This window comes from Gobius niger, assembly GCF_951799975.1.
Source record: "Gobius niger genome assembly, chromosome: 11".
In the NCBI taxonomy this organism is placed as follows: domain Eukaryota; kingdom Metazoa; phylum Chordata; class Actinopteri; order Gobiiformes; family Gobiidae; genus Gobius; species Gobius niger.
In genome coordinates, this window is record NC_136862.1 from 11,280,082 (window position 1) to 11,414,591 (window position 134,510).

Genomic DNA, 134,510 nt, shown 5'->3' on the forward strand with positions numbered 1-134,510 from the left:
ACTCATTGGACTCTTCTCTAAAGGCTTACATTATTTAACTAGGTTTGAACCACTATTTTAAAGCTAAACGTGTAGATATTCTGAGCTTAGTGGTGACAAGGACTTGCTAAATCCGTCAAATCGGTCTAAATCTAAGTCCAAGTTCTTTGCTCACAAGTTCCTTTGTCATGAGTCCTTAGTTTGATGTTTGAGTCCTGAATCCCGGAAATGACTTGGAAAATAAGAATGGGACTTGTATAATACATCTCAGAGTAACACTCAGCTTTATCATGAGGCTCTGGGCCATTTTGCTTACAGTTACATCTTTTATATACAAATTATTTCCAAATAATTTGACTCTTTTCCCCCAGTCACCGGTCATACAAAGATTTTGCAATGAAGTATTTATGCTGAACGCCTTTCACAACCTTTGACTGGAGAATATTATGTGTGAAGAGTCTTTTCCACGACAAAACTCTCTAGTAAGGGGGCAAATACTTAACCACTATGCCACTGAAAATTGTGTTTGGTTTCTGCAGGCATTACATCTCCCTTTAGGCACTTCATGGCTGTTGTCGGTTTATGTGCCAAAGCCAACATTTGTAATAATCAATATAGAAAATATAATTGGTTTAAATATTCCAATAATCCAAACAGGTCACGTCTACACCCCTTTATAATCTCATCATCTCAAAAACTTTGCATTTTTGTAACATCACAGCTCCCTGACTCCACTGCTCCTCCACTATATATATGATTCAGAATGAAGGTGAACTCCTGCGGGGGGTGAGAGCTTGTTGAAGTGTGACATGGCCGCCGTTTGATGCCCCCTGGTGCACTGGAGGGGGGTGCGGTCGCTGCTTATATTTGTCAAGGTCAATTAATGAATACGGGGCTAATGCGTGCCATGGAACCCCCTCCTTCTCCCGCCCCCACCCCAAAAAAAGACAACAACAAAAAACGTCCCCAAGGGCTCATAAATTACCCAAGATTCAAAGACTGGATTTGATGTCCTCCAATTAAGACAATTTAGAATCGCTCTCCTCCCCCTTTTCACCGCCTCCCCCCTCAACACGCGCCTGCACTGGGGTGTCCGTCAGGTGTGTCCGCCTCTGCTCCTTCAATAACGCGCTCCATTTTCTGACTGGACACTAAAACAAAAGATTATTTAAGTGCCTCAGCTGTAAAAAAAAAAAAGAAAAAAAAAAAAGAAGAAAAAAAAAGACCCCTCTCTCCCCCCACACCCTGCTGCACCTTTAAAGCAATGGACAGAGAGAGAGAGAGAGAGAGAGAGAGGGAAGGAGGGAGGGAGGGAGGGAGGGATGAGGGAGAGAGAGAGGGAGGGGGGGTGAGGGGGAGAGAGAAACGACGTCTGCAGAGGAAGAGTAAGGAGCAGGTCTTTTCTGTTCCGCGAGCGAGGCAGAGCAGGTTCTGAGCGCAGGCAGCAGGGAGGCAGTGCGGTGCGCAGACTGGTGTATGCATGTATGTGTGGCTGCAGTCGGCGGGGAAGATGCGTGTGCTTGTTGCTCGCCGGACGGAGAGAGGCGACGGCGAAGAGAGAATGATTTCCCAGCGCAGCTAACAATCAACTCCAGAGAGAGAGAAATCTATCAAGGGAAAAAAAAAAATCCAACTTTTTTTTTGACGCTTTTTACGCAGACCTGGTATGACTCTTTTACGCGCGTCCTTTTCGGGTTTCCCTTCTTTTTTGGTTTGATTGTGGAGTTTGCTGCGCGCATTGGCCGGTGTGTCCTATGCGTGTGACTCAGCAGCAGCAGCAGAAGAATACGAGGAGCAGTGACAGCAGCAGCAGCAGCGGCTCACCTGGACCGGGGCGCACCGTGCCAGGCTCCCTCATGTTCCACGGCGCTGGGGGACGCATGCACTGAGGCCCGGTGCGCTGCGGTCACTCCGCCAGAAAAAGAAAGAAAGGAAAAAAAAAAAAACCTGGAGCAAATCCCCCACTACTGCGCGCTGCACAGGGAGACAATCAGAGCAGCGGCGGCAGCGAGGGACGGAGAAGACCGCGCAAACCTCCTCCTCTTGCGCTTCATCTTCTTGTTGAGAGAGAGAGAGAGAGAGAGAGAGAGAGAGAGGGGAAGGAGAGAGGGGCCGATTCACAAGCTCTCCTTTTCTTTCCATCTTTCTTTCTTTCTTTTTTTTGTGGACTTGTTGACAAATGTTTTTTTTAACGAAAGGAAACACATAAGAGAAGACCAAGGAAATTTTTCAGGATAGTGTTGGGAGAGAAGAAGAGAAAACGCATCAACATTGGATTTTGAACGGAGCGGGGCATGTGGATATTGGCTCTTATTCTTTCCCAGTGCATCCTGAATGGTAGGTTTATTCATTGTTTTCTTCGTGCAACTTTAAACTTTAAATAAACTGCGTGCAGTGCTCTCAGAAAAGATCAAAAGTGCATTTTTTTTTTCATTCAAAGGCTGTAAGATCCATCCAGGTCCTGTTTGTGCTGGAGATGCGCGCAGGAACAGGCTGTTGCTATGTCCTGACAGAAGCATTGGAGAGCTTTACAGGGGGAGGGGGGTGGTGGAGAGGGAGGGGGGGCTAACAGTTGCGTTAACCTTCATACAGCCATATAGCACGCGAATGGCAAGCTTTGGTCACCTGCGCGTTTTAAACACTCAACTCTATAAAGAAACGTATGCGGTTTCGTGTTGCCCATCAAAGGGAGACATTCTGATTGACGTCCAGTGACAGTGACGCGGATCGATAGGTGCAGTTTATAATCCATTCAAAACGAAATATTCCAAATCACCTTTTACGTGTTATTTCTTTTTCTTTTTCTTATCATCTGACTGCAATTTGAGACACTGCAGGCCTCAGAAAACACTCATCCATTTGGCTTGATTCGTAGTAGCTCTGATTAAGGCTTGTTTATTCAGCACTGCACTGGGCCTCAGCCTTAGTCTCTCTTTTTCTTTTCTTTTTTTTCTTCTTTTTTTTAATCCTTTGTTGACCGTGAATAAGAACAAGCACATTTTGGATTTGGATTGATTTAGCATTTTTTCCAAATCATCACATTTGCAGATTTTTAGTCCCGGCACATTTACACATTGTCGTGGTGTAATTTGCATTTCTCAGCTTTAATCTATAATCTTTCGGTCCGTTTGCGTTCAGGTGTAACAAAACATCACTTGAATCAATGGAAACAATTTATTCCCTTGCATTTAGGGTGGAATTTTCATTCACAAATGATTCCTTGAGATGAAATTTTGAGATAAGGAAAATGTGCCATAGCTGCATGGATACCAGATTAAAGGTGCAGATTGCAGTTGATTTTAGTTTGATGATAAGCCCTGTGGTCTGTTAGGGTGTTTGCTTGTTTGTTTTTTTGCATGCATCATACTAGTTCCATCGTGTATCTCAACAGAAAATAGGTTGGCTGTGCTTTTTATGGCTTTACACCCGCCATATTAGAAGAACAGACATGGAGTCATTTCGGATTGGAAGGAGAAAAAAAAAACAGAAAAAAGAAAACAATAGACAAATCCTTATCACTTCAAACCAGCGTGCATCCCTTAAAATGCCCCAAAGTCCTCTTTTGAAAGCGGAGGTTTTATTGCAGTGGTTTTGTATGTTGCTTTATTCCCCCTAAGCGACTGTAGCAAGGGTGTGTGTTGGAAGGGGGGCAGCGGGGAGGACAGGGGGCTGTATGGGGTGGAGGGTCGGATGTGTGCGCGTCCTGGACGGCAGATAGCAAGAAAATTGGGGGCATTTATGGGATTCGAACGCCGGCGAGATGGGGGGGGGGGGTTCGAAGAAGTCGAATGCACCAGTGGTGGAAAAGTGCAGGGCGATGCGTCAAGCAAACATGACAAGAGGGAAAACCATTTTGTGGCTGGAGCTTGAATGAAAGGTGTCGTTATTTATAGGGCGGAGGAAAGAGAATATTGGAGGGATCAGGTTTTTTTTTTTCTTTTCTTTTTTTCTCGAGGCGTGACAATTTCCTGAGGGCACCCCGATGTCCATTTCCAATCCCCCCCCCCACCCCTCCTTCGGTGCACCGTCTCCAGCCCGTCCTCGCCTGTTGTGTTGCTATAGCTCGAGTGTACTGCTCTTCCATCTCTTTTTGGTCCGAGCGTTTTCAAAATGGCTGCTGCTTCTGCCTGCTACAGACATCTACATGGAAACTTTGAATGGCAGCGACGCCACTTGTAATGGTGATGGATGCTCTGCAAGTTTTTCCCACCCCCCCTTTGCAGAGACGGCGATTTCCGTCATTTCACACTGACCTTTCCTTATTGATTTCTAAGATTCAAATATTGTTTTATGGGCGGAATTGTGACACATTAAAATGTTGCTTGTTGTGCCCGATTTCTACGCCAGGAAACAGAGCGGGGATATGCAGAGTGTTTCTGAAAGGCACACAGAGTAAAAGGCCTTGATTGTTGATAGGACCGACAGTATTTTCTGCACTGCACTTATGTTTTAATGAATAGAAGTGGAAAACATGCTCCCATCAGAATAGAACATTGTGCACCTCTTGCGGTCTGTGTGGCTCTTGTGCAATACAGGTTTTCAGGGCTCTGGTCCGGTGTGGTGCGGGGCTGCTGAAGCCGTCTCTATGGAGACATGGGTATTTTGTGCTGCAATGTTGGACTGAGCGACTCCGCACTCCGTTCAGATGACCCTGCGGATACATCTCAGCATCCTTACACCTCCAAATATGACGCCGTTTCATGTTGCAAATCGTTATCCGACGTGTCTTGCTTTCTGCACGCAATGAGCTCATACACACATTGCACTGGCCAACTCTGAACGGCACTAAAGTCTTTGCTCCGTTTTCCTCTTAATTGCTATTGCCAATCTGAGCACGCATTTGCAAGCTCACACAGGCAGAGATAAACAGTCGAGAGCGAAATCTGCCGTACAGTTCACTCCAGAGGTGCTTGAGCCCGAAAGAGCTCTTGCAAAAAGAGTCTATTAAAAAAAAAAAAAAGCCTAAATGAAACAGCGACCACATAGTCCTAGTTATGAAGAGATGAAATTGGGGGAAAAAGGCATAATGTTTTTGCTCGGCTGCGCGGGGCCGGGTTAACTCTGACACATGCTCAATTGGACACTAATAAGCTGCGTAAATATATACAGCCCCAGTGCCGCAGTTGGCACTTCACTCGGCGCAAGTGGTATTTTTAGCGTTTGGAATCGGGATGGCGAGGACCTGCCGGAGAAAAGGCACAAGAACGTTATTTCCAAGACGGCTTTATTAGATGTCAAAAACAGTATAGCACGTCTAAAGCCAACTGCTAGTATACTTTATTGTTCATTTTAATACATACATTTCTACTTTCCGGTAGCTCTACTTGACCTTATTTTGAATGGGGTTTATGTTGTACCACTGGAGATAAGATACAATGAGAAAAGTAGCACAAAACATCATACTTTCATGGATTTCCTACACAAAAAAACATATTCCGATAGTGAAGCATCCCATTTCTTTACATTGCTGGTCTCGGTCCACGTTTGGCCCAGTCAAAACAATGCAATCCAGAGCAGGTTATAGGACCAGGCCACGGGGGTGAAGTGGGTCTGTGTGGAATGGTGTCTTTTGGTTTACATCTGTCACTTCACGTAAAGCAGTCAGAGATGAGCGGGTCGCACCGACACGCACCCAGAGAACAACAACGGAGCCCGGCCCCTCAGTCGCCCATCAAGATCAGCACACCAGTCAACACAATGTGGGGCAGCTATATTTACGCCAGCCCTAACCCCGGCTGGCAGAAAGGGTTGATCCACGGGCAAAGTTTAATCGGAGATATCTGGCGCTGGACTTACAGTGATGTATAGGGATCTGCCAAATAATCAAACTTAAAAGAGTGCGTTTATGTATTTATCCCTCTAATCTTGATAATTTAGTTTGTCTGAAATGATACTAAACAGAGTGAGCTTTATAACTGTACATTTCTATACTTATATAGTTATGATTGATGATTTTTGATGCACCAATTTCTTAATATCATTTTAATACTATTACAGACACTACACCTTATTTAGCCATAATAAATGATGAGTTAACACTTAATTCATCATGAACAGGTCATTAGTTTAGTGTGACTAACACTTAATACCTACTTCACTTATTCGTTGTTTACTTATTAAGTGTTAGTCATACTTAACTAATGAATTGTTCATGATAAATTAAGTGTTAACTCATAATTTATTAAGGCTAATAAGGTGTAGTCATTATAAAGTGATACTTGGTCACTTTGGGAATACAAACAACCCATTTACAAACCAAGAATTGCAGAATCTATTATGTGTTGCTTTCACTCCAAGTATTTTGAAAATGATAAAACATTTACCACCAAATTAGTCTTTCATGTTCTATTGTCAATCACTATTAATTTTGTTTTCCCTAATCCTTGTAAACTGTGCAGTTTTCCATCAAAATCCCACCTGTCCTGATCGTGAAACACCTTTCCCCCCGCATCCCTCGCCTTCCACTGTTTGCATTTCCATTGACTTGAGAGCAGAGCATATGCTAATGGATGCACATTGAACTGTTAAAGGTTGTATTTAACCCAGGCCAGAGTGCTTAAGGAGATGATGGTGGGTAGTGAGGCAGAAAAAAAGCAGAGGAAGAGCAGGCGAGCGAGGGGGGAAACGCAGAGACACACATGGAGGAGGCTCGTGTTATTATGGCGCCTTATCCAACGCTCTCACAATCATATCACATCAGCCTGGGCCCCTCATGCAGAAACACTGGCTCCAGCGCACACTGCGGACGGTGATGCCCACGGACACTGATGGAGCAGTTTTTTTCTTACAATGTTTATCCACTGTCAAATGGTTATAGTGAACAAAAAAGGGTGAGGGATGGAGAGATAACTGAACTGATTTGGAGCTGATGACTTCAGCCAAAATGGAAACAATAATATAGGAAAAAAATTCGTGCAAATCTGTCATCCATCCATTTCATACAGCCCTCGCATTTGGAACCATTTGTACACATCGCTATGATGTTTGCACACGGCTGTTAATGCTCATTTGGACACCAAATTTGGCAGCTCAGTTTGTGTTTGGTAAGAGCTAAGGAGGAGTCCCATTGAGGAGGCTCTAGCATCAGAACATGTTCTTTATTAAATAGGCCAGTAGGTTAATGCGGAGGCCACTGGTTCTGTGAGCCTAAAAGGTATAGAACCAGTCCGATGTATATATCAACATAGGGGAGCTGCATTTTTGCTCAGCCATTAGGTTTGGTGGCCTTTTTTGCTAAAGCTATTGTAAAAGAAAGATGTGGTATGGAACGAAACATTAGTTTGATGAGAGATTTGTTTATGTTCTTAATCCCCCCAATCTCGCTTGTTTTGTGCCACTTCTCTTCTATCGATAAGGTGATTCTGCCATAAACTGACTTAAATGGCCTATGTATATGTTTGTATTATCAGTAAATGAGCAAACCAAAGGGAAATTCTGCCATCATTGTGCATTGTTGACAATAAAGGTTATTTATTCTATATCTGTTCTAATGTGCTGCATGCAACTTTGGTTACAGCTTGAAATGAAAATACCAATTATATATTTAGTGATGATCATGTTTTTGCAATAGTGTTGGCTTTTTAAACAGATTGGTCATATAGACATGTCTAAAACCGATGATATGCTGTCTTTATTTTGCGTTTTAAGTGTAATGAAAACTCATTTTAATATTTGTTTACTGCATTCTATTTTAATGCAAGCCTAAACCCACTTGTCATTTCTACTTAGCCGAAAAGCGAAGTCATATTTATCCTCCCCGTGGCCAACTCTGGGCTTATTCATTAGCCGTAAACTCACTGCCCGCATTAGCATTCACTACCCAGCCTCAAAACGTGTTACATTTTCGGAGATTGGGGCAAATGTTGCATTAAAAGTCCTTGGCCCGTGGCTCTCCCTCCTGTCTGCGCTCCGCCGGGCCTGCCCCTGCACTGATTATGCTAATTGCTGTTTGATCAGATGATTAAATTATAATTCCATTAATCCTGGGCACTAAACGCTCTGGATATGTCGCCGTTGTTTGCACAAGCCCCACGTAAAAGCCACTGCCGCTCTGCCCCGTGTCAGTACAGGCAGGTGCGGGCGTCAGACGCAACGGTGATGTAGCCGCCTGGTAATCATACAAAACGTGATTAATAAAGGATCGCCGGGCTGTGCGCTTGCAGATGGAGCGCAGCTTTAATGTAGATAGCTGCCATTTTCTCAGCCATTGCCTGTCTGTTAGTCTCAATTGAGCGTGTATCCATCACAGTGATTTATAGCAGCGATGTATAGACAGGCTTCTGGGGCTAAATAATGAGGGGGCCCCTTCATAGACGTAAAGGCAGAGGGTTAGTACTTCCAGTTTTGTAAGGGATGAAATGGATGAAAAAGGGAAAAAATGACTATATAATGGAAAATCTGCTTCATTGAGCTTTGAACCAAGATATTTTATTACATGTTCTTTTGCTTCATTCATGCACGTTTCAGTAATTCTGCATTTTTAGCATCTCCCTTTTAGGGCAAACATCACACAGAGTTTTCAATGGAGTTCCTCACAATTTAACAATCTACACACACTTTCACCAAACCTGCTCTGGTCTTGTCCGTAATCAAACTCACTTTGCCGCGCTGATTAGTATGTTTGCCAATTTATAATTTGCTTTGCTGCTGCAACTGGAGCACACGAGAGGAAGAAGTGGGCTGTCTGCTGGCGTGTAGTTTAAAACCTCTTAACACTCCCACCTGAACTGAGCATGTTTTCTCCAGTTTGGCTTTACCCAAATCTAAAGGTGTGGGAAAAAAAACCCCGTCAAAGTAGTGACGAAAACGTGACGAAAATGCAACAAAAAAGCAACAAAAGAGTGCCGGTAAAGCAACAAAAATGCGTCAAAGCGACAAAAAAGGGACAAAAAAAAGGGACGAAAACATGACAAATAAGCAATTCAAAAAAAGCAATAAAAAGCAGAAAAAACATGACAAAAAACATATGAAAACACAACAAAAACGCTTCAAAAAATGTGACAAAAACCTTTGTAGGACTTAGCTTTCACATGAGGCGTTACTCTGTTGCTCTCCAGTCGATTTTTCTCAGTTCAGGCGGCGGGTAAGAGGTTAACTACATTTTTCAACATCTTTAAAGCTAGGGGTATTTTCTGTAGATGCAAAAATCATTTCAAGTTATATGACTAAAACGCCAAGGCTGAATAAAGAATGACAGAGGGCCAGGGCCTGATAATCGTCAAATTTATGAATCCACCAGGTTCTCCTAACTCCAACTTACTTTTGCAACAAACACATCACAGATAAAAGTTAACCAGTCTCCGGACAATCTTATCCAACTCACATTCCCTCTGAGTGCGGGTGAACCGTCCAGGGCTTTGCTTTGATTCGCGGTGCTGGTTGCCGGGTGGTTGTTGCGCTTGTCGTATAAGGTCTTTGAGATGTGTTGCTTTAATCAATAAAAGCGATATTATTTGGGGGGGGGAGAAAAGCTTCAACATTGCGGGACTCGTTGAACGCTTTACACCCATGTCCCGCACCGCTTGTCAAATTGTATCTAATTTTGGTCATATGGTTTCCTTTTCTTGCGATATTAAAAGGTTGAAAATCCCTCCGCATCGCCCGCGCTGATCCCCATGCCTAATCGTCCCTCCCCGTGTGTTTGCTTAGCTGAAATAAGGCCCGCGCTCTCTCCTGCAGTGGGGTTACTCAAGATGAAATAGTCTTGGCTCTGAGGCAAATGGAGGCTGCGGAGGGGAGGGGGTAGCGGGGATGGTGGTGGGGGGGGCCGCGGGGGGTGAAGGGGGTGGAGTCAGTGTGTGGGCGGAGGAGGAGGAGGAGGGGGTTTGGGGGGGTTATATGTTCTGAGGCACCATAGGAAAAAAAAAAAGAAAGAAGATGAAGAGGAGCAGGGCTGTGAGCGCAAAGGCAGCGGTGTCTAGTCATCTGACCCACAATCCCATTTAACCCCCCGGACGTAGATGTGCCCTCCGCCTTTTCAGCCGACAAAACTCTCTCTGCCTAATTCTCCGCCATGTTTGTTTTATTCTGAGGACAGCAACGCAGCGGGGAAAAGGCCTGCGCAATATGTTGTTGAGCTAAATCTTATACACAATACAAAAAGAAGAATTAGTTTAGTGTAAGCAAAAAAACAACCCAGTACAGACGACGGCTTAAGAACATGTTGTCTATGATGAACAGAGTGAGAGTTCGAGATGATATTGCGGTATTTTAGAAGATTTTGTAGGGTCTTTGAATGTTGATATTCACTTTGAAATATAAGTAACTATTCAGGGTTTTGGCGGGGCATTAAAAAGCATTGAATTAATGAATTATGCCAAACTCAAGGCCTTAAATGTCATCAAAATCATTAATTCAAGATTCAGATTCAAACTGGCATTAAATCTAAATATAGTGGAAAATTATGACACTTCTCAACAATTTTTACTATATTAGCTCATGATGGTTATATTCAGTTGCAATTTTCTGTTGAAATTGACTGCATTTTGTTTGATGAAATGTTGCCAAATCTTAAGAAATGAAACAGGCATTAGAATATAGTACTAAAATGGCATTAAAAGTGACTTTTTTAAATTGTAAAATAAACTTTTGATTCTGAGCACTTGCTTGCATATAAAAAAATCTACATAGTTGGTTTATAAATGCTCACATTGTTCCAGCCTACATCTATATACTATATGCAGCCTGTATATGAACCCATTATTATGCCGCTATAGGCACTCATTCTCAGCGATGGGCTATAAGTATATGGAGATGATCTCAGTGCTGTCAGTCTCCTGCTAATCTGCGCGCTCATCCTCCTGCTGGCTTTACCGTGTCCCTGACTGTGAGCTCACCTGAGACACCCCTCCGCCTCCTCCGCTGCTTCTCCTCTCACTGTGACGGGATAAATCCACTCCTCACCTCTCAAAAGTCCTGTACTTGGACTCTGCAGTTGTCTTCCCTGTAAGAGCCTTATATAAGCAGATCTACTGTACCGCACTGGCTAATGCGGCACGTTTGTCGTTGTGGGTGCAGGACTAAAGTGAGAATGGTGAGAAAAGTAAGTTCTTGTATGTAGTGGGACAGGACCCAAGGAGCAGAGATGTTGCTAAGCCAAATTAAACTGGGACATCAACTTCTGTGACATCAGCGTTGTTCACTGCTCGAGCGCTCCGATCTGTATTTCCTGGAGTTTGTTGCGTAATAAATAGATCCCATTTTCAAAGCCCATAAATCATCACCAAGCCCAAATTTGAACTACGATTATCACGATGCCATGGATTTGCTTGCATATTGTGAACTAAAATGGTGGCTTATATCTTGTTTGTAACATTCCCTGTTACTGCCATGTGAGACCATCTATTTCCATGCACAACCATATACTATTAATGCAATAAATAATTGAAACATCAACGCTGAAGTGCCGCCAAAACAGGTTCATAAGCCACAATTTTGTCCACTTTATACATGTCCCACATACACAATGAAAAAATATCCCTAAAGAACTAACACCTGTCTGATTGTGAATAACAAGTGCTTCTCAAACAGGGGATAGGGCCCAAATTGAGTCCATTTATGCCCAACTTTGTGCTCTGTGTCTGTTTGAGGCCGCAGATCGGTTGGATCCGGCTCTTGCCTCTGATTCACACTTAAATTCCTGTGGAATAATGTTTGGAAGCATACGCCGAGTCCACACTGTCATTTCCGTGCTGTGTCACCGAGAAAGGCTAATGGAGCATTATGAAGCTCTCATGTGGCTGTTTTTGTCCTCTTCTCTGTCTCTTTGAACGTGCCTATGCAGATTAGCCTCAGCGCCTGCACTCGGCCTTGTTTACTCGCCGCGCTCTCATCCCTGCTCCAGTCACTGTCATGCGGCCGTGTTGATTTGTAGCGCCGGTCGGTTTGCTCCGCTGATGTAACTGATTAAGGTCTTGAGTATGCCCGGGACTCCCCCCCCCACCCCCCCTTTCCTGTTGGCGCGCATGCAAATGAGCATTTATATGCATCAAGCGGCCCACTCCACAGCCCCTCTCGTGTGGCCCTCCAGAGAGTTGACATCAGAGCGGGTATCATTGGTTTTACATAGCGCCGCGCGGCACTGAGCTCCACATTATTCATGAGAGCAAATTGGGAAGCGCTGAATTGCAGGACGAGAGGTTTGTCCGTGTTGTCAGTCTTTAGGGCATGTCGGGAAGGGCCTGGGGGCAGTAGGGAGGCGGCAGGACGCTTACTCACTGTCACTGTGAGCCTGGCCTGTCCTCAGCCGGCTCTGCTCTGCCCAGCCTTAATTACCTGCAGACTGTAACCCAGATCTAACCCAGTGGAGCTGCCCTAGCGGTGCCCACCACAGCACAGTGACCTGGACGCGAGCCAGTGACCCCCCAGTCTTTAAATACAACAGAGCAGTGCGACGCATACCAGAGGTTTCATGATTTGCAGTACAAGCTTTAGATAATTCGCTTCTGATGGTACTAGGCTCCTTTTTGAGGGTTTGGCTTCCTTTAGAGCTGGTTTAGACTGTTGTTTTGAGTAACTTAGCGGTGGTTTTCAACTGGTGTAGCTTTGAAACCCACTTTCAACCTGTCAAGGCGAGTGGCAACTCAAATTAGCATATTTATTTCAACTTATAATAGAGACACTTTGCAGTTTGGCCTTGTTCAATATATTTCACAAGAAACTACAGTGCGCTTTTGCAGGGTTCTGTTATTATAATCAAAAACAACATTTTGAGCAAGATTTGGTTGGGACTATCAAACTGGATTAGCCTATTGTGCATTCATTTTATGGAGTATGGCTGTTTTGGAACACTTAGAAAGCCACACACTTTCTAAGGTAATGCTAGCATGTTGTGGCTCTTAAGTGTGATGAAATAGGGGAAGAAAGGCGCAAAATAAGGCTGTTGTTTGCTCCGAGCGGCACATTGAAGCGGGAGGATATCAAATAGAAAGAGGCTGCGATACGCCGTTGTCAAGAAAACAGAAGCTCAATGGCACATTCATCCACGGCTGATTAATGGGGCTGGGTGGAGGTAAATACAGGCCGAACAAAGAGCCTCTAACACATCGCCGTCCTAATGCACACTCTAATGCATAGGCCATTTATGCTGTGTGTTCGTGGGCCTATATTGATCAGACGTTTACTTAAATAAATTGCCTGGTGATTTGGAAGAGACGACTGATGGGCATTGACAGAGTGCTGCTCCAACGATCTGCAGCTAGATTTGAGTTTTACCAGTGGCCATATTCGCAAGAAAAAGCCTTACTGCATTTTCAAAACCCATTATAAATAACCGAATATATATGTATATATATTTAAAGCCACACTGTGTAACATTTCACCCAAATGACCAAACAAACCTGTGTCTTTGAGCGGCTCACCTCTCATAAGACCTGACGTGTGTAACCTTACAGGGAGGGGGGACATCTCCAGCTCGCCACCATGAAGATGTCGACTAAAGGCAGTTATTTAAATAGGTCCTCATCCATTCTTTGATTACCCTTTACAATCATTTGGAGCATGTTTTGTGTTGGCAACAGTAGAATCCAAAATGTTACGCAGTGTACCTTTAACCCCCGCCTTGAACAGCACATTTTCTCCAGCTTTACCCAACTCTAAAAGCTTATTGACTGGAGAGTATACAGCCTATAGGCCAGAGTAATGCCTCATTCGAAAGCTAAGACCTGCAAAATTCATCTAAGCTTTATCCTTGTTTTCATTATGCTTTAATTTCATTTCATTGCTTTTTTTTCGGGTTTTAGTCATGTTTTTGTCACATTTTTGTCATGTTTTTATTGCTTTTAATGCCACATTTTCATTTTTTTGGTCGCTTTTGGACACATTTCTTCTTCCTTTTTAGTGTAATGTTACTGATCATGCCACAAAAAATGTGACCAAAACAAAAAAAAGCAACAAAACTGTGATGAAAACACAACCAAAAAGGACAAAAATGTGACAATCATAACGAGGAAGAAGCTTAGATGAGTTTTGTAGGTCTTAGCTTTCAAATGAGGCGTTACCCTGGCCTAGCATGTAAACTCCAGTCAAGAAGCGTTTAGATAAGATAAGATAAGATAAGATAAGATAGCCTTTATTGATCTCACAATGGAGAAATTTACTAGTTACATAGATTTGGGTAAAGCCCAACTGGAGAAAATGCGCTCTTCAGACTTTAAGATCTCTTTGAAACAAACTTCAGAGCGACTCAGCTGAACACACTACTGTACATCGCATGAACTAATGTCCTCGCCTTTCTGTGGACCCTGTCAGGTGATCCAGACATGTCCGCACCACAGACCCCCCTCCTCCACTGCACTCTCCTTGACCGAAGTGTGTCTGCTGCCCTTGAGAGTGTCTGTATGTGTGTGTGTGTGTGGGGGGAGCACCACTGCGTCACCTACAATCCTCCATCAACACAGGGCTGCCACCGATACAAGCTGACACCTGGGGCTGTGCCAAGTGTGCGCCTCACCCACCCTTCACTCTACTCGCCCACCGGGACCACCCCCCGTGCCCCGCTCCTGTCAGCGCTGCTAAAACGCGCAACACGGAAAAACAGAGGAGCACATTTATTATACATGGCTGTCATTCATAATTGAACATTATCAGTTTTTTCTCTTCTTGGGGGAAAGCGGAGGTTGATTAAGACATGCTCTGGCACAGTCTGGCACAGTCTTGCACAGGCGGTACGGGACTAGATATTTTTTTTTGCATGAAGTGACAATTTAAAGCTACACTTGTATGTTGCTATTTAAAAAAGGCAACACATCAGGCAACACAGACAATGTTTCTTTTTAAGTGAGTTAAAAAATAAAGCATTTGGAAGAGGATTTAATGCAGAGGTTCTGCGTCGGGACCCACAATCAATCTGGGATGACAGGCCGAGACCCAAATATGACTTAGACTTGTAAAATATCATGCAAAATATTGTATTTTCCTCTAAAATGTTGTTGAATAAGCATTAATAACTTCTTAGCCCCGCCTTAACTTAACTGAGCACATTTTCTCCAGTTTGGCTTTACCCATATTTAAGAGAATCAAAAATGATGACAAAATAATGACAAAAACACAACAAAGGCAACAAAAAAAAAATGATGAAAAGGCAACAAAAAGCGTGAAAGAAACCGTTTGATAAGTTTTGTAGGTCTTTGCTTTCAAATGAGTGGTTGCACTGGCCTACACTAAACTCCAGAGAAGCTTTTATATTGGGTAAAGCTGATATGGAGAAAATGCACTTGCTTAGTGTGGGTTAAGAGGTTAAATAAGCCACAATAAAAAAGAAGCTGGAATTAACAACAATAACAGTCATTTTAACAGACTCAGGTAGATTCTATACTTTTCAGTACATAAATATTAAAAGTAATGTTTTCTGGGAAAGGCTCGTGACCCACTTTTGGGTTTCCGACCATTTTAGAACCACTGATCTAAAGTATAAGCGCTTGCCCATACGATTTCTTTATGGCCTTCTATGGTCCCCAAACTGTCTTTTATAAGAATTGCTAACGTCAAGCTTTTATTTATCCTATGTTTTTAAACAATTGCTACCAGAGAAAGAGCAGAGAAATGAAATCTGTGAAGTGGCTGCACAGTATTACAGCCATATTACAAGGATCCACAGTCATAAAGAAGAAAAAAAAAAACATGCATGGCAGCTTAAAATATGCACAAGTTCAGTTTAAAGTGCATCATTTTCTAATTTACTTTTACAATTTTTGCCTTGCTTTGGTCGTGATTTATTATGTTTTTGATGGACAAATTGCTTAACTTTTTTTTTTTTTAATGCTAATGGGATGTACTGTGTTGAAAAGGCCTTGCAAAAAAAAGCTTGATAACATAACTTCTGCAATATTCAGGACAGTGATTACATTTTGCACCATTTTCTTTTATCACGAGAGCAGAAACGTTTAAGATAAAAGAACGTTATCATGAATGAACCAATTAAAACTAGTTGTGCGAACAAAGTACAACATGAAGTCCAGTCCAGAGTCTAGATCTATTCAATTCTTTTAGTTTGCAGGATTACACAGTTAAAATGACTGTATTATCAGTAAAGCACACACGTCAATATCTCAATTCATTTTAAACAATTCTTTAGAAGCACCGCAATCAGAAAAAAAAACACAAAGCCTTTCAGATTGAGACCAAAGTACTTTCTAGCTCTAGCACTGCTGGCCTTTATCAATACCGCCGCATCAATCTTTCATCTCCCGCTCCCAGATTCGCAAGGGCTTTGGTTTTGATCTTCCTCTTTCTCCGAGTTTTCACCAATAGAATCCACAGTGTGCACTTCTGCCTTCTTCGCAAACGGTGGAGTGAAATTCTCAGTTGTGCGTTTGTGTGTGTTAAATCGCTCCGTCGGACGACAGCTGTTAATGAGACGATTATTACAGCGGTGTGAACACAAACACCGCCACCTCCCACGTTTTGTCTCTCGGAGCTTCATAAATCCAAGCCTCATTTGCCTTGGCCCTTGATCATTTGTTAGAGATTATTAACAACTACAGCAATGGCAGAATTTGTGCAATACTGTAATTAAAAAAATATCTTTGGCAATCTTTAGGCGACTGGGTTGTAGTGGTTTTGGCTGCCTGGTTTTAGCTCGCGAGTACAATAGGTTTTGGAAATATAAAGGCCTCTTTGGTGAATTCTGTGTTGTCACAGTCGGATACAAACATAATCTACATTTCTCATTAATATGCACTCGAATGACACGTGACAGCCGAGTACGATCTCCGGAGGTCGCAGTCCTTCCTCTCTCGCTATTTTCCCATTAAAGGAATAAGCCACCTTTTTAAATACTGAGATATGTTCTTACCTGAGCTTAGACGAGTTGATGCGTACCTGTCTGGTCTTCATGTGTGCGCTCAGTCACGCAAAAAGACCGACGCTGTTGTTAGCATTTAGCCTCTCCTCATGGGGCCAAACTGGGGTGAAGTTAGAAGCGACCAAGCTCTTCCACATTTTCCCTATTTAAATACAGTCATGTGAGTATTTACACGATCCAAGTATAGTCACACAAAATTAAACATTGAAAACATTAAAGACCAGACAGTTACGCATCAACTCGTCTAGGCTCAGGTAAGAACATATCTCAGTATGGAAAAACAGTGGAATTCACTGGTAAGTGTAGGAAACGTCATTGTTAAAGCAATACTAAGTAATTTGTTTACCTTAATAAATCCGTAGTCCCTCTGGGGGCAATACCCAGACTAATAAAACGTGTTAATGGCATGATTGGAGGGTCTTTCACCCCTGGTGTCTTTGGCCAGAAAACCACAATTGCAACTTGACTGTGAAGTTTTTGCACCTGACACAATATTTACTGCATGATGTTGTGACTGTCCACCAGGAACTCCGCTATTTACTGTATGTTTTTGTGCAAGACACCGCTACAAACTTGGGGAATAACGGGACAGGAAGCGCAGTGCATTCTGAAGATCCACTCGGAAGTCACATGACACTAGTGTGCTTATCGCCCAAATGATTTCCATACAGTAATACATACAAATACAAAGGTTTTGAAAAGATACGAGGAATAAATGGAGGACTTTGAATACTTCCTGAACCCACTGAAATTGAATTTCCCTCTGAACTTATTTCACAAACATGAATCTTGCAGGTCAATGGTTGCATTATTGACCTGATGCCATTGGGGTTGGAGCGCTGTGAAGGAGAAGTGAACAATATATATTCGCTTCTTTGTTAAAATAGGCTTTGCAAAAGTCTGCTTATTTAGATAGGCCCTTGTCTCCAGCTGTTGCGCCCCTTCACCCGTGATGTCTCCCCATTTCTCTCCTCACTGCTCTAAAGATGAATGCGCTTGTGCCAGACCTACCAGAACTGCGGGGATGTGGCAGGCCATCAGGCTTCCTCATCTGAAGGACGCAGCCACCCAGAAATGAGTGGCAATGGTGGAGCGGGCGTGGGGTGGACGAGGGAAAGTGGGGGGTGTCTCAATATTTCATGAGCTGAGGAACAGTGGATAGAGACAAAAGCACTTATGAGGAGTTATCAGGATGTGTGCACTTCATTCATCGGGAGCAGGGGCGCAACAGCAGGGAATGTTTTTGCAGCGTTTGGTAGGTTTGGTCGGCTCAGTAATTGGTCAAGAACGGAAATATTCTTTTAGATTCAGCTCACAATCAGCATCCAAGAGGTTATATGGGACTTTATATAAATTAATAATGAAATAAATACTCCATAGTAAGGTATAATATGTAACTAGCTTAAGTACAGTAAGTTATATCAAGTTAATGCTTTATTGATGAGGTTCAGGAGCAGGACCACGCCTCAAGCAACCCATTTTCCTCTGCCTGAACATAATCCAGATGCCCTATTTGTACCAGCCATGCCCATTCAACAATGTTCGTCTCAAAATATGTGTGTTTTATCTTTCAACACCGATTCTTCTCTTCCGAGCAGGGTCTCATTGCCTCATTGTCATCATCTCACCTTTAACACATTCTTAATCACACGTTCTGTTTTGGCGTGACCCTTCTAGTGAAGTGATGAATACTGATTATGTCAGATCTCAAAAGCTAAGCAAGAATGGGTCTGTTTAGTTCCTGGATGGAGGACCTTGAGGGAACAACACGTAGCCTGTGTGAGTGGTTAGTCTACATGTCTACCCCAAGGGCAGCTGTGGCTACATCTGTACAAGCCAACCACCGACAACTTTGGAGTGAATTCATAATTGTCTCTTTTGTGCTTTGAGCGACTTGTGTCATGTGAAGATTCCTATACAATGAAGAATTCCTTTCCCCTTAAGTTAGTTTAATTAACTTTGATCATTGTACTTAGGTCTTAACCCTTGCAAGGTGTTTAATCATCTACGCAGCTCATTTATCATGTCAGTTGTGAATTTATGCAGTACAGTCTTCAATGCATGTTATTCTACATTCGCTTGTCTCTGAACGCCAATAATGTGCGGGGGATACATGGTGAACAGCGCGCGGTGGCACTTTTTCATCTCCATCTTGTGAACATAATGAAGAATTTATGCAGATGACAGCAGCCAACATGTGTTTGTTTTGGAAACAGTGTTTAAGTGTGATGAAATATCGGTGCGTCAGCCTGTTCCCTGCTGCTCACAACAGATGCTGGGCTTTTACAATCATCTCACTGACAGATCCCCCACTCCAGACAATCAGTGACAAGCTGTTACTCTGTACAATTACACCGCACTAAATGAAGCTCGGATACGTTATTCGACATGGAATGCATTGGTTTAGGTGAAGTCGGAACTGCCTAATATGATTTGTAATGGGCTTTAGTAGCAGAGTTCATTCATTTGGCCGTAAAAGGCATCATTAGAGACTTCAGAGGCCAGATTTAGAGGCTGACTGTTTCCAATTGTTAACACCTGCACAAAATGTCTGTGATATTGTCCATCCATAAACAGACTCATCTGCAGCATAACATGCAAATCTATGGAAGTGGATCCATCAAAAGTGTCAATTCCAAAACTAGACATTGTAAAGGGCAGTCTTATGTCTAAAACCTTTTGTGATAACAGGCAAAGAGGAGCCACAATCACGAGTCGACCAGCCACGACCTAAATATGACTGAGACGTGTAATATATAATGTATAATTTTGTCTTTCCCTCAAAAAAAATGTGTTGAATATGCAGTAAAACCAAACGAACATTTTAACAGACACAGGTAGTGGCTCTATATTTCTGTACATAAATATTGAAAGATATGTTTTCTGGGAAAGGCTCACAACCCACTGAAAAGTAGAGAACTCCTGAGATCAGAAATATCATGGTAAACCCGGTGATCTATTTGAAGTCTGGGCTTATTATATTGTAAGGGGCACTACTGCACTTGACCTTCTGAAATCTTGAATATTGTTAAACTCCATAACAAGGGAGCAGATTATCACTGAGGCATTTCTCAACTTACCCTCTTTACACTCGGACATTGCACAGCAGCAGAACACAGTATGGCCATGTGTATTTACGCGTGTTGACAAGCTCTTTACTCTTGTCTCATTTCTTATTTATCGGCATGTGACACCTCAGCGTCCCCAGTCGTCGCCCCTAAACTCCCAATCGTCCCATGTTTGGAAGGTAGTTAATGATCATGTTTCCAAATCAATAAAGATGTCTGGCTTGCTGACCATCACGGGCACTTCCCCAGCTCCTCCTGGATCAGACCTACTGGCTTGTAGCTGTCGACAGGCGCGAGTGTTCCTCTTTTCAGCACCTCCTGGCCGGCTCGCCCCAGCGCCGTGAGTGTGAAGTGGCTGGGGCTGTGCAGCGACGTGCCGAAACACGTGTCTGTTTGTTTGTCGTAGCAGGTCGGGCGAGCGCTGCGCGGAAGTGGCCGGTGATTTGAGCGCGCTCATTAGGAATTTATGAAGCGCTAAAATGTTTGGTCTCCGGGGAGGGGGGGATTGGCAGCTGTCGCACATGCGGCACATGCGGGCGCAGTGACAGAAGGGGAGGCACAGTGGAGGAGCATGAGTGCAGAGCCAGTGGACTGAGGTACATCACACAATACTTAAGCATATGTTTAAGTATTGTGTGATTAGTGATCTTCTGTCTGGAGACTCCTTGGAAATGTTTACAGGCCTGTAGGGCTGGGTGCTGTTAAACGATAGCTACCAGTCTGGTCGGCTATCAGGAAAAAAAGTTTAGCTTCTACGGGTATCGAAAAAATAAAAGTATCGAAAGCTTTCTAACTTAAAATTCGAGATACAGACGGCATCTCGTCATAGAAGGGGGCGTGGCTCCGCCGAGGGGGAAAATAGAATCTTTAGAGAAACACAATTCTTCACTCTTTTAAGCCATTTTCTGGTGGAATATGAACTTGTTTATCACAAATAAATAGTCAGGTGTAAATCGGGCCCATATGGATATTATCTTACAGCACATTGTTCAGTAGAGGTGAAAAAACGGCAGTTGTAGCTCGCGCCACCTAACCGTTAGCATTAGCCCGGTGCTAACATGTAGCATCAAGATGTAGTCACGTGGAGTGGATGGCTGCCACGAGTGTTTGGCGTGTGTGCTGAAACCAACATGTGCTTAACTTCAGCTAAATAGCCAGCTTTTTTTTCCACCTCCTAACCTACATTGAGACGAGCGACCAAATATCATATGAACTTTTCAAACACCGTCCTAAAGGACTCCTTGGATTTCCAACTACAGCTACTTAACTGCAAACAACTAACCATCAAGCGGCCCTGCTCACGTGAGGAAATAGACTGTGTTTTGAGGCGTCATCGCAGACGTCTCCACATGAGAGAGAAAAGGAGGAGAAGCAGCCGAGGCAAAGGCAAGCGTACGAACCAGCAGCCTCAAAACCCAGGTGAGAGCCCGGAGATGGAAGGCCAGGGTGCGGAGGAGGTATTCCACTCCTACGCTGCTTCGGCAGCGAGTGCAGAGGAAACCCCTCTCAACGTATCCCTGACCTCTACACCTGAAGCCAAAAAAGGCAAAATGGCTCTCTCACTAGACGAGGTTCATGCAGACATAATAAAGACTCTTAATGCCTGTACAGACAGTTTGCTCTCTAAAATTGAAAACAACGCAAAATCTATCAGAGATGTTGACGAGAAAATAAAATGTCTGTTCACTGATATGGAGGATATGAAAGAAACTGTCCAAGCTGTGAAACAGGACTCCACTGAGCAGGAGAAGCGGATCAAAGCCTTGGAAGAAAAAAACAACGAGCTAGAGGCCTACCAAAGACGCTGGAACCTGCGCCTCTACGGAGTGAAAGAGGATGAAGGAGAGAACCGGAGAACTCTCAAGCGAAAAGTTACTGATATCTGCGGCATGGTGGCACCTGAGGTAGCCGACAGACTACACATCCACCTGGACGTCTGTCACAGGGTCGGGATCCGACAGGACGGGAGGACCCGGCCTCTAATCATCAGATTCACATCCAGGGACGTGAAGGAGACCATATGGAGCGCCGCTAAAGATTCTGCTCTTCTGAAGACCCAGAAGCTCCGATTTGCCCTCGACTTGACCACACAGGACAAAGAGACGCGCATGATCCTCTGGCCCCGGGTCGACGCGGCGAGGAAGGCTGGGAAGAGGGCCTTCTTTGTCGGGGCCAAAGCCATTATCGACGGCAAAGTTGTGACACGGTAACGGTTTTGATATGATTTCTAAGGGACGACAGACTGAGTTATGACGCGGAATGGTATCGGACAAAGTCATTTCCCCCTATGTGTTTAATTCCTTCAATAGAAGAAAAGTGAGAGGGAGAAAAAAAGTTAGGAGGAAGAGAAAAAAAAAAAAAAGAAAAAAAAAAAAAGGGAAATGGGAGAAAAGGAAAAAAAATAAAAAAATAAACAATGACGCTTTTGTGCATTGGTTCTGTACTCTTTCAGTTGATGATTTATCATGGGTGGACACGCCCCTCTTTGGGTTATAATGCATGGAAAAATGTAATTAAATTGATAAACTTTTTATTTTAGTTTATTTTTTTTACCCGCAACGGCTACGAAAGGTTAATTCCTATAAGCAACTTAATGCTGGCTAAAAGTCAATCAAACTCTGATCAGCACCTCTTTTAGTTATATTCTTCTCGAGACATACATTTCGATTGTTTTGTTCCCAACTACCTATTTTGTTTTGTTTTTGTTTGTTTTTTAATCTATGATCAAGGACTGCATTTTTAGTTCCTTAACAATTACTTCCTTAAATGTAAGAGGCATCCGTGATAACATTAAAAGAAAAGCCATTTTTTTGTTTTGTAGACAGCAAAATTCTGACATTGTCTTTCTACAAGAAACTCACTCTACTGGTAACGACGTTAAAATCTGGAAGTCTCAATGGGGCGACCAATGTTTTTTCAGCCATGCATCTTCACAGTCAGCAGGGGTCGCCATTCTTCTCAACAAATTCAAAGGTGACATAATAGAATCATTTACCTCGGATGATGGAAGATGGATTATACTCACGGTCAAATTGGATAATACTCTATTTTGTCTGTGTAATGTATATAATCATAATAATGTAACACTTTCCAAAACTATGTTTACTCAGCTATGTTCCAAAGTCAAGGAAACTCAAATGAAATATAAAGATGCTCTTCTCGTTATGGGTGGGGACTACAACGATGCCCCCGACGACACTGTGGATAGAATACCACCAAGACTTATCCAAAATTCCAGATTCAAAAGTACAACATATATCTCCAACGAGCTCTCTGTGATAGATGCATGGCGTTTTCTGAACCCACATATAAAGGAATACACCTGGAGTAATGCTAACAGATCCCTTCAGTCCAGAATCGATCTGTGGTTTACATCCCCACAATCCCTCCAATTTATACATGATATTCAACACAAGTACGCCCCGTTAACGGACCATAAAATAATTACCATTTCCTTGAAAGGGAAAAGCCAGATGAATAATAAAGGAATGCGGGGGTATTGGAAATTTAACAACTCTTTGCTTGATGATACTGTATTCTGTGAAGATGTAAAAAAGTTAATTATGGATACGTTTGATGGCAGAGCTGCGAACCAAATACAAAAATGGGAATATCTTAAATTTCAAATAAGAAGCGAAGCAATTAAAAGAAGTAAGGAAATTAAGAAACAGAAATTGAAAAAAGAAACAAAATTGATGGATGATTTAAATAAACTATTAACAAAAGATACTCTTGTAGAAGACGATGAAATTGAAATAAAACGTATACAAGAGGAAATAAACAATATGTATATCCAACTTGCTAAAGGCGCATACGTTAGATCAAGGACCAAATGGCTCGAGGAAGGGGAGAGGAACTCAAGCTATTTTTTCTCTCTAGAAAAACGCAATTATAAAAGAAACAATGTTTCTGCCTTGAAAATAAATGATCAACTTAACTCAAATATTAAAGATATCTCCAGTCATGTGTATACGTTCTACAGTAACATATATAAGTCAGGAATTGAGAAGACTAAATGCGAGCAATTCATATCACTAGTTGGAAACAGCGTACCGAAAATTTCTAAACAAGTTAAACAAAATTGTGAAAAGCAAATAACGAGAATAGAAATGGCCGAAGCAGTAAAATCAATGAAAAAAGGGAAATCCCCAGGCAGTGACGGGCTTACATTGGAATTTTATTTACACTTTTGGGGCTTGATAGAAAACCCCCTTTTTGAAGTATTTAATTGTTGTATCGAATATGAAGAAATGTCGACTAGCATGAAACAGGGCACGATCTGCCTCATCCCAAAACCAGGTAAAGATCCGATGTATATTGAAAATTGGAGACCGATAACTTTGTTGAATATAGACTATAAAATTTTAGCTCACATATTTGCAACTAGACTGAAAAAAGGATTAAATGAAATTATTAATGAAACTCAAACGGGTTTTATGGCCAAAAGACATATAAGTTCCAATGTAAGACTGATCCTGGACCTTATTGACTATTCTGAATACATTTACGCAGAGTCTCTTATGGTGTTTCTTGATTTTTACAAAGCCTTTGATACGGTAGAACATCACTTTCTCTTTAAAACCTTGGAATGCTTTGATTTTGGTTCCAATTTTATTTCCGCTATTAATATGTTTTACAAGAATATTGACAGTTGCGTCATGCTGTATCCAAATACAACCCCAAGGTTTCCCGTCCTCCGATCAGTGAGGCAAGGCTGTCCTTTAGCGCCATTTCTCTTCTTGTTGACTGTTGAAACATTATCTTTGTATATTCGGAATAGCTCTGCCATCGAGGGTATTCAAATTTTTGATCGTGAAATAAGAATTACACAACTAGCTGATGATACGGTTTTATTCCTGAAAGATAAAGAACAGGTAAACGCGGCTATATCACTGGTTGAACAATTCTCAGAAGCTTCTGGATTAACTTTAAATAAAACAAAATGTGAAATATTATGTCTTTATAAAACTGTAGACCAGTCAATTTGTAATATTCCTGTGAAAAGTAGTGTGAAATACTTGGGGGTCCACATATGTTTGGATTTTGAGGACAGACAACAACAAAATTTTAGACCTAAGCTGAAGAAAACCCAACAAATATTAAACATGTGGTTACAGCGAGACATTTCAATATATGGTAGAGTTTTGCTGATTAAAGCAGAGGGTATCTCGAGGCTTGTATACCCAGCTCTCTCGTTATGTGTGGGAGACTCTACAATCAAAGAAATAAATAAATTATTCTTCAACTTTATTTGGAAAAATAAACGACACCACTTAAAAAGGAACTTGCTCATTGGACCCAAGGACGCAGGAGGAATAGAAATGTTGGACTTCAGCGATTTAAACCAAACATTTAAAGTGAAATGGTTACAAGAATGCATTAAAAAACCCAAATCCATATGGTATTTCATCCCAAATAGTATATATGGCAAAGTGGGTGGTCTACAGTTTTTATTGAAGTGCAACTTCAGCGCTTCTAAACTTCCATTGAAATTATCCAACTTTTACAAACAAGCATTAGATTCATGGAAAATATGTTACAAACATAATTTCTCCCCTCATAAGGTCACCTTGTGGAATAATGAGTGTATTGTAAACAGCAACCGGTCCTTATTCTTTCAATCGTGGATGAACAGGAATATAATCTATGTAAAAGATGTGGTGGACAACAACGGAGAGATATTGAAGTACGAAGTCTTCATAAATAAGCATCAGTTTCCTATAACCTACAAAGAATACCACTCAGTCACTAGAGGAATCCCAAACGGGCTCCGTTTTTTAATGAAAGACCGTCAAGAGGGTGTACAACTCCCAAGTGAAGACAAACTATACATAAACGGAATAGAACTGCTTAGCTGGAAATGTAACAATAAACATATTAGAAGGTGTATCCAAAAAACAAAAATTATACAACCTAAATGTAAGTACTTTTGGAACGCTATATTTGACAAAATTATGTGGAATAAGGCGTGGGCTCTGCCCTTTCAGTTCTGTATTATTAACAAAATAAGAGAAGTACATTACAAAATATTACAAAGATATTATCCTACCAATGAACTTGTCTCCAAATTTACAGATATAGACTCAAAATGTTGCTTCTGTCAGACGCTCACCGAAAATGTCACCCACCTCTTCTATTCCTGTTCATCAAGCTCCAAATTCTGGAAAGATGCCGAAATCTATTTATCCCAAAAATTGTCAATTACGATCTCATTCAAGTTGGCAAACATAATAACCTATTTCATGCACCAAAACAAAAAAATTGAAACAATAGTCAACTTATTTATTCTACTAGGGAAATATCACATACACAAAGCCAAATTCTCACAATCCAAACCCATATTCAAAGTTCTCCTGATTGAGATTAAAAACCACATGGACGTTACCAAACGTATAACAAACAAAAAATCAATAAACCTAATCAACATATATGAAGAATTGATCCGTTAATGCTGTCATTCTCATTTCTGTTCAATTGGTGTTCTTTTATTTCTTTTTATTTCTTTTTGTTTTGCTTTCTTTTATTATTTTGGGATGTTTTGTCCTCTCATGTCTCTGCCATAGAGCTACAAAAATGGAACATGTAAAATGCTATTTAAGTAATGTAAGGATAAACGAATCGAATATGAATGTCTATGAATATAAGATGTAAATAATGTGTATATATATATATGTATATATGATTTAATGTAAATAAATACATTTAAAAAAAAAAAAAAAAAAAAAAAAAAACATGTAGCATCAAGTTAGCACCAAGCAGGGAGAATTATGTATTTATGGGCTGTTGAACCACTGTTTTCCTCTCCATGTCTTTGTTTCTTTATTTAGTAGAAAAATCTATTCATAATTCAGCATTTGTTAAAGTAGTTTTTTAATAATTAGGGAAAGTTTAGATTTTTCTCCAAATTGTTTTCCCCCTTAACTGTTTTCAAACATGACCATATATGGGCGCTTCCAGAGATGCCGTCCGTATCTATACTAGCGATCGCGATGCCGTCACATCCGTTGGCCGTGGTAGGCATTTTACATTTTCATATTTGATAAACATTTTATTAAAATCCTATAATCAGCAAAAACAATGTCCATAAACAGGGCATTGCTTCTCTTGCGCTGTAACAGATCTGTCATTTTATAAAACCGAGTTAGAGGCCTGTATGCATCAGCTGCCTACCAAACATCCGGTGAAAATTGCGGAAGTAAACAATAACAGCGATCGCTCGTATTAAAGAAAGTTTTATATTGATCTATTTTTCCATTTTTTTTGTCCCATGTTTTGCCATTTTTACCTCATTTTTCCTCATTTTTTTTTCTCACGTTTTATTACTAATATTTCCCCCTTAAATTCCAACTAATTTTCCCCCCTCTTTTTTTTCCAATTCTTTTCCTTATTTTTGCCACAATTTCTCCCAATTTTAGCCCATTTTCTTCCCAAATTATTCCCCATTTTTCTCACACATTTCTTGACATTGGAGATGAACCCGATATTGTGATTTTGCAGATTTTCCACACATTGTTGTCCTGTTTCCGATTCAAATAATTTAGTATAGGTATCATAAAAAGTATTCTTCAGGTATCAAGTATCAGCACTACAGGCCTGTGCACCTTTTATGTCGTGTCAGTTTTTACCTGATCTTTATTTTTTCCAAACAATGGAAGAGGCAGCCTGTACATTTACATTATTAGGCGTCCAAGACTCATTCCTAACTTTCCAGATGCATTTCAAACCTCTCAGTTCTTCACAGGGATGAGTTTGTAAATGCTTTACAACTTTCGTGGAGCAATAATGTCATTGAAAGGCTGACAATTCACTGAAGGACAAAACAGATTCCATTCAAACACCAGAAAAAATAGAATAACAAATACAAGTGTTAATGGGATGATTGGGGGGTCTTTTGAAGAAGAAGCTAGCAGGCTAATGGCCAAAGCTAACTGTGGGCTAGCACCACTTAAACAGTATTTACAGCCAAGTTTGAGTGAAATAAATTATCTTCATTGTGTAATTGAATGTATCGCTCTCTCCCTTTGTCTTTTCTGTCAGCATAGTATTTACTCTCACAGACAATTAATAAGTAAAAAACAACTCGCAACTTGCAACGATACCTGCAGTTGCGCTTATGGTCTCGAGGGGCAAGAGTTACTGCTTGCTGCTTAGTACTGCTTAAGTTGGCTCGGTTTACTGCATGATGAGCTCAGGATGAAAACGCAATAAAACTGTGACAAAAAAAGCATTTGAAAAAAAAACATAATGAAAACATGACAAAAACGCTTCAAATATGTGACAAAAACGTGACATAAATGTTACGATCACTTTTGTTGGTCTTACCTTTCAAATGAGGGATTACACTGTTGCTCTCCAGTCTAGAAGCTTTTAGGTTTGGGTAAAGCCGAACTGGAGAAAATGCCCTTGGTTCAGGCGGGGGTAAGAAGTTTAAAGAGAAAGTTAATTTCAATTATATTTTTCATTAAAATCTTTGAATATGGGAGTATTTTAGCTTCATTTTGAATACAACACTCTTCTAAACTCTGGATAATCTGAGTTTAGTCGACCACGTTGTGAAAATGTGCCACAATTCTCAAGGAAGTACAAATTAAAAGGGGTCCGCTGGGCAAAAAAGGTTGGGAACCACTGCTCTACATCATCACTTGTGTCAACATGGGGATGCATTTAGATATACAAGAAAAGATAGTGAATCATCATAATCTTGCTTCATTGATTACTCATTCAACAAATTACTCACCTCTCCTCAGTCGTCTGAGTCAGGAAAAAATATTTCCCGGTCAGCATGATTTTTTTGAACACCATATTTGTTGACATTGTAAGACATATTGCAGTCCTCTACATTTGCCTGTCACACTTATTACTGTTGTGCACTAATGTTTTTAAGTATTTCCAGTCTTATATCGCTCCCGTTCTCCGTGAAAGTAACACGCCTGATCTATACCATAAAGTAATGAATAGTCGGCGTATATATTGATCAAGCCCTTGTCTCTCTGGGCTGCTGCCAACATGCTCATCCTGGCTGAGTGCCTGCATTGTGGGCCGTCCATCACGTAGTTACACTGTCAGTTTCATCCAACAGAAATTTAGAGCAGGGAAAAGCGGGATTGCCTTACTTCGTTTGGCTTCATTAGGCGAGACTAGCAGGGAACAACTGTACACATGACACGATGAGTGCTTTCGGGGCAATTTAGCCCATGTGAAAATTGTAATTATGGAAACAGAAACCGTTAGTGAAATGTAGCGGCGATGTATAAAGTCTGGCAGATTAGATATTATTGAGGGCACAGAGGCGTGTAATTCAGATTAAATCGTATGTAAATGAGGCGGCTGGGAGGATGTATGGATTTTTGGCGACTGGTTCAATAATTTATACAGTAATGTACATAGAAAGATCACAGCGATCCATCACATCCTCTAAGTACGATGTCTTCATTTTCTCAAGCAGTCATACTACAAAACTACAATTGTATGCAGTTATTGCTATGAACATTTTGCAGCACTTTCAAAGAGCAAATACAAAGTGTTTATTTGAATCTCAACTTTAATGTCTAACCAATGTGTTCTTCTCTGTCCGCAGTTTTCTGTGAAGATCTTCGTTCCAGCTTATATTTTGTCAATGCATCTGTGCAAGAGGTAGTGTTCGCCAGCACCACAGGGACGTCGGTGCCCTGTCCCGCCGCAGGTGTGCCTCCAGTCTCTCTGCGCTGGTACCTGGCCACTGGCGAGGAGATCTACGATGTGCCAGGGATCCGCCATGTGCACCCCAATGGCACCCTGCAGATCTTCCACATCCCCCCATCCAGCTTCAGCAAACTCATCCATGACAACAGCTACTACTGCACAGCGGAGAACCCCTCAGGGAGAATCAGGAGCCAAGATGTCCACATTAAGGCCGGTCAGTGTGCTCTTTCTCTTTACAGGTTCTTATGATGCATTAGGTACAGTTCTGCAAGCGTTTTAGGGAAGAAGGATTTCACTCTCTGAAAGTAATTTGTGGAATTCCGGGTTTCACTTCTTAGAGTAATGATATGTTTACAGGTTGAAAAACATGGAAACTTAAAGTGAAATATTGATAATAATGACTTAAATCTTACATTCTACTTTATTTAATGGTAAAAAATATTTAGTATGATCCTCACCCTAATAACCTCCCTATGTATTTTTATTTAGTATTAATGTGGAAACTTCAATTCATCGTTTCTGTGCTCTAAAAAAAAAGATTCCCAATTTCTGTGTAAAGCGGTACCATAGAACTACTATTACATCAGAGGCGGAGCTAGACATTTTTCACTGGCCAAGGGGGGCAACACCAAAGGTTGGGCGACCACTTGAGTCAGGGGGGTGTTAACTGCCTCATATGCCCATTCAGTACAAAAAAATGTTTTAAGTTGTCAGCCATCCTTGGTGAGGTGGCACATGGGGTGGCCAGGCAAACTCCAGGAGGGGGTAAGTGCTACCCCAGGCCCCTCTCTAGCTCTGCCCCTGCACTACGGAAGCCACTACGACAAACCATATTTCAGTCACTTAAAGAACACATTTATTTCATTTCACAGGTTTCAGATTCTATTCATAAACCATTTTGCACTTCAAAGTTGCAAGAAAAGACTCTGCTGCTCCACCCTCAGTGTTTTTACACAGTATTTCACTGAGCATCCTTGTGTTTGCTTGCAGTCCTTCGGGAGCCCTACACTGTCCGAGTGGAGGACCAGAAAGCCATGAGAGGCAATGTGGCGGTCTTCAAGTGCATTATCCCCGCCTCTGTGGAGGCCTACATCACTGTTGTGTCCTGGGAGAAGGACACCATGTCAATCAACGCTGAAAGTAAGTCTCTGATCTCCTTCTAAGTCGCACAGTCAGATCTTTAGTTGTATATTCTTGGCAAATGGTGCAGCAGGGCCTTTGAGTGGTTTGTGGGTAAAAGGTGTGGCTGTATTGTGCATGATTTTCAGCAGTGAGAAGAACAGATACAGCATATATTTTCCTGAATAAGCCGAATGCGTGTACATGTACGTTTAATTGGGTTGTATGTTGCTGAAATTGATGACAAATTGAGGGAAACTCTTTATTACAAACATCAATTGCAGTGTATTTGCAGTATGCAGCAGTAGTGGAGGAAGTTGGCTCATGGTCCCATCCTTACATGTACTGTTCTGACCAAATAAACCACTGAAAATAATGCATAAATAAAGCAATAAAAGCTGCAGTTTGAGCTCCGGCACATTAGTGACGAACAGTTATCTCGATATTGGAGCTTTTTAAAGTTGTTTTTTTTTTTTTTATAGAATCATAGTTGTAGTGGAAGCAGTTCTTGCTAATAGTTGTATTGTGAATATGCTCTTGACTGTATCGTGGTTGTTTTGCCCAGTCAGTAGTAGACCATTTTTACTTTTTTGCTCCAGCGCTAACAGCTTTTGCTAGTTTTCCCCCACAAAGTGACATACATACATCTAACGTCCCAGTTGAGTTCTGCTGTTTGCGCTAACAGAGTGTGCGGGATGGCCCTGATGCCCTGCCTGTCTGTGGCTGCCTCTCCTCCAGTCTGACCCAGTGACAGTCGGAGCTGCCCAGAGCTCAGACTGCAGCCGCCTCGCCCCGGCTCACAGTATTGACCCACTTGTGCGGCTCGTACGCAGCACCGCAGCGTCCCAATCATTCAGATCACTTAAATGGAGCGCTCGGCTGCGTGATTGTTTCCCTGCCCTGGGGGGCAAATTCACTTTATGTGGGGCATTTAGCAAACTCAATAGACAGGGGCTAATGTCATTTTGCTTTGGGATGGAGGGCAAACGCTGGCCACTGACTGCTCCTTTTTTTATGTTGACGTTTCACATTTGTCTGCTCAGGCGAAATCGGCCATGTTGAAATCTATAGCAATCTCTTAATTGTCCATAAATGGATTTGCCTTGAGCGTGTTGTGGTCGTGTCACAGTGCACTGTTTTTTTTTATTTTATTTTTTTATGTTCTGACGACACAAACAATGCACACTGCAAGAAATAACAGTTTAAATGTCTCAATTTGTGCATAATTATTTAAATTTGAGTTGTTTTGACTAGTTTAGCTTTAGTTGGACATTTTCCCTAGATTATTACGCTTGATCTGAAATGTTTCTGACTCGTTTCAATACATTTTGTCTTTACTTGAGATTAATTTCTTTGCCATTGGGGTAAGAAAATGTTCTTATTTTAAGCGAGATTACCTAGAACATGTCTGAAATTTCATCAAACAAGCAAAGTATTCTTCCGATTAGGAGAAACCTCTAATTTAGAAAAAAATAAACTGCAAAAACAATGAATAAATAAAAATATTCTCGATTTAAAGTGCATATGACAGGTTTTAATGCTTTTAAAAATATATGACATATTTTGATGATTAACATCTGTTATAAGTAAATAATTATCATTTTATTTCAGCAGCAAATTAATGAAGACATTTTTTTAATTTGAATTTTTAAGCTTCTGACAGGAAGTGACATATGGTGCGTTCATGTGGACTGGGGAGCTCGTTTTCCTGAGATGTGACGTCATTGTCCCTGGTTGGTTTGTGTTCATGTGGTTTTTATGTTTGAAAGTGGGGATTTTGATGTCTTCAAATAAAAACGGTCTTTTATCACTGATTAGCGCTTAGCTGAGCTAATCATTTAAATGTGTTGTTAGTGCCTCAAAAGCTAAACGTTAGTTTGTTTGTTTTTTTTAATCACGTAAATGTACTTTTTGCTGACGTTGATGTCAGGCATTTCAATCAGAATTTTGTTACTACGAGGATGACGACAGCTATAACACTAAACTCAAAAAGTAGCAGTGTTTAACTAAAAACCTCACACTAGACGATAAAAAAACAAATCAGCTGATTTCCGCCGTCAGGTGCGGAAGTCAGGAAGCTCGTTTTGACCCAAGTTCCCCAGTCGGTTTCCCCAGTTGAGCGAGCGTTCTGGGGAAGTCGTTCGCCCGAGTTTCCGTGGACCACATGAACGCACCAATAGATAAAGGTAAAGTTCCAGAGCAGTTTGACTCATTTCCCATTGACATAACATAGTTGGCATGGGAACAATTTAAAATGGTTGTCCTCTATCTATGTCACTTCCTGTCAGGATCCAATAAGGAAGTGAAACTATAAACACAATCACACAAATGGTCAAACTAAAGAAAGCTGGGTAGCATTTTTTGCTAAATCTTAATGATTTATATGGACTTTAAGTAATTTCAACCCATTCTTGGTATCCACTTTTTGTAGTAAACAAAATGGAGCCAAAAACTAAAATCAATTGACCCTAAACAATATAAAAAGCTCCTTGATTTTACTCCAGTTCTTGTTTTTTGTATGCTTTATGTGACCTCAATGAGTAGGCTGTATAAGATAACTGAAAAGGGGAAAATACATGTAAAAGATGAATAAAGTGTCTGATGCCTCCCCATTTCTTCTTCTGTATGGAAAAAAAAAGCTATTAACGCTTCATATTTTTGGTCAATTGTGAATGAAACTCCTCCTATCCTCCTATCTGACTGCTTCTTACAAAGCTCAATATTTTGGTCATTACCTCACATTGTTTTTCTGCCACATACTTTGAGTCACACCGATCCGTCGGCCATGAAAACGCTGTCAGAAAAATCAGGCAGCCACTGATCCAGCGCCCGGCTCAGAGCTGAATATTACATGACGGAGGCCTCGGAATCGTGCTCGCAAATGGTCCTTATCCACGTCTGAGTGCACGCGCCCATTTTAGTGCACTCTGTATTATGTCTGCCAGTCTATACGCTCCTATACTGGCTCAACCTCCCCATCATAACCTTTCCCCCCCTTTGTCAATATTTCACGAGTGGAAAATAATGCCAACCCTTTTCGCTTTAACCCCCCCCCCCCCCAAAAAAAAAAGAAGAAAAACTACGCGGTAGGTATGTCGTTTCTGTGCCTTTGCTATCAATTATTGAGGTCGGCTTTTGAGATTGGGAGGTTGATGCTGCGTCAGGCCAATCTCTGTGGACCTTTCCGAGCTGCTGAAGAGTTTTTTACAAGGCACCGTACTGTCCATTAGAAATGAATAGAAAATTAGTCTCCCATTTGTGCAGCCGGTAATGAAACAGTGAGTTTTAGCAGAACTCCTCTGACAATAGCATTTCCACGCTCCAGTTTGCAGCCCTACAGTTAAATAATAATGAGGTCCATGGTTGCCGTTGCCGAAGAAAAGCTCTTGTCAAATCGATTGGCTTTTTTGAAGATTTTCCACAGTAATAATTAATTGCCTTTTCATCTGAGAACTTCAATATTTGTGTCCATTATTTATCGTCAAGGCTCAGATTCCATATGTCCATGAATCAAAACAGAGAAATCTTCTATCATAATTGTTTCAGTGTTTGTTTGTGGGTAAGGTTAATGATGCAACTCCACAAAAAAAGGCCCACATTGTTTAGGAATCAAATCCTGGACTTTTCTGTTATACTTTTATTGCCAAGATCGTGCATCTTCTCTGACAGTAGTTTGACAGGAAATGTAGACTAAGCAAGCTTTATGGCAAAATTTTGATTTGATTCCTTTCTTTCTTTTCCCATCGGCCACTACTTTAAATCAGTGATGCCTTAAAGGAACAGGCTACCGTTTTTCCATACTGAGATATGTTCTTACCTGAGCTTAGACGAGTTGATACGTACCTGTGTGGTCTTTGTGCGTGCCCTCAGTCATGCAAAAAGACCAAAGATGTTGTTCGCATTTAGCCTCTCCCAGCATATTCCTATGGCTCCAAGCTCTTCACATTTTCCCTATTTAAATATACACGATCCAAGTCTAGTTACACAAAATTAAACATATTGATTTTCGAAGCGAATTAAGAGGGGTACTATATAGTAAAATCAGAAAATCAACATGTTTAATTCTGTGTAACTATACTTGGATCGTGTAACTGCTCGCGTAGCCGTATTTAAAGGGACTATACGGGGTTTAAAAATGTTAAAATGATGTATTTTCCTCCCCTACATGTTCCAGCAATGTCCTAGCATGTAGAATGAGTCCAGACCTACACCACAACTCCCTCTAAAATCCTGCACTGTCACTCAAAAAGTTGTTACTTTGGGTCCGAATTGCCGTCATGCACGAGCTTGATATAGAAGGTGCAGTTACACGCATGACCTGAGGTGGCAGTAGTGAGCATAAAATGGCCAACTTGCATCTAGTCTCTTTAAATAGGGGAAACGTGGAAGAGTTTGGTCGCTTCTAACTTCACCCCCATTTGGCCCCATAGAGGGGAGGAGGAGATGCTAAATGCTAACAAGATCCGTGGTCTTTTTGCTGAGCGCACGCGTAAAGACCAGACAGGTACGCATCAACTCGTCTAAGCTCAGGTAAGAACATATCTCAGTATGGAAAAACGGTGGCCTGTTCCTTTAAACCAACCACAGGGAGCTTGATACCAGAGACTAATCAATCAGTAATAGAACAATAGGTCTCTAAGCTTATCTTCAGTATTAGGGTTAGTTCACTTGAATACATCCCATTATCGGTTTGTCAGACCAAAGGGACACGTATCAGTGCAAAAGCTCTAAACTACTAAGAGGATTGCAGCTATTGTCAACAAAGCTCAGCCAATCAGAACACGGCGCTTGTGATGGATTTACAGTGGTTTATGTTCACTACGAAGTTCCTGAAAACAGGTATTGTTTGGTTTGGAGTACAGGCTGTCGGGTGAAATATGAGCTGCTGCTGCTTTTGTACTTTGTTTCCCCCTCGGCAGCTGTGTTTAATGTTTTATGCAGGGAACTGGCCCTTATTAAGACGAGCATATTCATGGGTAACATATGGATTTGAATGGGCATCAGCATAAAGCCAAGTCACACAAGTGCACGCATCAGTGGGATAACCTTGAGCATCACAATTTGAATATTCCTCATCACAATTAGGCGTGTCACGATAACACAATCTTAAAGTTCGATATATTGAGGCACGATAAACGATATTATTGAACGCCTTTTACTGTAATGCCACCGAAACGAAACATTTAAGCTCTGTTTGAAATGTACTCTTAAAGAAGAATCACATAATGAACATGAAATACAATGAGACACAACTTTGGATGAATAAAAAAAAAGGATTACATTTGAAAATGGGAAAAACAATGCAAGTAAATGTACTGACGATAAACATTGAGCATAAAAATGTATTGTTTAATCATCGTTTATTGAATTCGATATAGTAATTGTCGTGACAGCCGTATATGTTTAATGCAAATATTATTGCAGTCTTAAGACACATTGTTTTTAAATCCATCGTAAAGGCATTTATAGGGCATCGCTACTGTTGTAAGGACCATGCAGTTTCTGACAAATGCTCAACATTCATTCAAAATCAATATTTAAACCAATAATCTCTTCATTGTGTATTAGTGGATCTGAACACAGTGGAAGAGGAGCAGCTCAGGGGCCTAAGATGTGCAGCTCGATTGGCTCTTTCAGCTCCGCCTGCACCGTGCACCATGTTGCGGCGTGTGCTTATAGGTGGTGTCTCTGTATGGCCACAGTGAATGTGCAGCATAGAGGCGCTCTGCAGTGGTCCCAGGTGCACACGCTGCTGCAGTCACTGAGGAGGCCTTGTAGTCGTTTGCCTGGCCTGCTCCGCTCTGTATTCAGCAGCAGCAGCAGCAGCACTGGGAGAGAAGCGACGGGTTGGAGGGAGAAATAGAGAGAGAGGAGAAATGGAAGGGAAGACGAGAGGAAAAAGAGCAGGAGGGGAAAAGGGGAGAGAGAGAAACGGGCCGGTACACTGCAGGAACTGTGGCGTCTTCACATTCAGCGCAGCTCTGCCCTAGAGGCCTTCATACAGCCTTTTTTAGTCTGCAGCATCTTTGGTTTGCGCTATCATCTATCTATTAGCCGCCGTAACAAAAGAAATGCACATTCACTGAACACATCTCTTTCCTTTTTCTTTATTGACATGTTTTGCCTGGTGTCGGGCCTGTCTCCGGTGCCAGTGAGCGGCCCGTCGCCAGCGCTCGGAGGCACACCGGCGGATGCACTGTGGGTTTAATCGGCTGTGCGTAATGGCCCTTTGAAATAAATATCAAGAGTTACTATCAAAAGCCTTATCGTGCATGCGCAGTCCGTCGGAGATCTCCAGTTCCCCTTTTGAACGCGTATATTTGGACGCGCGGCGGATGGCAGAGGATCTGAGCGCACCTGAGCTGACCTGTGTGTTTTCAAAGTCCCTCGTCTTGTCGCCATGGAGACCAGGCTCACGTCCTTGGAGGCTGCCATGCTGCGCGGAAAAAATCACATTGATTTATCCGGCCAAGACAAGGGATTATACGCTAAACAACAAATGTGAAATTAGTATTCTGGATCAGCCCAATGGAGGAAAATGTAGTAATAAAATAATAAAGATGATGAAATAGAAACAAAAATGACAAGAAGTTTTAAGACGTTTTTCAGGTGTCCACTTTATCTCTTCATTGGTGTCATAATACAAATGAGGACAATTGTAGGCTGTAGGCTCGGTCAAAGAGTAACTGGTTCAATCCGAGGTACATTATCAGTATGGGTCAGGTGACTCCAGGGATCTCCAAATAATGTTTACTTGCTACAAGCAGAAGCTGCAAGTAGCTTTGTACATTTCTATGTACACATGATAAGCCACTGTTTATATATTGATCACATTCTGCAAACATTTAGTTAAATTTAGTGAAGTGTGGGAGGAAACTCATGTTGTTTTCTTTCATTGTTTTGAAACACACTGGCTGACCCAAAAAAAAGGTTGCCATGAAAAAATAAAAAACTCACACTCTCTAATATTTGGTTGGACCGCCTTTAACTGTGATTACAACATTCGCTGTGGCTTTGATTCGATAAGCTTCTGCAATGTCAAAAGAGCCAGTGTTGCATACACTTTTCACCCAAGATCTGGTATTGATGATGGAAGAGTGTGACCACTGTGCATAGCCTTTTCCAGCACATCCCAAAGATTCTGAATGGGGTTAAGATTTGGACTCTGTGGTCAATACATAAGTGTAGATTCTAATGTCTCATGCTCCCTGAGCCACTCTTTCACAACATGAGCCTGATGAATCCTGGCATTGCCATCTTGGAATAAGACAGAGCCATCAGGGCAGAAGAAATCCTTTGATGGAATAACCTGGTCATTCAGGATGTTCAGGAAGTCGGCTGATTTAAATCCGGATGGAAACTTTTATTTGCTTATTTTTGGTCGGGCTAAGGCAGTGTATCATCTTGGCCTCTAACAACCCAGGGTGAACTCCAAGTTGCACTGTTACACAAGTGTCTTTGAAGCAGAAATATCTCTCTTTTTGTTATGTAAAAGTAGCTGTTGTTGCAAAAAAGTCTGAAGACTCCAGGGTTGCATCCTAAAGTAGAATTCCCATTCTCAAAAACTCAGTAGATATACTCCGTAACTGACCACCTCTGATTACTAATGATCCATTCCTGCTGAAGTGCAGGATACTTCAGTCTGTCATTGAATTGCAGGGGGGAAAAAACAAGATTCCTGTATCTTTCGACTTGTTTTGTTTCCCTCTTGCCATTGTCTCCGATGTAAGAAGCCATTGGTGAACCACAACCTGGGGCTGATGCTGGGGGCTGGTGTGCATAATGGTTTTAGTGGTCCCTGTGTGACTAAGCCAGAGAAACAAGGGGCTGGAGCAGCTGAAGACGACGGGGTAAGTGAGTGTGCTGCTTGTCGACAGGCAGGCTTGGAGCTGTGACGTGTGGCGGCTTTTACCGCGCGCTCGTCATTCATCTCTACCCGTGATTGGCTGGAGTACTGTGTTATCCATGCTGAAAATTGGGTCAGGTGGACGATCTTGGCTTGGAGCGGACGCACGCTGACAAATATAAACAAAGACAGCGAAAACAAGCATCTATTTTCTTAGTATTTTTGTGCCTTGCGAGCTGATTCACTGGAAGGGTCTTAGCCAGAGGAGGAGGAGGAGGGGAGGAAAATCAATACCTGTGTGCATGAATCTAGCTGCGGCTGCCACAAAGCATTATGGGAACATGGCATTTAGACGGAGTTGTGGGCTGGCCAATGCGCATGTAGCATGATAAACTCTAAAGAGAAGGCTTTAGTGTGCAGCTTATTGCATGTGGAAGCACAGATAGTGTTAAATCGTGCATTGAAAACACTGATGTTCTGTGCCACTGTCGGCCATTTTCAACGTTTGTTTGAATGAATGTTTAACATGTTGTATTGCTCTATTCCACATTTATTAAAGGAGCAAAGATGATAATTGAAGGTGATTGTAGAGTGATGATGGCCGTTGTGGGCCTTTAGAGAAGACAAGGAGCTCTCAGACTGAAAAGATTGAGGAATGAGATAGTAATGAAGAAAGACTAGAAAGTATAGGAAAAAAGAATGTGTGAGAGTGGGCCCAGGCGTATTTGTAGAGACCAGAAATAGAGTGAGATCTACCTTGCCTAAATCCTGCTCCTGAACTTACACGCTTATCTTCATTTATGTGAGGGGGGAAAAAATGATGAGAAATTGTTAGTTAGTATTGTGTAACTTGACTTATTGACAGAGAAAAGGCCTTATGGTTTTCTGATTTTTTGCAAATTTAAGGTTCCTATTTTTACACCAAATGTAACTTTGGTTAAATCTTCTCGATGCTACATTAAAGCCATTCTTCTCGTGTCATGCTGAGTCTTCAAACTTGCTCCAGATGAAACAGCCCGATATCTCTCTCTCTCACATACTTGCACCTCACACTGTTTACTCACCAATAACCGCAATTTGTTCTTTATTAAACTCCCGGGGCCTCCCACAATTAGGCTGCGAGCCGACGCGGGGGAACGCATGCGCGCTTGGTGCATGAGGCGGCAGCAAACGGGAGGGTGAAGGAAACCAAACACGGCCTAATCTTTGATAAACAGTCAGGTCTTCTTTAGTTTGGCACATATTTCACTTTGGGCTTTTACTCAGAGCTGCGTGGCTGATTCAGTGATGCCGCTGCCTCCCAGATCTGGACACACGCCAGGTCATGCGTGGACCGCTGCCAAGTTACAGATTAGCTATAAGCGCAACATGGGCTAATTGTAGAAGGAGCCACAAATTAATGGGCCCTCGGACGTTCTGTGGACTGTGCGCATTTGGAGCGGGGATCAAAGTGACTGGGGTTATGCATACAGATGTGGGACATGCAAAATGATACATGTGCTTCGGTGTGTGCATAGTTTTCCTGCTCCCATCACGGCGCTTTATGAGCTGCCTCGGTTCAGAAAAAGCAAAGTTTTTATCACAGGCGAGGGACGTTTGTCACATTTATAACAACATTTCACAGCTTTCACAAAGTAAAGCAATATCTACAGTAATGGCCTCCACCAGGTTAATTGTTTTCAGTGTCGATTCTCTTTTTCCCACAAATATCTGCAAACATCATATACTGCAAGGGGCAAAACAGATTTAACTCTACGGAAATACAAGGACAACCCCTTTAACTTTGCAGCCAATGAAACATATTCTTAAAGGCACATACCTATGTACATCAGCTTGAGCAAATGTGCGTCATGTTGTTGCTTTGTGTCTGATAATAATGAGGGTTTTATTTTTTCTGTGACAGATACGTTCTGTATGTCAGGAGTGATGCAGATATTGTCAGGGTTTCTCTTTAGCCACAGAGTTATCAGTCTTTGTCTGAGATAAACCTCAACGTTGACCCAATGAACCTCTCATCTCATCTGTTTAACCTCATGCATTGACGTCAGTGAAAATTTCAAACCAAACACATCATTTGTATGGAGCCACCTTTGACCGGCAACATAAGAGTGTCTGAAATGCCAGAATCACAACCTGCAGAGCTGTGCATGTGCTTGTGCGGAAGAGCCGAGTGTCGCTGGTGTGTGTGGGTGCACAGGCAGAGTGCCGTAGTGTGTGTGTGTGTGTGGGTGCGTAGGCAGAGAGGAGGGGAGTCTGTGAATGGCTGCTCTTATCGCGTGCATGCAGCTGCTGCAGTGTCTTTGAGAGACAGAGGGGCTGTCCATGCACGCCACACACTCTGTATTCACAGCCTGTGCGCTGCATCCTCACACAGGAAACAGGGGCCAGATTCACCAATGGAGATTTACTGCACACTCATGACGAGTCCCATTCTTACACCACGGGACGGGGGGAAATTATCTGTCATCTGATAGCAGCACATCGGCCTGAATGACAGGAGGCTCCTCAGTCCTGAGATGTGATCACAATTATAAATCAGAATCAGAATCATTTATTGATGGCCACACAACATACAGATACAGATTCAACGCAAAGAATAAAGAGTATAAAAAGACCAGTTGGTGTGGGGCTTTATGATACAGCAACAATCTTTATTATTATATATATGTATTTTAATGATATTATGAACCCACACCTTTGGCCAAAATTTCATTGAATACATGACATGTATTAAATAAACCTTGGGTCTAAGTGAACGTCACAAATGACTTTTTTGCTCAGAACAAATACAGGTTATGGCTTTTTTTTTTTCTATTGTATTTAGTTAGTTCTATTGGTTCAATATTTAACCTATTTGCACAATTTAACCTATGCAAATTCATATAGTGTGGGAAGACCTATATTTTTATTGTAATAATTCATATATCTAGATTGCAGACAAAGGTATTTTTATATGCATCTTTAATCTCTTTTAGAAGTAGGAAAATGTCTGTGAGATCGTAAATATCCTACTTCTAAAAAACGCCACTGAAAAGTCCAAATAATAATGTGAGGCAGACAGAGGTGACCCGTGAGAGGGACCTCCAGAGAGACAGAGAGAGAGAGATGGGAAATCACCTTGATGGATGGATGCCACAGCAGTGCTATCCCTGTGCATTTGCAGGCTGAATACACAGAGGATTGTGGGTAGTGTAGTCAACAGGGGACCCCCATAACCTCCGAGCAGCAGCAGCAGCAGCAGCAGCAGTAGCACATCCACAACATGGCCGTGCAGGTGCACTGTCACGTTCACAGCGAAGGTGTGACCTTGAGTGTGGCACAGAGGCAGATTCTGAGGCCTAATAATAAAACACATGATTATTAAATTAACTTTATGAATTATTATTTATTATACATGTTTTAAAGCTCATTATCACAGTAATTGTTTTAGTACAGCATGAAAATTGAGCATAAAGCGTTGTTGTTCTAATTTGAATAACAGGAACAGGCCTCATTTTCCTCTTTTATGCCCAGAAATGATTGTGATTAATTCAATAAACGGAAAACATTTTTCTGCATGTATTTTTATTTTTTTGTTTAAGTAGGCCAATAAATAAAAATCAGCGCGCATGTCATAAACTGTGTGTCATTTTAAGTCAAATTTTAAAGGGACATATAGAAATCAAACGATAAAAAATGTAAATGTAGAGCAATCGCCTTAAAAATTGTGCCGACTTTTTTACATAAACACGTATCGATTGTCCTGTGCATTACTGAGTCCGCGGTGACGCTTTGATTTTTTCGAAGGAACGCTCGCCTAATCCTTTGGTTCCACCCCGCACCCTAAATGCACATGGGGGAAGAGAGTGTGTAAAAATAATTCACGGGACAAAGACACTAAACTGATGGTAAACGCACACTGCTTTCTTTTGCATAATCCCGCCTAATCCTCGTTACAATGAAGTCTAAAAATATCCACCATGAAGCATCACTCAATCGTGCATCTCCTGTCTGCAGCAATTCAAACCGGTTGTTATAAAAAATAAAAAAAATGCATCAAAAATACGCCATAAATGTACTCAAACTGTGCCGTAATTGTGTCTATTTGTATTTGTATTTGCTGTTGAGTGCTGCTAAAGCTCCAGCAGATTTCTGATGAGCCTAGAGTAAATAGCCATGTTGTTGCTGAGGCCCTGAGTTGCTGCCTCCCGATTGGCTGCTCGGCTCCGTGACTCGCCCTGCCTTCAGCCAATGCGCTCCGCTCTGGGTTTTCTCTGCACTTTTTTTTTTTTTTTTTACCTTCCTCTTCCCACCCTAAATAAATTGCCTGGAGAAATTGAACAAAAAATTAGAGAAAGGCAGAGAGAGAGAGAGAGAGAAAGCCTTTCATCTAATTGAGACGCTGGTATTAGCTGCTGTGGTAAGATAAGCTCCTCTCTCACAGCAGCCATTAAGCTCACTGTACGTTTGCCACTGGCCCTTTTTCACTCCTGCTTTGGATTCCATAAGCTCCCAGCCCTGTGCAGCAGCTGCATGAGCCGATGCGTCTCCGTCGGTCGTCCTGGGGAAATGAAGGCCGCGTCATGTGACTTTGTGCAGGCATGAAAACATAGATATTCCATTCCAATAGCATCACTTAATCGTGCTCTTGTTTACTGTATGTTTTTGGTCAAACATAACCCGCAAAGTAAACAAAACATCTGGGTCAGGGGTGTAGAAAGTCAGGCATAAGCGTCTTGTAAGTTTGCATAAGAAAAAAGGTTATGAACGCTTGCACTTGGAGAAGGGCCGCATGATTTTGAATGAAAGTATCTGTTTGCAATTTCTTAAAAGGTTTTGCATTTTATTTTATTTAGTGTGCACAATTTCAACAGGAGCATCAGCATTTGAGAGAAACAAAACTTTATATAACGGTTGTTTGAAAAGTCGATTATACCACTGGTTCTCAAGTGGCTTCGGGGGCCCACTATAGAATTACAAGCAGCAACCCAAATAAAATGTCATTTGTCATATATCGTATTGAATATTGTATTTTCCACACAAGCTTTTAATCGAACAAGCAGCAGATATGTCTTTAAGACTGAAATTATGATCAAAACAATCCAATAACATTACATTTAACAGACGGCAATGTTACCATGCAGCTTCGGATTGAACACATCAGTGCTGGGTTTAATTAATCGATTAATCGCTTTGAAATGATTTTCCTTTGAACAGCCCAATAAAAAAAACTTATATTGATTATTTTAATACGTCTTTTCACATTATAATGCCGTGTGACTTCTTACCTTTTTGTTTTGGTCAGGTCTTGTTAAATAAAAGTACATGATTAATGTAACTGCACTGGGTTCAATTCTTAATGTAATTATTCATATATTTTTTTTACTAATGCACCAAGTTAGAGTTAGAGTGTCTATTTACAGCATTAGTTGTTCTGAAAATGTCTTCCACATCCAAGTAAAATTGTGATAACTTTTACTGAATCAAAAATCAGTCATATTTAAATCCGATCCGATTGATACCCAGCCCTAGAAGATTTTTTTTTTTTTAAAGTTCCCTGATTAGGCTCGCAGTTACACCCAGTGAAAATGGTTCTGTGCCCCACTTTCAGGTCTCGATCCACCAGTTGAGAATCACTGTTTTATACTGAGTAAAAAACATTTGGTAATAGAAACCATGAAATTGATCTGATTTTATTACAGTTAGTTGAAGTTGAACTATTAAATCGCTTTATATGAAATTATATAATATAAATAAATGTGTCCGAGAAACACATGAGTCAACATTGAGGCTTATTTCATTTGTTTGTTTTTTAGTTGTACTTAGCAAATGTGTTATTTCCAGGTAGTCAGTGTTGTTGGGTTCGAGTCCGGGCTCTGTCTCTTTGCTAAATGTCTCTTAACCTTCTTACACCCTTAACTGTCCTGTCCTGGAAACTGCAGGCCACAAACAAACACATCTTAAAATAGTAATAAAAGAAACATATCTGTATGGACTTGTCTTGCATTGGTATACTGTGCATTGGTTTACTCTGATAATCCTGATAATGCCCTTGAATGGTTTATAATGTTCCTTAATTCTCACCGCCTGCTCACTGACATATGTCTCCTAATGGACGTTGTGCTCAAATCTCAGCTTGGACTCATTCTTGGGGTGTTCCTTGATTACACTGTATCTTCCTCCATCTCCTTCATCCCTTCAGCCCCCAAACGTTCGAGATTACGTTTCCACGCCGTAATCCTGGGTTCACTGGGCCTTGGCGGGGTCACCGTTACCCCGCAATGTCCCGCACGGCGCATCAAAAACAAGAGAGGGAAGAAGCAATCAAGAGGCAATTCGCTAATCTTCCTTCAATAGCAGAGACGGAGAGACACGGGCTCGTAAAAAAAAAAAAAAAAAAAAAAAACGCTTCTTCTCCGGCGCGCTGCTGCGGCTCTGGCTTACTGCCTCTTCCAGTCCGAGGCAGCCATTTTGTGTCAGCCGCTCCGTGTTGCCTCGAAAAGATGAGCACTAAAACTCAATGTCTTTTTGCATACAGTGAATGGATGTATTATTAATGTCGCGGCGGCCCTTTATAGTCCATAAGCTGAAGGACAAAGTGGGGCTTAATTCACGGGTCACATGCGTCAGTCAGTCCACATGGAAAGTGTTGTTTGCTTTGGACAAATAATGAATAAATTAAAGAAGTGGTATGTGTAGAATGAGCCGCAGCTGCCTCTGGCCTTCAGCTGTCGCGCCCTGAGAATAAAGCTGCGTAAAAAAGAAACTGTCTGGCCCATTCCGGCTCTATAGACATGTCATTATTATCACAAATAGCGGATGTATTGTGGAGCACGTTACTACAAAGCGACAGAGGAATTAAATTTGAGGTTAAATGAGAATAAGAAAAGATGAAGATGTAAAGATGAAAACTTCTCTCTTTTTCATGTCTTTGAGGATTGTAAAGCCATAGCGTGAGAGTCAAGGGTCAAAATATCTCGTATCGCTTAGAGTTAGAACTTTCTGCTTTAAAAAACACCGACATGAAATCATTTTTATCATTACTGTGGTTGCAGAGAAATTCAAGTGCTCTGCTTTATTATGTAGAGCTTTAGAACTCGATTACAAGAGCCCAAAAAGGTCAGAAAGAAATGTGTTTAATGTTGAAATGTGTATGCTTTTTAACATAGGCTGCAGTGCTTTAATACACATAAAAGTGCCTAAATCTACCCAATAGGATAATTAGTTGAAAAGCAAATCATACATATATTGATTAATATTGTACTTTATAGAGGTCTAATGTAATGCTGTCTAGTCAAATTGTTATAAAGTATAAATATCTTTAAATGAGTCTCGTGTGTCTCATGTAGTAATTAGGCCGGAGATTTGTTGTGTTTTGCTACATACTATTAGCAACACTGTATCAGTAGTTGACTTTGAATACATAATGTATATTAAAGACAATGTACATGAGTTATTTTCGCGATGAATGAGAGAGTGAGAAAGGATTGAGTCGTTAGTTATGGTGCAAACTCATTCTTAACTTTATAAAAGCATTTCTAGCATCCCAATTCTTCACAGGAATGAGTTCATAACTTGCTAACAAAAACTGAAACAACTTGACTGATGGTGCTCTGTCGATTAAAATGCTTTATTTTTACATGCATAGTCCTTTTTCACAAACCTTTTTCTTTTACAATACACTGAAGAAGGACAAACCAATTTCGAACAGGGCCTTTAATGCAAACCTTTCCAAAGTTACTGCAAAGGAGTAACCGTCCCGCACATATTACAGACGTGTGTCCTCTGGGGGCAGGTGCACCTCTCCTGTCCCTTATCACAGTGAGAATAGTGGCCATTGTGCGGGTTATACAGGCCCCGAGCAAACAGAGCCCGGGCCCGCCATAAGTGCCCACATTCACAGAGTCTGATAATGGCCGGGTCTTACAGCCTTGTTTGTTCATGTGTGTTGTTCTTGTGGCGTCTGGCAGATGGGCCTTCGGGGATTACACCTGCTAATGAGGAGCGGGGCAGGGGGTAGGTGCGGGAGTGGCAGTAGAAAGGGCAAGCACGTTGTTTTTGGTCAGACAAGTCATAAATAAGTTCATCTGCAACTTCACCATATAAAGGTAAAGGCTTGATTAAATCTTTCCTGTTCAAGTGAATTATTGATGTTTAGTTGGACTACCTTGACTGCTGAACAAAAGAGACAGTTTTAGTTTCATACACAAGGGCAGTAATTTCATAGGAACGCTGAAAATTCAATGTCAAACTTCCAGGACAAACTGGGCCTTGAGTATGAAAGAACATAATAAACATAATAAAAGAATATTAAAAGAAGGCGCCTCGCAATCTGAACACGAATAAATAGGAAACTTTAAACGAACATTGAGTTGAATTTAAGATACTCTTGTTTTGAGTTTTGACTTTAGCATGACCGATATAATAAAGCTTGTCATGATATTTCTGACCGCATCTTTCTCAAACCAAGATAGGAAAGAACTACCGTAAGGCTTTTACCTCCACTGGCAAAGAAGTTCACTTTATTATTCTACAAATATTTCATTTCTATTCTTTGTAAAGCCTCCACTACTTCACCGGCTTCGAGATGCACCACCCGTTTTCTGATATCTTTACATCTGTAGATTTGCAGAATAAGTTATATTTAGTTAATGTATGAGAGGTTTCTTGCATGTTCATAATCCAAAAGTGACTAGAGTGATTGTAATGATTGTATAAGTTGATAGTAATATGACGAATGCCGAGGCTTGTTATTGATGAGGGTGACATCAGTAAAGTGTCCGAGCCGTTTGTAGGTTAAGTCTTCTGTTATGCAAGTACTAAAACTTGGTCGGGGTCTTCAATCTCGGCCCTTTAATCCTCTATCGTCTTAATCCATGCGTTCGGGGTTTTTTCTAAGTGCACAGTTGTGTCTTATATACGCTGACCATCGAGGTCACCGGAGTCCCACCCGCATACATGTTGCGCTGGACACAGATGCAACAATGGGCAGCCACTCCCGCGTGATTACTGGAAGCGTATGTCCAGACAGGGCCGACCTATAATCCGTGACCCCCCCCCTCTCCCCTACTGCCACACGCACTGGCCCCTCCCGCTCCGCCCTTCAACATATGGAGATGGACAGGAATTACCGCAGTGGAATGAAAATAAATGAGTTAAAGCGGCCACTGGCTTAAGATTTCTTAGAAGAGATTTTTTTTTCCTCCTCTCCTTTCGAACAAAAACACACAACAGGTTTTTCGTGAATGTTCATAACCTTCTGGACATTTAACAGGCTTATCGCTCTTAATTAGGGGATTTGGCGAAGACCCAGCAGCAATCGGCATGATGAGCAACTTTTGGGGACTGAAAACGCACACCCTGACCCCGGCAGACTCCTCATGTGACCCCACCAAACTCGGCCCGCCCCGCACCCTCAGCGCAGATTTGGTTAAATAGGATTACGTTGGCTACCTGCCATCGGGCGGCTCGGACAGCGGCTCTTATCTGCCGTCTTCAGATGGCTGCCAACAACAACAGAATGCAACCACGACGACCTACATTAAACAATACGGCTCAGGGGTTTTGTTCTGGACTCGCGCTGGAAGATATTATCTCCGTGGCTGATTTCCATGACAAGTGCAGGCCTGCTTATGTGGACACAGGAGATAAGGTGATTGGCCTGCTCGGACAAGTCAGAGCAATAAAAGGCTTAGGGGAGATAGGGCTGCAATTTTCAGGAGCTTTGAGCGGCTTTTCTGGATAATATTTGACACAATGGCCGTCCCATGCAACTGTTTACTTTGTATACGCTCTCAGTTGCTAAGGGGTCTTCTTTTAGCTGACAAAAGTTACTCATCTGTCGTCTGGACCGGGTTGTGTAAATGTTCAGGACATTTCTCCTCAATAATATGTCAGTATACAGTATATAAACCAGCTGATAAAAGATCACACAGCCTCTTGAAGCCTCTTAACCACGAGCACATTTTCTCCTGTTTGGCTTCACCCAAATCTAAAAAACTTCAACAACAACAAAAAAGCATCAAAATAGAGATGAAAACAAGGATGAAAAAGCTACGAAAATGTGATGAAAACGTGATGAAAACAAAATAAAAACACAATAAAAACATGACGAAAACATAACAAAAAGCAACAAAAAAAGCAAAGAAAAAACAATGAAAAACCCCCCAAGAAAAAGCACAACAAAAATGTGACAAAAAGCTCGGCAACAACGTGGCAAAAAAGTTATGATAGCTTTTGTAGGTCTTAGCTTTCAAATTGCTCTTCAGTCGAGAAGCTTTAAGATTTGGGTAAAGCCGAAATGGAGGAAAATACACTTGTATATTTTCCCGATTTAGATGACATAGAGTGCAGACTTATCCACATCCTCATTATGTTCTTATACTTCTCGCTCTTTGAATAAAATCACAACTTTGCCTCATCATCAGAGGTTTAAACGTCCGTCAAAGCCTTAGTCAAATCTCAAACCTCACTGACCCGAAGACGATCAGTTATGAAACGGTGTAGCGCGTTAGAAAGTTCGATGCCAAAACCACAGTATCCGTAGACACTAAGAAGGTCAAAAGGTGAACGTACTCAAGCTTTGCTGTCTCATCCAGGGTTAAACTTGAAAATAGGGCAGCTTTCAAAGGTCACAAATCAGCCAACAGTGGCCCGAAAAACAAGCTGTTCAAGTTAATCTTAGAGGTACAAAAATCAAAATGTCCGACAATTTTGTTCGAAGGCCACTCTGGAAACGAATTAAAAATGTATTATTTTTGAGTGTGTCAGAAAGAAGTCGGAAATTCCTGCTGTATTTTGCTTTTTCGAGCGGTCAAATTATTATTATTATTATTTTTTATTCTCCTTGAATATTTTGTGAAAGCAGACATTTGAGGAAAAAGACTAAGTATAAAGCATTATCCTCGTCAACTTGCACGTTCGTTCTCGTCTTGAATTAGGAAAGAGTTTGGACAGTGAAATATGTACTCATTCATTACTTGTAAACAAATAACCCAGGTTGCCCTAATAAAATAGAAATGTAGATTATTTTAAATACTTTCTGAAACCACTGCAGTTTGTGAAACATTGTGGCAAGTAGAAAAATCATTGTATTAACATTTAAGAGAAGATATAGCTTTGCCCCTATTTTGAAAAGTACCTCAAAACGATTGACACATATTGTCCAGTTTCTAGAAAGCGAGCGCTAAATGGACCAGTCTGTCCATGTGGGCCAGCACGGCCCATGTGACCACATATGTCTGGAGTCCAGCCTTACTCTCCCTCGAAGCAGAGACACCAATTCAGCGGCGTAAGAGGCTTTGAGACCAAATCCTCGCTGATCTCCATAAAGTTTGTGTCTTACAATTAAGTACAGATGGTTTGCAGCTGCCTGTAAGGCTAGTAAATAACCGGGGCCTCTATTTTCGCCCGGGATTTGGTGAGTAATCCCTCTTTCTGACAGTTTACCAGATTCAAGTCATCCTCCACTCCTTGCACCATTTCCTCAAAGCTCCTTATCCTTATTTGAATATGATCGTCTTGTGGGGCACTGCATGACAAGAGGAGGATGCGGAGGAATCTGCATCTATTACCCCTGAAGAACCCTTTAGCCAGGAGGCAGGCTGTAGGTTAAGTCCCTGTTTATAATCTGCAACGTAAATCTCTCTAAGACAAAACCATTTGCAGTTGTCAGGCATAAAATCACTGCATCGTCCAAAAAACGTGATCCAAAATTATGAGTAAAAGCATAACACAGGCTCGTCATTCGCGCATCAATCAAATAAAGCTGTTCATCCAAGTCCCAGCATGATAATAAGTGTTAAAAGGTGAGGAATATATTGAAATAACCATGTAGATTAATTTAAATTTTTAACATGAATTTAAATGCAAAGTCATATGTTAATAGCTATATGAACTATGCAAATTGAAAAACCTTGAAGCACTCAATTCAATCATGCAGCCATGGTCACTGAGTATTAGGGCGACAGTGGCACAGTGGTTAGAGTATTCATCCATGGATCCATTGACACTGCCGTTCACCCTCACCTCTGTATGAATCTGGTGTATGAGGAGGTGTGGAGGTCAAAGGGTCTGTTGGGATAGAGTAGCAGCAGTGCTTTGAGTTACCTCAGGAGCTACACATCCTCCTTGCATAATTGCCTTTAAGTCATATTTTAAAGGTGCTATACCTGTTTTTTGGGGGTTCTTTGTAATGTAATGAAAATTTGTTTTGACTTCTTTAAGCATTGTAAACCCTGTGCATCTGATTATAAAGCATTTGTATCGATTTCATGGACTTGTAGGCTAGTTTTACCCAACATTTCTGTGAAAGCGCCTCGGGAGAGTGACCCTGCAATAATTATAATAATAACAATAATATAATAATGATAATGCATGGGTTTTATATAGCGCCTTTCTGGACACTCAAAGAAGCTTTACATTGCATTATTCATTCACTCCATACTTGGTGGTGGTAAGCTATTGTAGCCACAGTTGCCCTGGGGTAGACTGACAGAAGCGAGGCTGTCAAATTGCACCATCAGCCCCTCTGACCACCACTCAATCACTCACTCACTACGTTCGCCAGGCTTCCTGGTGTTACCAAATGGTCTCCCATCCAAGTACTGACCAGGCCCTTCCCTGCTTAGCTTCCAAGGTCTGACGGGCAGAGCAAAGGCGGTGTGGCCACTCACCCAATAAACTCATCCCTGAAGAGGAGAGGAATTTGGATGCTACAAATGTCGAAGTTTGGAATGAGTTTGGACCACAACAAACTTCATTTTAGGGGCTTCCTTTTTCATTGTTTATAATTTAAAAATAATCAGATAGGGCCTTTACAGTTTCCGGAAAAAAGAAAAACACTGTTGAAGTCACACAGTTGATAATAAGATCCTTCTAATTGCCTGAAAACACAATGATACTGAAAGAAGTCACCTGAGCATTGAATGAATAATGGCAGCACTTTGAGAAGCTTGTCAAGCTTGTAAAGTGCAAAAAAATCCATCGTTAGTATAATGAGTTAGTCTTCAATTTAGTGTGTGTGTTATAATGCTACAAAAAGAAATACAAAAATTATCTTTAAAGAAATTGTGGAGCAAAACCTGTTTTCTTTTTAACATTACAAAGTTCAAAATGCGTCCTGTGTCATTGTAATAAGTGTTGCTTGGAGCCCGTTTCTTTTGATGCCTGTCAATACAAGAAGCGTGTTAGATCTGCCTCCTGGGACTCAGCGAGGGAAGTACAAAGCCTAACGAGAGCCCACTTCTCCTCTACCTGAACCGTTAACATCTGGCGCTGAAAAAACTAAATGAAAGCCATTTGACCTCGCTACTCCTTGTTTTTTCCCCCACCTATTAAAATGCATTATAATTGCTAAGCGCTCCTAATTTGCATGAGACGGTAGCAAAGTGTCCCGGCACCTTCGGGGGATCTGCACAGATGGAGGCGTTTAGCGACCTTCCCCTCCTGTCTGAGCGCACGCACTTGCATAGAAAAATACCGCCAGCCTTCACCAAATGTTCGGTTTAACCTGTCACTTCTCCTGCGCAAAAATTCACAGTGCCATATGCTTGCTGGTGGCTTCTGACCCCGCCGCCGCCCCGCCCGGCTGTCTCCTTGAGCGTGACATGAAAGCACCCCCCCCCCATACACACACACGCACACACGTTGAAAGGCGAGGATGTCGGTGAGATTCCCCACGCCCGCCCGAGATCACAGAGATTGGCAGAGGAGCTTGTCGTGTCTAATAAAAGCCTTACTTAGCGTTACATGACAGAGATGTTTAGAGACAGAGGAACTGATGGGATGTTTGATGAGCTGCCATAGGTGGAAATGTAGATTCTTCTCCATCGCTCACCGAGAAGCAAAGGAATTATGCGCCTGTTTCACACTATGATTGAGAGCAGGGGGATGGGTTTTTGTATGGGGTCTGAATACAACAGTCTCACTCATGTGTGGTTGAATACTTGAACATTTTAGTTTCTCTTTTCAACTTTTGTGTAGATTATTGTACATAGTTATAGTAGCACTTCTTAATCCAATGTTTGGGAGTTTTTTGACTACTGATAGTGTATGTGTGGTCAACATGGCTCCTTAACTTTCCATCACAGTGGCCTCTACAACGAACGCTCCAGAATCAATTGTTTCATAGGTTCGTTGGTTTTCTGGCGAGAGGGTCCGGCGGCAGTGGAAACCTGCATGAAACTCTGAAAAGCCACTGGGTCACTCAAAGGTCAACTACGCAATAATTTAAACTTGTTGCTTTTTCACCTAAAAAGTCCCATCATGCACCTTTAATGTATTTAATCATTTAATGGAATAGGTCACCATTTTTCCATACTGAGATATGTTCTTATCTGAGCTTAGACAAGTTGATACGAACCTGTCTGGTCTTTGTGCCTGTGGAAGAGCTTTGTTGCTTCTAACTTCACCCCGTTTGGAGCTATAGGAATATGCTGGGAGAGGCCAAATGCTAACAACATCTTTGGTTGTATCCACATGACAGAGGGCACATACAAAGACCAGACAGGTACGCATTACCTCGTCTAAGCTCAGGTAAGAACATGTTTCAGTATGGGAAAACGGTGGCCTGTTCCTTTAACTCATGTTTAAAAGCAAAGCAGCACATCTCTGTGTAGACAGGCTTAAGTTTTGAGCTACAGGTCTGATTTGAGACGAGCTCGCTCACTATATCAACACATTTATGTTTGTTTTTGGTATTGTTTACAAAACATAAAATAAATGCTTGTATTTTGTCCAGTTTATTTGGTGAAATGTAATATAGTATGACTTTAAAAGCCATTCTTTATACCAGGCCTGATCCATCATGATGCAGTCAATCCATGCACATGATCATTGCCGCTTAACGAACAGACCCCATTCAGCATAAACGTTCCCCCTGAGGCTGAACCAGCGTGTTCAGAGCTCCGGCTTTGGCAGGGCGTCCTGAGTGGTCCGGGCCGTTTGCCCTTGTGCAGAGGGCAGCTCCCAGCAGGTCCGGCCGTAGTGACAGTTTGTTGTTGTTTATAAGGTCATCCCCACCACAGGGGGCAGCATATTCATTACACTCACCCCATGGCTGTGTTTGTCTCTGGCAGTCTGTTTCTCTGTGGGCTTCTGTCAGAAGGTCAGGAGGGTCCGACTCTCATCCCACTCCTGTCCCCGTGCACACCCCCAAAATGTCCCCGGCTTCCGGATCGAGGTGCAAGGTTAATTGGCCTAAAGATATGAACGTGATTTTGGTTATTTCAAGGCTGGTTTATTACGTACAAGTGGATAATTAAAACATTACCTGCTGGTGTTACCTGCAGGAGAAGAGGCCAGTAGAGAGACTGAAAGTAAATGGATATAACCTGTGAAAGGACATCCACTATGGGACGTATCCTATAACCAGCCAGTCATGCATCCCACAGTATGGGAACAATGAGCATGTTTTTGCTTCTCATTTGAACAAATAACTTTTCCTAACCTTTTCTCGGGGTACAGCTTCAGTTACGAGGGTAAACAGTCATTGATATTGAAACTCACTAAGCACTAGAGTTTTGGAAACAAGTTGAGAGTATCTTTCTGGAATAAAAATGGTTGGTAGTGGTACTGTTACAAGTTAAACCACTGGATTGGTATTTATTGAGCTTGTGGCAAAAAATTATTATTCGCTGATGATTCTGGGGTGAGAAGAGAAATATTCTTCATGCTTTGACTGGCAAGTACAGACGACTGCTTGAGATCTTTGTTTACAGTAGAGGTAGAAAAGTGCTTTATAGATTGAGCAGTTGCTTTCATTTAGAATATATTATTGCTGAAATGCAAATGCCAAAACAAATAGTATACAGCACATCTTTAAATAGCAATATCTTTTCCCTTATAATTCTTAGTTTAAAGTAAAATAGTTGGCAAAATGGAGTTCAAGGTTTAGTGTAAGATCCCTTCACTTTATGCATCTCATATACATAACTGGAAACGTCTAGTCGAGCAAAATTTACTGGTTTTATTCCAGTCTTTTCCGCAAAATGTGCAGACGGATGTAGACTGCTCTCTTGCTAACGAGAATCCCACTTCCAAACCCACTTATTCTGAGCGTGAATTGAGAATTACCCACGATGCAGTGCTCTGAAGGCAGTAGTAAGACACGATATAGTGAGGAAGTGTCGGCACTGAGTGGGTGCAGCCTGCTAAGTGAGGTTGTTAGCGGTGGAGGCTCTGACAGTCCAATCCAGGCTTTTCAAAAGACAGCTCCCTTTTGTTTCTGCCTCCCCCCTTTTCTTCTGCCTGGATGTAACCCGCTGACACCTCCCTCTGATCCCCTGCACCCCCTCCTCCCCACACACACACACACACACACACACACCTACACACACACACACACACACACACACACACACACACACACACACATGCACACACACTCACTCCACGATCACCGGCAGAGCACTCTCCCTCCAGCTCTCCCTCTATGCATATGCCATCGCCCAAGAGTCACTCTCCTGGTTGCCACAGTAACCAGCTCACCTCTCCTGCCTCTGTCTCCCTTCTCCACAATGCACCTAAACAGCACAATCAGACAGAAACGGGAAAATTGGAGGAAAGACACTGCTCCAACACTTTAGCAACAGCGAACAGGGAAATGAAAACAAAGATGTAGCGGACAGAAGCTTGTTGCTGTTGCAGAAATGTTAGGCAGCATCTTCCACCTGCTACAGCCACGCTCCCCATCCCCCTCCGCTGGAACACCCACCTCCTCGGCCGCTGTCGCTCTGAGTGGCAGGCACTCAGGTGCTCCTGGTAAAAAAAAAAAATCTATTCTTTCAATGGGGCTTCAAAGCAGGCCTATCATTTAGCACCTGAGCGCTCAGCCCATACGTCAGGCGGCTTCTCTCTGCTTTCTTGACGTGCATGCTGCCCAATTACACCCTCATTAGCTCCCAATTACCTCGGACACAACAGCAACTGGTCGGCCCGTCTGAAAGAGGGCCAATGTAAATCAGTTACATTCATCCTGACAGTATTTGTGGGTCGTTTTTTTTTTTTTTTCATTCTGCTGGGTGGTGGCATGTTAAATGCTCCCCCGGTGATTGTGGTAATTTAGAGCAATATGGTAATAGTGGTGCTGATGGCTGGTCCTCTCCGCGCGAGCTGCTGTTTTCATCCCTCCATGAGCCGTTGCTGGCTAAATTACACTGAAGCTTTAATTGGGTATTTGAGATCATGGCCGTCGCCGCTGATGAATGATGAAAATCATGTCTGTGATCATTGATTATCACTTTTAAGACTTGGTGCCATAAATTAGAGCGTCATTGGCTCATGCTGGTTTGTTCATCAAAGCTAACGAAGGACAGAGGCCGGGGCCACGTGGGAGAGACGCAACCAAAGCATCGCCAGATCTGTTTACTGAAAGTACCAGACGAACTCAAGCTTATTTGGTCCGTTGGCTGACTTTGAAGCAACATATAATGATAGGACATTCAACACCCTGTAACTACCTGTAAATGATGTTGATTATTTATACTTTATTGCTCAAGTGTTGTATTTGAATAATAGCTTAAGCCACTTTGTATTAAGATTCTTGATTTTCTTGTTCATATTTTTCTATTAATATCCACTCTTGGCTTTTGACTTTTGAGAAAACCAGCTACCCCATAGTGTGCTAGAAGTTTTTCACCTGATAACTCCCAAGACCTCTAAACTATTGTTTCATTCACAGTTTTAAATGCAGATGATTTGGACGCTCCTCCAGACCATTCTCCTTCATTATAAGCTTATCTCCATAACGGCCATTGCTGATTGCAGTGTAAAAAATCCCATTATCAGCCATATAACCTGTTTTGCTGCATCATGTGTGAAGGTCATGCTGAGACGCAGAGGCCCAGGTCTGGCTCATGTTTACGGGCTCCTCCCCTGCAGGCGGCCTGTTTAACGATGGCACGGGGACAGTGTGGCACTAATTGCTGCATGTGATTTATACCAGGCTGGGAGCGGGCGCATGATGGTACTCCGCGAGCAGCTGCTTCGCCCAATATTTACTTAACCCTGCGCTGGCGGGCTTGGCACCAGCACCACCACGCCAGGCCTACGGGGAGTCGTTCCACCGGTTAGAGCTACATATGGAGGCTTTGTCTGGATATGAGGAGCGCATTAGGAGTTGATTAAAGCAATTACTGCTGGCAGCAAGTGCAATTTGATGAAGAGGCACAATATTAGAGAAGAATCGAGCTCAAGATGTTTGTAATTGACTTGTTTTAGTAAAATAAAAGATATGAGTACATTTCAGATGTGAGTTATTAAAGTAGTTTGCATGTTCTCCTGTTCTCCCCATGTGTCTGTGTAGGTTTCCTTCAGGTACTCCGGTTTCCCTTACCACTAAAACATATACAATAGGTCAAGATGAATGAGAGTGTGTTTGAGAGTGCGTATAGGGGACGACGGATGGAAATTAGGCCAAGGCTACAATCCTGTGTGGCTTTAGTCATTAACATGCACTTTCCCAACCAAATAAACCAATAAACTAAACTAAACTAAACTAATAGTTGTGACTCTTGGGTTTTATGTGGGAAGAGACATAATCATAATAATATACATAATGATTATACATTGGTTAATGTAGCTCTTTCCCTGGCACTCAAAGACACTTCACATTGTAGTGGAAAGGTGTAATTGTAGCCATAGCTGCCCTGGGGTAGACTGATTGAGCTAAATCTACATTCCCAAAGGTGTGGAGGGTAAAGTGTCTTGCCTAAGGACACAATGACAGCCTGGCAAGGCAAGTTTATTTGTATGGCACGTTTCATGTACATGACAATGTGCCTCACAGCAACACCAGGCACAATATAAAATGCAATTTAAAAAGCATTAAAAGCACAATAAAAACAAACAATTCCAAAACGAACAATAAAACAAATTAATTATAATTACATTAAAACAATTTTATTTATTTATAAAAAACCTGCACCAGCAGAAGCCAGGATTCCAATCGCTGATCTTCAGGTCATAAGACATCTGCTCTGCTCTAGTCTGTCCTGAGGTATTTCAGCCACATCATCATTACGTCTCATTTTTACATCTCAAGTGCTTTATTCTTTACAGATGTCACTATTGCATAACTGAAACAAAAGGGTGAATCAACACAACTGGACTTACTTTTACTTTTCAAAGAGCTGACAGTTTTGCTGTCCATCCAGACAGCTTCCTCAGAGCTGTTGTCCGTGGTGACCACACCCACCAGATATAGACGCGGTGGGCGTGGATGGTGAATACCCAGTGATGGCAGATGACGTCACTAGCGGGGGCCCCAGACATGGCCCGGCATGGACATGGGCATGGACATGGGCAATTCACCCTTTTGTTTGACTGATAAACTACCTGGATGACTGAGAAACTACATTGTTTTATTGCATAACTTAAAATCATATTTTTTTTAACTCTTAGCCTCTCCCCACTCCTGACTTGTACCTTTGCTGGTTGCAGGACATTTCTAGTTTTCCTTCATGGAAGATGTTGACGCTTTTGGGCTTTGCCTCATTTTGATAACGAGCAAACGTTTGGTACTGCCTAGCATGGTTATTTATTAATCAAGCTCTTCTAACATAGTAACAGATAACCTGGAATGTTCCGCAGTGTGGCTTTAAAGTGGTGATTATTCTTAAAGCAACAGTACCTGAGTTTGCGTTATTCTTTTTGACCTGAATTGTGCATTACAAACAGTGTAATAAAACTGCAAGCCGCTGTTGTTTTTTTTACCCACAGGCAAGAGAGAAATTCTGACTCTTGTGAATTGTAACCAAGTGTGTGATTGGTCTCCTGACAATTTGCCATCCCGGCCCGGGGGAATTGTTGCCATGGCGATCCTAAAACACAATATTCCTCCTCTTTTTCATGGACAAACAGAAAGTGTCCCTCGCTGTGATTTGTAGATCATTTGAGTGCGGCGCTATATCGAGAAGCATAATTTGTAGCGCTCTCCTTCTCCTGTCAAGTGAGCGCAGTGACAGACACTTCCATCCCACGCCTGTCTGCACCGCCTCATCTCCGAGAGGCATCTCAGGGTTCGCACCCGCCACTCAATTAGTCACACCTCCCCGAAATTAGACGTCCCGAGGTGCAAAACTGTAAAAAATAAATAAAAGTAAAATAATCTAAACAGTGACATTTGCAGAGCGAGAGAGAGAGAGAGAGAGAGAGAGGGGAGAAAACTGGGTGAAAATGTAACCGTGAGCGAGGCGGAGACGGTCTCCACAGCAACATTGATTGATATTCTTCAGGTGGAGCAGCTGTCAAGCGGCCTGACCACGGCAGGCTAATGCTCTGCAGGGAGAGCGGAGGGGGAGGGGAGGGCGCCAGGGAACACCGAGGGAAACAGGCACTGGATGAAAAGACACAGACAGCAAAGAATAGAGATGAGACTGAACAGCCATGATGCAAAAGGGCACTTCTTCTTCTTTTCTTTTTTTTTTAACAGCAATTTTAAGATGGAGGGTTCTGCAGGATCATGTGACTCTTGCCGGGTCTCTGAAACAGCAGGGTGCAGATATTGTGTTCGTTTGTCTGGTTTTACAGCAATTAAACGCACTCAGAATAAAATAAAGAGTGTACTGGGTGAATGTAAAACCCCCAAGCTTACAAAATGATTAAAGATTGTTTTATTTTCAGCGGTGGCTATAGTAAAACAACCAGGACTATGATGTCTCTTGAGAGTACTCTGGCAGTTGAAACTGAATACAATGATGTTTTACAATGAAATGTATGGATTTCCCTGTCTTATTAGCCTTGCTTTGAACAGATCAGATTGTCTTTTTGCTAAAAATCTGAGCTTTGGCGGATCTTTCTCGAAGCAATTGTCTGCAATCTCGACATAAGGGGAGACTTAAAGTATAAAAGAAATGTCCAAGGCATACACAAGACAACAAAAAGATTGGGAACCACTGTAGTAAAAGATGGATGTTGTTGTTATCACGTGCCGCCCGAGTCATATCGTGAAAAGGAGCATATAAATCACATCTGTAGTAATGTTGTTAGCCGCTCAGCTGATGGGTGCTCAGCGTTAGCTCAGGTTGTGATCAATTTCTTTACCGAGGCTGGATTTACAGTAATGAACCGTTCGTCCAATCACCGCGCCGCTCACGTGGAGAGTACAGATCGCTTCGGTAAATGTCACATCAGTCACACGAGTGGCATTGAGATGTCAGCGCGCGCGGCTAATCGTATGTCACTGAGACTGTCCTTTGGAGGTGTCGACTTAGCAGCTCGACTGTGAATAGAAACGATCTTTTTTCAAGGCTAGTATGTACAGTTGTAGTAACAAGGGTGGGGATGGGCCAAAAACTATCACTAAACAGTCTTGACTCTCCGGAAATTGAGAAGTGGTCAGAAAACATTACATTTGTGGATTCTTCTGGATCTTTTTGTATCTAAATCTAAATGCAAAGCTTCACTTCAGTAAATCTCTCACATTTTCCTTCTGTTGCTTAAGAGTCCTTAGCTTTGGGCCTCCATCGAACCTCTGAATGAACGCAGTCTTAGTGGAATAACCCTAATCTAATTGTAGCTTGGGCACATTGTGAACCTTCAGCATTGGTCTGCAGCCAGCCCCGCTTACAGAGATCTCCGTCTGAATCACTTTGCCGACTGTTTGTTTACAAGTTTACCCACGATTCGCGCGGCTTGTCTGGCATCGTTCGTCTCCTGTAATTGCGCGGAGCAGAGACTCTCATAACTGCTTCGTCTACCGGGCTCATTTAGCGACATGCAAACACTTCTAATGAGCTTGATAATCAGCTGTTACGAGGCGCCGCAAAAAAGGTTTTATTGAGTCCCTCCCATCTGTTTCTCACATCGTTTGGCGTTCGTCTTAGACTCCAAAGAGCGGAGTCGTGTGAATGGCTTCTGGAGTGGCGTAAACGCAGCATGATCACAGAGGATAGGGAAGCGTGATGGTTTAAAAGGGGAGATTCAAATAGACGGAGAGGGAGCTGTCCGGGGTCCTGAAAACTCTCTGTAGAGATTTTATGCTATGGGTACATAACATTTATCTTGGGAAATATTACATGAAATTAAGTAACTAGTTAGTGGTCTGTGAATCGGGAATATTTGAATCAATGTTTAGTTTAAATGTTCATTCATAGAGTTTTGGAAATGAGTGCTTTTCTGTGGTGCTGCATGAGGAGCTGTCCATGGTACTGAAGTGCGAGTTTATAAGCACATAAAAGGATTGGTTTATCAAAGCAGACGATAAAGCTTTTAGTGTTACTCTCACCAGGGGCGTGCCATCATTTGTTAGTGCATTAGTGCCATAATGACATGCGCACACTTGTGTAACACAGGTTGGCAGTGTTCCTGTCTGCGGAGCTATGACCACAGTCTGTCTCTAACTACCTCTCGCTCTGTTCCCTCCTCTCCTCAGTGTGGCTCCTGAATATTTAATGAGGCTGAATTACAGAGACCCTCGACTGTAATGACGGGAAAATCAGACAATTAAAGGCGAGGGCTGTGGCTCTGGTCTCACCTCCCCCAGAGGAGCTCAGATTATTTAAAGTGGCACACTGTTTGATTATCTAATCCTCCTCTTGCCCCTTCTGCTTTACTCACAGCGCTGTGCTGCTGCTCCACTTGCCATCACAAATTAGCATGAAGCCGCGATGAGCGCTGCGTTTAAGGCCTTTTGCGTAAACGGGAATGTGGTGCTTCGGAATCCCGTGGGAACAGAGCTCTGGGAGTGAGGGTTTTTGGTTAGCGCAGTGTAGCAAGAGGTGGAATGGTTTTATTAAGGAGAAAGACAATGTTGAAAATACATTATACCATGGTCTGGGTGAATACTCGATTCTGATTGGCTGGTGGGTGCTAACAAGCGTGCATTATTTTCGTATAACCGCACACGTAGTCCGGTAGCTAAATCACTGGGATATCACTCCGCTGTGGGCATCGCCATAGCAACGCATGACACAGCTGAATCAGATAAACACGTAATTAGTGACTGACAGGAACGTATGATGGATTTTGTGGTTAATTTCAACGTTCTTGGCCAAAACAAAACGTTTGATAAATGGGAAGTAGAGGAGAGTGAGCAGCTAGGTTAGCCTACTGTTAATAAAATGCAAGCTCTCCATTTCGATTGAAAACGGTTAAGGCACTATTTATAATTTTCAGGCGTACATAAAATGATCCTGCATTTAAGCATATTTGTCTGGATTAGTAAAGTGAAACATAAAAGTTTCAGTTGGTGGGGCCCAGGTGTAAGCGACTCCGCCGCAGCTGTTTCCATAAACAGTTGAGCTCGTTGAGGTAGCTAGCTAGCTTCAGGTTAACAGCGTAAACGTGAAATAACTCCTGCCCACGAGTGCCGCACATCGGTGTTTACTTCCACGGAAAAGTGTTGTGTTGTGATTCTGGCGATGCAGCGTGTGCTTATGTTGTTTGATTGCGCCTGACTGAGATCCTCGTAATAGCTGCGGAGAATGACTCGCTCTGAGACGAGCCTTGAGTGACCGGCTAATAACCCACATAAAATAGTCCCGGTGGTCTGGCATATTTAGTGAGTTTAGTAAATGAAAAAAACATTTATTATAAATGTTACGTTTGTGGGACCATGGTATAAGCGGATTAAACAACGAGGAGCCGTGTATTAGACGGTTATAATGCACTTCGCGGAGTAACACCTCTTCTTGACTCCGCGTCGTGCATTATAACCGTCTAATGCACGGCTCCTCGTTGTTTAATCCTTACTTGTGTAATGGATGGAGTAAATAGACCAATTTAAAGTAGATATTTGTACAGCTCATATCAATCTAGTCACAACATTAGCAAACTATTAATACAATTATAAGAAAGTGTTAAGTTCAAAGTAATAATGAGCTATTCTGCCTGAGTTTGTGAAAAACAAAGTCAGCTTTATTGCAGTTCAGTCTAATTGTTGTCAGTTTGACATATTAGCTCCACAAAGTAGTGGATTGTGATGGAGCAGATCGTAAGAACTTCCTTAGTGCCTGCATGGCACAGAAGCGCCACACAGACACACATGAATATTCATGATTATACAGCTGAGGCCACACACTGGCTCATTTAGAGTCGGCCAGAGAGAGGCCAGTGATAGCATAGTAAACACAGCTCCAGCAGCCTTTAATAGCCTGAATCCAGCCCAGGCTAATTACATTGTGCACTCTTATTATTGGTCAGAACACACACATTTGAGAAGTGTTGTGGCGCGACGCATCAGTTTTGACTAGAACAGATAAACAATAGTCTATGGAGAAAGTGCTGGTGCAGCTGCTTCTCCAGTGTCTGCAGAAGAATAGAGATGTCCCGTCACAGTACAGACTGCTCTACAACTCAGACAGTCGTACTGTCTGATGTTTGATAAGAGAAAGCTTTGGTTTGTTTGCATCAGCAGTTTTCTGCTTTTGTCTACGGTGGACAAAGCTACTATTCCACCTGCACAAATCAGACCTGCTGTGTACAGAATTCTGTGTTTGTCTCCTTTAAACGTCTTTGGAACAAGGGTCACATTTATTCTTATATTCATTTATGAGGGACAGTTTAGATTCACCAGTTCAACACATGTGGCATCCAGAGTGATATGATGAGACAGACTTGAACACTTAGATATATCAATGTTTAAATCCAGCCAGGCTTTGTTCACACGGTTCTGCAAACAGGTGAAATGCTCAAACGGATTACCTGTAATATCTTTATCACATAAAGCTAACGAGGCAGGACTGCGCATCAGAGTGTGTAAAAGCGCTCTGCTCTGTGTGACTGGGGAGTATGGGACAGCGTTGAGGAGCACCGCCTCGGGCTCTAAGCTCCCTGTTGTCTCCTCATTTGAATATCGTTGAGCGTCCATTTGCATCTAGTTTTAACAGTGGTTTATTCAGTCGAGCAGAAGATGACATCTTTATCTGTGGTTGACATACGAGGCCGTTAGCCCGGGGCTAGTGTGTGTCTAGTTAATGAGCAGAGGGATGCCGCTGCTGATTAGGAGCAGCAACATAAAAACGAGACTTCCTCCACTCAGAGCAGATTGAGTCTGCAGCAGCACTCAGATGGCTCCTCCAGGTGTGGGGGAAATTAGCCAGATGTTTAATACGAGAACAAAGCTCTGGCTATAGGATTTTACTGTTCAGTGCTTTCTTGAGCACTACAGACAAAATACCAAAGATAGCAAGCTGTTTCTTATCGGAACATTTTGAGAAATACGTTTTTCAATTTTAAAATGTTAATATCAGGAAGCACATGTTTTTTTGTTGTTGTTGTTGTTGTTTTTTATACATGACTACGTAATGTCACTATAGTAAAATAAAAGATAGTTGTATAGCTTGTTTAATCAGCACAACAGTTTTCAGGAATTGCAGGAGGGTTTTCTGATCATCAATTACTCTTTAACACAATTAACTAACGCAATGTACCATGTTTCCAGCTAGATTAGGCAATCACAACATTAACAATGTCTAGACTTCTGATTAATCTAATGTTGTCCTCATTGAAAAAATCAATGCTTTTCTTCAGAAATAAGGACATTTTAAATGACCCCAAACTTTTGAGTGACTCCAAACTAGTGTTATATACAGTACTTGTTAAAGCATATTGAGCTAGAAAAAAAGTAACATTGCAACTTGCTGAAACATTAGCAAAATGTCTTATTACACTGACCTGCAGTAAGAAGCACACTTCTGTTGTAACAAATCATTACACAGTTGTCTGTCAAATAAATACAGAAATTAAATGCATTAAAGTAAATAAAGAAATAGTTTTTAAAAAATTGCTAAATTGGCTACAGTCTAGTTCACAGTGTTTTAGCTTGTGTCTGAGTCTGTGTGCTCGACCACCTCTCCTCCATGTACAGTGCAAGGGAATATTGCTTGCTAAGCGAGTGGTGGCCAGTGTGTTGCCATGACAACCCCCGAGCAGCTGTCAGTGTGGCTCGTGTAAGAATGACAAATGTTTTTTATTAGAGGGGCTTCAAATAGGTGGGATCCCCTCGCCTTCTCCTCCATAGAGATGCTTATCTGCTGCCGATCGCACCGCATGGCTGTGCCAATAACTGTGACCAGGACTAATTACCACGCAGGCCTCCTGCCATCATCACACACTTATTATTACCCACTCTGCCGGAGCTGGCACCAACCGGCGTGTGACATTTTCATACAGAGAACAATGTGGCGGCACATATGGTTGTGTTACGGTGGCGGCTCCAGTTTATTGAAGCCGGCCATGTTTTCCTCTCTGTGATTAAAGTCGATTGGAGACGCTACAGCCATGTGACTTTGAGTCCAAGGTTACATTGGGCCAGCTGTCTACAAAGAGCCACTCCTCTCACTGAACTGGGGGTAAACACACAGAAGGGACAGACTGAGTAGTTAGAGGTAGGCAATTGCCCCCAAAATTCATAACACCGTTTTATCAGAGCCTCGATCATATTTTCAGTTTATTTCTTTGCTCTTATTACATTTATGTTGACTTTAATACCGAGAGTAACACACTCACTCAAAGCAAGACAGGACTAACCAATACGAGGAGTGATGGAGGGAAAGTTCGATCACAATATAGTTTGATTTCTCTTCGTCATCTTAGACAAAAGCCCTAGAAGGCAGTGCACAGGTCAGACTGTGGAGGAAGCACATACATTGTAGCTGTAAAAGGCTTCTGTCTAGATTGAAGGTGTTGATAACTCCAGTATATTACTGAAACTCCAGTATATCACTGAAACTCCAGTATATCACTGAAACTCCAGTATATCACAAGTGTCACAGGAGGTCAAAGAGCTTCTGGGGCAGTGTTCTATTTCTCTGGGCGGCACGGTAGCACAGCGGCCCTAATACTGTAATACATGAAATTTCAAATGGTAAAGTTGGTGCATCATGCCCAAAAAAGGTACAGTATATGCCATTTCAGCTGGCACTCGCTATTTAGCACTTATCTTGATAAATGAACCCCTGAGTGAGTTGCATTAATTATTTGTCCAAAGTTGGCAGTAGATGATTGTAAATAACTTTTCTATTTCAAATGTCTGTTTTTCTGTACTCATTTATTCTCTGAGTAAGAGCTAAAGGAATGTGCAGGAACCCTAAAACACTGTTCCGTTCGCGATTCCGCATTGAAAAGCTGGGGAGGTAGTGGCTGCCAGTTGAGATCTGTCAGACAGGCAGAGCTGACTTTTTTTTTTTTTTATAATTGCTCCTGCTTAGCCATGATCTGCATTAGCATATGAAAGTTGACTCTTTTCCCCTGACTGGGAGCGCGTAGCTGTAAGCTAATTTGTTAGTCATTTTAGATGACAGAGAGTGGTTGTATCCCAGAGGTGCTCTTTCTCTCTTGATCTTTTAGTTTCTCTCTCTATCCCTCTGTCTCTTCTCTCCTCTGCTCATGTCTCAATTATGCAGAATATGAAAATGAAGCAGGCAGCGGCGCTGAGTGTTACTGCTAAGGCAGAGTCAAAGGCAGAGTCAGGCAGATGGTGCTCAGTGGTAGCAGGTCAAAGTGCTGCAGTTTGTGTCAGAGAAATCTTTCTCTTTGGTCCTTGTCTCACACTGACCTCCAGCGATGACACAGCAGCATACGGCTTTCTGGACTTTGTGAGAGCTTTGTAATAAACTCATAAATAAGGGTATTGTGTGCTGAGCCTCATCAGGCTGTGTCTGTGTCGGGCTGCAGTGCCTGGGTCTGAGTGAACAAAGAGTTTCCTTGCAGCTCTCTGTGGCTTATATGGGGATTAATTGAATCTATTGAGTGTGATCCACAGAAAGAGACTTGTGTTAGTGTCCAAGCAGCTGGGCGGGCCAGTGAGAGGAAGAGCCATGTGCTGATGGTCCAGCCACCTGGGCCCCACTGAAGCCATACTTACACATACCCAGATACAGCCAGGTGTGTGCTCCGGCCATTCTCATCCCAAAGGCTTCTCGCTCACTCATGGAACAGTGGCTGCTGTCTCTAGAGCTGAGTTAGTATGCAAAAGGCAAAGCGCCGAGGAGCAGCGAGAAACGCAGTGCACCGAGCGATCGTTATTATTGACCAGTGCTCCATGCAGCTGGATGCAGCGCAGACATGTTCACACTCATACGCTGTTACAATAGGCTTTCTTACACACATGGCAGCCATGTTTGATTTGACTGATAAAACAACACTGTGATGTCCTTGAAGTACACAAACATATAGCTCTGTTCTGAAGGCCTCCAGCCCTGAAGGAGCAGATTAAATATTGAGCATTTCTCCAGTGCACACAAAATAAAACTCCAATGAAATAAAAGAGTAAACTGTCATTGGCTGACAAATGGAAAGTAATGCACCAAGCACATGGGCCACGCGTGTTTTTTTTCCAGATTCTTGACCCTCTGCAGAGCCAGCCCTTTTGTCGCTCTGACAGTCTGTTTTAATGAAAGCTCTTCTCATTCAGAAACAAGCCCTGTAAAGCTCTAAAGCCTTCCAGGGTGACAGACTGCGTCCACAGGCGAGTTTGGTCTAATCAACAGAAGACAACCCACTTTTAAAACATCTGACAAACATTAACCTTGACTCAAAACCGTACCCTTGACTCTCTTAACGTGGGTTAGTTCAGGTAAAACCTAAAGATACCTGGTACATGGTTCCCCCATTGTAACTAGGTCAACACTTGCTCACAATAGCTCCCTCACTCCCTCCTCTGTGGATTCCTCCTTTCTCGTTCACTGTCCTCCCATTTGTCCATGTCATTCTGAATATCACACCTCCGGTAAACATGAGAACACCAAAACCATTGTGTTTTTCTGCAGGAATAGGTCTGTCCATGGAGGATGCAGTTTATTGATTTATGCTAAAAAATATAAATTATATTTTTTACGTACAGTCAAATGTGTCCAACAGCAGCTGAATTGAAACATTTTGTGAACGTTCGCAGGCTAGCTGTAAGCCTTCTCCCATCTTCATGCTTTCTTTCCACCTTCAAACTCAGCAAGGTCACTCGCTCAAAAGGTCAACCTTCTAAAGTGAAAGAATAGCCTAGTCTGTCTGTACTCTGCAACGGCACCCCAGAGTACGCCAATGCTCCGCTATGCTCCGACTTAGAGGTCCATATGCGACGGTGGGGGCGAGTGTCTCAGGCAGTAGAGTCTTATAACCAGAAGGTCGTTGAGTCCTTGGGCAAGACACTTGCCCAATGAGTGGGTGAATGATCGTGAATGGGTGACTAGTTCTTTCATGTAAAGCGCTTTGAGAGCCTAGAAAAGCATCATAATGATTGAGAACATTTATCATTAATGCAAGTGCATTAGATCTATGCTACACAGCAACATTCATTTGATAGTAGCTAAATTGGCCAACACACATTTTAAAGTAGGTTGTGATAACAGAAAAATGTGTTTGTCCGGTTGGCTACTTGCCTTCAGGTTTTAGGCCAGAACAGAGTGTGCAAATGTGTGTAGTCTAAGCAAAGCAACACTTATTCAATGAACGATATTAGTAGCTATTGTTGCCTCTTTCACATGGCGAACCTTATCTGAGTCTCGTTGCAAATACACTCAATAACATTAGACACATGGAACAACCAGCGGGCACCGGCGGCATATCACTCGTCCTAAACAGTCGAACCTACTTCTCTCCACTTTCCACCTGTGACGTACTCACCAATTAGCATAACATTAGCATGACATTTGCACAAGCGACCTGCGCAGCCACAGCGTATCAAAGAGCACTGTGATCTCCAGCTCTCCGCACTTAGTCTGGCGCAGGCAAAAAGGCAAACTAAAGAAGACTTTCCCCCAGAGAGGCACAGGAGAGCGATGAGCTACATGATAACGAGCCGTGTTCCCGCGCTGCGCAACACACATGGCTTGTCACGGCGCCTCGGAGCTAAACGCGCTGCAGCAGATGTTTGGTGACTACAATCGCACAGGGCCCTGTGCACCCACACTTGACTTGCAAATATTTGCAAAGAGAGGCTCCAATATTGGATTTCCTCGATTCTGTCCTCTTTGAATGCATACGGTTTGATTTGAATAAATATGCACTTTGCGCATTGGCATCGCAATGTTTGATTTGGAAAATGCTTCTGGATATGATGAAACAAGGAGAAAATGTCACAGTGTCATCAACATCTTTTTTTTTTCTGACCCATTTATTACTAGGCTATTATTGTTAATCAGATTTTGGTGAAAGAGTCAGTCAAAATAAATAATAAATAATTATTATAATGCAATATTCAATAAGTCTTTGCTTTTATTAAACTAAACTATTTCAGCACAGTTCTGTATATTCTTGTAAATAACCATGCATTTTTGAACTGACTTGACTTCTCGTGATCAGGATATTGTATCATCCAATACTGTCATAATGATAATATAATATTGTGCAGCCACAATGTAAACTAAGACTGTACCGTGTTTGTCATTGAAGATTTCTTATGGCGCGTCTCCATTGTGTTCTTTTGCAGTGTCCCGGTTTCTCATCACATCCACGGGCGCCCTGTACATTCACGATGTGCAGATGGAGGACGGCCTATACAACTACAGGTGCATGACACGGCATCGATACACAGGGGAGACCAGACAGAGCAATAGTGCCCGCCTCATTGTCTCAGGTAAGGATATTTGAAAGGAAAAAGTCCTTTGAAGTTACAGTTTTGTTGTTCTAACTGGGGAAATCTGGTAGCATACTGTGTTGAGCTGTGATCCTTGCTGCATGTTATTATTATGACTGTGGACAGAGGAACATATGGAAATAAAGTGCTGCTTGCAGAAACAGACAGTCTGAATCAAATGGAATGTGACAGAACAGAGCCACGAACGAAAAAGGGAATGACATGTGATAAAGGTCATTACAACTGTGCCAACACTGTGAGGGGGAAGGGCCTCGCATGGAAAACTTTACCCCTTTACCCAGTACATAAGCAAAACAAGTATAGATAAGGTCATACATATAATAAATATTGTGTGTATTGTGTGGAAGATTCTGTTTACTGTGCACATTTTAAACATGTCTTAAGAGCATTAAAAAATGACTTTATTATATCCTGATATTCCAGACCAATATGCATTTCAGAACATGTTTTCAGGGTGTAAACCAGAGAGTTGGCTAGCCTGGGAATACCCAGACTGCTGTGTGCGCTCGAATCATTGTGAACTGCACAACAGCCTGGAGACCATGACCGAAATTTTCGCGTGGATTTGGGAACCAATCACAGAACAAGGAGGGACGGCAAGACGATGACAGGCTATTCGACATACGGAAGCTTGTAGTTTGTTCACTAATGTTAAAACATTAAAAAAAAGTTTATTTACAGATCCAATATGACAGCAGCAACGCCATATTTTGATCAAGGTTTAGACCGTGTTCTAAATAGTTTAGCTCAAACGTTTACAGCAGGTATTTCATACATCATCTGATACGATTGGCTATTGATACATGCAGACGCATATGACAAACATTCGTAGTGCCCAATGAACGGCTCGTAAACCACACCTCTCCTTCGAGAAAATATAGCTTGTGATATTTTGTCCGGCAATAGCCAGGCTTAGAGTTCGCAGCATTTATAATAAGATCCCATGGACACAGCATATTTATTTATTTTGATGTTTGCAGGTGAAATCATATTGCCTAAATAATTAGCAATGGGCTACAGTAAATGCACGCGAGCATCACATGACTTCCGTGTAGATCCTCAGGAGGTGCAGCTCTTCCTGTCCCGTTGTTTCCCTATGAGTTACTAGCGGTGTCTTGTCCAAATAAATGAATAGCTTTTTTATTACATGAGATATATTATTCTAATCTTCTAATCTAAGGTGTAAAGCAGTTTTTGCTTATCTGTTGTTACTTCAGCAGGAGATTCAGATAAAGTTGTGGTTTTTTTTTGCTGTGTTTATCTATGGAACTCTCAATAGTGTGGACCCGGAAGTAGCTTGTTATTGTGTCACACTTAACCAACGTATTTGCTAAATAGCAATTTGATGTGTTGCAATACATTTTGCAGGATTAAAATAGGAAAATCCAGTTCTGTTTTAGGGCTAACCTTACGAAAGCTTTGCAAATGTTATTCTATTCTTATTACATATTGCATGCTTTACTAACACAACATCTTGCTGCCATTTTTCTACATTACCTTTCAAAAATCCGAACAAATGCAGAAAGTAAAACAAACAGAAAAGTGCCACTTCAAGTCTGTGCGTCTCCTCAACAGACCCCACCAACTCGGCGCCACACATCCTGGACAGCTTCGAGCGGCGGGAGGTCATGGCGTCCCATCGAGTGGAGCTGCCCTGCAAAGCCTCAGGCCACCCCGCGCCCAAGTACCGCTGGCTGAAGGACAACCGGCCGCTGGAGCCCGACTCCCGCTTTAGACAGAGTGTGACGGGGCTGCTCATAGAACGAGCCCAGCCCACTGACACCGGGACCTACGTGTGCGAGGTGTGGAACAGCTACGGGAACGCAGAGGTGGTGGGACGGCTGCTGGTCAAAGGTTTGTGCAACACTTGGAGCTAAACCCCATTTAAAAAGAGGTCGCAACTTTGAAAAGGGAAAAAAACAACATCTGAGAATTACTCTTTTTTACTATTTTCTACTATTTTGTTGTTCTTTTTTTATGTTAATGATCATTTCAAACACTGGATTTCCACAATATCCCATCATTTGACAAATAGTGCTCATAGCATGTAGGAGGTGCCTTCTGAAGTGTGTGATGTCTTGTTCCAGAGCCCCTGAAGGTGCAGGTGAGTCCACAGAAGGTGCGAGGCAGCGTGGGCAGCCAGGTGTCACTGTCCTGCAGAGTGAGCGGCTCGGAGGAGTACCAGTTGTCATGGTACCGGAACGGGGAGCTCATCTATCCCAGCAACAGCGTGCACATGACCGGCCAGAACAGGGAGAACCTGGTGATGGCAGGCATGGCCAAGAGCGACGGAGGAGCCTACCAGTGCTTCGCAAGACACGGGAAAATGTCCGCCCAAGATTATGTCCAAGTCATCCTGGAAGGTCAGAGCAATGTAGTGTATAAAACTGCCAATATTGACGTTACTTGGAGGGTGACTTACAAAAACTCAACTGCTACAATGCTTTTTGTGATGTTTAAGTATGCTTTATTTATGTGTTTTGACTTTTTTTTTTATAGTTAGTTAGGCCAGATCAAAGCTTAATGCTTAAATGTATAAAGCACAGTGAGTGAGTACTGTTTTTCAATATATTATAACCAGACCACTGCCTACAACTCTTGAATGCTGCGCCAAAACCACCAAGGAACCGCACTCTAGGGCTGTCACGATAAATACTATATCGACTTTCAATAAATAACAGATAAACAATATTTTTGTTGGGCTCAATATTTATCGTCAGAACATTTATTAGCATTTGCCCCCCTATTTTTTCTTCGTAAAACTTTGATTTTTAACTGAAGCAAACTTACCTATATTATATTTCATGTATATTGCATCTTTTGTGGTGTTTTAGGATATGATTATGCACATTTGGAACAAAGGTTTACTGTCATTTTTATGCCTGAGAGTTGACAGTATCTTGTATCGTTAGAGTCAATAATATCGTTTATCGCGATACTTTCCTGCCTCAATATATCGAACTTCAATATGTTATCGTGACAGACGTACCACACTCTATGATCGAGATTCACTTTTCAGACAGAGAAGCCCAAAATCACCTCACAGACAATCTGAAACCCCCACTGCAAATCAAAAGAGTAATATAAGTAATATCTAGCAGGAACTTTTAAAATCTAATTTGGTAATTTGTTTACTAAGCTATTTGATACAAAATTTACAAATATATGTGGTTTTCATTTAACAATTTTAGCAAATACTCTCAATACGACCCCCTAAGACTTTGTTCATTATAATTGGGATAGTGTAAACTATGGTTTAGTAATACATTGGTGGTACTTGGAAGATTAAATATGGACTTTTTAATGTATTTTTTTCCATTTCATACAGAAATTGATGTTGTTATTTTGATCATGGTTTATCGTCTAGTGTGTGTCCTGAAGATCGTTGAGAACCACTGCTTTATTGTGATACCACATGATTCAGATTGTAATAAACCTACTGTCTGTCTCGGTCTCAGATGGAACCCCTAAGATCCTGGCCTCATTCAGCGAGAAGGTCTACAACATCAATGAGTTTGTCTCACTGTCGTGCACTGTGAAGGGGACGCCCGAGCCCAGGGTGACGTGGACTCTGGACGAGGAGCCTGTGGTGCGGGACAGTCGCCACCGCATCTCTCACTACACCAACACCGAGGGCCACGCGGTCAGCCACCTCAACATCAGCCAAACACAGGTCCCGGACGGAGGGGTGTACCGCTGCATCTGTAACAACTCCGCCGGGACGGTTTCCTACCAGGCGCGAATAAACGTAAGAGGTGCTTGTCAGATCAACTTTTCCGACTCACCATCACATATACACAAGGACATGTCTTGATTCGTTTGGTCCAAATTCAGTCTAAAAAATGCTCAAGATTCATCAAGAATCTACCACTTCCTTCCAAATCTACCACTCGCTAAATCCTTCCTATTGGGACATTATTAGAGCAGAATTAGTTCTCTTTAAGGCAAGACACTGGGCATAAATCTATTTAAAACTTTCCTCTAGATTACGACATAGAAATTAGGGAAAATGTACAGTAAATTTGCTTTTAATTCATGTTTTCCCATAACACAATAATGCCTGTTTATAAACGTTAAAAAAAAAAAAGAAAAGAAAAAGGTTGATCATGGAAAGGCCCAGGTTGAAATTTATGGATTGGTTTTGTTGATGTATTAGATGCAAAATTTATTTCAGAGAGCACTTTGGAAATCTTTGGTTAGTTTTTTTTATTTGAATAAGCTGGTTATTAGCAGAGAAAATCTTTGTCTTGTTTTAGGGGTTTAAAGCTCAAAAAATTAATACATGCTTCTGGGGAGAAACACAAAAACAACAGAATCTTGTCTCAAGACTGGGCTTTGAATTAACAATTATCCCATATTATTCTGCGGAAAGTGACAGCAACTCAGCGCAGTAATTAAACACCTCATTGTGAAAGTTAGGCAAGTTTATACGTTAAGGGAGCGAATTGGCTCAAATAATTACTTTTGCCTTTTGAAAAATAGCTAAAGTGAAATGTGGTTGCCCCACTGTTCTTGCCACACAGCAGTTTTGCCGTAATGATCTGACTGTCTTGCTCTAAAGCCATTAGTATTTCAGCCATGCACTTGCACAGGCCTGGATGCTGCGCGCTGATCATTCTAATTTGATTGCGTTCATCCGTGCATGTTGTGAGGCTAAATACACTGATCCTGTAGCCCTCAAAGCATGGGCGCATGGATGTGAAATGCAGCCATGCAATGAAGACAAATCTCCACAGGTGCCTTCGCCGGGAAGTGTAATGACTGTTTCTCACGCCATTGGCTCCCTAATCGTGCAAAAGAGGATAGCAACCCAGGATGTGGGTTTAAAGTACACTACAGCGCTGAGTTAAACGGCTTTCTACTAGTTGTTAAAAGGCAGCCTGATAGTCAGTTTCCTGAAATAGACCTAGAGATATGGAAGTCGATTTGTCGGGCCTGTTAGTATTTCACAAGTGTCTGCAAGAGGCTCCCTGTGAGTAATGACTCTGGTAATATGTTCATGAGTGGAAAAGGAACCATTTCGCTCTAATGCTCGTCAGAGAGTCAGTCGTAGCCGGCACTGGAGGTGGGCACTTAAAGTCATTTTGTAAAGTAAAGCCATTTTCCATGTGTTATTCCCTCTACTGCCTGCAGAGAGCGCTCCTGGCCAATTTGAAACCCTGCCCAGCCCAGTTTTTCACTTCTTACTGTCATTATTTTGAATTAGAAAATGTGTATCAATCCATTTCGAAACCTAAAACACTTTAAAACGTCTTTCTTTATCACCAAAATGAATCAGGACATGTAAACACACAGTACAGTATTGTTTGTAACCGAAACCTAAAAATCAATTTAAGAGAGTTGTCCTTTCAATGTGTTCCCCAAGGGCCTGCCAGCATCAGACCAATGAAAAATCTCACTGCCATTGCTGGGCGGGACATGTACATCCACTGCCGGGTCATTGGCTACCCATATTATTCTATAAAGTGGTACAAGGACTCCAATTTGCTGCCATACAACCACCGCCAACGGGCCTTCGAGAACAACGGCACCCTGAAGCTATTCGACGTGCAGAAGGATGTGGACGAGGGAGAGTACACATGTAATGTCCTGGTCCAGCCTCAGCTCTCCACGCACCAGAGCGTCTATGTAACTGTGAAAGGTAAACAGCGCGACCACGGCCCCAGTTCATACCAGTTACAGATGCATTTTCATAAATTTGACTGGTGAAAACTCTTTTTGATAAGAATTTAACAGCATTGCAGTGGCTTTATGTGTGTGAATTCGCTTACTAAAGGGACATTGTTTACTATATGTCACGGTTTTTAACTAACTGTTATGCCCTGGGGTTGATGCAGTTGGTCAGGTCTAGGTTTAGCATCTTTATGTTCCCCAATAATGAGATTAGCTGACTGCCTGAACATCCTCAATGACCAGGTTATTCCAATGGGTAAGGAAAGCGCTTCTCTTTGGTCCTCCTGGCGGGGAGCTGACATTGCTGTTATACCACCCCCTGGTGGCCAGGGGTGACTCCAAAAGACACACGTAAACAGCATTTCTATGATGTCTTTTACCTTGTTTGCACTGCTTAAAAGCCCGGCTCCAGGAGTTTTTCTTTTTCTAAAAATTGCTATGACCCATGTGACAACGCTGTGCTATGTATCATATTTTTAACCGCGCTGGTAAATCTATGATTGACAGGCTCTGGCCTCTGGAGCACTTCTATCTTATATCTATGGGTCATACGGGCAATCGCAATGTCGTCACATCAATGGGTATGGAAGGCAATTCAGTGTTTTAAATAAATAATAGTAGGTCTATGAAGGGCAAAAACACTGTTCACAAACAGGGCATTGCTTCCTTATGCTGTAACAGATCAGTCATTTTATAAAACAATGTTAGACCTCGATGCATCAGCTGTTGCCAACCATTCATGAAAACATCCGGCGAAAATCGCAGAAGTAAACAACAACAGCGATCGCTCGTGATCAGGGCTGGACTGTATGAAAAAAATCGGCCCACTGGACACAAATCTTCGAACTTGTGGTGACATGCTCCGCCACTGCCCTTGGTGTCAAATAATAAATCAGTAAATGCCTTATTTAATCAAAACATGGATGAATCTTTTCATAGTTTTCTTTTTCTGCACCTTAAAATATATTTCTTGTTCCCCAGTGACCTTGTGTAATGGGATTCTCCATCATGGAACATAGGCCCCTGTCTTTTAAAGAGCTCTAGGACACCTATAAAGTCACATCACCACATATCTATATCAATGATATCTACATAGATCCACAGATGAAGAGGACAGTGTGTATCTGTGTCAGTGATAGCGCGGCAGCATCTCCATCATCCGGCCTGTTTATCCCGGGCTCATCTGAATATACAGCCCTGAGAGATGAGCCAGGCGATGATAACCTCAGATGGCTCTCTTCCCTCAATGACGTTGCATAATTTGAAGTGTGGAACGGGCAGCCCCCCCCCCCCTCTCTCACACAGGTCTTGGAGTGCTAACGAGTGCGCGAGGGGGAAATCACGCAGCGTAGACAAAGCTGCGGCGCCGCCATTCCACCTCGGCTAATTTGCCCGCCGGCTGCTTAGCATTCCAGCGCTGCCGAGAGGGAATCCCCAGGAGCCTATTATGCCTATTTTGTTGTGAATTAAATAAGCGCTGAAGTGCTGCTTATTCCGATGTTATTTAAAATCATTAATTTTCCGAAGCGTCAGGTTCTCACAGTGGCTAAAGTGCCCCCAGAGAGTGACGAGCACGTTATCTGTGTTGTTTTGAGAGGAAATTGAGTCTCAGTGAGTGTGACATGACAGTAGATTATTGCTTATCTTTGCAAAATCACAGCGTAATAGTTTTTGACAGGAAACTGACCAGAAGTTGTAGTAAACAGTAATGTATCTGAAATATACAGTTAATTTAACTAATGGATTAATGAGGCTTTTTATGTTCAAAGCCTGTTTCCCTTAACTAGTAGTAAAACAAGATCTTAAAAATAACTTGAAAGTACAAGTTTATGAGCAACAATAAAGAAATGTTCTGCTTTATTCTAGTGGTTCCAAAATGGGGATCTAGGGGCAGAGCAGGAGACAAAAGATTGAAAGAAATGTTGTTACTTTTTTGTTAAAATTGACTACTCCAATCAAATATTTAGCCTTGAATCATTGCTATTTGTTATTTTATTTTTAAGTACCCTTGAATAGAGTGAATTATTATTATCAATTATTATCATCCCTCTGTTGGATCTTCAGACCAATCAACGCTTTGAGAATGATTGCCTTATACTGTAAAAAGAGCATGAATTGATAACCTGCTAAGGCATCATTTGCAAAACATGACTTCAACAAGAACTTTTCTTTGCTCCAGTTCCTCCTACCATCCATCCTTTTGAGTTCCCGCGCTTCTCCATCGGCCAGCGGGTCTTCATCCCCTGTGTGGTCATGTCAGGAGACCAGCCCGTTTTCATCACCTGGCAGAAAGATGGCCGACCGATCCCAGCCAGCCTCGGAGTCACCATAGACAACATCGACTTCACCAGCTCCCTGCGCATATCCAACCTCACGCTCATGCACAACGGCAACTACACGTGCATCGCTCGCAACCAGGCGGCCGCCGTGGAGCACCAGAGCCAGCTTATTGTCAGAGGTCTGTGCCGATAGACTAGTTCAACTAAGAGTTAACAGTTATTTGTTCATTTTAATACCTTTTTTTCCTCTTTCAGTTCCACCTAAATTTGTTGTGCAACCGAAAGATCAGGACGGCATTTACGGGAAGTCAGTGATATTGAATTGCTCAGCAGAGGGATATCCTGTTCCAACCATCCAATGGGAGTACTCAAAAGGTGGGTGAGAATGTTCAAAAGCACTTCCATAGATTCATTTTTAATCCGTACTTTTGTGGCGCTTCTTGTGAAATCTACAGTTCTGTGATTTCTCTGCTCATTAATTCTACCTTTTCTGTCTTATGTGGCAGAAAACATTGCACCTTCCCCTGTGTTGTATGCTGTTCAGATTTTCACTGACTTTTGCGTTTCTCTAGTTTGACAAACATGCTGAATTAGAAGAAGATTTTTGTCCTTAGGCAAGCACATCCTCTGCAGGAGATGATGTGTTTTCGAATGCTAACACAACAAACCTATTGTCCACAGCCTTAAGGCTGAATGCATAAAACACCCACCTCAAGTCCAAACAAGAGCTTATGAAAACACCACAGTTATGTCTCTGTGGAAGTAGCAGAGAAGGGCAAGATTATGTAACACAAGTCTCTGAATTTGTTTCTACAAGAACTACAGTATATTCAAAAGCAGCTAGAGGCTTCTGTAAAGGCCTTATCAGTTTTTAATCTCTGAGGCTTTGTTTGGTTTACAAATGCGCTCCGAAAATCATTGTTATACTGTGGTAAGAGTTTTCTGCTGTTAATTATTGTTGTTTGTTTTTCTGTCTTGATTTTGACCTTTAGACCAGCGATGGTCTCATTAAAATTACAATATGAATATTTCTATACTGGTGGCAGTATTGATTTTCTTCTATCAACAGTTTATATAATAATAATAATAATAATAAAAATAATAATAATAATAATGAAAAGGAGCATTTTCAGTGGTTGCATCAGAGTTTGTTATTTTCTTATTTTAAAATGCATTAATATTAAATAAATATAGCTTCTAGCTCTAGTATTACTTGGTCTCAGTTCGCTGCTAAAATCACTGGTGTTAGATTTGTTGTGTTCATCAGCAGCTGCATCAGCTGTAATAAACACTTGTTTTAATGAACAAAATTGTTCTTCAATACATCGTCCACACATATTTGACACATGTTTGTAAACCTACTGTGCAGGTGCGGGTGTCCCTCAGTTCAAGCCCATCCCTCTGAACCCGGGTTCCCGTATCGAGGTCCTGATCAACGGCTCCCTGCTCATCAAACATGTTCTGGAGGAGGACAGCGGCTTCTACCTGTGTCGGGTCAGCAACGACGTGGGTGCAGACGTCAGCAAATCCATGTACCTCAACGTCAAAAGTAAGTCTCATTTGGGTGAGATTTACTGTGGTGACTGCTTTGAATAATGTCTAGAAATATTAGGAGTAACAGTTGTGAGGTAATTCACCAAAAACATCTTGTGGTGTTTTACATGAGCTTCCTCTCTCTTCCTGAATACCATTAAAGCGATATACTCAACAGATACATCACATCTCCGAAAGATAGTACATCAATCATTTTTTTCTCTGTAAAGCCAAGGACTTAGCTCTCCTCCATTAGGCCTTGAATTCTGCATGCAGACAGGGGCTGCCATGTGGAAAAGAGGACTTTGAGAAAAGCAGGAAGCGGGAGTGGCTCATCCATGACTCTCTTTCATCCCTGTAATGTCATTCTTTTCCATTTATTCAACGTTTGTCAGTCTCTCTGTAGTCTGTGATGTTTATGAGGGGATTCTTCCTATGATAACTCTAAAATGATCCCCTGCTCACGCAACAGTGATGCAAATGAAAGAAAACATGCTGGTTATTTAACTCCTAAGCTATATTGAGGTCACCTTTATCTAATACTGAGGTTTAAAGATTCTCTGCCTATTCAGGTGGATTTCAGCCTTTTCCCAAACACTGCCCTGTCACTTTCACAGGACACTTAATAAACCATGGCCCTAATGCATCATTTAACCATATCCTGTGTCAGAGAAAGTTGCTAAAAGGACCATAGCTTTAAGAGTCTGCACTAACCTATTTTTGCCTTGGTTTTATCGCCTACTGTCTGTCTGACCCCAGCCGTGAGTGTGCGAGAGTGTGTGCGTGTGGCTGCAGTATACGTGATGATGGCGGCCGGCCCACTGTGGCTGGGTGCTCTCTCTCATCAGCTGCTGTTGGATGAGGCTTACGCCCTGTGGCTCTTATCAAGCCAAAGCAGAGTGCTCCCCGCTGTGCGTCTCACTGTCTGCCAGACTCAAATCTGTCTGCCCCCAACTCTCTCATATAGACCCAAACTCGGGAGATTAGAAGTCAGCTCAATGTGCATACAAAAGTGCACACTTACTATAATTAAAGTTGTGGTAAGCACTTTCAGGTGGTATTGGAAAATCACTTAACTTTACCATTAAAGCCAAAAATCATTTGCCAATATAACACACCATACCAACTTTATTTATAAAGCACTTTAAAACTTTACAGCTTGGCCAAAGCAGTAGGAAGCTATATACATAACATTTCCAAAAGCAAGTGGGAAAAGATGTGTTTTCAGAAGTGACTTGAGCCTGAGACTGAGCCTGTCTAATCTGTAAAGGCAAATTTTGCCGGCTGCCAGGATTTGCATGCATGGTCAATATCACTTTTGGCCATGTAACACCTCATTTAAAAGCTAAAGATCTCCACAATCTAACAGTTAAATTCTTTGTGCAGACAGAATTGGCATATTCATAATGCCACTTTATATTGCTCAGCACCATATACTGTAGCTTGTACTTGTTCATATAGACATCTACATCCTGCTTCCTGCTTTTCCTATGTAACGATATGGTTGCGATATCACTAATCTTTGTGCTAAACGATAGATAGATAGATAGATAGATAGATAGATAGATAGATAGATAGATAGATAGATAGATAGATAGATAGATAGATAGATAGATAGATACATACATAGATACATAGATAGATACATAGATAGATACATAGATAGATAGATAGATAGATAGATAGATAGATAGATAGATAGATAGATAGATAGATAGATAGATACATACATAGATACATAGATAGATACATAGATAGATACATAGATAGATACATTGATATGATCATAACTTTTCAAATGTTTGAATGAAAACCAAATTTAGCTCAAGAGCTGATATTTAATATGAATGAAACATTAATTATAACGACTGAGATACTGTATATGCGATAGTATGCCTTATCGATCAGGATTGACATCTGAAAACTTGCCGTTTAGTTTGAACACAGGCTTTTCATCCGATGGTTGGAAGAAATGGAAAGGCATTAGAGTTGATGTTATTTTCTTCTTGTTTTGATAGTAATCCAATCATCATTATCAGCTCGGTGTTGAAATAGAAATGGAAGCCAGATCGATTGGAAATGCATAGGACCTACTTTGTCAGAACCCACCTTACAGAAAGTCTATTTATTCCAGCGTAAACACCAGGTAATACTGGACTAAGAGCAACATTCTTTGATTTAATGTTGCCCGTATTTTTGATCTCCAAATGGATACAAACAAAAAGAAATCCACTTTTGCAAATATAAACCGGCCTGTTTTTTTGTACCTCTCTGATGTTATTCTGTATTTTTGCAGCAGTGGACAGTTCCGAGGAAAAAAAAAAACACATTTTATTGTGCGTGTGGTGTGCTTCGTGATAATATGCTCCGCTGTGATGTTCTCTTCTCTCTGTACTGTTTCATGTTGTTTATAGCGGCCAGCCAATTCCACTTGAGCGGTGGCAGCTACTTAAGAGGCTTAGGAGCCAATTAGGGAGGCACACAGGCTGACGCACACTGCAGCTCTCACGTGATAGATAGTATGATCTCCCCCGCGCGGTATTGGCTGTCCCGCATGCGGTCGGGAGTGTCCGCAAACATACAAATCAATAGGTCTAATCAGAAAGCCCAGATGTACAGTGCAGAATATCAATTATCAGTCACAGGTGAGCAAACAGACAGGCATATGCACAAAAGCAATAATCCACAATACATGATATACCGTGCGACCCGTGCTGCTGTTGCTAAAAGACTTGGGTGCTGCTGCGGTGGCTCAAATAGAGACCTGCTTTTGTGTTCCTCAGTCACAGTACGTCAGGAATGAAGTGTGCCCATTGTAAAGAGCTGGCTCTGAGCTTTCTTTGTTGTGACTGTCTGTACATATGAGCCAATGCCTCGTCTGTAAACTATGGAGATTCGTCATGGTCAGTCTACCAAATCAAAGTCTGTTGGTCTCTTGCTAGGTTTTGCTACATTTCTTGTAGCGATGTGACGTCCATGGGCCGATGGGCTCTTTTGAACGGCTCTTCATGGTGAGCGATTCGAACTGGATCTCAAATGTGAAAAGAGCTGTATCTTTTCTTCAGTCGATTTCACCCAGAACTCGCCCCAAATGAACACAAGAATAAGCCCAACAATGGAGCCGGCAACACAAGTTAAAGCTTTTTGCACTAAAGTCAAAGCTAAATGCACTAAAAATGATTTGTCAGACAGTTAGAACCTCTTTTCATTAGTTGTGGTGCAAGATTTTATTCAGAAACACGTTTTTTTTTTTTTTTTCAAAGCGTAAACATCAGTCCCGTTGTCAAGTGTGCGTCTTGGGTATTGTGAGTTATCTGGCTGGCGTTCTTTTAATGTTACATTTAAAAGAGCCAGTCTTTTGAACGGCTCTTTGAAATGAACAAATCCCAAAGACTCAACTTCCAGAAAAGAGTCGTAAATCCCATCACTAATTTCTTGCCTGAATTGTGGAAGTGCTGTTTAAAACACTGTTAACATTTTGCTTAACAATGGTGTAATTGGCTGAGTATCACTTCATAATAGTTCCTTACAGCTGCGGTCTCTGCTACCATTTATGGCTTTACTATTTTGGAATCTTACATTAGCGTGTCCTTCCTTTCTTGTAGACATTAGCCTAAGCACATTATTGATTTGACTTTTAGCTAAGCATCACTGAGTTTCAAAACAGATACAATTGGGTCAATTCATTACCGATGCACGGTGGATGCTATCAGAGTCAGTCAACAGCCACTCAGCGTTTATCACTGCCAATTAGAGCCAATCAGGCCTATTAGACATCATCATAGCGATGGGGCCTGAGCATAATGAGGCTTCACTAAAGACAACACTAAATGGTCTTGTGGTCACCAAGTGCTCTTGCAACAGCAGCCTCTTCGACCACGACGAGAGCTATCATTTCCTCTGTTCCGTATTTATTTCATCTTATTTACTCATCTGCATCCCTCGCCCCCCCCCCACGACCCCGCCGAAGGATGACTTCTCTGCCCCAGCCTAACATTCTGCTATCATGCTCCGTGTCTAAGCCAATTGTGCAGCTAAGAGAATTATTTCAGTACATTGCAGGCAGCCAGTGAACCAGTCATCTTTGTGCATTTGCCATCATACCCCCCACCCCCACCTCTCTTCTTTACCCTCGCCCTGGCTGCGTCGACTCCCCAGCGCCCACTCGGAGTATGTCCCCCGGGGGAAGAGGGGCTGTACACGGCTGCGCTCTTACCGCTGTGTGTGACCCTCGCTTCCGAGTCCAGCCCTCTGGCCTTTACTCCGCCAGCCGGGACTCACGGCTGGGGCTAAACATAGACGCAAATCAAAATAATAAAAGGCATTATGTGCATTATTATGGCTGAACGGATGCTTAAGGAAACTGTGCCCGCTAGGTATATTCTCAACATAATCACAAAAGACAATAATTGGGTAGAATTCTTTGTGCAACATTGGGGGCAATATGATAATTTCATGCAGAATTCCTTGAGCACTCAATACAGAATTTGTGTAATAAGTGATTCAATAATTTATTTATTTTTAGAATTTGGTTTCACCTAGTTACAGGGAAGATACAGCACAGTCAACACACCAGTCTCAGACCCCCAAAGAACTATTCATCAAATCATTTAGGTCAGGCTATTTTGAGGAAACGCCTAATAATGTCAATCCAAGAGAGCCTCCATCAAGGTGGTCATTCTCTGATATTACCTCAGTGGCGGTAATTGATTTCTTGTCAATGTGCTTCCCACGTCACGGGATAAAGACGTTAAAAACCTTTCCTACAGTATCTTTGTATTTGGCCCTGCATTGCGACATTCGGGGCGTGATTGTGTAATCATCATACTCTGCTGAAAATCAATGGCAGGTCCATGTTCTATTCCTGGCTACTAGAAATGGCCCTCTTTTTTTTTTCTAAGAGTAGAGTCTAGAGAGAGAGAGAGGGAGAGAGAGGGGAGGAGAGATGAGTGTCCGATGCTGGTTGGCATGGTAACCTGGCCAGGTGAAAGGGAGCCTGGGAGAGGAGGGAGGGGCCGCTGGGCTTTTGTCTCACGGGAGTAGCCTATCAGCAGCCAGCCGATCCCCCACAATCCCCTGCAGGCTTAAGCGTATCATCACTGCCCTCTGGGTTGCTGTGGAGGAACAGGGCTCTGCTCAAAATGCACATAAAAGACACAACGTACTGTGCCGCAAACATGCAGGAGCTTGTATTTCGTCATTCGCAGGTGATTTTAAATGTGGACTGGATGCAAAACTGTGTATTAAAGTGTGGTTTAACAGCTATACAACACACACGAGTTAGCAATTTGGACTGAAGCGTCAATCAACAGAGTCCGCGTGCACAAGAGCCTATATTAAATGCAGTGTCTTAAAAAATGTTCTTTTTTTCCTAATTGGTCAACAATAACATATGAGAATGCATGAAAAGGGATGAAGCTGCACAAAATTAACTATTGCTCAATATGAAACCATTTAACGTTAACACACTCATTGAACCACCTCTTACAGTAGATCCTCATCATGGTATAATTAGATATGAAAAAGACAGTAATGCTAGACAAAACAAAAACCCTCATTCTCAGCTTGTGTGTACATAATGAAATAAGAGTCATGCCTGTCCAAACAGCCGCAGATCAATGATGAGAGTGAGCTCTGACGATTGTGCTGGTGGAGACTGTACAGTGACTAATGTGAGGTGTAATACGAGCTGCACTGGGGTTCAGCTGTGTTTGCTGCGGGGAGCGTCAGTGTTGTTGTTACAGCTGAATTAGATACCAGGGGAGCACCTCTCTAATGAGCACTCCTCCCTCTCTCTCCATCTCTCCCCTCGTCCTCTATTGTCTCTCGTTTTACCTTCACCGAGCCGCCGCTTCTTCTCCGGTTTCCATATTCCGCTGGATATTAAAGAAATACATCAATACAACAATTACAGAGCCACAGAGTGTGCCCCAGGGCAGGCTCAGCTGGCTGCTTGTACATGCACACAAAATCGCAAAGATACCCACTGGTACACACACATGCAAGATGTTCAAACAAAGGCTCCAGACAGACACACTTGTGCCCACAGATGACATGTGTATTGTGTTAGCGATGTGATAAAGACATCCTGCTAATTGTTATTACAAGGAAAATGGCATTCGCTTTGAGTGGTACATCAAAGTTCATTATTGACTAGGCCCATGTGATTTGTGTATGTGGATAGTTAGCCTACATGGTTTTTGAAAAATGTATGTATATTTTATGTGATTTTGGTATCTGTTTTAAAAAAAAGACGATGTGCTTGATACAACGTATACCTGGCTGTATTTTGAGACTATTTAAAAATCCTAAAGAGGAAATAAATGCAGAGCTGTGTGCTTATTTCCTGTTTAATCATTTTGCTTGTAATACACATACTATCCACCAGGGGGGGACTGCAGAATCCAGAGCACCCTGGGTTCCCACAGCCTTGAATAGACGTGTCTTCTAGGAATGGGCACAACATCTTGCCAGATCAAAGGCCACAAGAGTTTTCGGCCCTCAGTAGATTGATATTATGGATTTTTTTCTTTATTTTACTACACAGCATTCAATACACTCTTTGTAGACAGCTCCAAGGAAATATTAGTTAATAGGTACCCACCAATGTTTACATGATATTTTGGTTTGCACTTAATGATGATTGATGTTCATTTTGTTAAATCATTCTCGTGAACAAGTCTCGTCTTGAGGGATTGGTATCGAGGTCCACCTCTAGTGTCTTCTGTATATATGGGAATTGCCTATTACAGTTTCAGGAAGATCACAGGAAGTGATCGAAACTAGTAAAGCAGGTAAACTAAACTTCCTGTCTTACTAAAAGAACAAAACTGTAATAGGCTTAACCAAAGAAGACAGTATGAACCTTTTACAAAGATACGGGGATTGTGTTGTCATAACCAAGTCCAATTCTCAGTCTGTGTAATGTTAATCCAATGAAGATTTTAAAATGCTAAATGCAAAGTTTGCATTCTAATGAAAGTATTCTGCTGCTATTGTGTGTTAGGCGCTGTGGGCCTTTTACCAGTAGTGACTCAACAGTTGTTCTTTTTGTCTTGTTTTGGCTAATTTACCAACAAAATGGCAGCTTCTTGCCATCGAAAACCATTCAAACCCAAACCCTCCTACGTAGGTGTTTTGTTTGGTCTTGCTTTAAGAGTAAGACATTCCAGTTTTGTGATATATGCATTCTGTATCTGTTCATGCTGTACTTCTACATTATGCTTCCAGTTCCCAAACATGAATTTCCAAACATTACGTCTGTGTTTGAGCTGTGTCAGTAGAACACCAGTGCGAGTGCTTTGATGTGAACAGCAGCAGCAGTCAGGCAGACATCTTCCTCTCGTCTCTGCTACAGTTTCCCCCCGTCGCCTATTCGCCTCCCAGTTCTCGCTTTTTGTCACCTAGCGCCGTGTGTAGCAGTGCCTCGAGTGTCAACAACATCACCGCGCACCGCCTCTGAGATCCGTACACGCCTGAAATGAAAGTAGCTTTAAAATGCTAACGTTTACACAGACCCGAGCTCTTTTTTTACCCCCCTTTCGCTTTCTCACTAAAAATTCATACTTGTCATGCAAAATAAATCAGCATTCTTTTTTCGCAGCCGAGCCCCAAATGGCTTGAGAGTGAATAAGAAATGAGGCTTAAATGTTTGCGACCTCTCGCCTGACACATCCCATCACATCATCACAGTCGTAGCTGCTGTTCGTGTGTGAATGTGTGTATTTGCATGTGTGTGTGTGTGTGTGTGTGAGAGAGAGAGAGCATAGGGGAGCACTGGGTTGTTATACAGTCGGCTGTCGGTGTAATGAGCCATGCATGTCGTTAGCGTGCGTTTAGTGTGGAGTCTTGTGAGGAGCGTTGTTAGCACCAGCGATCCATTTGGGACTCTGAGAGGCAAGATAAATATCCAGGTGGCTGGTTGCTTCCATCGCGGCTGAATGAAGTTATATCCACAGTTATTGCACATAAAATGCACTGATCAGTTATGCAACCTGTCTGTGCTGTTTGGACTGTGAGAAAAAAGTATTCTTTAAATTAGACTCAACACAGACATGTAAGAAATGTTTGTAAAATAATTTATAGTAGATGGGCATCAACATAGTTTGTACAATGCAGTAAAGAGGAGAAATATTTTATGTTCCTCTTATTCGCCTACATATTGGAGGCATACATGGCAAATAAAGTCACCACCTGGATTTAACTGATCTGGGATTAGGTCAGGTCTAGGTTCAGCAACACTGTACCCAAGGAATGAGATCAGCTGACTGCCTGAACATCCTGAATGACCAGGCTATTCCATCAATGGATTTCTTCTTTCCTGATGGCATGGGCATATTCCGGACAATGCCGGGATTCATTGGGCTCTCATTGTCAAAGACTGGTTCAGGGAGCATGAGACATCATTTTCACACATCGATTGGCCACCACAGTGTCCAAATCTTAACCCCATTCAGAATCTTTGGGATGTGCTGGAGAAGGCTTCGAGCAGTGGTCACACTTTCCCATCATCAATAAAAGATCTTGGTGAAAAATGAATGCAACACTGGATCTTTTGACATTGAAGAAGCTCATTGAAATGCGTGTTGTAATCAAAGCTGCTATAGAGAATTGAGAGAATGTGTCCTTAACGTACTGATTCTCTCATGGCCTAATGTTGTCTCTCCTTAGCCATACTGGGTTCTTAAAATACCCCTTCACATAACATCGCCTTAGACGGGAGTCCTCATAATATTTATATCACTTCTTGTGGAAGCATAGTCAGACTTGGATATTCAATGTTCATACGCTGACTGTTCAGTTGTCTCCAGGCCTGCATTAGACATCCACATTTTGTCTACAGCCTTTTTCTTACATTTGGTCTATATTGATACTTCTTCTTCATAAAAGCTTAAGGCCGACCAACAATATTAGAATGTGTGATATATTTTTTCCACTATTTTTCAGACAGTGTATTTTAATGTGTCTTCTTACATTTTAGCTGTGGCAATTTTTTGGACAGTCGAATGTGATCTCCACTGCTTAGTGATCTTGTTATGTGTGCGAATGGTAACGTCACTGTGTCTGTTTGCAGTCCCCGCCATGATCACGTCGTACCCCAACACCACATTAGCCACACAGGGTGAGGAGAAGAAGATGAGCTGCACGGCTCATGGAGAGAAGCCCATCATGGTTCGGTGGGAGAAAGAGGAACGCATCATCAACCCCGAGACCAGCCGCTACGTGGTGTCTGTCAAAGAGGCAGGCGACGAGGTCATCTCCACTCTACAGGTACATCATTAGAAGTTCATATTTCAGATGTACCATAATAAAACGACTCGTGCTGGATGTTTATTCATTTGCTGTTCTTTTTCTACATCTTCAGATCATGCCCACAGTAAGAGAGGACTCTGGCTTCTTCTCCTGCCATGCCATCAACTCTTTTGGTGAAGACAGAGGAATTATTCAGCTCACAGTGCAAGGTCCTGATGGAAACTTTCACTCTCAAAACATAATTTAATGTACATTGGCACATTGCTGAATAATGTTTGGTTTGGTTGGTTGTTCCTCCATAACCAGGTTGCAGCAGTTCATCTTCTTTATCTCTTTGCAGAACCCCCAGATCCTCCCGAGGTGGAGATCAGAGAAGTGAAGGACAGAACCATCGCGCTCCGCTGGACCATGGGTTTCGACGGCAACAGCCCCATCACTGGCTTTGATATCGAGAGCAAGAACAAATCAGGTAAAGAAAAACACCATTTCCGCCCAGGCCACGATATTTCCCCTTGAGCTCACATTGTGTCAGCGCTACCAATTCATAAATCCAGGCCTAATGCACTTAGCTCGGATGTGACCTCCACACTGACTCGGGTAACCCCAATAAACCATGGCCTCTCCCTACCCCACAGCCTCCTGGGATACGGCACAGAAGACCAAAGATGTGTCGCCTCAGCTCAACCAGGCCACCATCATCGACCTGCACCCCTCCTCCACCTACAACATCCGCATGTTCGCAAAAAACCTCATCGGCAAAAGTGAGGCCAGCAACGAGCTCACCATCACCACTGACGAAGCAGGTGAGTCACAGGCAATTTTAGGCTTCATTTATTTTCCCATTTTGTCATTTGATAGCGTTTTTTTGTGGGTTTGGATTCGGTTTAGGCATCATTTATGTCCAGGTTTATGTCATTTCAACTTTTATTTTTTGGTTTATTTAATTGCAAAAGGCACTATCAAAAACAGGGATGCCCAACTTGCAAAATTGTACATTTTATGGCAATTTTAATAATTCTAGATGATTATAACCTCAATACATTACACTTTTTACTTTACTTCACTAGTGTGAGAAAGAGCTGCGTTAATCTTACATGCCAAAGTAATGGTGTGGTTTTAGAGTTAAAACCTCTGCTAAATGCACCCAAACAAATCTTTCCCTGCATCGGCCCCTGGTTTAAACCAGTGGTTTCCAACTTCTGTGGTCCCACATACTCCTTGAGGCATTCACTTGTACTCCAAGTACCCCCTAATCCAAAGATCCTGCCAAAAATATAACAAAGTCAGCAACTAAACATAAATTATTGAGATTTAGTTCAGTGTTACGTTCAAAATATAGTTAAAATACTGTTTACAGAAAAGACTTTCAAAGTAAATATCAAAATTCGACTCAGTTCCAGGGTGTGGTTCTCAACCTGGGGTCCCTGTACCCCATGTTGGGAACCACTGGTCTAAACTTCAGACTTATCAGGTTTATCAAATTGATAAGAGGACATTTTGTTTCCACTTTAACTAAAGACTTTGTGTTGGACTAATTCTTCACCATTCAAATTGAATTGAATTTCAGATACAGTGTTATTGTTGGCTTTTGACTTAACATCGGGGTAAAGCCTGTACAAAATGTTCCCTTATTTGTATGTCCCAACTTTTCACTGACAGGAGGACTGTAGGGCAAGCTTGTATTTGATGAGCGGCTTCCATTGCTTGTAGTAGAAGTGTAGTGTAAGTGGTAGTGGTAAAGGGGAGTAATGTTTGTTCATAAAGACACACAGTTGTTTTTTGACAAGATAACAATCTATTCATAGGAGTCCACCAAGCACAGCTGTACACATCATTAATGTTGCATGATACACAGTACTATTGGTAAACCTCTTTAGTCATTAGTTGCTCTGTAAGTAAGACAGTGAGCGAACATGAGAGGAGCATGTGCACTAAAAGGACGTAAATGGCTGACTGAGTCAATTCATTAAGGCCACAGTGACATCAGCTCCATCGGCTCTCCTGCATTATTGAACACACGCTGACCCTGCACTAAAAGCGCAACTTTTCAATTAGCAGCCTCTGTAGTAAATGTCACACTGTGGTCAATAGGCACAGGGTGGACCCTCTCTGCAAATAATGTGTTCCCCCGTGTCCCCCCGTGTTTGCCGCCCGTCCCGGGACCCCTGCAGAGGCTGTGCCCTCATTCAGCACATACAAAAAGATCATTAGATACAGGCAGATTAGAGGTTTGTAGGCATTTTGGTCAAACGTCTTTGTGTTTTTAGCCCCTGATGGTCCACCTCAAGAAGTCCAGCTGGAAGCCCAGTCCTCACAGAGCATCCGAGTGACCTGGAGGGTAAGCGTTTTGGATGTAAAATATGTGGTTACAACAGTAAAGCAGAAGATTAAATCAATCTTAGTGTAAAACATTTCCCTTTTGCACCATAATTTATGAAAAAGATAAAATGTCTATTACTTAATGTCACTTAACATGCAAAATTATTAGTTTTAAACCTGCTAAATCATGAAATGAAATGTAAGCACTTACATTTTCTGTCTTAGTTTTTGGAATGTATTTTTGCACATGATATTCAAATATACTGAGAGCTGATCAACACAGGGCATAATAAAATGTATGAAGCATTCACTCACTCAATCACTCTCCATCTTTACCATGTCTCCCAACTCCAGCCTCCCAAGAAGCACCTGCAGAATGGGGCCATCAAGGGCTACCAGGTGGGCTACAGGGAGTACAGCTCCGGAGGAAACTACCAGTTCAGTGTGATCAGCGTGGAGACGACCGGGGACAACGCCGAGAGCCTGGTGCTGGACAATCTGAAGAAGTTCACCCAGTACGGGGTCGTGGTGCAGGCCAGCAACAGCGCCGGGACTGGGCCGTCGTCCACTGAGGTGGCAGCGACCACACTGGAGGATGGTGAGAAAATACTGCATACTGGACATTTTAATACACTACTGTAGAGTCAAGGTTAGTTTATTTGTATCTGTGGGGTTTGATTATGGCAACAGGCAGATCCTGAATGTTATTCAACCCCTTAACCTTTCACATGAGCCAAGCACATTTTCTCCAGTTTGGCATTGCGGTAAGAGGTTAAAGAGGTTAGCTCCTACATTTTATTTACATTATTTCGACTGACATGAAATATATGAATATATTGCATTGAAAGCAATTTGTGAGCATACAAACCTGGATTCGCTGCTAACACAGAAGGGAGAGACGCAGCTCCAATGCATCTAAAAACAATAGAGTGGACTGTATTGGAGTCAATTTGAGCACTGAAATGATCAGAGTCCGGTAAAGCTCTCTGGCTTTGACATCAACAGGTGGAGGACAAGCCTTTTGACTGACTGAATATGCAGGATTATTCAAACATCCTTGAATAAAACAATTTTTCATGAAGGAAGATGTGGTTTGAAGAGAGGAAAAAATGTTTGAAGTGCATATGGTATAGAAAAACACTGCATTTGAGGCTTGAATTATTTCATAGTTAGGTATTACATAATTACTTTGACCAGGATTTGTTTACTTTTATATAATCATAATTCTGATGTCAACATGAACAGGTTTTCAGGTAAAATGTGATCTTACGCTGCCCCCTGGTGGAGAAGAAAGTGCACCGCGTTTTGTCTCCAAACATCAGAATAAAATGTTTTTTGTGTTTGACACCAGTTCCCAGCCGACCTCCGGAAAACGTCCAGGCCATAGCCACCACCCCAGAGGTCATCTCCCTGTCCTGGCTGACTCCTCCCAAAGACGCTCTGAACGGGAACCTGCTGGGCTTCAGGGTCATCTACTGGGCCAACCTGCCCGATGGAGGTACAGTGCAGGAACCATCGACTGAAGGGATTGTAGAGTTAAATACCCGAATGCTGCAGCGCTTCTATTAAGAGCTGCGGTTATTTGGATTGGTTTTGACAGCGCCATTACCTTTGACCCCGCTCCGTCACTTCGCGTTGGTTTGCCATTTAGAGCGTGAAGAGCGAGGATTTGACAGCCAAGACTAGTTTGCTTAGTAACAGTCTGCTGCTATGCAAATGAGCACTTTAATAGCACTCAATGAACTATTTTGGGAGGGAATAGACTTTTTGGATTGCAATTTTTTATTTTTTATAGTTTTCAGAATAGAGAAAAGTCTATACTGTACATGAGCAATAACAGTATCTGAAAGAGTTCTACATTATTTTACTGTTTATTTTTGAGAAACTTTATGGATAAAAAAACAAAACAATACCATAGAAAATACACTTTATACAACAAGCCCCTTCATTATCCACTTCACTAAAGTGTTTTCCTTCTTCACTCCCACAGAGCTTGGAGAAATCAGGAACGTGACCACCTCAAAGCCGTCCCTGGAGTTGGATGGATTGGAGAAATACACAAACTACAGCATCCAGGTGTTAGCCTTCACCCGAGCCGGAGACGGCGTCCGCAGCGAGCAGATTTACACCCGCACCAAAGAGGACGGTAGGACATTACGCTATCCCTCTGTTGTGGAAGGAAACACATTCAATCAGGTCTTTATTACATTGAAATGGGATAATACTATGCAATGTCAAGGAGTGTAAAATGCATGAGACTCAAGTGTGAGAAGAATTGATCTGTTAAACTTACAAACTCAAAAGCAATAATAGTCGAATAATATTTGAATGCTATCAATAGGTCTGTGTTCAGGTCGGCTTAAATCCACTGTGTCTGAATGCAGCACATTTTTACTTAACCACAAATAGGTAAAAGTGAAACTGCATTCTGGCAAATTCATGTTTACAAATAACTCCACTCCAAACAATTACTAAACTTTACGGCCACCAGAGGCGCATTGAGTTGGTGTGTACGAAATGCGTGGTATAAAAAAACATGCCTGGCCTGTAGACCTGTCCATGCACCAGCATCATGTCGATAATTGAGATTCACCATGGAATTTATCACATTTCTACCAGCTGCATGGCCCTTGGTAGAACATATTAAGATATTAATAGTTAAATAGGTCAGAGAGCTTCTACCTCTATCTGAAATTATGACATCAAACTCTATAGCTTCATGGATGTAACCTATTCAATGCTGTGTTGTCTCTTGCAGTCCCGGGTCCTCCAGCCGGTGTGAAAGCAGCCGCTGCGTCCAACTCTGTGGTGTTTGTGTCCTGGCTCCCTCCGCTCAAAGTGAACGGCATCATCAGGAAATACACAGTGTTCTGCTCCAATCCGCACCCCACGGTAAATTCAACCCTCAAGTTAAAATTACTGGACAGCATTTTGATACGGGCTTTTCAATAGTTCACTTTGTTTCCTTTTTTTCTTCAGGTGAGCAGCGAGTTTGAAGCCGCCCCAGATGTCTTCTTCTACCGCATCCCTAACCTGAGCAGGAACCGGCAGTACAGTATCTGGGTGGTGGCGGTCACAGCAGCAGGGAGGGGCAACGCCAGTGAGATCATCACTGTTAAACCAATGGCTGAGGGTAAGTGGGCTCTAGGGCTGAAAGATATATCTTTATCGTATCGATATCGAGATATGAACATTCAAGATATCAATCTTGCAAAAGCAAAATATATCGTTATCGTATTGATATCAAGATATGAACATTCAAAATATTAATATCTAGAAAGCAAGGTGTAAACTTATAGATTTTCATCAATAAAACTTCACTCTTTTATATTATGATTTCATTTTTCTGAAAAATGCTTGGTATAGTTATACCGTATCATAACGATATCGAGATATCTGGCATAAATATCGAGATATGAAATGTTATCGTTCAGCCCTAGTGGGCTCATAGGTTACTCTACATGCTGTAACTGTAAAGAAGTCATTGCCTGCTTGTTTACAGGCAATAAGTCTGTAACTTTGAAAAAAAATATCTCCCAAGTGTTATGGCTATGAGTTTCAAGTTCACCGAGCACTTTTTAAACATGTTCATGGGCTTCACCATTTGAGATTTGAAGATGCATTTCAGATGTTTGTAGACATCTAAACTACAGGGTTAGCCAGTTTTATACTGTCTCCAGTGGAGACGGTGATTATTTTGTTGTTTAACATTACGCTATCCAAGTAATTGCAACTTTTGCCATTTGCCAATTGTGACCATTCAATTTGCATTTGGTGTCATTGTTATGTGATTTATTGTGGAGCCCTACTAGAGCAAGATGGCAGGTTTTATAGACTGTGAGACCTGATAGATAAAGGCAAGTGCGTAAACTAAAATGAAAGTCATGTTTTAAAAAATCACTCTCTATTGGACACAATAGTGCACTTAATTCTTATATGCAAAGTTCCCCCTTTAGCACCATGCTGTGTTAAATCTCATGATCAAACACTGACTTAAACCATGCATTATCCTTAAAGCGCGTCTCCCAGTGTTTCCCTGAGAGGACGCAGGTATAGGAGCTCATGTAAATAAGCCGTTTGGCCCTGTCAGCACTCTACATGCTTGTAAGAGATAAGCTGATCGCTCATGCCGATAGACCCGGTGGTGTCTGGAGTCAGGACCTAGGCCTCCTATCAGGACAGCCACATCCTGTCCCAGAACTGTATGATGGATGTCCTCCTCTGGTCTACCGGGCCAGTCGAGAGGAACAAATGCTTTTCTGTTTTAAAACTTAAGCAAATGCTGTATGTCTTTTAAGATCTATCAGCATTTCCGAAAATTGAGTGTTATTGTCCAGTAATCGCTTTATTTTGTGCATTTGCAGCCCCGTCCCGGATCTTGACCTTCAACAGGACAGTCACGACCCCCTGGATGCGGGACATTGTGTTGCCTTGTAAAGCAGTGGGGGATCCTTCACCGACGATCAAGTGGCTAAAGGAGATGTAAGCCCTCATGAGAATATTAATTGTTGTTTTGTTGTTGGATCGTACACTTTCAAGCATAATCTTGTACTTTAGCAACGCGACGCCGGCACCTGTGGCCGCCGACAGCCGCCGCAGCGTCCACAACAACGGCAGCCTGGTTATCCGCACAATCAAAGCAGAGGACTCTGGGAACTACACTTGTGTTGCTAGTAACAGCTTTGGGTCTGATAAGATTGTCCTCAACTTGCAAGTTCAAGGTAAGAAACGCTTTCACACAGTTTGTTGAAAGAACATTGAAGACGACATTGCATAACAGTCATTGACGTGTCTTTTTTGTCAAAGTTCCTCCAGATCAGCCTCGACTCACTGTCACCAAGACGACCACCACGTCCATCACCCTGTCCTGGATCCCGGGGGACAACGGAGGCAGCTCCATCAGAGGTCAGAACTTTGACTTTCTGGACTTTGTAATTTGTACTTATCCACGTTTCACGGAGGCTTAAAGTGATGGGGAAAAAATTACAGAATCAAGTCCCACCCTCCCCTCCTGATTGGATCTGAAAGCCATTTTTAGTTTGCAAAATGAGGAGCGAGAGAAAGAAATTTAAAAAGTAAATGATCAAGCTATGATCGGATCTGACAGGCAGGTCACTGGAAAGCTCGACTTATTGGTTGAGGTGATGGCACCGGGGATTGTGATTAGCAACAACAAAGGGAGAGACATAAGAAAAAATATAATTATTAAATATTACATGGTACAGGGGGTCAGTTATACTCTTACAGATTAAATTAACTAGTAAGTAAGTAAGTAAGTAAGTAAGTAATCTTTATTTATATAGCACCTTTCACAGGCAAAGGCCACAAAGTGCTTCACAACACAGTTAAAAACAGAAGTTACATACAATATAAAAAAGGGGTCAAAACAACACAGAAATCACAGCAGCCCAAAAGTAGCTAATTAAAAGCTTGGACAAATAAATGCGTCTTAAGTTTGCATTTGAAAGAAACAACAGAGTCAATACAGCGCAAAGAGGGCGGAAGACCATTCCAGAGCCTGGGAGCAACAGCCTGGAAGGATCGGTCGCCTCTAGTACGAAAACTAGTACGTGGAACCTTTAGCAGGTTCTGATCCACAGACCTCAGAGCCCGCGCAGGGGTGTAAGGCTGGACCAGAGCACTGATATAGGAAGGAACCTGACCATGCACGGCTCTGAAGGCTAGAACCAGAACTTTAAACTCGATCCTAAAAGACACTGGCAGCCAATGAAGCTGTTTTAAAATAGGGGATATGTGGGTCCTCCTGTTTGTGCGGGTCAGAATTCTCGCTGCAGAGTTTTGCACTAATTGCAGTCGAGAGAGCTCCTTCTTGTTAAGACATGAAAACACACCGTTACAATAATCTAAACGTGAAGACACAAATGCATGGATGATCAGCTCCAAATCATTACGTGAGACCATATTCCTAAGTTTAGAAATGTTCCTTAGTTGAAAGAAGCAGTTCCTGGTTAGCTGCTTACAGTGCTGCACTAATGACATGTCTTTGTCAAAAATAACTCCCAAGTTACGAAGGCTTGGTTTCGCAGACTGGCCTAAGTCACCCAGGAACTGTTTAATCCCTGGAATTGAATCATCAGGTGCGATTACCAGGGTTTCCGTTTTGTCTGCATTGAGCTGCAAAGAGTTATCGCTGAGCCACTGTTTTATTTCCACTAGACAATGGAGCAGAGAGTTCAACTTCTGGATTTCGGACGGTTTAAAGGAACAGTAAAGCTGGATATCGTCAGCAAATAGGTGGAAAGAAACATCACTGAACCTTTTGATGATCTTTCCCAAACTGACCCCAAATTAATTCCATCTGGCATTAACCTCTTTACTCCCGCCTTAACCAAGCACATTTTCTCCAGTTCGACTTTAACTAAATCTAGAAGCTTCTTGAAAAAAGCGGCAAAATAGCAACAACGTAAATGAGGATGAAAATGCTGCAGAAAAGCATCAAAAGAGCTACAAAAATACAACAAAACAGGTAACAAAAAAGCGACAGAAACGAGTCAAAAAACCGACAAAAATGCAGAGAAAAAGGAGACAGAAAAGTGATGGAAAAAGAAACAAAAAAGAAACAAAACTGCAGCAAAAAAGCAACAAAAACGCAGCAAAAAAATATGTTGAAAAAGTGATGACGCGATGAAAAAGCTTAGGTGAGTTTTGTTGGTCTGACCTATAGGCTGAAAGCTCAAGTCAAGAAGCGATTTGGGTAATGCGGAACTGGAGAATAATGTGTTTGGTTTTGGGCTCTCGCCTTAAGAGGTAAAATCTAGTTTTCTTTCCAGTATAGGTTTGTCAAAAATACATTGCAGTTTTGCTGGAAATTGTACATAATTATTTGTTGTATCCAAAAAGCTTTTCAATATCAAATTTTTGCTCATTCCTCTGTTTGATGGAATCTTTAGATATGAAATGTGTACATATGGATCGTAGAAAAGTTAAATCATCAACCCAGTCCAGTCGATGATTTAACTTTTCTACGACTGATACTGGATACCTGGATGAATGAGAGCCTTCACAAACATGTACAAATTGACTTTTTGTGTGGCATTAAAAATATAGTATTTCCATGTATTTTCAGCTCATTACAATCGCATTAAAAAGCATGTATAAACCCTGTATAAACCCTGTTATCCAATGTGTGTGTCCTGCGCAGGCTACATTCTGCAGTACTCTGAGGACAACAGTGAGCAGTGGGGTAACTATGCCATCAGTCCCAGTGAACGCTCTTATCGGCTGGAAACCCTCAAATGTGGCACTTGGTACAAGTTCACCCTCACAGCCCAGAACGCAGTGGGGCCCGGTCGCATCAGTGAGATCATTGAGGCAAAAACACATGGAAAAGGTATGATTAAATGCTATGTTTTACTTAGAAGTTATAAAAATCTAATTCAGAGCACGTAGCCTCACCATTGGTCTTTTGTTTTTGTCATGTTTTGTCCTGCAGAACCGCAATACTCCAAAGAACAGGAATTATTCACCAGCATCAATGCCACTCGGGTCAAGCTCAACTTGAATGGCTGGAACAACGGCGGCTGTCCCATCACCTCCTTCACCCTGGAGTACCGGCCGGTGGACTCGCCCACGTGGACCACAGCCCAGCGCACTTCCCTCACCAAGAGCTACATCCTCTACGACCTGCAGGAGGCGATGTGGTACGAGCTGCAGATGAAGGTGTACAACAGTGCGGGCTACGCTGAGAAGAGAGTCAAGTTTGCCACGCTCAGCTATGACGGCAGTAAGTTCAACACCAGTCTGCCTCCTCTTCAAAAATAGAGACTGAAACATGTGTCAAAGCTAGTCCAGACTGGTGCAGCTCTGTGATTCACCACAGCATCTGCTGGAGAACAGTGTCACAAGGCTCTGCTGCACAGTCTTCATGTCAGCAGCTTTACAGTCCACACTGGTGCTTTGAGAAAAGTCATTTGCTTTGCTCAAAACTTGCTTAATCCTTTTAACAGATCATGTAAAACTTGATCTTAAGCCAAATATTTGCTTTAGGAATGTGTGTAGAACTTTGCTTTTCTAACCTTTCCTTTTCTAAGTTGCTCTCAACCATTATTTGTCTTAGAGAAAACACAACATTTTGATGATAATCACATTTTTAGGTCAACTTTGTATTGAACAAATAGGACAGATGACGGCAGGAGACATTTTGGCAAAATTCATAAGAGCAAATCTGAAATACAAAGACATTTTCTTGTTACTGTACATAAGCATGTTTTAGTGTATTTTAAGACGTATGTTGAGTTGTAAATCCTTCTGTACTATAGGTACCATTGCCCCACTGGTGAAAGCGCCCAACGTCAGCGTGGACCACTCTGGAGGCGGTGAGGGGATGAAGATGATGGTGACCATCTCCTGTGTGTTAGTGGGTATTGTGGTGATCTTCATTGGACTGTTAGTGCTGAGGAGGAGGAGACGAGAGCAAAGGCTCAAGAGGCTCAGAGGTGAGACTATATTAGCACCATGTGGTTTTGTGTGGTGTTTGAAGCCGTACTGACTTTTCCTTTTGTGTTTTTAGACGCAAAAAGCTTGGCAGAGATGCTGATGAGGTGAGTGTCTTCAGTGCTTTTGGTGTTGCAGGAATTTTCTACATTGCACGTTGTTTATGAACTTTGCTAAATGTCTTTACATTTGATTTTGCTGCAGTAAAAACACACGTCCGGCTGAGCCAGTGAACAAACAACAGCAGACCCTCCGAATGCACATCGACATCCCCAGAGCCCAGCTTCTGATCGAGGAGAGGGACACCATGGAGACTGTTGGTAGGTCAACAGTGTTTCTGACGTTTGCTCTAGTTTGAAACTCTTTCAAATGTATTAACTCTGATGTGCTGTCCCTGCAGACGACAGATCCACTGTGTTACTGACGGACAATGACTTTGGGGAGACGCAGAAACAGAAGTCATCCACAGTCACTCACACAGTGCACTACCAGTCACTGTCCCAGGCCACAGGTCCGCTGGTCGATGTGTCTGACGCCAGGCCCGGAACCAGTAAGTCCAGTACGGACGCTTTTTTTTACTTCATTTTCACATCTTAATCATTTGCAACGTGCTCGTGTAATGGTTGTGTTTGTGCTGTCTTTAGTTTTGCTACACCTCACACTATGACTTTTTTTTTAAGTTGCATATTTTAACTTTACAGCAATCTGTGATGTTTTATGATTTGTATTGAAATTAAGAATGTAGATCTCCAGCCATTTTCAGAGTAGTTCCTCAAAGGCTTTTACATTTATATTTATTAAATATAATAAAGTATATACGGAAACTAAATTAATGTTTGTCGAAATATCTTGTTCATCTCTGAAGCCCTGTATTCTCAAAACATCAGTGGCTTGCTGTCGTTTTTATTTCAGAAAAGTAGCTCAAAGGAGAATGAAGGTCTCTATGTAATTCATAAGACCTGTTATTTTTTCTAAGCCTCTCTTCTCAGCTGAATTAACAGGGTTTCCGCAGGGCATTAAAAAGCATTAAAAGTTATTAAATAAATGTTGCCATAAGTGAAACCATAAAAGTCATTAAAAAGCATTAATTGGTTTCAACTGGCATTAGATATAAAATTCTTAGAGACAGAACCCACTCAGTAACATTGCTCAACTATTTTGACTGCACACATTCATCAAAAATACAAAAGCTATGACCTGAAACAAATTCAGTTGCAGTTTTACTGAAATTTGAAAATGTTTTGCTCAAAAGTTTTCCTGTTTCCAGTCATTTCTCTGTTTGGTTGCACACAAAATGAAATTTGCCCAGAGTTTGGGGATTTGTGGCGTTAAGAATATAGTATTTAGGTATTGAAATTGCTGCGACCTGTAGAATCCCTGTTGTTCCGTAGTTTGTGCCATTGTAAAGTTATGCCCTTTTGCTCTCAGACCCCACTGCCCGCCGCACGGCCAAAGCTGGACCAGCAGCTCGAAACCGCTATGCCAGCCAGTGGACCCTGAACCGACCCCACCCCCCTGTGTCCTCCCACACCCTCAGCACAGACTGGAGGCTGCCCACGCCCCGAGTCGCCGGCTCTGTGGACAAAGAGAGTGACAGCTACAGCGTCAGCCCATCTCAGGACACAGGTAAACTGCACTGGGCCTCTCATTTGCCAACTGTGGTGTGTGCAGTTTAGGCTTGGAATCATTACATTGTCTTGAATAGATGTAGCCTTAGCATTAGGATTACCCATATCTAAAACTTAAACAGATACAGCTAGTTCAAACGGCAAAACTGTTCGACAAAGTTAGAAAAGGCACTGGTTCTGATCTAGAAATGGTTTCATTGTGATAATGTTTTGGTTTATTCTAGATCTAGTTGTCGATTAAGTGAATTTTTGTCCTGACTTTAGTCCAGAGTCATTTGAAATCCCAATCTCTTCTGAGGTGTGGACAGAAACTCCATCCAAAGCTTTGTGACTCCACGTCCTAACTGTAATCCTACTAACACGTCTAATAACTAACCAGACCGCGCGAGGAGCAGCATGGTGTCAACAGAGAGTGCGTCGTCAACATACGAGGAGCTGGCCCGGGCCTACGAGCACGCCAAGATGGAGGAGCAGCTGCGGCACGCCAAGTTCACCATCACCGAGTGCTTCATCTCGGACACGTCCTCGGAGCAGATGACCGCGGGCACGAACGACTACACGGACAGTCTGACGTCCAGCACGCCCTCCGAGTCTGGCATCTGCCGCTTCACCGCCTCGCCCCCCAAGCCTCAGGACGTGAGCCGCGTCATGAACATGGCCGTGCCCAAAGCCCACAGACCGGGTGAGGGCCACAAACTGTGCTAACCCCAGCATTTCTTCCACTCTCACTGTGCTAACACTAAAGCTAATCTCTGTAATATAATGTCTAATGCTGTGCTGAATCCCTGCACAAGTTATTTGTCACATGATGAACAGAATCATCACTTCATTTAGAAAATAACATGGACAAAGGGTCAGGAGAGTGTGAGATAACAGTACTTTTAATTGATCCAATCCTCATAGAACTTAAAGCCAGAGATCTTTAACTTACAGTATTTGGGATTGAGCAGTTTTGACTGTTGTTCTTAATGTATGTCCATCTCCTGCAGGGGGCGAGCTGGTTCACCTTCCTCCATACCTGCGCATGGACTTCCTGTTAAACCGAGGCATGTCATGCTCGGGCACCAGAGCCACGTCCAGCACAGAGCGAGCAGCGATGGGCCAGGCGTGTCTGGAGCCACAGAAGAGCCGCTCTCTGAAGCGGCCATCCCGCATGGCGCCCCCCACGCCCATAGAAGCCCCCCAAGCCAGCAGGGACGCTGCAGCCCAGTGGCAGCCTGGCTCTGCTGCCACACTGCCCCACAGAGAGGGCTCAGAGCTGGCACAGGCCGCCAAGCTCAGCACGTCCCAGGAGTCTCTGCTGGACTCGAGAGGACATCTCAAACCGAGCAGCAACCCCTACGCAAAGTCCTACACGCTGGTATAACAGCAGGGGCACAGGGCGGTCTCACTAACACTGGACTTACCACTCAAGTGCAGTAAACTGACTCACCACAGTTCTGTATATACGGCGCCCCCTGCAGGGCGGCCTCACTTTTACTAATCTCCTTTTATTTATTTTAGAGCCTTTTGTTTCTCTCTCTTTTCAATTTGTTTATACTTTTTCTTTTTTTTTCACTCAATGGAGACGACTCCAGGCGGAGCTTTGCCAAACTAATCGAGTACTGAGGGAGCATTATTTATTCTTGTTCATTCTTTATATTAATCAGTGATTCTTATTGTTAGTTGTCAACTTACTGATCATTATTCTTGATTACCAAATGCTCACCACTGCTACAAAGTTTTCATATGAACCCGGACATGTTTTGTTTTCGGGAGCAGAAGATGACCATTTGGAGTCATGTTTTTTCCTACGGAATATTCAGAATAACTGAATAAACTTGGGAGAATTCTTGAAAAGAAGCAATTGACACCAGTCCAAACTTTTCAGCTGCTCTCAAATTGTTACTTTTTTGAAGAAAAAAATCTATTTCCTATGGATGCATGGGGACTGACCAACTAAAAAGACAATGAGGATAACGACCGCGGCTGGACGGTCCAGCCGAGCATTTTGTCACACTATGAAATGATCCAATGTGAAGATTTATTATTCTTATTACTATAAATATATATATAAAAAGAGAAATCACTTTTATTTGTGGATATTACAGGGAGAAATTGATTTGGTTAATAAAGTCCTTAGTCATGTTTGCACATATCTTGTTTTAATTAGGAAATGGAGTCTCTGTTGATATTTCTCTGTGTCCCATTCTCTGATGGTGCAATATGAAAAAAAGCTATGAAAAGTCTATGAAACTATTGCTCTATACTGTACTGTACTAAAGATTGCGTATGTTGTGAGTATCCTACAGGGCGGGACACACTCTGCTATGTATTCAGGTGTATTTACTGCTGCAGTGTGCCAGCGGTAGATGGTGTTAGCTAGAACAGGGAGGCTTTAGACACTAATGGTTTGCACTTCACAACATCCCCACAACAGTGTGTCCAGATTCAGTCCCCCTCGCTCAGTGCACTAGGCAGAGCCTCCGGGCTCTCACTCTCCTCAGTAGATTTACTGTTGCTGCATTGCAGTAATACTCCTCTACAGGGAAAAAAAAATGTGAGACAATCCAACAGAATCCCCCCTTCAAACCAAACCTAATGTCTATGGGAAATATCTAAAAATGTGGATATACGTAAAAAGATGTTATGTTCTGTCTACCCCAGCCAACTTCTGTTCTTTCTGTTCATTTGGGTTCGCCGAAAGGAGCTTGATCCAAAATGCTGTGAGGTCATTTTGTCCGTTTATCTGATTAGTTCTTTGATTAACTGTCTTCATTATGATACATTTAACAAAAAAATAATGTCACATTTATTTTTAACATGGGTGTTCACCATGGTGGCACTGGAATAAAGAGAAACTAACACAAAGTTCAAATTTGATTAATAAAATGGCTGTTCCCCAAAGCGTCTCACAGATTTGAAATGACTTGTGTACAGACACTTCTTCAACAGGTCCCAGCTCCGGATCCTCCACATCCTGGGTTCACCATCCGCCTCCTGGTCACCTCTGCCGTATCACCAGCAGGAGGCAGTGTTCGACAGCTCTATTTGGGACGCTGTACGTGCGCGGTCACTAGGCAGACTTTAGCAATACGTACAACAACAACTTCACAACAACTGAGGGGTCATTTTTCCAGCGCAAAAGTGGATCAGAAATAGTCTTTTTGTCTGACTTGGGACTTTCATAGCCTACTGCAATAGACTCGATCTCAAATGGAAAATTGCGTGCAACGTGCCCGCAAAAAGGTGTATTTTATTTCCCAGTTTACAGTCGCCATATTTGTTGAATGCAATAATTTATAATGAAGTAAGTTGTTACAAAACATCACACCTCCACAATCATTTGTTCTTGTGTAAATGTCTGAGCAGCTTTCTTAACCTCAGTTTAATTGGTGTTGTAGGTAAGTGTAGAAAGCTTGTTGTAGTGGCTCTCAGAGGGGGCCCCCAAAGTAACAAAACAAGTAGCTTACATTTGGAAAATTTAGTTTGTTGGCAAAATGTAGATGTATTATAACATCTACATTTTCTACAGTATTTAGCCTAGATGCACTGACTACCTAAGCAGTCAACCAGTACAAATATTATTTTATAAAGAGTGAATTATTTGGGGGCCTCATTGCGACCCTGAATGGCTGCTGTAGTGTGCATAGATCGTGCTAAACATTGCACGACTCTGCAGTGGCCGCGTGATCATCTGGAGAAACTGCTGTTTTTGTCTTTGAGCAAGACTCTTCTCCCACTTACAGCTTATGCAGGAATTTGGTATGTGAGCGACTGGTTGGCATCGGTCTGAGGCAGCCCACAACAGCCTCAAGAAGAAAATATTGTCAGTGACCTGAGTTTAACCCCAGAGTAGGACAGACAGATATTTACCAAGCCCATACGTAAACAGCAGGTAAGGAACAATGATGAATCTTAACCTCTTAACTCCAACCTGAACCGAGCGCATTTTCTCCAGTTTGGCCAGTTTGACACCACTCAAATCTGAAAGCTTCTTGGCTGGAGAGCTATATAGGCCAGTGTAACATCTCATTTGAAAGCTAAGACCAACAAAACCGATCTAAACTAATCTTTTCCTTGCATTTTTGCTGTGATTTAGTCACTTTTTTTCACTTTTTCCATTGCTTTTTTATCACTTTTTTGCATTTCCTCCGGATACTTCACCTCCCACTAAAAACATGCACAATAGGTTAATCCTCCAGCCACACCTGGCCTGGACATTCTGACCATAAGCCTGGCTCCTGCTTCTACAGGTCGAATTTACCTAAAAATATAAAGTATAACTTCACCTCTTAACCCCAACCTGAATCGAGCCCATTTTCTCCAGTCTGGCTTTACCCAAATCTAAAAGCTTCTTGAAAAAAAACGAGACATCAACAAGACAAAAACAAAAAAGGTGTTGAAGAAAGTGATCAAAAACGCAACATAAAAGTTACAGAACCGCAACAAAAAGCGTTGAAAAAGCATCAAAAATATGATGCGTTACACAGGCAGCTTGGAAGCTCCAGTCAAGAAACTTTTTAGATTTGGGTAATGCCGAACCTGAGGAAATGTGTTTGGTTAAACCCGGGGGTTGCCTAAATATGAAAATGTGCAGGTATAGCACATCAAAGACCCCTGGTGCTGGGCGTGACGTGTGAATCCGCCTCGCCCAGCTCCACTGAGTGCGGTGGAAGATTGACTCTGGTCCGTGTACGTCGCTGGTTAATAATCGCCCTCATAAATAAGTGCCTCAGAGCTGGATTGACTTCTCTGTGATCAGTCAGAGAAATATGAAGCTGTCAGAGGCTGCTGGGGAGGGAAATTAATCTGAAAAATGTTCCGTAATAAACTATTTTAAAGGTGGTTACAGCTCAGGGAAGCACTCAGGCGCTATAGGGCCGATGAGACTCTGGTCTGGGCTGACCAAACAAATACAAAACTACATTATATTTAAAAGGAAACCTGGACTAACAGGGAGCTAAAGTTTAATTTATTGTTGTGAAATACATTTCCACTTTCAAGCACATTTTGGAAAACTAATGCCTGCAGTACATTTCTGAATGTTCAACCCATTTGTGGAGGAAACTATTTTGGCTATGAAGGCATTTTCTATGTTTGTAAGAGATTCAAATACTGGGTTGATTGGGTTTGGGTGGACAATGTGGAAAGATGCAATGTGGAAAAGTAAACAGCAACATTTCTGTCTCCTTCTGATAAATTGATTAACAAAACAAAATGTAATAATTTTACTCATTTCATTTCATTATCCGCTCCACTGAGATTTCTTTTTAACCTCTAAACCTCCACCTTTTCTCCAGTTTGGCTTTACCCAAATCTAAAAGCTTCTTGACAAAAGTGTCAAAATATAGACAAAAGCCGAGACAAAAATATAATGAAAATGCAACAAAAAGTGACCAAAATGTAAAACAAAAGCGTGACAAAAAGTGATGAAAACTTTACAAAAACGGTGTCAAAAAGTGACTAAAATGTGACAAGAAAGTGATGGAAAAAATGCCACAAAAAAAGCCACAAAAGACCAACAAAAGAGCGACAAAAAAGTGATGAAAATGAAACAAAAACAGCATCAAAAAGTGACTAAAAATGATGGAAAAAGTGACAATAAAGCAACAAAAGAGTGACAAAAACACAACAGCAACACGGCAACAACACAAGGAAAAAGACCCATTTAGACCAATTGTGTAGCTTTCAAATGAGGCTGGTCTCTATACTCCAGTCGAGAAGCTTTTAGATTTGGGTAAAGCTGAACTGGAGAAAATGCACTCAGTTAAGGCGGGGGTTAAGAGGTTAAGGAAAGTTGGTCCTGGCTCCAGAGAGTATCCAATTATGTATATACGTTCTTACAACATAACCACCTATTTGAGCGATTCCTTAATTCAATCTTCCTTTTGTTTCTCCAAGAGCAGAGGTAAGAATCTCGCACCACACAATTCTTCACACTTGTATTCATTTTATTGTAAGTAAACCATGTGTGCACACACTGTGTCTGCAAGCTGGCATGCATTCATCTGTGCTTGTACAATGTCGACTAAGTGGCTAACAATAATAGCAGTGGATGGGATCGCATGAAAACAATGGGACAAACTAGCACTTACTCCACCAGACTAGCTCATATCAGTATCCACAACAGCCTTATGAAGAGGTTCCCAAAAACTCACTGACATAGTTGAGAAAACGGGAATAATTTAACAGATTTTGCTTGGTATAAATCACATCTACGACAAAATCTTGTGGCTTTATATTCCTCTGAAACGATAGCTTGTTTTCATAGGCATATTACACACAATGTTAAAAACTAATGTGGTGAAATGAATTAAAAAGTAAGAAAGAAGTAAAATACATACACTGAAAGATCGATTATGCATTTCATATATTAGTTACAATAACACATAGACAAATATACTGTCACTCCCTGGACCACTAAACCCCCCGCCCCCACCCCCTGGGCCCTCTCGAGTTCATGACGGTGCTCTGTATTCAACATGCAAGGCCACGCCCCCGTCAGGTGTGCGCGCAGATACGGGACGGGGCTTTACGACTTCACGTCCTGCTTCTTTTTCTGGTACTTCCTGAACTGGGACTGGATGGCGACGGCCGCCTTCGCCGTCTCCGGGTCGTCCATGTCGATGTCGAAGTCCTGACCCGGCTGGTCGTTCTTTTTATCGTCTGAACAGAAACGATAGAAATGTCAAAAAAAAATGTGGCCACACTTCACTTGACAGGCTAGTGATAACATGGTAATAGGATGGAAATAGCTGTGATTTACATTCAAAGGGTGATAGGGTTAGGATTATAGAGAATACATTTATAATTTATTTACCAAGCTGTTTTCATCCTTTCACCATCACCCAAAAACTTTAGTTATATATTGTAATGCAATCTTTGATCTAGAATAGGCAACAACAAGGTGACACTGAAGAAGCTACTGTCTGACTCATATGGGGGACAAAAAAAAAACAGTTTCAAAACATTATGCAACAAAATAAAACTAAACGTTTTCTCCAGAGTGTCCAAAACATGCACGTGTTACAGTGAGTGGAAGGTGAATGATTGTCAACCTGGGTCCCAAACTTAGACATTTTCAGCCTGATTTACAGTGTTTGTGCAAAATAGATAATGCGTGCTAAAGTGGTGCAACAAGCAGGTACTGCACATTTCAGATTATTGTCTCTCAAATGCAAAAAAGACCACAGTGCAGTTGATTTATATGTCACATTTGCGTCACTAATAATAGAAAACGTTTCTAATAATAAATCAGATGCAGCACGCTTTGCGGTACTTGCACTTTAGCAACAGGCCGAGAAACTCAGGCCCTTTACTTGGACGCTGAAATGGGCTCCTGTCATCGACCAGTCCAGATGAGAAATGAAGAAAAGAGGTTTGAGGCTCGGAGTGTCAATGTAATGACGACATATGATCACACGTGATCATATCCCTTTCATTTAGTTCTGTTTTACTTATCCATCCAATCACGTAATCCTCCCTCCCCATATGTATCCCATTTGTCTCTTCTATTGTGTCCTGTGTCCTTCTCACTTGTGTAAATATGCACTTTATATCTTATATAGTCATCACTTTATACCTGTATATTACCTATCACTTAATAAAAAGAAAAAAGAAAAAGAAAAGAAAAGAAAAGAAAAGAAAAGAAAAGAAAAGAAAAGAAAAGAAAAGAAAAGAAAAGAAAAGAAAAGAAAAGAAATGAAGAAAATACCAGAAATGTAGTCAGTAGATTCTCCAATTTTGAGAAAGTTATACTTTTACTCAAAACGGGAACCATGTTGTTATATTAAAAATGTCTATTAACTATCTGTGATATTAGAAAAATATTATTTCTAGGATTTTAAAAGTTCTCCACTGTATTTCAGTACCTGTTAAATGTTTGGAAAAGTATTGCATTTTCTGTTATTTCAAAATTATTTACATTGTAGACTCTAGATTATTTAAAATTGCCGCCTTGTGCTCTGATTTCAGCTTTGCACACTTTTAACATATTCTCAGAAATGGTTTTCACTTCATAGAAAGCCATTTCAGTGACAACCTAATGAAGCTCACTGAGAAAATGCTAAGAATCAAGGGTGGCAATTTTGAACAATTTTAAATATTAAACATATTTGAGTAATTTCACCCTTTTTTGTTCCCTGCATAATTCCAGGTGTTCATTCATAGTTTAATGCCTTCAATGAGAATCATGAAAATAAAGATTAAAAATTATAAAGACATTAGTGTTTCCGGTACTGTACACACTGTAGCAAAGGTGTTTAAAGGGCAATCATCTGGACTGGGCTGTTCACAGTTGAAGACATATCTGTTCTCATAGAAGTATCTGTAGTTCATTTGTTTTATCTGGGTTTATCAGCTCTTCCTTGTTGTTCCAGGTCTCAGGGTGCAGCTACAGGCAGGTCTAACTCTGTCCCACAGGAGGGAATATACTGAATGCAAGTTTGATAACCAAAAGAAATGTAGAACCACCCCAGCCCGGTGATTATGCTTCGTCCATTTTTATGCTTTAATGTAATCCTTATGCCAATCATGTTCTTAAGAGTTATGAACCACACGTGTGAGTTGAAATGTACATTATTCAGGAAGGTATTTCCAATCAAAATGCAGACCACAAGCAACTTCTAGCAAAAGTAAAACCAAACCTCCATAAATCTCAGTTCTAAAACAAATTCAGAGCTGTTTGTCCGTGTCTTTCTCCACCATTAATCACTGAACCTCTAAACTCAACAGAACGTGTGTAAAAAGTGCGAACCGATGGAGCGAGAGGCTGGTGCTTTCTCCAGTGCACAGTTGAACAAGTGCGTAATGAACCGGTCCACAGTGAGGATACTAGTCTTATAGGGGCACCTCCTGCCTCAGTCACGTCGTAGTAAATGCCACATCTGAAGCCTGACATTAAATCAAAGGGCAGTGCTGAAGCTCACATATCGACAAGCCGCACTAACAAGCACCGGGCTCTTCACGCACGGCGAATACTCAAGCCTACGTCGTCTTTCTACTTTACTTAAGTCTCCTGACGAACATGTAAAATCAGACGTCGTCTAACTGAATGCCTCTTGTCTAAAGTCTTGCTTGATTTTCAACCATAAGCCCCTCCTCTTGCTTCTCTTCAGCTGTTTCAATAAAAAAGAAAAAAACTGAAGCTACGTTGAATGTTTTTACTTCGCGATGAGGGGATTAAGCTTAACAAGAGAGCTGTTTGGGAGCTGTCGCTGCAATGCTAAGAAGAGCCATTAGTGAATATCCAAAGATTACTCAAAGATGCGCAGGGGTGGGCAACCTAAGGCCCGGGGGCTAAATGTGGCCCATCTAGCCCTTCAATCTAGTCCGCAAAAGAATATAAAGTCCAATATGAATTTTTAAAAATGTGTTCAGGCAGTTAAAGCAGTACTAAGTAACTCTTCCCCCTAGAGGCCATAAGCGCAACTGCAGGTGTAGTAGCAAGTTACGTTATTTTAATTTATTAATTGTCTTGGAGAGTAAATACTACGCTGACAGGAAAGGCGAAGGGAGAGAGGGTTACTGTGCATCCAATTATACAACGGAATATTTTTTTTCACTCAAACTTGGCTGTAAATACTGTTTAAAGTGACGTTAGCCCGCAGTTAGCTTTGCCCGTTAGCATGTTAGCTTCTTCTTCGTGATTACATCAGTGTGTATTGCTTTCTCCGCACCGGGGGCAGTCAAGTTGCAAACATGGTTTTCTGGCCAGAGACACCAGGGGGAGATGAAAGACCCTCCAATCATCCCATAAACACTTGTATTACCCCCACAGGGACTACGGAAAGGATTTATTAAGGTAAATAAGTTACTTAGTACTGCTTTAAAGTCTATTTGAGAATTGAAACAACCCAATGCTCTGAAAGGCCCTCTTGGCAAGTTCAAAAACTCAATGTGGCCCCTGGATCAAAACGTTTGCCCATATCTGCGCTAGCGGCTTGAAACACAGCTCTGGGTGTGTCTTAAATCAGAGAACAACGAAAACTATAACGATATCATTGTGTTGATGCACCTTTTTTAATGGCGATAACATAACATTGATGAGCTAAAAAGTAGCCGTGGACTCACATGCAGCAGACTGCGGCCCTCGCTCCGACAGCACTATGGTCTGAGCGTGACTGACAGCGACAAACAGGCTTTATCTTTTCTCACAACAGTTTTTTCCCCCAGTTAAATACAGTAAACGTATGAGCGCAGAAAGCTGAAAGATGATAATTGAATGTGCAGACGCCGCTGTTAATAATTAAAAAAATCTCAAAGGGATGATCAGAGGATGAGGAGAGCGGCTTTTGGGAAAAGTCATGTTCACAATGACACTTGTGCCTTTTGTGAGTAATTTGACTGTCACTTTCCAATACTTATTTTCAATAGCCTACTTAGCCTATCGAAATAAATTTGTTGAAATACTGAATTACTTTTTATAATGAAACTGACAAAAACTTGACTAAAACCTGACAACAACAAAAAAAAAGATTAAGACTAAAACTAAGAGGACACTCATTGCTACGTGGTAAAAAGCTGAATTTGCATGAAGGGAGTCCCCCTTTAAAGCAGTGATTGTCAACCCTTGTAGCTTCGGGACACGCCTTCAATCACTCATGATGAGCTGCGACCCAAATAAATAATAAGTCCAACTTGAAAACTCTGTCAAAGCATATAATATTAAATCCAGTATGTCCTCCCAGAGTTTTCTTTTCCCCGATGCCAATGTCTAAATCACACAAAGCTGGTGTTGCCACTGTCTTGCAAACTTTTATTTTTATTTTGCTGACTCTCTTTTATCAGTCGTCATGCTCACCCCGTTCAAAAGACGCTGCGCCTAAAATTAGAGGAACAAGAATCCAACACAAAACACACGGACATAAGGTGCACAGTGAGACAGGGGCAAGTGCTCAAAGAGTGGAACAACTCAAATGAATGTTCAGTTTTATGGGCCGCGGCGGGAGTTTGTACAGTAAAAAGAAATGTCACAATCCATCAAGTCAGTGGAAGCAAAAGGTCAGGGTATTTTTTTTGCAGCGGTGCAGTTGTTGTCATGCTGCGCAGTGCTCTGAGTGCCACTGTGCTGACCCGCTGTGCGCTCCAACACACACAGTGATTTTTCCAAATGGCCTACTTACGTTTAGGGACCACCCTTTGTTGACCTTGAAGCCCTGAAGATGACAGGACCGACAATGAGGGGGGAAGATGATATTACAAGACTGAAAGATCTGTCTTCACGGTGACACGTGGGCGCAGGTTGGTGGCCCGCTGCCGCACGCGAGGAACACTTTAGAAGCCACACTTTCGCTGATGCGCCGCGCGCCGCCAATGAATTGCATTGTGGCACAAAGGATGATGGGATTATTTCCATAAGAGGTTTCACAAAGGTCACGTTCAAATGGCTTCCTGCGAGATTTCAGCAGCCTAAGAGAATTAAGACATTGATGGATGACGCGTGGGCAACTTTGGTGAAATTGCGACTTATTACTCACAATCTTATTTAGGTCTAAATGTTCACATCTACAACAAGAAACCCTATTGTCTGTGACGATTAGGCAACACTTGAATATCTGTGTTTCTAAAGTGGCAGCAGTGAAAGTAGCTGCAATAAGAGTCTGATAGTTTTAAAGGGATATTTCAGGATTTTTGACACATTTCTATGCAGTCCAGAGTTTAGTGGAGCTAGGCCAGTGCTAGGCTAGTGCTAGGCTAGTGCTAGGCTAGTGCATGTCTATGGTAACTAGTAGCCTGCATTAAAAACAGTCTGACCTGAGCACAGTGCACCTTTCGCAAATCACATATAACAGACTACCGAAATAAATGTCTGTGTTGACTGAATTTTTTTTTTTTTTAAATATAACCGTTTTGCATTTAAAAGAACTTATGTTTGAGCAGCATCAGCTTCCTGATATAAGCTACGCAGCGGCGGAGTGATCTGCTCGGTTGCCGGATCTACAGTAGTTACTTTACCTGCGGCCGGCATTACTACACGTTCAAAAAGGTGCTTTCTCCAAATCAGATATGGCAACATTTGGAGGACTAACCCATGATTTTGAAGTGATTTTTAAAGGAACAGAACACCGTTCTTCCATACTGAAATATGTTCTTACCTGAGCTAAGACGAGTTGATGCGTACCAGTCTGGTCTTTGTGCGTGCCCTCAGTCAAAACGATTAAAGATGTTGTTAGCATTTGGCCTCTCCCAATGTATTCCTATAGCTCCAAACGGGGATGAAGTTGGAAGCTACCACAGGCCACCAGCTTTCACAGGCACGCACCAAGACCAGACAGGTACATATCAACTCGTCTAAGCTCAGGTAAGAGCATATCTCAGTATGGAAGAACGGTGGCCTGTTCCTTCAATGCAGGCTAGTAGTTACCATAGACATGCACTAGCCCAGCACGAGCCTAGCACCACTTAACTCTTCAAATATAAGAACTGCATGAATTTAAAAATATATATATACAGAAATCAACAACACTCTGGATAACTAGGATATTAGGCCCTATGTCAAAAATCCTGAAATATCCCTTTAAGCAGAAGACCAGGCATAGATGTTACTATAAACGTAAAGCCTGTTTTTATATCAGGTTACGCATCAACATGGAATAATTATACTTTAAGTTTATTGTTGTTGTTGGAGGAGCGCTGTGCAATGCAGCTCCCAACTGGTAGATAAAGAGCTGAGATAATAAGATATCCAATATCCAACAGACTTCATCATTAAACAGTGGGTATTGTGCATTGTGCAGATATCTGGTAATAACCTGCACTAGGACTTTGCACCTCAATATTCTAGTTTTTATAATCTGTTCTAATATTTATCCTATTTTTATTTATTCTTATTTCCTTATTGTTATAATTCCGCCCCTTAAGATTTCTGCTTTTACTTAATGTACAATAGAGACCTCTTTTTTCTACTATTTAGCTGTTTGCACATTTCCTGTCTGTTTTGCACACCCTGAGTGATTTTATTGAATGCCGATTGTAACAAGTGAATTTCTCCATTGTGAGATCAGTAAAGGATTATCTTATCTTAATGTCAAACACATCTTTACACTATTTGACACTTTGTTGGCTAGATCAACAACAGTTACAACTAAGTACCTAGTAATTTTAGTCTCTGATCCTCCATGTAAGCAAACATAAGTCTCTCCCGCTCTCCTCTTGTTCCCCTTTGCTATGCAGCTGTTTCAATAAAGATAAAAGGGGGGGGGGGGGGGGATACACTTATCGGCCCATGTGGTAGTGGCGAAGCTATCACAATGAGTGAATTGAGCCTAGCAAGAGATTGACAGGTGAGGAAAGGATGAGGACCTCAGGAGGAGATGTTTTGGAGCTGTTGCAACACTGCTAAAAATAGCCTCCGGTATAGATCGAAAGATTACTTCAGATATGTTTTTGATGAGAAAACAAACATAGTAACATGGTAAAAAGTTAAATTTTGCATAATACGTCCTGGGTTTAATCCAAAGGCCTCTCTCTTTGTGAAGGTGGAAGTTTTTCCTGTCTCTTTATTCCTGTCCTAACATGTATAATATAATAATAAATGCATTTGATTATGGGGGGTCACAGTGCCCTGCTGACAGTGTAATCATTTCAGATTCAGCCAATGACCTCTGACTGTGGCCTTTTAGCTCAGATGCCCTGCCGTTGCCCTGCTGTGAGAGTACAGCCGCTTCACTTGAGCAACATAACATTTACCATTCCTCTGTGAAATGCATCGTACAGCGCGCCGCCATCAACCCTCATCTACAAAATGTGTAGACTGCAAAAAGCACTTTAAAGATTTATCTGCTGCGTGGCTGAAAACGGGAGCGATATGTTGAATGAATATTCATGGAGTCTTTATAAGCATCTGTTGGGTCTGCAGGCCAAACGCGAGATGTCAGCGTCTCTTACGTTCATCTCACCTGAGCTAAGGTCAGCAAAAAAAGCCATTCGATACTTTGTTCTTTACGTTTCAACATTCAGTTTGCATAACTCGGCAAAGGCAATAAGCCAATTTTACCATTTTGAACTCGATGGATTTGAATAACATTATTATGCAGACAATGCTGCGGCCCAGTTTGCCAAGTGGGGCTTTTGAAATGTCTGCAGAAACCTTTGTGTTTGCAAAAATAAGAAGTTTTTAGATGTCAATAATATACATATATTTATCAGGTACATCATGAAATTAAAAAAGATCAACTTTCTTCAGGATGCGTTGACAAATTGTTGCAAAATTTAGCAAATCAGCTTTTTTCATATTGCTGTAGTGCAAGAAGATGTTAAAGGGGCTAGATGCAAGTTGGTCATTTTATGCTCACTACTGCCACCTCAGGTCTTACGCGTAACTGCAGTCTCTATATTAAGCTCATGCATGACGGCACGTCAGACCCGAAGTGACAACTTCAGGCAGTTGTGGTGAACAGGTCTGGGCTCATTCTACACATTAGGACATGGCTGGAACATGTAGAGGGAGGAAAATACTTAATTTTAACATTTTAAACCCCGTATAGTCCCTTTAAGTGTCCATTGGATGTGTATTTGATCCCACAAAACGCAAAAAATTAACTGAATATCATTCAGCATTTAGCTCAGTGGCCACTTGTACAGAGTTCAGGATTATGATGTCATAACACAAAGCATTATGGGATTTGTAGTGGACTTTTTCCATCATGAAAAGATAATATTCTAGTGTTATTGTTCATGTCAAAACATTTGGACCCTACAGTGTGTTAGATGTATTTACGAGTAGTAGTGACTCAGCAACTAACAGAGTTCGTTTCACTTTTTATACTGTTTTTAGCTCATGTCTGCTTGTACCCACAAACATGACAGATTTCCATGTTAACAGTAAATTTATAACGCTATATGCTAATAATTCTTACGTATAATCTCAAAAGATCCGTATGTTCATGATTTCTTTGATATTACCTAAAGCAGCGGTAGGCAAGTTTGTGTTACCGAGGGCCGATTTTCTTCATCACCAAATGAAAAAGGGCCAAACCTCACCATTGAAGCACAAAATAAAGTTTTCAAATGCCAAATGTCATGCATTATATATATGAAGAATATAATGGACTAGGGAAATAAAAGTCAAGGCCTTAAATGTCATTAAAAAAAAACAGGATCAGGAATTTGATCTTTTATTTGCATAATAATATTGGGGGTTAGAGGTTCCATGCTGGAGGGCCGGATTTGGCCCCCTGGCCTGACGTTGCCTACCTCTGACCTACAGTATATATATATATATATATGTATGGTAGCTGGGTTGAGCACAGCTGAAAACATCTGGATCGTTCATAATTTGGGATATTCTATGGCTAAACACTAACGTCTATAAGAAAAATATACTGAGTAGCAAAAGAGCGCTCAAAAGTTTACCGCATAAGCTAGGGTTGAACGCAGCTTCTCCTTTTTATTTCTACGATGATAAAAAGTGTGAGTAAAAACACTCAAGGAAAAGTCACACCAGGAGATATTATTGTGCTTGTGCATCCTCCCTCTTGGTCTACAGCTGTTCTTTCACAGCGAGCGTCCGGCAGTTACCTTGTCCAGCAGATGGTTTGCTGTTTCCAGTCATTACTCCGGAAGCTTGTCTCTGCAAAAGAAACAACAAAGAACAAATAAAACAATCAGCATTTCTTAAAAGAGCCACACTTTACTCCTCTTCTCAACACTTACGAAAACAGACCTCAACTTTTCTAAGCTACATGATGCTAATTCAGTTTTTTTTTTTGAGTTCTTGTCGTGAGAAGTCATGCGCACGGTGAAGGCGGTGTGTGCCGGGCCGTTCACTGCTGGGGTTCAGTATGAGTGGAGTTGATCTATAATCCATGTAAGTGCAGCAGGAGTATGTTGGCTGCGGCTAACATCTCCTGACTGCTCCTCGCTCCTCGGGGTTCTCAGAAACACGACCACATGCACTGAGCGGAAGTAACACAGTGTCCCAGCAGCACACAGCGTCTGCTTTCATAGTTCTGCATGTATGTCTGGTCACGCTGCAATTTATCCAGATTATGCCCATTGCTGTCACGTGGAAAAGGATGGAAAGTTTGCATTTTTATTTAAATTTGAGGAAAAGAGTGGAGTTAATCTGAGTGGTTCAGACTTTGAGTTATCTCCGCTAGCTGAACATGACATGCCATGATGACTTTACTTTCACAGCAACAACCGCAGCTTACGTAAGGACTTTGAGTTAGTTTGTGTGAACTCGTGAATAATGACCTAAAACTAGAACTTTAACTTGGATTATGTCAAGAAGCTTGTAATCAACAAAATCTCCTCTGAGTGCTCACACTTTACTGTGAACGTGCTTTTATCTGGATATTTGCGGCTGATTGGATCAAGTAGCCGTTCACAGTCGAGCCTAGAAACATAGCTAAACCTAATTTTAGTGCAGCTGGTCGTCTCATGCAGGGTTTCTCAAGTGGTATGCAAACTGAAATGAAAAAGCCTCTTCATGTGGCTCAGGGTCATTTCTATTTTGAATTTTCCATCCATCCATCCATCCATCCATTCCTCCCTCCATTTTCTTGCGGGGGCTGCAGGGTAACTGAGCTCCGTCCTCACCCGATCTCGAAGGGTGCGCCCAGCCACCCTGCGAAGGAAACTCATTTCGGCCACTTGTATTTGCGATTTTTAATTTTAAGGATTTTAATTAACATAATTTCTTTAATGCTTTAGTAATGTATAAGGTTATTTGTATTTATTTTTTCAGGTTCAAACATGGTTTAAAGGGGCTAGATGCAAGCTGGCCATTTCATACTCACTACTGCCACCTCAGGTCATACATGTAACTACAGCTTCTATATTAAGCTCGTGCATGACGGCACTTCGATCCCGCATTCATTGTGTAAAGAGTGGAGAAAAAAAGCAGTGGGACAACTCCATAAGCTGCTGTCACTGCTGGTAAATCCATCCAACACACTGTTGTGTCCAAGTGTTTTAATGTAAACAATAACTCCAGGGAAACTGCAAATCCCATGATCCCATGATGCTTATTGTGCACACTCAAGCTGTTGTTCGATGTCAAATTGTTCTTGTCTTTATCTTAGTTCAAACGCAATCTTCTTATGGATGCCCTAATAGTCTTATAGTTTTAAGTTTTTATAGTTTATCATTTATCTAAGATATGTGTTGTATGTTTTATGTTGCTGAAGGTCTCTCCCCGCTCTCCGCCCCCTTTCACCCAGAACTGAAATCCTTTAAGGATAATGTTGTTTCTATGCAGTATTCCTTGTGTTTTTTAGATTTAAGTGCATGCTGATAGATAAGATAGTAAATAGAAAATTCACCCACTCGCTCCAATACAGTCACACCACCATTCAAACCCCCAGTGGATTTGAGGCCAAACGTTTCATCTCGAGAGTTTCAAAATGATTTTTCCTGAGATTGAAAATTCAGGTCTCTAAATACTTCAGCTTGCAGTGAAGGTAAGTATTTTCCAACCTACTTTATAATTTGGCTTTATTCTTTATATAGTTTGGTGAAAAGTGGTTCTGTTTGATCCAATTGTTTAACAGAAGCTCCACACTGCTCTGTCTGATAAAGCTTTACCCATGAGGACAACAGAGGCCCCATACATCAGCGAACCGCCCACTCGTTCAGCAGCCCTGAGCACCTCGTGACAAACACAAGAGAGATCACTCACACTGTCCAAGCAATGAAGACAAATGCACTCACGCTATCAATGAGATTTTCTACATTTGGAGAATCCATCACTCAGAGACATTACATTACAAGAGCAAAAGTCTTCTCTGGACACGGAGAAATGGTTTCACTTTCAACATGCTCTATTGTTTTTACACCTTGGCTTGGAAATGTACTGCGTTTAGAAGAATGTGTACACTACGTTCTACTAATCCTTTCTGACCTTTGCGTTAACATTACAGACTAATACAGTTATTTGAAGCTAGAAGCAGATTATGCAGAGGAAAACAAACCTCAGGCCATTAGGATGCCATGCAATATCAAGAATTTACGTTTCAACTGGAGACGTTTCGACCTGGTTTATGGTTAACATGAATTATTGGGTGTCAGCACAAACTGGCTCTGTCTCAAAAAACTAATCTGTTGAGCTATTCCTATAAAGTCTGGACTGTAGTAGCACTCAGAACAGTCCAAAGAGCAGCAATAATCAACTCAATTACGAGCAGGGCTGGCTACCTTTTTTCATACTGGTACTTTAACGATACTTGGTTTTCGATACCGATACCTGAACGATCCTTTTTTTCAATACGTGTATAAACATTATTTGTCATATAGAACCATAAAACAGATAATGTTCATTAACTCCTTCCTTATATTTCATTTCATTTGCATTTGTATCATTAGAAACTTCCTTTAACTACAAAAGGGCAAAACTATTTCCAAGTTTTTCTTATTTCACCATTTTTCCCCCCCTAATTTTTCCCAATTTTTCCCAATTTCTTTATTTTTTTGTTTTCTTTTTTCCTCCAATTTTGCCCCAAATGTTAACATATTTTCCCCCAAAACGTTAAAAAAAAATCCATTTTTTCTTCTTTTCTTTTTTCCCCCCAATTTCGCCCCAAATGTTACAATTTTCCCGCCAAAATTTTCCTTTTTTTTTTTCTTTTTTTCCCCCAATTTCCCCCCAAATTTTACCTTTTTTTTTTTACAAAAAAAACATATCTTTTCAATTTTTTCCCCTAAATTTCCCCCAATTTTTCCAATTTTTTCCTACGTGATTTTTTTTTTTTAACTTTTAGTCCCCCCACTTGTTTTTCCCATAATTTTATTTTATTTTTTTCACTTTTTTGTCTTTTAAATGTTGATGAACAAAAACCTAATAACTTCAATACAAAGATTTTATATTTCATTTCTTTACCTGCATTTAACTTTTCTTTTTAGTACCTAAAGCTTTTTTTTTTTTTTTAACCCAGCCCTAATTACGAGCTTGCTGTGTGGATCAGCTGAAAGTCCCCCAGGCCCCAAACCCAACTTTTGAACCAACCTAAATGACTTAACTTGTTTTCTGCACCCAATCCCTGGCTAAAAAATCAATCAAAATTGTGGACTCTCTGCTTGCCCATATATAGCCCACACACTCCATCTGAGATTATGACGCTCAATTCTTGGATGTCGTGAAAACAACTTAGTCCTTTACACCAGATAATACAAAGAACAACAAACCTCGGGCCAACACCACTGTTACGCGGTGCAGTGGAAATGCTTAACCCCCAAAAGACTTGCGAGACAACCCTGATTAAAACACAATTACTCGTCTTTTCCCCACTGTCATCATTAAGCAGCAGCTCTTTTTGCCCGGATACAAGCTTTACGTAACGGAGCGTTCCCGAGTGCACAGGGGGAGCAGCACAAACGCTCACTACACCCTATTCTCTGCTCTGTTTCTACATCTCTCCTCCGCTGGACCATCTCGCCGTGTAGGTTCTCCTTTATTAAGCCCAGCGGAGACAGCGGGAGGCCGGTGCGCGCATAAAAATTCATGAGCGGTGTAGCAGAGATGAGTGAATTTGAAGTCTGTGCCACGGCTGGTCTCCTCTTAAGCGCACAAATGTCTGGCTCACGCTGACAGGAGCAGGTGCAGGCGTTTTGTCGCCCGCTGGGTTTTAACAAAGCTCTGTTTTTTTCGATATCAAAGAATGTGCCGCTTCTGCTCGTCATGTTTAAGTTGGTCTTCATCAATCTCAAAAAAGGCAGGCTCATATCTGGTGCATTGTGAAACAGAAGGCGACACCAAAAGGGTTCAAACCGGGGCTAAACCATGTCTTAAACTAACTATAAACTATGGATTAGAACTGCCAAGGACCCTGACTCCTAGCAGAAGCAACTCTGATTGATAGAAACACTGGATGCATAATCTTGTCGCTCTGTTTTGTCAGTAAAACCAGCCTTGGATAGAAAATAATACATCCAGGATTCTCACTAAGACACACACATTTGCACTGCGCAGTTGCTTTGTTATTGGTACTGTACCAAAACACTAGGAGCCGGTCCAACTTCCATCTCCCTTTGTCTCATTCTTCTTATTTCCAAAAAAGCCTGTGTGAAACCACAATATCAGTGCACAATAATTAGTTGATCCTGCCATCGCCTGTATTCACTGTTGGTCTCAGAATTAATACGCATAAGGTAAATGTTTATGTTCATCCCTGGTTAATTTGGCATTGCTCAAACAGTTAGAGACTTGCATTAGCGTAATGGCTCTTAACAGGTGGGTTGGGACACAAATTCCAGAAGTTGTGGGACTGATCGTTGTTTCTAATGGACAGCCTTGTAGTTAGTGTCACAGCAGAACCCTGTGAGGAAACAATGTACAATGATTTTAAACCCACTAAAAATGGGTTTATCATTTTAATCATAGGTTTTTATTTTGGGCTTATCACGGCTTGTCATGATGCATTAGATCAGCGGTTCCCAAACTTTTCAGGATGTGACCCCCAAAATCACCAGACCAACAACTCGGAACCCCCTTCTGTAAAATGTAGTTAGGATTTTATAATAATTTAAGGTACAAAACATTAAAAATGTGGTTTGATTATATTATGCAGGATACTTGATATTTGGCTTAATTTCACTAGGCTGTTTTCAATCAAAAATACATCAAATACAATGTCTCACTTGCAACCCTCACTTTGGGAATCCCTGCATTAGATCATGTTTCCTGCAGCAGCGATACCGTCATCCTCCAAAAATCAGTTTTATCAGTTTCTTGTAGTGAAGCTTAAAGGGACTTAAAACGAAGTATTTTCATCCCTCTACATGTTCAAGCCATGTCCTAATGTGTAGAATGAGCCCAGACCTATTCACCACAACTGCCTCTAAAAGTCTCTTTAAAGGGACTTTGCAAGTTGGTCATTTTATACTCACTATTGCCAACGAATGAGAGCCTTCACAAACAAACTTTATCAGTTTCTATGTATCATAGAACAAACAAAGTGCCAGTACTTCTGGGCTTAAATGTAACGAACATAAGAGATGCAGTATATAACAAAACACGGAAAAAATTACAAAGTCTTAGTGGGATTGACGTGCTGATTTTCTTTAAGTTAGTCCAGAACTTCATCTACTGATGTTTAATCAATCATTCATTTTGTACAGCCCAATATTACAACAACAGTTGCCTCACAGGGCTGCACAAACATGAAAACAATGAAACAAAACAATGTAATGTTCAGGCAAATGCTGTATCCAGCACAAGATGATGTCCAACATTGGTAGTGTCCAAATAAGCATCAGCAGCAGATAGTGAGGAGCCTCAGGGGCGCCACCTGTACTTAAAGCAAGGAAAACCCAGTGTGAGAAACCTCGAGGTTATGAGTTCAAAAATGTCTTTAGGCTTTTGTTTTGATAGTGCATAAGAATACATTTTGAGAATACATTTTGAGAACATAACAAACCCATGCTACTTTCAACTTGCAAGATGGATTGAAATAACACTAGGTAACAGTTATTCTTTCATGATTATTATTGCAAAATGCTCCAAATGTATTGACTCTTAACATACGGTCTGATTATGGTAATGATTCTAAATACTGTACATTAAGAAAGCAGACAGAGGCCAAGAGAGGATCCCGGCTCTGATTGTGTTTTAATGGCTCTTAATTGCAACATAATGAAGCAAAACTTTTGTTATTGCATTTTAGCCTAAATGTGGCCCTTCTGAATTCTCATAACATATACTGCAAGTTTCCATTACATTTTTTAGGTTAATTGCGCAATGATCAATAAATAACCTTCCAAAATGTTACAACACATTGCTATAATTACTAGAATATTCAATGCTTTATGCAATAAGAAGCTGTGTCTTATACAACAGCTCTCTTTCTTGCACATTAGCTCATAAACAAGGCAACTCTTCCTCAGTTATGCCAATGTCAATCCATTCATCTTAGCGCAAACGAGCGAGATAATGGCTTCCCAAAAACCATCTCTGGTCGTAAGCCGGGCCTGAACGCGAACCCTGACAAACCGATGTTGTACTTCTCCTTTCCGGCGCGCACGTGAATCGCCGAGATGCATCGGTGCAACTGCGTGGGGGATTTGGTAAAATAAATAAATCACCTTGGCACCGCGTGGGTACGACTATATTTGGCGCTCCCCAGAGAGACTCCGAGCTGCACTCAGGATCTATTAAGAATTTAAGGTGGAGACAGCTCAAGTAGGTCACAGACGGCTCATTTAAACTTCCCAGGATGTTCTCCAGCTGAGACGGACGTCAGACCAGAGCGATGGACTGACGGCACGAGGATGGAGCCGCCTTAAATCTGTGCGGATACACTTTTGACTTTTTTAAGGTGGAACGGCTTGGAAAAGAACTACTTTGATGATGTAACTTGCTGTGGACCACTGGGGTATTTTTAGCAAGCGCTACAACAAGCAAGTTTAAAAGACAGTTTTTCCAAGTGATCAAATAAATATGTTATGCGAGTTGTCGGCTACACTGATTGTCAAAGATTTATTCGAGGAACAAAGCGGCAAAAAAGTCAGCATGAAAGAGATCAGAATCGGGCCTACAGCGAGACAGCTGTCATTTTGCCCGGCCTTCAATCAAACATTTTTGATCATATCTCTAATGGACAACCAAAAGTGTAAAAATAAAGCTGTATCACGGGGGGAAAAAAATGATAATGAAGTCCCCAAAGACCAGAGCAATTAGCAAACTCCAACCACAGCTCAATGTGTAATGCATTTACTTTCACTTTAATGTACTTCCCTAGCAGTTGTTTATGTAGTAACATTTTAGGAAAGCCATTAAAGCAGACAGACCTTAATTTCCTTTGGTCCACACTTTCAAATTCTCATTCAGAAACAAATAGGAAATGGTTGTTATTAGGATAAATATAATGTTTTAAATGTATAGTAATAGCTGTTTATCTCCCCCCCCCCCTATATTTTCTCCTTTATGCTTTATTCAAACTTTTAAAATGGTTTTGGACATCAGCATTGGTATTTCATTTAAAACTGCAAAATGCTTCCTGCAAACAATAGGATTTAATAGTGTTATCGAGAAATGAGTTGTAGAGGAGACAAGCCGATAGCTGAAATGATCAGAATCAGTGCAATGAAAGCGTCTCATGCTTAATTGAGGTTTATAACGTTCTTTTAAGCATTGGTGTTTTAAAGGAATAGGCCGCCGTTTTTTACATACTGAGATATGTTCTTACCTGAGCTTAGACGAGTTGATGCGTACCTGTCTGGTCTTTGTGTGTGCCCTCAGTCACGCAAACAGACCAAAGATGTTGTTAGCATTTAGCCTCTGCCTCTTCCAGTATATATAGCTCCAAACTGGGGTGAATTTAGAAGTGCCAAGATCTTCCACGCTTTCTCTATTTAAATACAGTCGCATGAAAAGTTACATCCAAGTCTAGTTACACAAAATTAAAAATAAAGTTACGCATCAACTCGTCTAAGCTAAGGTAAGAACGTATCTCAGTATGTAAAAAGGGTGGCCTATATCCTTTAATAATATGAAATGATGTCGGTGTATGGAAAAGACAGTAATGATTGAGAGATTGGGCTTGTCAGGATTTGAAACTGGCCTGAAGCTCCCTCTGCAGACGCAATGGGAATGACATGTTAAAGCTAAATTTTTCACAGCATTCTGTCATTCACATGTCTGATTTAGGGCCCTAGAATTTCAAATGGCGAAGTAGGAGCAACAAGCCATATTTTCCATACTGCACTTTAGCACCTGTCTTGATAAATGAGCCAACTATGAGCGCAGAACTGTTAAGAACTGGTCCGGCGATGGATTAAAGGCTTTAAAAATGTGGAAGACCGTATTGTGTTACATTTATGATTCTATAAAATCCAGGAAAAAAGTGTTTTAACAAGAAGAAGAAGAAGAAACAACAAGTGAACAGGCCTGGGATTACTCAAAACAGTGTGAAATATTATATATATATGTCACTTTTGCATGAAGTGTCCCCTTTAAGAAGCATAAAGGGGCACCACCTTATGACATCAGCAAGTGGGAAGTAAGCATATTAAGTTGAAATGAAGATAGGATTATTCAAATGTCCATGAATGAAACAACTCCATCAACTGTACTGTATAGTGTTCAACCTTCAACTCCCGCCAATGCCTAAGTCCTAAAATATTGATCTTACACTGAAGTAAACAAGTCCATAATGTGTGTTGCTCATCAGCACGCTGTCAGCTGTCAACACTGTGGCCATTCACAGCGGTCCTCTAATTAGTGCAGCCTGCATGGCGTTGCATTAGAGAGGGCTTAGCGATATTTCATTGTCTTTGCCCGTTCTCCGCTCATTAACAGGCCTCCACAAAGCACAACACACCTCACATCAACCGCATTATACACACCAGAATAGACGGGATTTATGGGAGCGAGGTGACGAGAAGTTTTCACCGCCAAAATGTAAAAAGCGCTGAAGACCCACAAACTTTGATAATGGCTGACTTTGCTGCATCGTTTACATGGCACTTGCTAATTAGATTGAAGAACACAGGCTTCTAATTAGAGGCATAAATCAGAAACTTGTAGCAGGCTCCAGTATGGAAATGCTTTAGTGGTTCTCGATCGTGAGCCTTTCCAGGGAAACATTTTTGTTCACTATGCATCTGCTGTAAAAGCACAAAACCATTTCTGAGCCAGTTCAAATTTGTTCTTTGATCGTGTTTTCAACTTTACAGGATTACTTAAAGTGCATAAGACAGGTTTGAATCCTTTCATAATTATGCCTTAGTTAGACGGATAACATCTGTTGCAAGTAATAAGCATAGTTTTATTTCAGTGAAGCAGCAATTTAATGAAGAAACGTTGGGAAGATTTCTGATACATTAGCATAACATGGTTGGCACGGCAACAATTTAACATTTTTTACCTCTATTAATGTCACTTGCTGTCAGTGTCTAATGAGGAAGTGAAACTAAACGTCACAAAAAATGTCAAAACTAATGAAAACTGGGACATTCTTTAGCTAAATCCTAAGTACAATTGTGTGAATTATGTTTTAGCAAAAAAAATGTGTCATGTGCACTTTAAAGCATATCCAACTATAATTTGTGGAATAATACAGTATTTTATATTATTTTTGTATATTATATGACAAATTCAATTCTAGTACAATCTAATAAATTGATAGTGGGTAAAGACTAGTTGAAAACCATTGCTTTAAAGCACTACTAACTAGCTCATGCCCCTAGAGGCCATAAGCGCCATCGTCCGTGAGAGTAAATACTACACTGACAGAAAAGACAAAGGGAGAGAGGGATATTGTACATCCAATTACACAATGGATATATTTTTTTCATTCAAACTTGGCTGTAAATACTGTTTAGGTGGCGCTAGCCCGCAGTTAGCTTTGCCCGTTAGCCTGTTAGCTTCTTTGTGATTCCATTTTCTGGCCAGAGACACCAGAGGGAGATGAAAGACCCCCCAATCATCCCATTAACACTTGTTTTACCCCCAGAGGGACTACGAAAAGGATTTATTAAGGTAAGCAAGCTACTTAATACTGCTTTAAAGTGAATTTGTAATTTCATGTTTTTATATATTATTAGTTTGATGGGGTAATCCCAGAGGTAAGTATTACTCATCGTGTTATGCCTGTAAAGTGGATTTTTAATCGAAAAAGAAGCTGGAGAAAGTTATTTTTTATGTTCTAAAATGTAAATGAGAATTGAATTTCCTAAAGATTGAACTAGGGCTCATGACACGTGTGTGCAGTAAACATCCCGTGACAGTGAAGTTTACCACATCCCAGTGACCATTTACAATGTTCACAAGATTTCAAAACAGGGAAAACCATAGCATAATTGTGTCAACTATAGGTATGTTCTTGTGAAATAGATGAACTCACCCATATGCATTTTAAATCTATAAGAAATGTGTAACCGTCATTGCAAATGTGGTCACCTTCAACACATGCATAAAATACAAATGACATTCTGCCTTTTCAGACTGTTGTGAAACCTGAGGACAAAGCAACAGTATTTCTTTACTCTGTGCGACATACAGTATGAAATTGTGTGGCTCCACAAAGAACACAGAGCGACTCCCACTGAAGTTATTCAAGTAAAGCTAATGGTGTAGCAGCAGGCCTCCCCATGGGCCACTATGCATCAAAGTGTAAAGAATATTACTTCTGTTGCTTTTTAGAAATCCGCTGCTGCTCGCTGCACTGTATCCATGTGCTTATCCGATCAAAGATATACAACTGTTAGCCGGTGCTGGTGATGAATTGGCCGCACGAAAGGATGCATTGGATTTCTCATATAAACTTTTGCCACTTAATATACACTGCCTGACCAAAAGAAAGTAAAGCGACCGCCTGGATTTAACTAACTGTTCTGATCTGAGCATCATGTGCGGATGTGTGGATTTCTTCTTTCCCTGATGGCACAGGCATATTCCAAGATGACAATGCCAGGATTCATCTGGCTCACATTTTTACACTGCAGAAGCTTATTGAAACAATACCACAGCAAATGTGTGCTGTAATCAAAGCTAAAGGTTTTGTGACCTGTTTTTATGGGGACGTTTTTGTTGTTGGTGGGCAGTGTATTGTCACCAACTAAAAAAGCAAAATCAGGGAGAGTTGATCTACAGCTTCTAATTGCACAGCTTAGAGTTGATGTCTTACCTAAATCAAAACTGTGATATATGGAGAACATAATTACATTTTATACTTTTCAGAACATGTTGAAGATGTCTGACCTACAGTTTTATCAGGTTTCAAACATAATGAGACGCTATCGAGACAGAAAATTGCATTCTTTGCTTTAGATAATGCAATAAGCACAGTCATTGATATGTGGAACAGCAATAAACACCCACTGAAGAAGACGCAAGCCGGCACACGTTGGTGTGCTTTTTAATGTTTCTGGCCCTGAAATAGTCTTTTTCTATTTTTGTAAGTGAGTGCCTGGACCGTATCTTTTTATGATTATTCATATGTGGATTTCTATTTTATTGCGATTAACTGTGCAACCCAAGAGTCAACGATTTCCAGGTGTTCCAGGTGTCCAGTAAAACTGCATAATGCATTCAGACCTAGTGCGCACACGTACAGGTGGTGACTGCAGGTGCAGCGGGCGGTGTGGACATCACCTCATCAGGTGGGTGAATGCGGCGCTGGAGGAAGTGGAGTCTAGCACACACATTCAGGAAATAGCAACATAACCTCACGTCTACTACATCATAAAGACACAAGTGAAACGGAACCACCGTCTGAAAAGAGGAGGAAAAGTTTTATGACAATGCTGCCGCTGTGGCTTGAAATGCAATAGAGAATACACAGGATTACAAGCATGTGTTAAACGGGATTTTATCGTGACATGATCGCAGAACAGACAAGTACTGCACACTGCAAACCACACATATTGAAATAATATCCAGGAGATGCAGGAGGGATGAAAGCGGGGCGAGTGTCGGAGTGTCAGAGGAAGGTAGTTAAACTAGTCCACTGTCACCAAAGCACAAGCAAAGAATCGGGAAACAATTTTCATTCACATCTTAGCACTCAGCAACAGCTTGTGCAAACCCTAAAGTTATTGCGCAGCAGGAGCGGCTCCTCCTCAAGTGAACAAATGCGAGCGCCTGATTGCAACCATTTCAAGCGACCAAATAGATGCGGTAACAGGATTCGACCGGTTAGGTGTGAACGCAGTCCATTTGTTATCCACCATAAGCTTGGGATCAATACTGACCATCCATCACCAAACCTGTCCGTGTGTAAATGTGAAAAGAATGGTTGGTCACTCAAACATTTAAATTAAAGTTGCAGTGAGTGAACATATGTAAGTAGCCCTGACCAGCCAACCTCTTGTAAAAAATCGCCAGTCTCTAATTGAATTCAGTCACTATGAATCCATCATTCCTTCAGTGGGTCTTTGAAGTGCAAGCATGTATGGCACACATCAACGAGCATCTCACACCTAAACCCAAGAAAAGTGAGAAGAACCATTGCATGAAGCGTATTTGTAGCCCGTTGGCTATAATTTGTCGAGTTGCAGTGATGGTTGGCGTGGGCAAAGCTGCTTAAGCAGTTGCACAATGATTGACAGATACATTACCCTCCATTAACCTTGCCATAGTGTAACACAGGAGTGCTCGACCTTTTTGGACTCAAGAGCAACTGTACTTTAAAAGAAATCACAGAAAAGTTGACTGAGACCCATGAATACAGTAAATACTGTAAATGAACCTACAGAGAAGTATCCCAATATACCCAATATACCTAAGTGTACCTTAACCTTAACCTTATCTTTGTTCTTTTTGCATCTATCATAAAACATGATCGGCAAATAAAGGCTGTTTATCATTGGCAACACATGTGTCTCTAGTACTTTCATCATCAACACTGCTCAACACCAATAAAGAATAACGTCTCTCATGGCCCTATGTCTGTATATGTTGATCTTACAAGTAACTGCTAACAACCAAGCAACAAGAAAAGCTGAAGAGGAACTGCTTATTCCCAAGATGACCATCCACCAGAGAAACAATTACATGTTGTTTTCCTGCAGCCTGGGGGTAAACTTCCTATTGGCAAAGCCGATAACACTACAGCGTGCTGATCTTGCATCCTCAGTTGTAAATGTAATCTTTGTTTTTCTTCCACCGACTACAGCGATCCCCCCCAGTGTGATGTTTACGTGTGTCTATACTTGGGATTTCCTTTAAGCCCCGGGTTACGAGGATCCAGAGGTGCCAAAACCCTCTGACAGTTTAGATGGATTACAGATTATTTCACTGTAATCTCTGGTCATTGTTCAAGGCTTGGATTAGGGTCAGTTCATCCAGGCCAGTAGATGAAAGTGCTTAAGGTCAGCGAGGGAAAGACTTAATCAATGGCCAAGTCTGGATCTCGATCGGTTCACTTCTCATTCGTCAGCAAAAGCCGGTTTAAAAGAAAATCTATGGCACGACACTTTTTCCACAACGCTGTCCCTTTTCAGCAACTTTGAACACTCTTATCTCATTAATGACATTTTGAAGAAAAAAAGGAGCTCGGCCCCACTTTGGATGATGAAACAAACGGCTTTGCCAAGTTGCCACCACCGCTGCTTTCACAATAATTAAACCATCGCGTGAGCTATAGGTGTGCACAGTCGGAGGTGGGTAAAAGCAGGATATCCAGAATATCTTTTCATAATTACACTTTGGTTTTTAGCAGATTCTTTCCGCATGATTGACGCGCCACCATTTAATAATCACTTGTGCAGCAGCCGCGCCGCCGACGTATACGGAAAGTGAATCACTGAATGATTGTAGGCAAAAGGGCCAGTCACAGCCCACGGAAGCTAATGTCAAGCAGCACTTAAGCGATGTGCGCCGCAATTAACCTGTGGCAAAATTACAGGGAAATTACGCCAAAATCATGTTTGCAGTGCAGCCCCTCGCGGTATTTGCATCAGCTCCTAGTGACACCAAGTGGAATTCTTAAACAGGCTTGATAGGAAAGTGAAGTGGTCTATTAGACGAGTGGATCTAGTCTCTGCATCTGTCTACACAGGGGAATATGAGGATAAAGATGAACAAAGCATTGAATAGAAACTTGTATCTGTAATAGGGCTGGAGGACATTTGCCGATAACTGTCGTGAACATTTCAATAGTATAACAATGTAGTTGGAATATTTAACAGCACTATTTCAACATAGCAGATCCCACTGAGTCTTGTTTTGTTTGTCTTGTGCCAGAACAAGACGAAAAGAATTATGAAATCAGGACCAAAACAAGGGTAAAATGGCAGTAAATAAGAAAAATCAGGACTAAAGCTGAACTTTTGCATTTTTAACCATGCGTTTTTGTTTTAGGCTGTGTTGGCAAAAAAATGTTTTGATATATTGTGGCTTCTTAAGATAAAGATATTGCGCCACCTTACCAATATAGTAATAAGACTCATTTGGCAGAACCAATCTGTAATATGGGCTATATATATATTTCCAGCTGGACAATAATCACGGCGCTGTCCTTCCTCTCCCCTATCTTTTACATTCACGATAAGCTGGGTCCCACACAAATAAAGAGATAGCTCAAGATTTCATAAAGCACATCGAGTAAAAGGAAAAAACAGGTAAAAACATTACGTGAGTCATAACGACTTGACTTGAGGAAAGGGTGGAGGTTTTTGTCTTGAGGCTAACGGCTAACACGAAACAAAAATAAAAACTAGTGCAAAGTTTTGAACGAGCCTGCATATACAGTAACTACTTACAGGCCAATTCTTGGCCTGTAAGTAGTTTCCATTTTATGGAGTTGTTTACATGTTATATTGTCATTCTTTAACACTAACCTTTAGCTCTCAAGATAAAAGAGCTCCAACCTTACGACCACTGGCGTTTCCTCCGGGACAGGATTCACATCTAACATATTTGAAACACATTGCAGTCCATCAGTAACTCGGTGTCCTTTACGACATTTTTGAGGCTCGAGCTATCTCTTATTTTGAGTGGTGAATGTATAAGATAGGGGAGAGGAAGGACAGCGCCGATCTTATTGTCCAGCCGGAAATCACGATGGGGAACTGTGCATCTAGCCCATTGGTTCAGATTTTCTGTGATTTTTCCAATGTAAGACTTGAAATTTCTAGCAAATATTATCAGTGCAAAAAAAAAAAATGTAGCAGATATCCTTCAAGGAAAAAAGCTTGGAAAGAACTTGCGTAATAGAAGATAGTACAACCTTTGGACTAGGGTTATGAAGGTCTAACAAAGGAAGCATGTTTTTCAGGATGGGAAGAGAAAGACCAGTAGTAAATAACAATTGCATCTAATTATATGAAGGCTACAAGAATATCTATCAGTAGTTTTAGCTGGCATTTAAATGGAAAATTCAGAGTTAAAATTCAAGGTAAACAAGAGCAAAATAAGTACCTACCACTTTGCACCATGCACTAGCGACTTCATTGTCCCGCCGCTCTCATAATGGGTGACAAACCTCTGCACAACAGAGAGTTTATGTGAAGGTGCTTTTATCGCTGTATAGAGAGGCAAGTCTTCCTTCAGGAGTTTTAAGACCACACTATACTGCAATCTCTGTGACACTTGTAAAACACATAAATGAAGAGAAAAAGAGTCTTTACTGTGAAGTCCACCGTAAACGATAGCACCTGTTTCTCTGTGAAGCCAGTTAATAAAAGCGCAGACAAAATCGTTATCTTGAGCTGGAAATCTGAAGAGTGGAGCCGACATTTCTTTGGCGAGTTTTCACAGTTGGCTGAGAGAGGAGGCACTCCAGCGTGAGCCATCTAATTAAAGTTTACTTGAACAACCCGGGGCCTAAACAGCGATGGATAGATGGGACTTGTAAACCAAACCAGAGCAGCAGACAGGCAGCCTTTCCATCAACAAGCCTACAGTGTCAACAATCTAGCATTAATAATCAGCGCTACGTTATCAGAACAATATAGTGAGGAGGAAAACGTACAGTGGATTACTTTACTGGTAGGAGATGATTGAGGGCCAAGCAACAAAAGCCCAATTTCTTTTGGAGCACAGAATAAAAGAACAGAAGTTTGAATTGATTGCGACACTTGGAGAAAGCAGACGCATTTCTAATGCAGTGAGGGGCTTCAACTTAAAATAAACCACTGAAAATCTGTAAAGTGCAATCAGCAGAAAAGTTTTTTGTATCCCTAGACTTGCATAATTTAATGCTTGGATGGGTGTTAGAATATTTCAGTAGTTGTTTTTTGTTCTCTCTTCCATTTCATAATTTTAGAAACAGGGCCCATTTATACAAAAAAAACAATCCTGGTGAACTAAATCTGCATCGTTTTGCTGTGCATTTTGGAAAAGAAACTTGTCAAATACTAGGAACACTATTTGTGTTTGAAAACAATACAAAATGAGCTTCTGTGCCCTCTGGTTTATTTGTTTTGTTTTGCCTCTTTGTGGTATACTGTAAAAGAAGAAATTGTGGAAAAACAGAAGCTACTGTGCGCTGCCTGCATCTAAAAATCAAGGCCCTTCTCTTGATAAATGACCCCTGAAGTGTTTCGTTTATTGCAAACATGGACGTTGGCAGCTGCTGTATATGTTGCTATAGTGTTAGTGTGGCTTTCAATATATATCATATATATGGGAGGGTGTGCCAGGCGCATTGTTTTAAATGTTGTAGTTTGATTGATTGATTGATTGATTGATTGAGAAGGTGCAGTTACACGTATGACCTGAGGTGGCAGTAGTGAGTATAAAATGGCCAACTTGCATCTAGCCCCTATAAATGTCTAGTGTCATCACCGTATTGGGAAAGAAAGACCCCAACTCATCAAAGTTGCTCAAATTATTTAAGCAACTACACTATATTTTGGTTAGGGCTGCACCCATATTTTTGTTTTCCCAGTAATAGGTAACGTCCATATCGCAAGAAGCCACAGATTCACTGAGGTCGTCCATCTGATTGAGATTTACACATTTTTCTGCAACACGGTTTAAAGCCAGAGCACTTGTAACTTTCAAATGAGCAAAAGTTTAGTGTTCGTCATCATTTTCTTGATCCAATTTAACGTTTTGTCGTCATGACCATGTTTTTGGAGGGAGGGGAAACCGTAGCACCTGGAGCAAACCTGGCTGGCTTCAATGCTCCTCTGATCCAATGAAACGCTGCCCCGCCTCCTGGGTTTGTCCTTGTTTCAGAGCGTGGTGTCCTGCACTGTTCAGCTCCTCTACCTCCTCCTTCCTCTTCCTCCTGCGCAGCTCCCTCAACTCCACAACATTCTTTCACCATTGCGAGTCTTGCCCGGATACCTCTACGTTTGTCCGTTTTTTGTTTCCTGTAACGCCTCTTGTGACACATCTACTGTTCTGCAGGTGTGTTTGTTTCAGTGTTTCAGAAGACGAAATTTGTAGGTCTTAAATGTCTTTAGCTCGCCAGTTTAGCTATTTGCTTACTTTTAAATAACTTAAAGTTCGTGGCAAATACAGACTCTACAGTAAATAAATCCACTGAACCATTGAGCACAAAAACACAGCAAAGATGTCGCAGCTGTACCAAGAGAGAGGGAGTTTGCTGCTTATTTACATGACGCAATGATGCAAAAAAAAAGAAAAAAAAATGCAACAGGCAGCACGGCAGCGCAGCGGTTAGCACCTCCGCTTCACAGCTGGAAGGTCCCGGGTTCGATTCCCACCAGGACAGGGCCTTTCTGTGTGGAGTTTGCATGTTCTCCCCGTTTCTGCGTAGGTTTCCTCCAGGTACTCCGGTGTTCCCTATCACTAAAAACATGTACAATAGGTGAATCCTCCAGCCAGGTGATTCTCACCACCAGCCTGGGTCCACATCATGGAGATGGGTCCAGGGGCACGGCACTGCCATCGGCCACTGTTCCTTACGGGTTGCCCCAGCGGCATCGAAGGATGGGTTAAAAGGACAAATTTCCCTACGGGGACAATAAAGTATACAAACGAACAACCATTTTGATAAATCAATTAAATAAAACATGTAGCAATTTCCAATAACAATGTCAGGGATTTTTTATTGACCCAATGCACTTTTCCTCCATGTTCCCTCCATGTATGTTCACTTTCCTTCCACATCTCCTACCTAGTATTTATGTTGCTATGAGATGAGTCAGCAAAGGCCTCAATTACGCCCACATGTTTAAAAAAGAAAGAAGAAAAGAAATAAAAATTATACTTACTAACTGAAAATATATTGATTTTGAATAGCGAGTAAACAGTTAATTAATATTTTACCATTTGCTGCAGAGCTATAGTTGGGCTCAGACTGTTTCGTGGGCAGTGCAGAGGCCGTTACAGTGAAAGATAGTGTCTAATGATGTGTTTACTGCCTGCTCTCGCTCCAGGGAGCTCCTTTTTGCCCATAAATGACTTTAAAAGCAGACAGTGAGAGGTTTCTAATTATGCGCAATGACTTACGGAGGAAACGGCGCACTTGAGAAAGCCTGTCAAAGCTCAGGCTCGCTGTAGTTTTGAGTGGTTTTGATGTGCTTTGTTGCTGAGGGGAGGTGAACGAGAAAGGAGCAGTTTTTGGAGGTAGAGGCGGCTATTGATTGGTGCTTAATTATTCATTCAGAGCGGCGCAGTCAAGTCTTGGCACAGGCTTTCCATTGGAATGAGAATCGGGGAAATGAAAATACAATGAGTTCAGGGGGGTTTCCAAGCCAATTAAAATCGCAAGACATCCCACGCGGCCAGTTGACTCTTTGAGACATTCCCAAGCTCAAATGAAAGCATCGGTTTATACAGTGGGGAAAAACAGTATTTGGCCAAAATCCAATACAATGTCTATGTGAAACTGACCAAATACTTTTTTTCCCCACTGTATGTGTTAATCAGGGCTCAAAAATTTAATCTAAATTGCAATAATTTAGTTTGGGCAATATCTTCTAAACAGCACAATATGCTGTATAGACCTATGCCTTGAAATGTATGGGGTATTTGTAGTAGTTTAGCCGTGTGGGTGACACTTCATAATAACTATACCTTATTTAGCCTA

General features: G+C 41.6%; 1 protein-coding gene across 3 annotated transcripts; it reads left to right on the forward strand.

Moving 5' to 3' along the window:
* Window positions 1-2,070: 2,070 nt before the first annotated feature.
* Window positions 2,071-103,029, forward strand: dscama (Down syndrome cell adhesion molecule a). Of its 3 annotated transcripts, none has more exons than XM_079565546.1 (33): window positions 2,071-2,316; window positions 29,426-29,743; window positions 30,520-30,669; window positions 68,838-68,984; window positions 70,581-70,859; window positions 71,093-71,368; window positions 72,464-72,760; window positions 74,371-74,646; window positions 76,858-77,136; window positions 77,213-77,332; window positions 78,327-78,506; window positions 87,564-87,760; window positions 87,855-87,951; window positions 88,083-88,211; window positions 88,378-88,545; window positions 90,010-90,080; window positions 90,416-90,659; window positions 91,413-91,559; window positions 92,052-92,207; window positions 92,820-92,953; window positions 93,041-93,194; window positions 94,426-94,543; window positions 94,619-94,782; window positions 94,868-94,966; window positions 97,224-97,412; window positions 97,515-97,805; window positions 98,341-98,517; window positions 98,592-98,622; window positions 98,720-98,835; window positions 98,916-99,074; window positions 99,944-100,141; window positions 100,523-100,825; window positions 101,133-103,029. In XM_079565546.1, the coding sequence occupies exons 1-33, from the start codon at window positions 2,274-2,276 to the stop codon at window positions 101,507-101,509; spliced, it is 6,084 nt and encodes a 2,027-aa protein (XP_079421672.1). In that variant the 5' UTR covers window positions 2,071-2,273; the 3' UTR covers window positions 101,510-103,029. The 3 variants fall into 3 exon arrangements, with proteins under 3 accessions (XP_079421672.1, XP_079421673.1, XP_079421674.1); XM_079565547.1 differs by having other exon boundaries at window positions 98,916-99,065; XM_079565548.1 differs by lacking the exon at window positions 100,523-100,825.
* The last annotated feature ends 31,481 nt before the right edge of the window (window positions 103,030-134,510 follow it).

Bases quoted from the DNA above. Each gene is read 5' to 3' on its own strand.
- dscama (XM_079565546.1), top strand. From the start codon at position 2,274: ATGTGGATATTGGCTCTTATTCTTTCCCAGTGCATCCTGAATG. The intron at 74,647-76,857 runs GTAAACAGCGCG...TCTTTGCTCCAG, and splicing joins CGTCTATGTAACTGTGAAAG to TTCCTCCTACCATCCATCCT. The intron at 88,212-88,377 runs GTAAAGAAAAAC...CCTACCCCACAG, and splicing joins CGAGAGCAAGAACAAATCAG to CCTCCTGGGATACGGCACAG.